This window comes from Nyctibius grandis, chromosome 16 (genome assembly GCF_013368605.1).
Source record: "Nyctibius grandis isolate bNycGra1 chromosome 16, bNycGra1.pri, whole genome shotgun sequence".
Taxonomy (NCBI): domain Eukaryota; kingdom Metazoa; phylum Chordata; class Aves; order Nyctibiiformes; family Nyctibiidae; genus Nyctibius; species Nyctibius grandis.
Window position 1 is genome coordinate 7,251,541 of NC_090673.1, and position 133,198 is coordinate 7,384,738.

At 48.5% G+C, this 133,198-nt stretch overlaps 5 protein-coding genes across 8 annotated transcripts; 3 read left to right on the top strand and 2 right to left on the bottom strand.

Annotated features, from left to right (window-relative positions):
• The first annotated feature begins 14,876 nt into the window (after positions 1 to 14,876).
• On the top strand, positions 14,877 to 74,558 carry LOC137670855 (discoidin domain-containing receptor 2-like). Of its 4 annotated transcripts, none has more exons than XM_068413995.1 (17): positions 14,877 to 14,933; positions 42,680 to 42,817; positions 46,784 to 46,886; positions 49,128 to 49,356; positions 52,885 to 53,032; positions 53,242 to 53,347; positions 56,077 to 56,263; positions 59,540 to 59,786; positions 60,813 to 60,905; positions 61,422 to 61,579; positions 61,812 to 62,007; positions 63,165 to 63,409; positions 65,656 to 65,777; positions 66,157 to 66,354; positions 69,178 to 69,412; positions 70,711 to 70,860; positions 72,081 to 74,558. In XM_068413995.1, the coding sequence occupies exons 2-17, from the start codon at positions 42,754 to 42,756 to the stop codon at positions 72,219 to 72,221; spliced, it is 2,622 nt and encodes an 873-aa protein (XP_068270096.1). In that variant the 5' UTR covers positions 14,877 to 14,933; positions 42,680 to 42,753; the 3' UTR covers positions 72,222 to 74,558. The 4 variants fall into 4 exon arrangements, with proteins under 4 accessions (XP_068270096.1, XP_068270095.1, XP_068270098.1 ...); XM_068413994.1 differs by lacking the exon at positions 14,877 to 14,933 and adding an exon at positions 31,053 to 31,137; XM_068413993.1 differs by lacking the exon at positions 14,877 to 14,933 and adding an exon at positions 35,091 to 35,229.
• A 1,937-nt stretch (positions 74,559 to 76,495) lies between these two features.
• CIMIP2A (ciliary microtubule inner protein 2A) lies at positions 76,496 to 91,305 on the top strand. The gene is made up of 7 exons (XM_068413674.1): positions 76,496 to 76,551; positions 80,178 to 80,371; positions 83,778 to 84,088; positions 85,101 to 85,218; positions 86,385 to 86,479; positions 88,664 to 88,781; positions 91,217 to 91,305. Exons 1-7 carry the CDS (start codon positions 76,496 to 76,498, stop codon positions 91,303 to 91,305), a joined length of 981 nt encoding a protein of 326 aa, XP_068269775.1.
• TUBB4B (tubulin beta 4B class IVb) lies at positions 91,296 to 93,468 on the bottom strand. The gene is made up of 4 exons (XM_068413673.1): positions 93,371 to 93,468; positions 93,174 to 93,282; positions 92,986 to 93,096; positions 91,296 to 92,503 (listed from the first exon to the last, which is right to left on the bottom strand). The coding sequence occupies exons 1-4, from the start codon at positions 93,425 to 93,427 to the stop codon at positions 91,443 to 91,445; spliced, it is 1,338 nt and encodes a 445-aa protein (XP_068269774.1). The 5' UTR covers positions 93,428 to 93,468; the 3' UTR covers positions 91,296 to 91,442.
• Positions 93,469 to 103,422: 9,954 nt separating this feature from the next.
• LOC137670950 (ectonucleoside triphosphate diphosphohydrolase 2-like) lies at positions 103,423 to 114,864 on the bottom strand. Its single transcript, XM_068414134.1, has 9 exons — positions 114,751 to 114,864; positions 112,419 to 112,536; positions 110,747 to 110,897; positions 109,813 to 109,972; positions 108,298 to 108,525; positions 106,921 to 107,193; positions 105,972 to 106,067; positions 104,854 to 104,988; positions 103,423 to 103,800 (listed from the first exon to the last, which is right to left on the bottom strand). Exons 1-9 carry the CDS (start codon positions 114,862 to 114,864, stop codon positions 103,570 to 103,572), a joined length of 1,506 nt encoding a protein of 501 aa, XP_068270235.1. The 3' UTR covers positions 103,423 to 103,569.
• A 2,743-nt stretch (positions 114,865 to 117,607) lies between these two features.
• On the top strand, positions 117,608 to 130,236 carry NELFB (negative elongation factor complex member B). The gene is made up of 13 exons (XM_068414132.1): positions 117,608 to 117,771; positions 118,006 to 118,169; positions 118,355 to 118,454; positions 119,242 to 119,472; positions 121,277 to 121,462; positions 122,460 to 122,572; positions 123,256 to 123,358; positions 124,329 to 124,424; positions 126,345 to 126,487; positions 127,458 to 127,564; positions 128,526 to 128,667; positions 129,457 to 129,565; positions 129,815 to 130,236. The coding sequence occupies exons 1-13, from the start codon at positions 117,670 to 117,672 to the stop codon at positions 129,950 to 129,952; spliced, it is 1,734 nt and encodes a 577-aa protein (XP_068270233.1). The 5' UTR covers positions 117,608 to 117,669; the 3' UTR covers positions 129,953 to 130,236.
• The last annotated feature ends 2,962 nt before the right edge of the window (positions 130,237 to 133,198 follow it).

Below are 133,198 nucleotides of genomic sequence, written 5' to 3' on the forward strand. Positions count from 1 at the left end.
CGACTTGGATTGGGAGCAAGGGCTTCAGCTTTGCTGCAGGGTTTTTGCAGACCACCTCGATGCAATGTGCGTGTGCAGCTCCTCAGGGCACGCTCACGGTAAGCCAAATCCTAAAACCACACAGTGCAGCAATGCCAACAGCTCTGTGCCACACAGCTCCTCCGTCCCCCAGAGCTGTACAGGGGGACTAAGCTGGAGATTGGGGAAGTGTGTCCCTGGCTGAGACGATGCTGGGCTGGAAAGCCTGTCCATGGTTTCTCCTCTTGAAATAATCCAATGGAGAAGCCTTTTTCTCTTGCAGAATAGCCTGTGAGAGCAGCTGGGCAGAGAGCAGGAAGGGCTGCTTGCACAGCTTAGGGGAAGGGCTCTGAATGAAACTAAGCCACCTTCCAGATCCAAGTGTCCACAAAAAGCAACGTGTATGAGCTGTATTCCCATCACGTGTGGCGCTGTCAGACCTTGACAGAGCAGCTGTGCCACCTCCAGGAGCACCTCCCCATACAGAAGACACACCAACTAGCACCAGCTCTGAAGGCACTAATTATTCTCCCCCATATCAGCCTCACCTGACAGGTCCCCACACCCAGGAGCCTTCCCTGCAAGGGAAGAACTTTCTAAGCATGCTCAGGAACCCTATTTAAGCTCAGCTGGAGCCATCAGTCCCTGTGGGAGCTGTGTTGGAGGAGTGCTGGTGTCTAGCTCAGCTCCACCTGTGTCTAGGCTATGGGCTTTTCTGATCCAAGACCTCAGCCTGTAGCCTAACATTTCATCTTGCCCCATCACCATGGACCTGCATGGCTGTTGCTGGACCTGACCCTGATCTGTGCCTTATCTTCCTGGCTTCACACTGGACCCATCTCATCACCGTGGTGCTGCTGGATCTGGACTTTTGGGTTGCTCTGGACTCTTGGTTGGACCTGGCCACCATTTCAGGCCTGCCCTGGTCTTCCATGCAGGTACTGTGGGAGAGACCCTGCTGGACCCGGGGTCCTGCTTGCTCCCCACTCCCTGAGGGAGCAGCCCTGCTCTTGCTGTCCCCTGATATGGGGGCACCTTGGTGGTGGGGGGCCAGGAAAGACTATCAGGCCAAGTGTGCAGCTGGTGGGGAACATTGAAAGGGGCCTTGTTGCCAAGGCACCGATTGCCTTTTCCCCATGGGTGCCTAAAGCTAGAGTGGAAGGTGACATCCCTCCTTTTGGTGCCAGCTGTGTCCAGGACATGACCCATGTTGGCAGAATCCCCCCATGGCACCAGAAGAGCCCCCTGAGCTGGGGGACATGTGGTTCCCAACACCTGCACCCCCTTCCCTGCCAAAGCAACTTTGCTTTGTGTTGCAGGACAAATTGCTGGGGCTGCCTGGGGAAGAGAGCAGCCTGGCTGGTGAAGGTGTCACCCATGGTATACCCCAGGGTGGATGTGCACCCCAGCATGCTGCTGCAGACCCATCCCCGGCTGCCTGGCCCATGCTCCATCCCGGTGTCATCTCTTTTCCATGCTGGTGTTGGATACGTACCCCTGAGCTGTGTGTGGTTCCTGACAGATAACCCACCACTGCACCTTGTGCCCATGTGTGGGCTGAAGCTGCTCCTTCCCACCCTGCCCTGGGGGCCACTTGTCCCTCCCACAGCGAGTGGCAGTGGGTGGCACTGTGGGGTCATGCCTGTGGGTGCTCAGGTTGGATGTTGTGTGTGTGGGAACCCTGACACCTGGACAAAGTGTGGGCTGCTGAGATATGGAAGCAGCAAACTCCTCCCTGAGGGGATTGGCACTGACGCCCCTGATGCCTCTGCTGGTGTGCCTCCTGGCACCCGTGGGTGTTGCCCATGTCCCTGCTCAGCTGCAGGGCTCTTTCATTTTGCAGTCAGCCTTTGGGGCTGGGGTGATGTCCCTGCTCTGCTCCATGCCCACAGCCCCAGTTGCCTGTAGGAGCATCATCAGGGACAACCTCCCAGTCAGGCTCTCACATTTTCCAGTTGCAGGAGGATCCTTAGAGGTTCCTGAGAAAGGGTTGAAAGCTGGAGACCAGCTGACCCTCAAATTGCTCCTGCATGTGAGTTGGGAAGTTTTTCTTTTATACAGACAGTGATAAGGAACTGCTTTCACCAGGCTTGTGGGCTTGGAGCACTCCAGGCAGGAGCGCTGTGGCCGGGGTTCTGGGGCACCCCTGTACCAGGGACATGGCTGCCTCCTCCGCACGGTCTGGGGCTGTGGGAGTACGAACGGGATGTGCCCTGTGTTTCTCCATGGACATGGCCTGGCTCCAGCCAGAGGAGGGTGGGTGCACACACACATTCTGCAGGAGCTCTGGCTAACTTCAGCTGCCTCCAGGAAGAGAGGTTTGTATTTAAGTGTTCCTAACTAGGAGCTGATCCCCTCTGCTTCCATTAATCAGAGGGAGCCTGTCTAAAGCCACCTCCACAGGTGGGTGCTGGCTGATGGGGCCAGCCTGGCTGCGAGGCGAGTCCTCCCTGGGATTTCATTCTGCCGTGGGAAAATGCTGCAGTGATGGCAAGTGCTGACCCAGAGCTGTTCTGTCACACACCGCAGCATCGTGCTGGCCGTGCCTGGTCCCTGAGTGCTGCTGGGGCTGCTCCTGCTGCAGTGTGCCCACCCAGCAGGAGCTGGTCCTTGGTGGCTGGTGCCTCTGGCCATGATGGCTCTGCCAAGAACCACAGAGGACATGTGACATCGGCCTGGGGCACCTGAACAGTGTTTGCAGATAGATGCAAATTGGGGTACTGCTTACAGGGGTGCAAGGGCAACAGTAAGCCCATCTCCACGTACACCAATACTATGCCCTTACACACAGGGCAAGGAAAAGCTACTGATAATCCCTAGAAGGTTAAGTGCTTTGTTGCTTTTTCTTTTCCAACTCCTGTAGCCTTCACTAAACAGATGAGCTGCAACCAGGAAAGCAAATTTTAACATCGGTGACAGCAGTGGAAGATCATGGGTGGCAGTAGGGGAGAACAGGACAAGGACAACCCGGGTAAGTCAGAGGTTTCCCAATAGCTGTGAGTGATGCAATTCATCCGAGGGTGCAGAGGGAACTGTCTGCAATGGCTTTGCAGGCCACGTGGAGATGGGGTGAGGCTCTGAAAGGTGGAGGGAGGACAAGCGCTCCGACATTTTCCAAGTTAAATCATGACCATAGAGTCTAATTTCCTCTGACAGGATATTCAAAGAATAGCTGTTAATAGTTACAGGGATGAACTGGAAGGAGTTTTCCAGAGCTGGGGAAATTCAATATTCCCCAGATGATGGGGAGGCCAGAGGTGGGAGCTTGCCTGCCTGTTGAATTTGGAGGGGATGGGGAGCTGGGAGGTGTGCAAGCATTGCAGAAGACAGGCTTGGGATGAAAAGCATAAGCTGGAGGAAAGATCTGAGAGAAGGTGCTGCAGAGGAGGGTGGGAGTGAGCAAATGCATGTTCCAGGATGGGGAGGGCGAAGGGCTGGAAGGAAAACAAGCCTGGGGGGATCGCAGCGCTCATGCTCCTCATGAGGAATGATACCACGGGGCTGCAAGAAAGGCAAACATCCCATCAAAGTGTATAAATAGGTGTGTTGCATATACAAGGGATGAAGTAATGCGGGGCCGCGTGCGGTGCCTCTCTGGAGCGCTGTGGCCATATTTGGGCACCCTCCTGGGGAGGGAGCCCTCGGCACTGGGCCGCACCAGCCATCGCGCCTGCAGGAGTGAGCCTGGGAGGGGAGCGAGCGAGGGGAGCTTGTGCAGCCTGGGGAAAGTTTCAGGTGAAGCATGATAAGAGGTTTCAAATATGCAAAAGACTAGCAGACAGGAGACAGCGGTGCTTGGTTCGCCCGGTCCTCCTTGGGCAGGGCGTGGGGTTGGCTCCAGAGAGTGAGATTTAGGTGAAACTTTAGGAAAATTGCTGTAGCTGCAGCAATGAAGCCCTGAAATGGATTGATTAGAGTGGGTGCAGAATTGCTGCCACTGAACCTGAGGACAGAAGAGGATGGTTTATCCAGAGCCGTGGGACTTTGGCTCGGTGGTCTTGCAAGGTCCCACTTTGCCTGTCTTCTGTCACCCCTTGGTGCCTGTTAAGGGTTCAGCTGTAGCTTTCTCCTGCCCAGCACACAGCTGGTCTTACTCGCAGTGCTTAGGCTTCACAGAGATCACACCGATTTAACATTACTCCTCTGTAACAGGTTTGTTTTGGTTACTAAAATACCTGGATTTTAGGTGCAAAGTTTCAGGCACCTGCATCTGAAAACTGTCAGCCTGGGGAAGTGTGGTGAGATCAGCAAGTACCTCCCCAAATGGATTGACTTCCCAGGTGGGATGAGTTAGAAGGACCAGGGAATCAGCCAGCATTGAAACTAGCGTATGTAGAAGAGCTAATCATATAACTAAGCTAATCTAGAACCCCCTTTACTTCCCCTTGACACTTTTCCGTTATCGATTCAGTTTATTAATAGTTATTAGATATGATATTAGGGTCTACATCTAGAGCTACCTCAAGCGACTTGTAGCCATCTCCAGGAAGCACCTGGAAGCAGAAGGGGCAGATCTCCCCAGCATAGTTTGATATTTTCTGGTTACAGATGTGGAGCTGGTCGATGGCTCCCTGTGTCACTGTGCAGGAGCAGAGCTCTGCAGCGTGGGACCCTGCCTTGGCTCCTGCTTCTCCTCCTCCTGTGGAGATCACTGCAAAGAGCCACTCACAGCTCTGTGCAGGATACACACAGTCCAGGATCGTCTGTGGATGCTGTTTTGAGTTTATTGACACTGCTTCCTGTGCTGTTTTATCAACCGATCCCTCAGGCTGGGATTCAGCTGCCCTAATTTCTGCATCTTGAGGAAGTCTGAGTAAGTCTGCCTGGGATTTCCCCATCCCTGCCTCCTGGAAAGAGCCTGCCCAGGAGCCCAGGCCTGCAAAAAGGCCACCTGGAAAATCTTCCCTGAGCCATGGCTCATGCTCTGGGCTCCCTGGGCAGAGTCAGAACGCTGGGGCCATCCCCCAGGTTATTCCAGCCCATTGCAGCTCTGTACTCCTTGATGCAACAGCATGCTGCTGATGGAAGCTACCACCACTGCACCCCACCCCCTGCCACCCTGCTGCCTTTGGGCCCTGTTCCCTTTTAAACTCTCTGAGCCGCCCAACACGAGCTGTGTGCAGGTACAAAAGGAGTTGCAGGCATGACTCTGAAACTGGGGAATCTGGCGCTGCGTTCCCACCCAGCCCTCCCCAGCTTCCACACTCTCACAGCACAGCTCTTGGTTTCCCAGTAGCTTTTCCAAGGCTGCAAGCGAAGAGGTACGTACCCCTCTTGGCTGGCACGACTCGGCATTACTATCACATGCTGATTCTGGTGTATCACAGCAAACCGCCCAGTTCTTCCTTAGATGACTTCATATATTCCCTGGTAGGATCAAGGTTTCTGAGTCATGGGCTTGCTTTGCCTTCGAGGTCCTGCCATCTCTCTGGGTGCTGTGGGGGCCTTGGAAAGTGAGTTCTGAGCTTTTGCTTTGAGCATAAGCTCGTCCTTGGCTTCAAGGTTGTTGCTTCTCTCTCCGACTTGAAAAAGGGCTTGTGTGCTTTGGGTTTCTTCCAACTATTTCAGATGATGTAATGAGCATTTCTGCCCCTCCCTGAAGACTGCTTTAGCACAAACAGCATTGTGATTCTTGGATGTCTTGAGTTCAGAACATGGTACTGAATGTTGCAGAGCACCTTGGCCTGATGTGACCCAGTGTCCTCAGCTCCATCAGTGATATGGCCTGTCATCTTCTGCTGCAAAAGCCACTCCGTGCTGGTTCTTTTACTCCCATGACCCATGCCAAGGCCTTTCAGGTTGCACCCTTATGCCAGAGATCCAGCACCTCCACCCCTGAATGCTGTTCCTGATGCATCCAAGGCTCAGTTTTTGGCTTTGGTGAGCCATTGGTGAAATGTACTGAAGTCTCTGGGTTAGAGAGGGTTGATGAAATTCAATTATTTGGATCCAGCTCAACAGAAATTGTTTTTCCTCTCCTTGCACCTGGTGGGCAGAAGATCTGCTTCTTGCAGTGCTGATTCATCTTAGTTCTCCTCACTTGAGGAGGATCCAGTGACCTGCTTGGACAAGCTCACCGGGGAGTTATAAATACATCCCTGTGTAATGCTCACATGACAATAAGCTAATGGGTAGTGATGATTACCAGTAAGAACAGGATTTGTCCCTACAGGTAGAGACCCCTCTTCCTGGGGCTCGTTTTGAGGTTGAGTTATTACTCGCCTCCCTATGGCTGGGTGTTGGGCAATGCTGGTGAGATGGGTTAGGTGCATGAGAGACACAAGATGTGGAACTTCACTGAGAAACCTGTTTGTGGTTAACACAGGTGATGCCATTGGTGCCAGAGCTGGAGTCAATTTCTGGACAGGCGGTGTTCCTGTCCATTGCGAGCTACCCGTTAACTGCTCTGAGGTAAACACAGCTCATGATGGGACAGCTGGAAGAAACTTCACTGCTCTCTCTCTCTCCCTCGATATGATCCTGGTTGAAATAAAGGGGTTAGTTTAATGTAATACTGAATGTTTGATTTTTGACCTTTAACATCCATTGTTCACTCAACACCCAGGTGTATTTGGTGCCCAGTTTGGTGCCTGTGGCACCTTCTCTGAACTGGGCCGAGCCAGCCTGAAACTCATGGCCTGGGAGTGGAAGGGTCCGTTACCAATCCCCAGCCTGACTCATTCACGTGTGGGGACCCGGGCGGGTCCGAGGGCTCAGACACCACAGGGTGACGCAGCAGCAATCCCCATGAATTATTTTCTTATCACGTGCTTCTTTTAAACCACTGATGTGATTTAGGTGCTGCCTGACAATATTGCATCTGTTGTGGGAGGCGGATACCTGACCGGGAGTGCAGCTGGGACAACTGAGCACAGCTTTAGCCATCAGAGTTAAGGGACGAGCCATTTTACCCTACTCTGACCAGCTTCCGTAAGAGATGGTGACCGAAGAGCCTGCTTGAGCCAATTCCTTACAGCTTAGGAGTTGCTTTGCCATGAGTTGCAATCAATGAGTAGGTGATTTTGGAAGCAGCAATTTGTCTCCCAGCCCTCTGGACTTTGCCTTGTGTGTGGAGAGAGGAAAAGATGACTGAAGACCACTAAAGTTCTGTCTTTGAGCCCTGGCTGCATCTTGGGTATAAGCGCTCATCTGGGCAGCGTAAGAGACGGCTCCGAGGAAGGTGTTTTACAGCAGCAAGTGTCCTGAGGTAAGCCACTGGCTCCAGCACATGGTTTAAATGGGGATTAGGGATGATTGCAAAAGCCACAAGCAGTGTTGCCGTAGGGAATTGATGACCCATCACCTTGGAGCTGCTGGGTGGTACATACCTAGAAATGGGACTCCATGTATTGTAGTCACTGTGTTAGTAGCTATATTTTGTTTTTACCCACGACTTGGTTTCCAGTGGAATGAGCCTGACGACTGAGAGTTTTCCCATCATGACAGCAGGTGACATGATGGTGATTTACAATGCTGAAAGCACAGAAGTTTGATGCCTTGTGACTTAAAGCCAATATAATTTTGTTCTTCCAAGAAGCAGAAAGTAAGCAATGTTAGGGAGCCCAAAGGGTGAGAGATGTCAAAGAATAGTTTTAAAATTTGAATTTTTGCCATTTGGTGCTTTGTGGTGGCTAAAGGTTGCCTGAGAAGACTTAGGAGAGATCAAGTTATGTTTGATTTTACATTAGCCATCAAGAGCTGGTGGCCCAAGGCCTTTTTCCAGAAGTCCATCTTTCATTCCCACCTGCTCGGTGCAGGTGTGAGATGCCCCACACTGACAAACATACATGAAGTTTGCCACTAAATCTTCTAAGTTCATGACAAAGATCCCAGAGAGCTGGAGACCTCTCCAGTAGGTTTGTGGGCACTCAGCTCTCTCAGTCTGTTTAGTCATCATAAGGCACAAAGAATTTGATCATGAGTGGTGGTTTTTTCCTTTTCTGGGCATATCTGAGATTGAGCTTGCCAGAGCAAGTGCTGAGGTTGCTCATTTTCTGGGGCATAGTGCTGAGATTGCACAGTGTCATAACAGAAACTGGGGTCTCCCACCTCCATCCCTCCAGCTTGAGGCCAGAGATACTGGCAGATGGGATGGGAAGGCAGGGGAGGAAGGTGAGAGCACGCCTGTCATCAGACTTTGTTTCCATTCTTTATAGCAGATGATAGGTGAATTTTAATGAAGGATGCACCTCAAAAGCACTGAAATGTCTTGAGGCAAAGTCTTGTGATGGACAGCTGTAATAAAGCAGAACAGAACCAGGGAGGAGAAAATTTGGAGCATGCTCTTACACTCCTGTTAGCAGCAACTGCCCGTGGGCAGATCCGTGGTGCTGGGGGTAGAGACATTCCAGAGCGGTTTGTGAGTCAGCCGAGCTCCTCCCATCACAACTTCACTCATCAAAGCAAGTATTTATAGCACAGGTAGGAGTAGAGAGAGAAATCAAAGAAGAGCTTCCCAGAAAGATGCATAAATCACTCCAGGAGTTCAGCTCTGGGGTTCTGCATTTTTTGCTTTAATGAGAATAAATAAAACCGCTGTTGTTATTACTGATATTTCTTAATATTATTTCATCGGTCTGCTTTTTGAATTAAAACCGTCTCTGAGCAAAGAGATATTTCCACAGAGTTCTCCCAGCTTTCAGAGCTACCCCTGCAGGCTGCTAAGGACATGCTGTCTTACACTGGAGAAAATATTTTCTCTAGCACAGATCTGCTGAAAAACAATTCAGAAAGTCTGTCCAGGCCGATGTTTGCTGTCCGAACTGTCGGGAGACCTCCAGGCCTTCCAAGAAAGCGAAGTAGGAAAGCCAGGAAGGTGCTGTACCCAGCCCAGGTGAGAAAATACTTGCCACGTCAGGAGAAAGACCTAGCCAAGCGGTGGCTGCTCTTCTTTGCTGTCATTGTCTTCATGCAGGTCTTAACTGAGGATCCCGAGCAAGAGAGACTGGCTGGGGGAAAAAGTCTTAGAGAGCAGCTGCTCTGTGCACCAGCATCGCTGACGGCTGCACAGCTCGGAGCTGCAGGGAACAGCTCCAGAGAAGACAGAGCTATTTCAGAGGCCCCAGCAATCATTTTCTCATCAGCTTCTGGGCTTCCCAGGCAAACCACAGCAGATGTGCCACAACAAGCAAGGAGAGAACCACACGCCTTCTGCAGGCAATGCTTGGCCAGTTTCTCCCGTGCAGAGCACTAAACTGTGTGTGTGAGACGCTGCCCTCCTACTCCTGCCCTTGGACATCAGCTGCTGGAGCACTGTCAGCAGCAGAGGTGGCCTGTGAACTCCTGCACCCCTCCGAGGGGACATGAGGATGCTGGATGGTGACATGGGGCCAGCAGTGGCCAGAAGAAGCATCGAAGAAAGCCCAGGGCTGCAGCAAGAGCTGTGCTGACTCATTTGTGACTGTGATTAGAGACCAGGTTTCCAAGAGCTGTAACAAAAGGCTGCAGAAATTAGATTCACATTCCTGGGCTGGGTTTGTACTGTGCTAACCTACCTGTCACTGTTGCATAATTTTTTTCAGTGTCTCTGTTTGCATGTTGTAATTTACTGTCAGTTCTCACAAATCTCAAAAAGTAGCTCAGCTTTCGAACTGAAGAGAGTGCAAAGATCCTGTGTGGTTTTCTCCTTCTATAACACTGTAAGAATAAAACTGCTAAGATCAGACTTTCACAACGTGTTTCATCTGAGATTTTTAAAATTAAGGTTTGCTGCTCTGCTGCATGCTGAAAAGTGCTGACCATCCTGGGGAAATAAAAGTGTCCAACCAGCAAGAATAGTGGGGTCAGAGCCACAGCAGGACCCGGACACTGACACGCTGGCGCCCAGCACGGGGAGAGGGTTCACAGACCTGGGTCAGGCATGGGATGGGACCCAACATGAGCTGCAGCACCGGGCTAAGATATCTTCTTGGGGAAAAAACTGGGAGGCCCCTAAAGGAAACCATGGGACATGCTGGGAAAGAGGGTTGGTCAAGGGGGAGGTTGAACTAGGGATTACCAGTGGTCCCTTCTAACCAACACTTCTACCCTTTCTGTGTTTGTCGGGGGGTTACTGAGCATTGAGCAGCGCTTTGTGGTTCTGTGCATGAGATACGGGATTAGCCGCTGGTCCAAGGCAGTATGTTTGTAGGCTTTTTTTTGAACAAAGTGAATGTGATGGTGTCTGGGGGCTACAGAGCAAGGTGCAGCTCGGAGCGGGGCTGCTGCCTGCCAGACACAAGCAGGCTGTGTGAGTTAGGAATAAAGAAATTTGGTTCAGGACCTGCTTCTGCTCCTTGTCCAGCCATGGGGCTTATCGCAAAAAGCTACTCGTGGCTCCTTGCTGGAAACGCAGAATCCAGGATTTTCAATGGATGATCTTTTGAGTTTATTGAATTTCCTGGGCTGTTTTATCACCCAGTCCCTGAGGCTGGGATTCAGTTACCCTAATTTAGGCATCCTGAGGAAAATCTGAGTAAGTTTCCTTGGGATTTCCCCAGCCCAGCACTCTGCAAAGAGTGTGCATGGGGGGAGCCCAGGCCTAGGGAAAGGCCACCTGGAAAACCTTCTCCAAGCCATGGCCCATGCTCCAGACTCATGTGTCCCATGTATCAGGGCTCTCTGCCGTGAGGGTCAGTCCCAAAAAGCCACGCTATGCCTTTGCAGCCCCCAGCTATGCCTTTGCACCCCCCCGCTTTGCCCTTCAGGTCTCCAGCCCAACCTTCCACTCTGCAGAACAACTCTAAACTTTTGCTGGCTTGCTCAGGGCTGTGTCCAGCCCAACTTTTAACATCTCCAAGCATGGAGATTTCACCACCTCCTTGGCCAAACTCTTATATTTGCCTGGGACTTAATTCAGATCTTTTCCATGCCCCATCATGACAGTTGGCTGGTGTGCCTCACATAACTGTTCACTGAGAAACGTGTCTCAGGAAGCAGGTCTTTTTTTCAGGGCAACAGCAAATAGTTCCTCAGGCCCTGATAAGAGCAGAACTCAGATGTTTCATAATGACCTGAAGCAGCCGCACGTGACCCAGGGATGGAAGGAAACTGGATTGCACATGCAGTGATTGCAGAAGAGGTGTGGAAAAGCCAAGTGTGGCACTGCAGGCCAGAACAGAGAAGAGCAGGGAGCTGCAGCCCACAGCAATTACGGAGAGACCTGCTTATCTCAAAAAACAAGTAGCTGAAAATGCTGAATCACTAATGAAATTTAGCTACTTAATTTCTACTGAAAAAAAAATTGAGCAATCTGTCCATATGCAACCAGGGAACTGTCTGGAGTAAGGAGCAGCTGGGACATGACTTCTGTGAGCAGTGGTCCAGGACTTATCCTGGGGGCTCTACATCCCTTGTGTAGGCAGGGGAAGACATGCCACCACAAGGAATAACTAAAGGTGGAGTTTTGTAAAATTCTGGAAGAGTAAAGCCCGTTGAAAATAAAAAGATCTTTCAACAACGCTGGTGGTGGTGTTGAAACCTTTCAGAGCTGCTTGTGAACTCGGGGAACAGAGACTTTCCCAAAGCCCAGCATATCCCAAAGGCATCAGGAGAGGGCAGCAGAGACAGAACCTGAGCAGGACCCAAAAGGTGGTGGCCTGCAGTGCTTCAGACACCCAAATATGAAACCGCAATGGCGCATACACAAGAAATTGCTGAGATTGCTGTCAGCGCTGATGTGGTGGGAAAACAGGATCTATCAAAACAAACTAGTGTGCTGGGGCATAACCCAGAAAAATGGGTACAGAGATGCCTTCAATATAAAAAAAACCCATCACCGAGTCTTACAGGTGAGGTGTTTTATTGTTCCATAAGGCGTGGGACAGCAAGCTGAGGTATGCAGTAATGCAGATGTGACAGAGGCCACCATCAACCAACATCCAAGCCAGACACTGACAGCCTAAACCAATGCAACCACTTGAAAATTCACTTCAGACCTGGTGGCTTGAATGAGCTAAACACAAAAAGGACTATTACAATGAGTCTGTTGCATGAAGTCTAGCATTTCACATCGTGGTCAGCCCCTACTCCTGTGATGCCCCGGAGGGAGAATATGTCTGTGCTACACTGCAGTCAGCAGAGCAGCGTATCCAGACAGGCTCTGTAGCTGGGACATGGCAGGACCCAGTCCTGCACTTGCATTTCCAGCCCTGCACAGGGCTTGTGGCTCCTGCTGGTAGCTGCCTGTTCTGTGGGGGGAGCCCCTCGCACCCCAGCTCTGCTGCCCCAGAGGCCTCCACCCTCACCTGAAGTCCCTGGGCCAGCACCCGTGTCTCACTCCTTCCTCTCCCAGAGCTCCCCGTTCCTTGCTCTGCCCACTCCAGAGCCTTCCAGACCCATGCTACAGTCCCAGCCCCTTCTTTCCTCACACCCCCCCTCCCTCCAACCTCTTTCCTTATCCAAGTCTCCTTGGGCCATCTCAGCTCACCCTTCCTGTTGCCCCAGAGACCCCAGCCCTGCTGCTGGGCACAGAGTCCTTTGCTTCAGGACACATCCCTGCTGGTAAGATCTCTTGGCAAACAGCATCCATTTGTGTACTGGGAGCAGCCTCTGGGACATTCCCACCATGTTCCCTGCCTGGGAATGGTCCCTGGGGAGCGTGATGGATGCAGTACCCCGAACCCAGGCCAGGGACTGTTCTGGCAGTTTGTCATTACACATGATCACATTCCTGTACCCATGTCCCCAGGAACTGCTTCATTTAGTACTATAGATGTGTCCTATGGGACCTGGCACACTGTGAGATGCAGCATGGCAAAGATGCTCCTAAAGGGCAGCCCTTGCCATATCTCCTCAATCCTACAACATGAACACCCTTTTGACCCCCCCTGTCTCCATGCTCATCCAGTGCAGACACAGAGCTGCTCAGTACTTTTTCCAAGGCAGCCATAAGACTGTTCATAACCTCACTACCAGACATCTGCTCTCCTGCACTGTAACAGCAACCTCTGCCACAGCTTTTCGACTCTCCACCAAACGCAGGAGCCGGCACCACTTCTCCTCGCTGCGACGCGAGGCGCACGGGTGCTGCTCCCTGCGGAGGTGTGCCATGGGAATTGTAAACACAGCTGCTTTCATCAGGCGCATTATTCACCCTCTGGCTCACTCTAAGTCGGACTGATGGTGTCTCAGCAGCGTAATGGAGAAAATATGAAAATGGTTTTTCGTTGCACTGCCTCACCTAGATATTACGTGCTGTACTACTCCATTGCACAACTGGATGTCTGAAAAAGGGCAGCCTGAGAAGATTACTGTAAATACGACTGAGAAAGAAGACAAAAAACAGGGGAAATAAGACATAAATAAATCAATGAGCAATCTAGTGAAGACATACCAGGGCCTGTGCCTCTCCTTGCCTCACAGCATTAAAGAGCCACTCAACAGAGCTCAAAGACATGAAGTTGAAAACTGATTTGTGTTCACTCACACTGCAAAATATGAGTGAAAATTCTTTACTCGAGACAGAAGTTTGATTATAAGGACCACGGGATTACCCTAACACCCAGCATTTCTGCTTCCTGGAGCAAAGCAATGTTCTTCGCCATTATGTGTTCTTAAACAGTATCTTCAAAATGTCCATCTCCTTTACACCCAGAGACTGTGTAGCTCTGTCCAGCTGGTTGCTAGTCTAATGTTTTGGCTATGTTTTCACCTGGTGTATTGAAAATCTCTGAGCACACCCTTTCCCTGGTAACCGGTGTTTGCTTTCCTTTCTCTTTCTCAGGAGAGTTTCCTACTCGCCTTCACTTTTTTTGGCTTGTTTGTGGCCATGTGTCTGGACAGCCCCAGGGAAGGGTCCACCTTCATTGACATTGTTGTAAAAAGTAGCTGAAACGATGGCAAGTGTGTTAAAGAGGCACGTGTGGGAGAGGCCATTGTAACTGAGCCTCCGTGCTCCAGCACACGGCGGCTGGTGGCCCAACAACGCTGAGTGCAATCATGGCCACACAGCATGGGCACTGGCTCTGGGAGGGTGCTGGGGTGGTGGGGAGGGATACACTGGCACCGCAGCAGTGATGGGACCCTAGGTGACATGGCAGGGACCTGGGGTAGGCAGCAGTGATTGGGGAGCATGGGAGATGCAGAGGTGGCCCAGGAGATGGCGGTGAGCTGAGGTCCATGGGGGAACAAGGGGACATGGCAGGGCCCTAAGGTACATGAGGGAACCTGGGAACGTGGCAGGGTCATGAGGCACACTGTGGGGACATGGGGACACAGGACGGCCCTGAGGCATGTGGGGTCACCTGGGAACACGGCTCAGCCCTGCGGCACCTGGGACACAGGAACATGACTCAGCCCTGAGACACACAGGGACATGGCGGGGCCCTGAGGCACAGAGGGACACCACAGGGCCTTGAAGGAGGCACACAGGGGACACGGGGACATGGAGGGCACAGCCCTGAAGCACACAGGGGACAAGGGGAGATGGCAGGGCTCTGAAGCACATGGGAGACAGGGCAACATGGTGGGGCACTGAGGCACACGGAGGACAGGGGGCCATGGCGGGGTACTGAGACACAGGGGGACATGGTGGGCGCAGCCCTGAGGCACAAGGGGGACAAGGGGACACGGTGGGGCACTGAGGCACGCGGAGGGGGCCAAGGCGGGGCACTGAGGCACACTTTGGTCACGGCGCCGGCCACAGGCGGCCCCGGCCCAGCGCCGGGCCCCAGCGCCAGGCGAGCGGCGGCTCCCGCCCGCCGCGCCGCGTTGCCATAGCGACGCCGCTCAGCCGGGCCCCGCAGCGGCCTCCCCGCAGCGCGGCCGAGAGCACCGGGCCGCGCCCCGCCAGCCCCGGTCCCCCGCCACCCCGAGAGCTGTCGCTTTAAGAGCGGCGAAGCCCGCCGCCGCCCCCGCCCTCGCCCGCCCGGCGGCCGGAAGGGGGCCGTGATGCAGCGCGCCCGCCCGCCCGCGCCCGCCGTCGCTCGGTCTCTCAGGTAAGAGCGGCGGCTCGCTCGGCCCCACCCTGCCGCCGCCACCGGGGGAGGCGGCGCCGCCCCGCCCCGCTGGGTGCCCGCGGGCCCGGCCGGCGGCGGGGCCGGGCTGGGGGCGGCCGCGGTTCCGTCCCGTGCTCGGCCGCCGCGGGCGGGCGGGCGCAGGTGCGGGAGGAGCTCGGGGCCGCTCCTGGGGCGCCTTTCGGTAAACCCCGCGGGGCTTTCGGCCTCCCGTGGGCGTTGGGGACCAGCGCCCGGGCGAGGAGGGCTCAGCGGGGTCCCTGGGGCCCAGGCGCCGCTCGCCCCCGGGACCGGGCCCCCCCGCCCGGCTCCTGCGGCCCCGGGCAGCCCGCGGTGGGCCGGGGCCGCCCGGCGAAGGAGGGGCAGGGTTGCTGTCCCCCAGACCGGGGCACCCGGCTTTGTGCTGGGTTGGACTTAGCGCTGCCGGTTGCAGCGCTTGGGTTTACTCATTTGTGTGTGCAAGAGCCCGTAAACTTCTTGTAACGCTGCTCTGGGCGGTTCAGTGCTTTCAGGCAGTAACACGCACCGATGGAGCCTTTTAATTAACGCTGCCGGCGGCACTCAGCGGGGTTGCCTCTCTTTGTTAGGCCTTGTTGCCCGCCGTGGTCAGGAGCAGGCTCCGGCCCCGCTCCCCCCAAACCCCGGAGTTCCCCGCAGGTAGAAGGTGACGCCGGGCTTGGGCTCCCCCGGGCTGCCGGCACCGCGGGCCCCGGGGCCAAGCACCGACCCCGGGCAGGGACCGCGGCCAGCTGCCACCGCACCGGGCCGTTGTGGTGTTCTTGCTCTTCCTTGCAGCTGGATCCGCTTTCGGGCAGGTTCTTTGTGGCCCTACGAGCAGCTGCTGGGGCCGTGCGAGGTAGGTGTAAGTGGGCAGGAGGGAGTAAACTGCGCTGCTACGGTGTGGAACCGCGGTGTTAGTGCTCAGGTCCTGGGAGCTGGTTTCTCCTCGCAAGCGTGAGAGTTAGACACTTGTGCTGGCTGATGGTCTCATTTGCTCGAGTTTTTTTATCTTCATGAAAGAAAGAGCTTTCCAGTTTTTTCTTAAGCAGAAGAACTTTTTTTCTGAAGTTTTCCCTCTATGGGAAAACTTTTAAACTTTTAGTTTGGATTTTTCTGGTTGATAGTATTTCAGTTTTTTGTTTGCTGGTGCTTTTCCCTTTCTTCCTTTTTGTGCTGGGCATGCTGGCTGTTTCTTTGGCTGGTCTGGCTTCTAAATGTTCTGTAGTTGGGGAGGGGAAGTGCAAAAAGGTAAAATATGAGAATCTGTGACTATTTCCTGTCAATTTCTCTAGTGGGATCTTTTCAGCCAAAGGGGAAGAGGAAAGAAAAAGGTGATGAAGTGGAGCTCAGGGTGCTTTGCTTTGTTGGAGGCAGAAAGGGAAAAATGTTATGAGGGAGTGACTGAGATTTTATGTTTCGCTGAAAGATAAACCAACATGTTGAAACACTTCAGTTTAAAATGCCAAGCTCTTCTTTTTCTCTTAACTGACTCCATTAAAAAAAATTATTAAAAAAAAAATAATGTAGCAGTGAGTCTCTAGTTGTGCAGCCAGCAGTAGTGGTGTGTGTGGGCAGAGAGGCCTTGCTGCTCTTCCATCAGCCATTCCTGCCTTCTCTCTGTGGACTGTAAAATTAGAAAGGCTCCAACGTCCATTTAGTCTGATTGTCTGGGTAACGTGGGCTGTCGGAATCGAGAGAAGCTCGTTGTGAATTAGCTGCCGTGCTGCTTGTGGCTTGCTCAGCCTGTGGGTTCTGGCCTCTGGTGTGTAATTGAGGAAAGTAATTGTATTTTAAGAAGACTTAAATCTCTTACTCAGGTGTGTGCTGGTCCCCTGGGCAGGTGTCAGGGTGTGTGAGTTTTCTTTTGCTGCTGCCAAGTGATCTGTGCCCACCTGATGGTTGTAGGCTACAGTTTGAAAGTTGCAGCATCTTAAACTTTCAGGAGCCATCCCTGCGAGACCCTGAGGCTCTCAGTCCTTTTCCTCCCCGTGAATTGCCCAGGTGACCTGCCTCCTTGCCTGTCCCAGGAGCTTTCGTCTTTTTTATTCAATTCAGTGTCCAGGAAGACTTTATTTGTTGCATCTTTCCTGAATTTGTTTTTTGTGCACAGTGGCAAGCCTGGCTGTGGAGAGCACAGGTCTGCGGTGAGGGAGGGAGAGCAAAGAACAACCAGAACTGGGTATAATTGAAAACTGTCAACTTTGCAGCGAAGGAGAATGTTCAAAGCATGTGGTTGTCTATCGAGGCTTGAGGGGGCTCCTTGGATAACGCTGAGTGGAGATTTGGATCTTCCAGTTTTAAATAGTCATTGAGGAGAAAGTGGCACAAAGTTTTTGATTGTCCAAATACTGGGGAGTTACCTCAGCTGGAGTCCGAAGGTGAAATGGCAGCAGGACTGGGTGATTTTTCTCTAGAGATGCTCTTTGCTGCTGCAGTTCTGCACCATGTGATGTGGTTACTGTTGTCCTGAAGATGTCCTAGAGGGACTTCAAAATGGTTGAAATGTTCAAGAAACAGTGTCTTGGAGTGCTCTGCTTGTGCCAGGTTTCCTGCCCTTCCCCTTGAGGTGGCTGTTTCCTGGGGAGTTTGGCTGCAGTTGAGGGTCTGTGCCCTGGAGGGACCAGCAATGTCCCATGAGGAGGCTTTTGAGTAACAGAGTCATAGCCTAGAGCCCCTGCTGATGGGAGACCCAGCATGCCCACCCAGGTGATGCGCTCGGGAAACAGTGCAGCTGCGCTCTGAAACCCTCCCCGTGGCAAGCCGGGCCCACTGGGATGCTCTCGGCTGGGTTGAGATGGCATGGTGCAGTGAGGGGCATGGGAAAGGCCTGGGCATCTGGGAGGAGAGAAGAATTTGGGACAGAGGCAGATGTAACGGGGAGCAAATGCCCACTGCAGTGGTGAACAGCACAGACAGAATAGCTGTTTCTGCAGGCACACCCTGGCTGGATCAACTTTGGGCAGTTTCTCTATGAGTGAGTGAAATTCACCGTTTCGTTCCCCAAATGTCCTCCATCCCCTTGGGCCGTTTGTATCTCGCTGGTGTTTGCCAGACCTTGCCTGAGCCGCTCTTAAACTGCAGCTGTTTTTGCAGGTTCCTGGTTACTGCACAGTTGTTCTTACTGTGTTTATTTTAGTGGTTATAAACTGATTTTTAAAAAGGAGTTGGAACTTGAGCCGGAAAGTCTCCTTTTTCTTCTTCCCCTTCATGATTTGGTTGAGAAGCTGCACCGTAGGAGGCAGCAGCTGAGCCCTTCCAATATTGCCCCCCGCTTTATGCTTTGAAATTTCTGAGATGCGGTTTCCCAGGGATTCAGGGGCGGTTGTCCTGTGCCTTGGTTTTAGCAGCTGACATATGTTTGGGGGGGTGTCTGCTCTTAATCTTGTAAAATTAGGAACTTGGCTAGGGAGTGAAAAGCTTGAAGGAGACTCTTTTCTCGTAACATTTTGTTTAGCCTGAATGTTTGCAGTCAAACAGAGCTATGTGTTTCTTTTATAAAGACACAGCAAAAAGCTTCTTTAGGGCAATATTTCAGATTCCTGTGAGGTTCAGAGTTGCATTTGGAGCTAGAAGGTGCCACTGTTGACCAAAACAGTTCCAGCATGACTCTATCATACTGTGTTGTACAGGGCAAAGTGCCTGGTGGTGATTCTCATAGTGGGTTTGAGAACTATGGGTTGAGGTGTAGGTAATCTTTATAAAAAGTAGTAAGTAGCTTTAGTGAAGAGACAAATAGAGGAGAACCCAGTGCGGTTAACTTGATCCTCTGCTCTCATGGTAATAAATGTGTGTTGCCTTTCCACTCTGATCTTTGCTTCCTTCTGTTGTTTCATAACAGTTACTTTTACAAGTTGAACTGAAAATAGGTGCTGGAAGTGGTGAATAATCGCTCACTTGGAATAATCCATGGCTGGGAAGAGCCAAAGGTTCAGTCCTGCTGATCTCTTTTGTTAGAGACAGGCTAGCTTTTTTCCCCCCTCCCTCTATGCTGTGTTGAACATTGAACAGAGATTTCTATGCAAGAATTTTAAGGAAAGTCTTTCAAAGTACTTGAATGACCTACTGGGGGCAGCTAAGAAAGGGTTGCCTGGGAGACGCTGTTGAGAGCAGCTGATGCATGGTGTGACACCGTGCATGGAAGAAAGTGAAGAAAGGCAGGATTGTGATTTGATCTTCACTGCCTCCCCTTTGGGGTGCACGAGTGATGGTCCTTCTGAAAGCTCGGGGGATGCAAATGGTGACTGAGTTTGCAGGCACAGGAGTTGTGTTACTTGTTCTACTCACCACAGTGCTCCTTCTAAAGCAACAAGGTGCAGCTGACCCTGCAAATACGAACCGAGAGTGTAATCTGGGAATCAAACGCTGCACTTCATTTCCTACACTCTTTGCCGTGCTCGTGCTTCCTCAAGGTTTTTACCGGGAAGGAAAGGATGTTTCCTCGTGGGGATGTAGCATGAGGAGGAGTGTGGGGCTTCTGGATGCTCCTGCAGCATCACCAGAAACTTAGGTAAAATTCTGTTCCATCACTTTAAGCAGTCTCAGGGTTTCCAGGGAGCTTATTGTTTGTTCCCTTACTCCTCTTCACAGCTCCCGCTGTACTGGTTATACCTCTCTTTGGGTGCATGTTTAGGGTCCAAGTGATAATTTTGCGGAGATGTTGAAATACATATAGAGAAATGAGGAAAAGATTGTCTTATGCATTCAGGTCACCACCATTGCATGTTTAATGGATTGCTTTTCCGGATGCTACTCAACTTGCAGCTCTGAGTTTCTTCTTGCACTCTTCCAGCGCCTGCTTAAAATGAATCTGCATGAAAATGTGAGTGCTTTCAGGCTGTGGAGAATGAAAACGTGATGCTTCAGTTAGGTGTTGGCAAACTGTCCTGCTGTCTGGAGTTGTGTGGGAGGAGAAATGGTTTCTTGGTTGTGTGACCCCAATAGGGAGAAGAGCAGCTGGGGTTTAACAAACTGGTTAAAATTATATAGGCCCCCATATTCTCCAGAGACATCTCTCCTTTCCTAGAAGCTTCCTTTAACAAGCTGATTTCTCAGGCTGATTGCTTGCAGATGAGATCATGCAGTGTGTTTTGCAGGGAAAGAATCTGAACTTAGACTGGTGAGCCAGAAAGTTTTAACACACAAGTCACATGCCCAGTGTCCTCATGGCACATAGAAAACACTAGAGACTGTGAAAGCATCTGTCTTCAGGGCAGCTTTGTGCTCCAAGAAGAGCTTTCTGAATACAAAGAATACCAAGGGATGCTCTCAAGTGCTGGGTCCTGTTGCTTGGACAGCAACAGGAGATAGCAAGGAAGTATTTCATCTTTCCTTAGCTCTGTTTCTCTCTTTAGTGTGTGTGGTGTTGGGATAAGCCCAAGTGAGGGAAGGCTCTCATCTGCCTTAATTCCACAGACGTTTTTCTGCTGGCTTCAGCAAAGGAATTTATGTAGAATTGATGATATTTTTTTCTCTTAACGCATGAGAACATACTGAGCAGGGAAGACTTGATGCAAATGTTCTGCTGCAGAGGAAAGATCCCACCAATTTCTGGTCCCTCCCAAAAGGGATGTTGTTTGCCATTTCTTCTGATGGCAACTGGGTTAAGGTGTCCTTAATAGAAGGGCCTCTTCTTCCAAAATAATCACAGCCATCATTTAAGAATGTTAAAAATTAAGCAAAGCTGTTCTAGGGTGATGTTGAGTGGTGTTCCCAGCACAGGGGAGCAAGCTGAAAAGTTTTGTTGCCAGTAGCTTTAAAGTACAACCCGTTCTCACAGGCTAGGTGGAAAGGCACCTCACTGATGCCAGGGTCTCTTTGTGCTTAAAATGATTTCTTCTTCCAAATCAAGGCAGTATTAGTTATGCAAAAATAGGTTTGGTGGGGGGCGGGTTTTACTAATATTGATTATGAAAATAGGAGCCACTTGTTCCTGGTATAAAAACTGGAGTCAGAGCGGGCAGGGAAAATTTCAAATCCCAAACCTGAAATCTGCCAATGTTTTATGCAACTTGAAGACAGGAATGTGTAGTGCAAGATGCATTAAAACTTTCTATCACTCCACGTCAATGTTCTTCTGACAGCAGGGGAGTCTCATTCTGTGGGTCACTCCTGTGAGCTTCCCGAAACAAATAGTTGAAAGTAAATCTTACAGGTGAGCACAGACTTGGTGGTATTTTTTTTCCTGTCGCTATGCTCCCTGTCACTTACGCATGTCTGTGCTGTGGGAATTTATCAGAAGCTCTTTCCAGTGCGTAACTCCGCATCTGTATTTTATAGAGGTGGAAAGTCAAGCACACAAAAGTGGAAAACACCTATACACAGGCTGGTCATCGTCTGGCATCCTTGTGAGCGCGTAATACCATGCAAGTTAAAGTACCTGCTTTCTATGTCGTATTATTTTATTCCCTAGCTAAAATAGTTGTGAACGTAAGTTGCTTTGGTTCCACGCCCTTACTCACTGGCTGATAATCCCAGGATACTTCTTTTAATGAAAAGGACTAGTAAAACACTTGTTGCTCTGACAGATTGCCATGAGTTTGTATATTTTTTGTAGCAGCTCAACCATTTCATTCTTCACGCGGCTCCTGGACGGGGTCCTGCTGGGTCTGTTCACAGGCTGTCTGTCCGCCTCGAGACTGGCTGATGATTGCCCTGGGGCCACCAGCTGGGTCGAGCAGTGAGTACACATGGGAGATGATGAGCTGTACCCTGAAGAGTGCTACCTAAACCTTGTTTTGTCCATGAAGCGTCAAGTATGGAGCTGTTAAAACACCAGCCCGCTCAGACCTAATGCTTACAGAATGCATGAGCAAGGAATTAAACTGGGTGGAGTTGTTCCAAAATTTGGATTTGGGGCCTGTCTGCCCCTAACGCAGCAGCTCTCTGGGTGTTTGCTTGGAAGGGTTCCCAGCATGGATGATGCTCTCCTGACCTGATTTGACTTTCCTTGCTTGATGCTTGGGTACTGCGCCCAAATCTGTCTGCAGAGCTCTGCAATGTAGAGCTCCGGTGCCTGATGAACCTGAAACAAGTCAGCTCCTGTCAAGAGATGGGAGGGAGATGATCGGCTCGTGTGCCGTGGGGGACGGAGGAGAGGGTGAGAAGAAGGACAGACAAACAAAGTAAACAGTTGTGTTTCTTCCCCAGGACTGTCGTATGTCCTGAGTCTGCCAGCTGCAATTTGGAGGCCAGAAGAATAGGGTGGGGTATTTTCTTCCAACCAGATGAATTTATGCAGTGAAAATGAGAAGTTAGTTCAGTTTCTCTGGGAATAGCATTTAAGGTGTAAAAAAAGTCCCACCCATCAATAACGAAGAGCTGCTGAGGAACAGGCAAATAGAGGGACAGAGCCTGCAGAACACACTGTGTTTGCAGCTCATTTTCCTTGAAGGATGAGAATCTGGGCATGGTTTTGTTGCGTGTATCATTTGGTAGTGGTATCAGTCCTCTGTGTTGCCTTCTTAGGAGAGCTAAACTAGCCAAGCGTCAGGTTCTGTTGTCAGTCTGTATTACTGCCATGTTATTTCACTTGGGCTTGTTTGTTTCTGCCTGTCAAAAAGTAAAAAACAAAACAAAACAAAACCAAAAACCCAAACCTGTAGCAGAAATAGCTGGAGTACTGGTGTTCTCCAATATGAAAATGTCAGCCTATAATGTGTGCTTTTCACTAAGCTCAGGGCTGTTTCTAACTGTTCCTGACAAGCTATCACGTCTTCATGCTGGGTAATGTGATCTTCCAGGAATGTTTCTCTTTCATTTCTGCATTTATAGTGGAGCTGAGCTGGGGGTGCTTGTGAGAACATGTGCAGCGTGAGCCTCCAACGCCATGTTATTGTTTGGGATGAGGTGTTGGCCATGTGTGCTATGATTCAGCTGCTGTAGCCACGCGGTGAGCTCCCTCGCTGTTTCCCTGGACAAGGGTCTCAACGCTGTAAATTAATCTCATGGACTTTGTTTTTTATGTGCGTGTGTTTTTCATTTGTCTGGATCGTGATAGATATTATTCAAATAAACCAACTTCGCAAAGTGTCCTTCCTCTTTCCATTGGTTTGACACTGTCCATCTACACACTTAGCTAGCAGCAATATTATATTTTCTCTCGTTTTTTGGCGTGACCTGGATGGGGCTTTACCCTGAGAAAATGAGCTTTGCTGGCCAGTGCCATGTGCAGGTAGATACCATGGGTCAGTCCTGGCAGCACCATGGGCAGACAGCTGGGAGGAACGGCACTGATGGCAGTTTCTCTGGTGGCCAATGACCTTCTTTCAGCTCAGTGCCTGCTGCTGCTTCCCCATCACACTCCAGGCAGAGCACCTCGTGTAGACATGCTACCTTCTTCCTGAGGACTGAACCCACCAGTGATTAGCTGTGGTTCAGTCTCTGCTACGGCATTTTTTGGCCTCATCCCAGCACTGGAAGGACACCAAATAGCAGCAGTGCTTCTGAGACCTCCCTAGAGTGAAGACTTATAGTGGGAAATGATTTTTCTAGTTGCTTCTAACGTCTTGAGAGCTATTGGCTCTCTTGCTTTTAACCTGTATTCTCGGAATTATTGCAAGCTTTTGTATTTGAATACATAGCTGAAGTTAAATGCCAAAAAGAAGTCTCTTATGGCAGGTGTTAATTTGTGCAAGAACAGTCTGATGCAGTGTACTGACCCTGTTTGAGACCCATGCACTACATCAAGGCTCGGATACTGGTACTCCAGTATCCCTGCCAGTACAGAATTAGCCCTGACTGTGTCAGTGCCAACATCTTTGTTAACCGAGCTTTTAATATAAACTAGAAAGATCTCTTCAGAGAAACTAAATGCGAGTCTTTCATAAAACTGTTGGCAATAATTATTCTGCCTCTTCTCATTCGCTATCGTAGAATGATAGAAATACTGGTTAGAAAGGACATCTGGAGGTCTTCAGCCTGACCTCCTGCCTGAAGTGGAACTGTCTCCAGCATGTGATCGCCTCAGCCATGGCTTTGTCTGGCCAAGTGTTGAAAGTGTCCAGAGGTGGAGCAGTGTACCATGCTGGATCAGCTTTTGGTTGGTTTTGCTTCAGAGTTGTACCTGGTGAACCACCTTATAGTGTGGGTTATGCATTTAGGTTTGAATTACCTCATCCTGCAGGTTGAAAAACATTAAGTGAACTATTAGGAAATGTCCCAGTAGGGCTAATAATGTAATGTGTAATGTATCTGAATCCTTCTGTCTTTTCTGTGCTAGTATGGGAAATATGAGCAGATCCTAGTGCTGTTTCTGTAGGAAAAGGCAGGGATCCTTTTAGGTGTTTTTTTCATGTTTGCACGGGGTATTACAGGTGAAACAGTGCTTGTAGGATGTGTCCTGTTGTTGGAATGAGCACGTGGGTGTTTTTCCCTCTGTATTAGCCACAGTGTTTGCCCAGATACGAGCTGGGCTTGTCGGGAGGCGCATGATGAGCACTGCGAGCATCCCTCGCCCTGAGGCTGAGTGTGGGGTCGGGTGCTGGCCAGCTGTGTGCCCAGGCTGAGGCCACACATACACAAGGCATGCAGTTGCCTTTTATCTACCCTCCTCAGCCCCTCACAATGGGAGGAGAGGGTTTTCCCCAGAGTCTGCTGTATTTATTTGAGAAAAAACACCAGGTCACAAGATGAGCGTGCCTGTTGGACCGCACATCTAAGTTGCCCACCGTGGTACTGAGCGTTAATGGGAGCAGAACAGCTCTCTACATCTGAGAAGTAAACTCGCCTTCAGGAATGCAACAAGCTTCTGGACGCAGTAGGTGTCCATGAACGGCACATAGTCAGGCCAGACCAGAGGCCTGCTGCTGCGTCTGGGCTGGGCTGGATTTCTTCAGACAAAACTGCAGATTGCAACACCCTTGTGCTTACTTAGGCCAGGAGGCCTTGCTTGGAAGGAAAATGGCTGAGATGTGAGGAGCTGCTGAGGAGGTGGGAGCTTCCCTAGCCAAGGCCTTGTTGCTGCTGGATTCAAACTTGTCGGCACCCCTGGACTCGGCATCCCCTCCTGTAACGGGGAGATTCAGGAATGGTGTGTGTGCACCACCGGCACTAAAAATGAGAGCTCCTGCAGGCTGGTTGTGATCTTGTTTGGCACTGCCTTCTGCTCTGCGCTTCGGTGGAGATTCGTGCTGTGTTCCTGTCGGAGAGCAAAGCAGCCGTTGTGTCAGAGGAGTCTGGTGTGGGGTGAGCAGCAGTGTCCTTGGGAAGGTTATGAGTTCTCATTCACGCCATGCAGAGGGGCCCTTTGGTATCTTGCCCATCTGAACTGTGTACCTGAGAGCACGCTCCTGCATTTTGTTTCCGTACCGGAGCTAGCGAAAAGGGCTAGGAGCGTGGCCTTGTGCAGTCTTTGGATTGTTTGAAGATGATAGTCCTTACTGAGGAATTGCAGAAATGTGGTGACTACTGTTGCCAGCTGCTCTCTGCATGCTAGCTTGGGCTGAAAGTGCAGAGGTCAGGTTTGGGGTCATACGGCTGCAGGGTCCTGCAGCAACAGCTGTACAGGACTTCAGGGAAGTCGGCTAGAGGCTGACTTTGGCTGACAGCTCTTGCTTTCCCATCAGTTCTTCCACGCACTGCTTATTTTTGCAGGGGTCTGTCTTTGTGCGTCGCAGGCAGAGGAGCTGTAATGGCATCGCTGCCATGAGCTGAGCTCTGCCCGTTTGGTGGTTCAGTTGTCCTTTGCCAGGGGGAGCAAATGCCTCGTGCAGAGTCTCTCCATTCCCATGTGCTGCTCCTCCTTGCTGAAGCTTATAGCCAGTGCTTGTGGTTTGCTTTGGCTTTCTGCTTATATTCTCCATGTCTCTGGAATAAAATCTCCAGTGAAGGAGGCTGATTAGCTTTTCTCTGAGCTGGCTTTGGAATTAATACTCAGACATTGGTCTTCTCAGGTCACAACAGCTTGTAGTTTTTGAGGTGAAACAGAGGGTACTTGGCTCATCGTGCAGACGAGAGCAAGGCAGAGAGGCTGGAGACGTCCTGCTTGGGCTGGTCCCAGTGTCCAGGGATAGGGAGGGATGTCTTTTTGCAGATAACTGCTTTATCTGCCCCTTTCTCACAGTTGCGTCAGCAAAGATGGCCAGGGAGAGTGTTTACAAGCATGTCCTTGCTGAGCACTGCTCTCTGCCAGGAGTTCGCTTGTCTGGGTGACGTGTTCGCTGGGGCTTTGTCATTACAACAACTAAAGCTAAATTGACCTCGCTCTAGTTGTTCTGACCTGGGGGTATGAGTACTACTTTCCTTCTCTCTGCTCTCAGCCCCATCTTTGAGGCAGCCCATGATGTAGCAGCCTGGGGACTGTGGTGTTTAAAAGACAGGGCAAATGGGAGGCTGCTGCTGGATCTTTCCTGGTAGTATTAAAGCTCTGAGTGAGATTTTGGCGCTGGGGAGGAGTCATCGTTCCTCCATTGCCACCTTCCCAGCCATTCTCATCCCTGGGTGAGGGAGCTGTGGTGGCAAAGCGGTGCTGAGGCTTCCTCTGCTCCCGTGTCGCAGCAGGACAGGGCTTCACTGAGCAGCTGCCTGTGCACCCAGTAACAAGCAGCTTGGCTCAGCTGCAGAACTTCAGCTGTTGGGGACATGAGGATGTATCTGTCCTGTGGCTGGACCAGAGATTGTGCTTGTTTTAGTGATTTAGGAGGTCACTGAGGGGCAAAGGAGACACCGTACTGCTGAGATGTTCGCCCTTTTGAGGACCCTCATCTCTCTTCAGAGCCGGAAAGGCTTCCTTGGCATGGGGTGGGGGGTGACCTGTTGTCTCTTATAGTGCTTGGGGAGGGTCTGTCCCACATCAGGTGTCCATATATGTCACCACATGTGCTGTCATGTAATCTCTGAGCCACCTGCTGTTACCCTGCAGTGCAGCTCTAGTCAGCACCTAAGGGTATGTATATGTATGTGAGGGTGGTTTGTCAGTAGTTCTCAGAGGATGTCACACAGGTGTCCCAAACTTGCCCTCCTCACCGTGCCAAGCTGTGCCGTGCTTCCCTCTTTTCGCAGATTTACAGCTGGAAGTGGATTTCTGTGCAGTGGAAGGACGATACTAGCAGAGGTAGGCTGAGCCGATGTTTCAGCTGGGGTAGGGTGGGAGTGAGCGTTCTCTCACATGGGAGGTGAGGACAGAAGTGGGCTGTAGAGTGTAAACAAAGCACTTGTACAGCAGGCTTCTGTGTTGCATCAAAAGTTCCTGGAAAGGTGAAGGCAGGAGCTGGCTCTCGGAGTCTCTCACTGAAAGAATAAAAAAGTTTGAATGTGTACAGGTCTGGCCTTCTTAGTGGGACTGTCCTGTGCTCTTCAGCTCCTTTGTCCCTGCTTAGCTAGAGACTGCTCAGGTGAGTTCCTGGTCCTGTCTGAGGCATTGGTGCTTACTGGGGTCACTGGGCTCTGCTGTGGCCTTCTCAGATAAAGCACGTGGAGGTCCTGCCGTAGCTGGGCTGGGCGGGTGGCTGGAAGGCAAAGAGTGCAAGGACCACGGAGCAGAGCCGCTGCAGAAGGATGGGTGGTCTGGTCATATTGCTGGAGCAGCCTGTTGTGTTGCTGCTACAGGAGAGGCCTTCAAGAAAAAGCTCTTAGGTGATATTCTGAGTGTTTTCCTTATTCTTACTTGGATGTATATTACTATATCGCTGTTGGTAACTGTGGCAGCTCTCTGGCCACAAGTCACAGGTCTGGTGCATGTCTCTCTTGACGTTCACTTCTACAATGTGATTATGTAGCTTTTTTTCCTGCAAGAACTTTGTGCTCAGGACAAAGGAGGGATCTGCTCAGATGTTCAAGGCCGTCAGTCTGCCTTTAGCTGTTTGTCAAGTTGTCTTCACCTTAGCATCAACATGCTCATTGGTGTTTGTTCATTTATTTCTCCCGGCGCCACCTGATCACACAGAGGCTCTGGGACAGCGAAAGGCAACTTCCCCATTTCAGTGCGAACAGCTCACCAGTTCATCACCCACGAATGTCAAGTTTCTGCTTTGCTGCTCAGCATGGCAGGTTATTTTTAAGCACTGGAAGAAAAAAAACCTGATATAAAGCCCATTGAAACACTTCCAAGGCATTATTGTCTATTTTGTGAGACCACTTCTTATCTCTTCAAATGCTTTTGAAATACTACTGGGATTCACAATACCATACAGACACCTTAAAAACCAGCCAAATTGTCCTGCATTGGGATAAACAAGCTTTTGTGTCTAAATTTGTATATGGAATTTAGTATCTGCTTATGGGTCTTAATCTATCAATTGGTCTGATCTTTTCCAAAGCCAAACACAATGTCTTGGAGAAACTATAAAAATGCCAGCCCTGGCCCGAGCTGGTTCTGCTCCCTCGCCGTTTGGAAACCTGCTCATGCTGCAGAAAGCTGTTCTGTGCAAAACCAAACCAGGGCCTGTTGATGTTATTTCTAGTCCTTTGAGAAGATGACTTACTGGTCACATGTGCTGCTATGAGGTCATTAGGAAGCCTCTCAAATACACAATTTGAGACCCGGTGATGCTATTGCAGAAGTATGCTCCCTCTGCGATGTGAGATGCAAAGCTCTCTGAAGTACTTTAGTTTGTAATAGCCTGAGTGGGATCTGTTATTGTGCACATTTGGCCCCATTCCAGTGAAAAAAAGGGACTGTTTTCTGCTTTGCTTTATCCCTAGATTGATTAGTGAACGTATGCCGGGAGATCAAGTTACGTTTCAGAGGGCATCCAGCAGAGAGCCTATTTCTGTGTTGAAGTGCTAAAGGCAACAGCCAGTCTAACTGCAAGGTCAGCAGTTTTCTAGCAGTGCTTTGTGCCTCCACAGCACCGTCCTCCCCCAGGGAAAGGAGCTCCTTGAATACTGTTTGCGAGTTGGGCCATTGCTCTTCCCAGTGCCGTGGGGGAATGGGGGAGCTTTCTCTAGACCCTTGATGTGGGTTCTGTGATGTACGTCTGCTTTGATGCTTTTATTGATGTCCCTCCTGGACTCCTGTTCCTGGATGTCCAGAGGTACCTTCTGCCACAAACTGCGTCATCCAAAGGGAATTGGTTTCATCCCAGCTTACCCCAGGGGCCTGTATCCAGCTTGGTCCCTGTGCACCATTATGTTGACAGGGCAGACATCCTTATTTTGGCAGGAGAGTGCCTTGTAAGTGTGTTATCTGCGTCAGTAACACCCTCTTGGAGTAGGGCTTCCCAAGCAGGAAGGGGTCTCATGTCTTTCTACCTCTACCCTGCTGCTGGTCATGTGTGTTTGAGCCTTAGGGATTGTCCCATCCCTCTGAGCTGATCAACACACTCAATCATGGAAAGATTACACAAGGGCGGGGAAAAAAGCAAATAGTTTTCTGTTCTCAGTACAGAGGTGGATTGTGTGGCTGAGATGGGGTAAGGAGGCCGGGAGGAAGATGAGAGCAAGGTGGCTTCTGACTGCACATATGACCATGTCTTACAGCTCACAGCTGTATTTTGCAGTTGGGATTTAGTGTGGGCACAGTGTGGTTCATGTCTGCTTCCGTTTTACCGAGTACCCAAAATATCTGCTGCTTTTTTTGATGCTTTGCTGTGATTCCTGCTTCAAGCCTGGTGTAGCACATGGGAGTCTGGAGAATGGGCTGAATTGCTGCCGTCCCTGCTTCTCAGCCTCCTGCTGTGGAGTCCCCGGGAGTGTCACTCGTGGACAACTCCGGCATCCACTTCCCAGCCCACCACTGCTGTTTCAGCCCTGCACTGCTGGGCCCAGGAGGATGCTTCCCCATGCCAGGGTGTCTGAACAGGGCATCTCAGCGCTTCCCTTGCCGAGCAGCTTCCTTGCAGGAGGGAGGCCGGCACCTGCGTTTCTCAACGGGCAAGTCAGCAAAGGGCTTCTGCTCTTCAGTCTCCTTCTGCTGTTGTGTTCCTTGCTGCTGGTCCCCTAACTGAGGCTTTATACCAGTGACCCCAGGTGACGTTCCTCTCAAATCCCAGTGGCCATGTCACCCAGGTGAGCGTGGCCTCAGGCTGCCACACTCCAGGGCTCTCCCCTGGCCACAGCGGTAGCTTTGCAGCAGGGCCTGGCCGTGGGCGGGGGCACTGGGTGCTGGAGGTGGAAGAGCTTTGCTGGGCAATAGCTGTGCCCTGTGGTGGTGCCTTGCTGGTGGTTTCCCCAGGGTGCCCACAGCCTGCTGGCCCCTGTGGCCATGGCAGTGGCTCCATCTGCTGTGGTCCTGCTTGTCCTGCCATCATGGAGCCTTAGCAATGTCACCCGCCCATGAGGTTCCCACTGTCACCTTTGGTAATTATCTCCCCCCCACCTAGTGCCATATTCTGGTATTGAATTTTGTATTTTCCCTCTGTTTCTATATTTTTAAGTGAAAAGGAAACGAATGTGATGTCACGCAGCTGTCTGACAGCTGCAGTAGTGAACTTCGCTCCCGTGGGACCCCACGAGGAGAGCGAACGGGTGAGCTGTTGGGATGAACATGCGTTGAGCCTCGGTGGCACTGCTGGGCTCTGCCTCATCCAGGGAAGACTTTGGCAGTCCAGATGATCGAGAAGTGCCCCGCTCTGCTCTTTGGCTGCAATAATCCCGTCGGCTGGAATTGCATGATAAATGACTAGTTCTGTCTTTGCTTTTTACCTTTCCTCCATGGACAGCACAGGCTGGTGAAGAATAAACACGAGGAGCACGGCGTGGCGATGCCCTTGCTGCGACTTCTCCTGCGAGCGCGGGCAGATGTGTTAAACAAGAAGGTGCAGGCTGGCTCTGCAGTGCCGTGCCGGGGCCTGGCTTGCCCCTGGGACTACACGGGCCCTGCTTCCTGAGCAGGAGAGCTGCTTTATGTTGTGGTTTTACTAAATGAATTCAAAGCTTGGCCTTCCTCCAGGCGAAGTCTGGGCCAAATGCCAGCGGAGCAGCCCCGAGGGAGAGCACTGGAGCAAGGAGGGGCCAACAGCAGGGAAGAGCAGAGGAATCCAAAAAGGCAGATTTGCCTAGAAAACAGCTCTGTTTCCATCTGCTCGGTCAGGAGTTGCTATAGGAACTGGGATGATAGAGGCAGGGCCATCTCCTGGGCCTGTCTGTGTGAGCGGAGGGAGGGAGGAGGGAGGAGTTACTCAAGTTTGAACATATCGTGTGCTGGTGGAAAGTTGCAAGGAATGTCGAAACTACAGCCTGGCTCAACCTATGGAGTTCAAAAGAGACATGGCAGTTTTTCCCTGTGCTCTGCAGGCCCCGGGCGAGGCAGGTAGGGTCCTTCCAGCTTAACTCTGCTCTCAGCTTGTGATCAGCTCTTTCCCCCCCCATGTATTTCTGTCGTTGGATAAAGCTCAAACGCCTTTGGAGACTTGCTGGAAGTGGAGGGGGGTTTGTAGAGGTGGCAGCGCCAGGAGGTGAAGGCTTTTCTCCCTGGGCTGGTAGGGAGATGGTGGCTCTTTGCGCTCTGTTTTTCCTCCTGCGGCAGTGGGAGGGTTCACAAATCACGGGTATTCCCGCAGCGTTGCATGCCCAGGGCCCTCTGGGACCCGCAGGATCTTTTGTTGGGTAGAAATGTGAAGCTGGCTGGTGGCGTTCTCCCGGACAGAAGTGGTTTCTGGGGCTGTGGCTCTTCGGGAAAGCCCGTGGTGGTTGAGCTCTCAATCAGACATGCTTGCCTGAAATGTTTCAGGGCTAAGGCTGAGTCACATATTCAAAAAGAGGCTGGCAGCGAGTTGTGTGCGGACCGTGGGAAAGCGGGGGGGACACGTTCTTGCCCTCTGAGCCCCAGCAGCTCCTGCCCTGTGCGAGCTTTGTGGCTGCGCGTCGCCTGCGTTCACTGACCTCTTCTCCCGAGGAGATGCAGACCTCCCTGTCCCCTCCTGATGCACCTACTGCAATTTTTGTCACTGTCAAACTTTGAGACTCACATTTAGCCTAAAACACAGGAGTATGAATACGCAGGAAAGCTGCTCCTGAGAATCCTTGTTGTTAGGGTTAACCATGGGGCTCTCCAGTAGCAGCCCCTCCAGATAAAATCTGATTATTTCCCCAGTAAACCCATTTTTTCAGGTGCTGAGAATTTTCCAAAATAGCTGTGTTTCCACCCGAGCATTCCAGGGTCGCTCACTGCTCCGCAGGTATTTATTTAATAAGTTTGACTGAAATTTCATCTGCCCTTTTTGTGTCACAGAGAATAATCTCTGCTAAAAAAAAAAACCCAACGTGGGTAGAGTTGTTTCTCTTTTTGAGAAGCTGCACAATAATAAGCCATCAAAAACTGAAATGCGATCTCTTACAGAGACACAAAGCTTGCCAAACTGGATTTGATCACAGCCCACCTACTCGGGCACCCATCTTATCTCGGGCAGCGCCTGCTTGGCGCATCGCACATGAAAGCCCAGGAGCTCGAATGCAGACAAATGTGGAATAACCTGCCTGTGTAGGAGATAACATTCTGGTCACATTAATTACTGGCTTGCTTATGCCTGGCTAGACGATAATTTATATCCAGTGTACTCTCTTCTTTTACTCTGCTAATGGAATCGCAGATGTTCTCGTTATGTAGATCCACTTCCAATATTTTATTGAGTTACTCCCACACTGCTCTGTGGCAATATGTCCCAGAGGCTGAATGCGCATGGTATGCTGTGGAGTTTCATTTCCTCAGTTTTAATTTGTTGTTTTTTAATTTCAGTTCATTTTCAATAAGGAAAAGAGGTAAATGGGATCTTTTTTTTTTGGTCTAGGCATCGTTATTTTACATATTTCTTTTTGTCCCCTGTCATCTCCTGTTTCTTTCCTCTTTGCCTCAAACAATCCCAGGATTTTCCTACCTGCCTTCTGCGTAATTGCTAAATCTTATTACTTCTCTGTGGGCTCCTGTTTTCTGGTCTGTCTTGAGAAAATTTGATCAGAATCGGCCATTCTGACTTTCCATATGTGAAAATGCTGGTAGAGCTTTTTCAGTGTCCTTGTCTTTTCCTTTGTTTATAAGCAAAACATTTGGTTTGATTGCTTGAAATACATTGTGGTAAGCAAAGACCATCTCTGCACTGTCTGTAGCCATGCTAGGTATTTTGTTGGAACATTTAGTTAATTGAAATTGCATCTCTGTACATAAGAAGTTAAATTTTATCTTGTAGAGTCGTACTAGTAAATAGTAAACCCAGCAGAACACGGTTAGACCTGCGTGGAAATACCCACTGGAGTCTCCAGGCTTGCAGCAATTTTAGCTGATCCGTAAGTGTTGCCACTCACTGCTCCCGTCTTTGCCAGGCACTTCATAAATTAAACTTTCAAACCACTTTGTGTAGTAAACAAAGTTTGCTCCAGCAGAACGTAACAGCTGTGTGTACCCAGGCGTGGCTTTCTTAGTTAGGTGCACTGATGCACATTTTGCTCTGACTCCAATAAAGTGATACCCACTGAGGGGAGAAGGACAGCCTGGTTCAGGCCAGTGTGCTGTGGGACGGCAGTAACACTTTCCACTCACTGTATTTTGGTATTTGGAGTTATTTCAATCTGTGGAACGCAGTAAGTGATGATAACTTTTGCTTCTTTCAGATATTGGAAAAGCATCTTGAAGTTTGGTATCATTTTGTAGATGCGTGGCATGGCTTTTCACATGTATAAACATTTTTTTTTGGTAAGAGCCCAGCAGAGCCAGTAGTGCTCATCGAGCTAAGGGCAAGGTCTGTGTGCCAGTGACAGCTGCACTCAATTTTTATTTTATGAATATGAAGAGACACTTTACAAAGCTCCTAAAACGTACCTTTTGGTAGTATCAGCATTTCTGTGGTGGTTTGATGGAAACTAGATGGCCAGCTAAATCAGTTGATGTTCCAAAATAGTGTTTATGGTTTGATTTTCACTGAAACATCTCTTAGAGTTTGGCTTCCACCCTTGCAAAAGCCAGCAGCTTCTCAGCTTGGTGCTGGGTACTACATGCTGCTGTACGTGACTCTGCTTCCCTTCTGGCTTTGCAAAGAGTCTGTCCCAGTAATCGTTTTTATCGGTTTCTCTTTTAAAAAAAAAATCCACTAGGAGCAACTTGCAAAAAAAAAGTTGTAGATCAGTAGCTGTTATTGTAAAGTAGGTATTTTGGAAGGTATGCGATTTATACGGAAAGCTAAAGATAACTGAAAAAGCGTAGCAAATATATGTCAGGGCAGTGAGAAATACTTTAATATCTGTATAACAAAATAAATTTCATCAATGGTGTTTATATTGTTGGGAAAGGTTAAAAAAACCAACTGATTCCCGATAACAATACTGAGAAGTAAAATGTTTCCTGTGTTTGGGGAGAAGCTGGGTGATGTACTCTCCTTTATGAGGATATCGAAATACCTTCCGTTGCACTGGTAACGAGGGAGGGTGTTAAACACAAGATAACATTTTAAAGCCTTTGAAACTTGAGCATGATTGGAACCTGTTTGTTTAAAACAAGCTGGCAAAGCAGCTTTCTGAATCCTGGCTGCTGATGTCTGATAAATCTGGGAAGACCGAAGGAGTTCCAGAAGTTTTGGGAAAACATAAATGTTGTAGCAGTGTTTTAAAATAGAGTGGGAGCAGGTAACCAACAGGCAGTTGAGACTAACCTCCATCCAGAGTGAGATCTGGGGAGGCTGGGGCCTTTGTAAATCAATGTCAAATTAAAGAACGTGCTCAGTGATCCGTGTGCTCTGAAGGAAAGCAGAGCACATCTTCAGATTGGGTTTTTTAATGAGATTCCTGTACCAGTTGCCAGAAGTAACTGTGCTGACATCATATACCTGGATCCCAGCTAAGTTCCCTGCTGTTGACCAAATGCTGCTGCTCTCAGGAGGTAGAAGAGGCTCCACTTTCGGAGCAGGAGCGTGTCGGGTCCCTGGGGCAGCTCCTGGGCAGAGCGGTGAAGGCAGGACCCCCTTGCCCTGGGCATGGTCTGATCTCTGGCAAATCCTTCATGCTCTACTAGGGTGCCTCACCACTGCTGGTAGCTGCTGGGCTCTGAGTTGAAGAACACCCTCCTGAGCAGTTTTGGTGATATCTGGTCTTTATTTGCTGTTAATGTCACCAGTCCCTGCCCTCTCCCTGTGCTAAGGTGGCAGTATCTCAGTTTCCATTTTGCTGACCAGTACGATGTTGAATAAGTTGAATTAGAAAGTGCTACCTGATACCTCTCAAAAATAGTTACCAGTGAGAATGTGATCCATGCAGTCCCTAAACAGAGGGCCATGGAGTAGTGCTCCAGCCACGCTCTGGCGTCGGTATGGGACAAACTCAGTTATTCCCTAGTTTGCCCGTGAAGAAGACGGTGGGAGTCAGCAAAATCCGACCAGAGCTGTCCCACTGCCTGGATGGAGCCTCGGACTCACGCGTGGTAACTTGGGAGGAGAAAATATTAAGTAACTAAATAGTGAAATTTGGCTTCACTGAGGAGGTTGATAGGGCCAGGGTGGTTTAGTCGGGACAAGAGAAGGCTTTGGGATACCTAAGAGCAGATTATCAAGAAGACAGGAACAGGCTCTGTACTGAGGTTCATGGCAGGAGGGTTGACAGTAATAATCAACTGAAATAACAGGGGGTTCTGCCTTGGCATAAGGAGGGGTGAAGTTTTCCATCTGCGGATAGTCAAGCAGCAGAAGAGGCTGCCCAGGGAGGTGGGGGAGCCTCCATGCTTGGGGGATTTTAAGATCCAGCTGGACAAAGTCCTGTGCAGGCTGTGCTGAAATTGGTGCTAACCCTGCTTGGAGCAGGAGGTGGGATTGGATGCTCTCCTGAGGATCTCCTCCAGCCTGAATAATTCTGTGACTCAGTAACCTGATCTCCTTCTGAATGCAAGATTGAGCACAGTTAAGTAAAAGGTTATGGTGGAGCCCCTTGAGAACGGGGAGGGAGGAAGGTGGTTTAGATTGAGTGCTCTTAATACTCCATCTGTCATCTGTGTGGTTAACATGTCATATATATGGTTGCTATGTGAGACTCTCACAGTGGAAGATTGTAGGTCTTGAGAGGACTATTGCTAACTTGTAGTTTATGTGTTTTAAGGATAGTTTAAAAAAAAAAAAAAGCAACCTCCTCAAAAAAAAAAAGCTGGAGAGAGATGTCAGTGTAAGGAATAGAGTGAAAATGTCAATGTGTCAGGTGCTCTCTTGTGCCCATTCTGGTGGGAAGGAAGCTCTGGTAAGGGACAGTGATCACTGCTGCGTGGGCAAGGAGAAAGGAGATAATTGGAGCTTTTTGTTTGTGCATGTCTTCTGTTCTCCTGCCGCTTCTGCCCTCCCTGCATCATCTGGCATACAGAGACAGTGGAGGCTGTCCTCAGTTGCGGGGACCTGTGTTTTGGAGGGCTTGCTGAAGTGCAGCGAGGCTTCCCTGCCCCTGTTGCTGGCTTTAGGTTTAGGGTTCCTGGAGGACAGTGTGCGTTCGTGTCCTGTGTAGAGTCACGACGTGCCTGGCAGGTCTGCCTGGGTCATGGCAAGTACCTCCAGGTTCCTCAGTTGAGATAAGCATAGAGTACCCTCACCTTAAGGTCAGCGGGGAAGGGTAGCTGTGGTTTTGGACTGGCTGAGCTAAGAAGCACCCGTTGTTGGTCCAATGAATTGCATTTCCTTATCTTTGGCTTTGCCTTTCTAATGGCTTCTAATTTTGGCCTGGTTACTTTGATGGATTAAATTACATTTGTTCGTTTATCCCTAAGTCTGGTTTTGTGACAGAAGTGCTCTGTGCAGTTTCACAAACCAAGGACACCCCATTCCTGTGGGACTGGCCAAGAGGCAGTGGGGAAATGCTGGAGGATTTGTGGGTCTCCAACTCCTTTGCAAAAACACCCACACCTCTCTCCGGGCTGCGGGTAAGGCACTTCTTCATGCTTGGGTCCATGGGCTGAACCTTCTCCCAGTGTGAAGTGGCTGTGTCGTGGGTGACTGAACACTGTTTTTCTCCTAAAATCTAGCAAGAGTGAGGTGTCACTTTGTTTCATAATAGCCCCATTAGATGTTTGGCTACAACATGGAAAATGAGGTTCAAACCCTCCTCAGCCTCAGGGCAGTCCTATCACCCACCCCTCAAGAAGGCGACCGCAAAGTACACTCAGACCTTGGTATTCCCATTCTTCTGCCAGTGCCTCAGACCAAGCTCTGTGGTGTCCCTGTCCCCACCCCATGTGCCACTCCTACATGTTGTGGTCCCTTTCTTAGCCCCATGTGTTCTTCTGTGTCTCTTGTGGTGACTGGTCTCTTAATGCCACCCAAAGATCACACTGGAGTGTGTTCGTGTCTCACTTTTCCTGTTGCTATGTCTTAGCGCTCTTGTGCGTCTTGATTAACCAATCCCATTCACCTAAGATCTGGTTGCTTTTATCTGTCTAGACATGTTGCTGCTCTGGACATCACTTTGTGGGGTCACTGTTCCTGCCCTACGTCCCCCACCACATTCCCAACATTGCCATGGCTTTATGCTCTTTCTGGCCATCTCGGTGCCCATATTGAAGAACTCCTGTTGTAACCTCTGCCTGTGCAACCTGGTTGACTGAACCTAGAGATGGCCACAGAGACCACGCTCCGAGTTCACCTAAGGGAAAACTTGTTGCTGCCTTCTCATGGGGCACCTGCACACGCGGCATGGCTGTCCTAGTACTGGTCCATTCCGCTCACCCTCCAGTGTCTCTACTGGAGTGGGTGGCCGTCTTTTCAGGTCAGCAGCCCTGCTCTGCTTTTCCAATCTGGTGGCAGTTGGTTTCACTAGAATACGTGGCCTTTCCTTAAGATTGTTGTTCCCACACGCTCTTACTATGGTGCTAGCTGAGTTGCAAAGGCAGAATCTTTGTTAATGGTAAACAGGAGTGTCTAGGGAGGAGATGTCTGGGGCTTAAAAGCCCTCTTAAACCAAAATTGATACCAGCAGCAAGACGTATTTGAATTGTAAAATAAGCAAAACGTTTTAAGAAGTGATCAGGATCCTTTCTGCTAAGCATTTTCATCAGTGAATTCTCTTTGGTCCAAACTGGAGCTGCATGGGCTGCAAGTGTGTGCTCCAGAGGAAGACTCCTGGGTTTGGGGTATGTCAGATTAATTCCGAGGCAAAGAGAAATGTTCCACTATCATTCTGGAGCCACAAAAATGGAAATCACACTTTCCAGCCTCTATTTCTTCAGGCTTCAGATATTGTCCCAATTACTAGCTTTGCTGTGTCCTCCTTGCTAGGAGATACTGTCCAGCCCTCCTGACTGTTCCTGAACCTCTTCTGAGGATACTTTGGTTTAGCATAGATCCTCTTGTAATACATAGAGTGCATCATACACACAGCTGAGTCTTGATCATGACCGTGGAGTTTCTTGGTGCAGTGCTGGGCATCTGTAATGGGATTCCTGCAGCAAACCCTAAGGTCCCACTCCGAGGTAATGATCTGCGAAGGAACCAGTTAAAACAAATGCCTGTTTCAGTTGGGATCTAGAGAGGCTTGCAAACACGCCAGACCTCCGTAATGGATCTCTGGAGGGAGAACAGTACCTGGAGGAGCTCCAAGTCCCACCTTCTTCATGCACATCACTAAAGAATAGCTCCCTCCTGCGCCCACGGTGCCCAGTGCTTTTGCTCGCAGGCCCCGTGCCGAACTGGGGATGATGCTGGGTCACGGCGAGCTCTTTCTCTGCAGAGAGATGGACTGGCTTTTTAGACATGGTATCTGCTGAGTATATTGGGAAAAACTGCCCTCTTTTGCATTTCTTAGTGAGTTTTTCAGCAAGTAGATTTTTTTTTTCCACTCTCACAATGATTGTAACAGGATTTTATTCTCCTGCAGCCAGCTGTTAGCAATTAGCAACTTGATCCATTCAGTCCTGAGAACAGAGTTTAACACTTTCTTGCCTCTGTGAGGATGTTGCTAATCCTGTTTTTGCCCGTTTTGGGCTTGTGCTGTAGTTCTGGCACTTTCTGTGTATGTGTGGGCAGGTCAGGAAGAAAGCCATGAGTACAGCAAGGGACTCTAGTGCAGCTGAAAGAGCTACAAAGAAAAGTATTGAGTCGTTTACCCAGAAAAAAAAAATCATTAGGAAGATGATTTCCAAGCAGTTTATCCAGAGGCTTGTATTTAGTAGTGTATTCCAGTGTGTTCTAGCACTTGGAAGTGTGTAGTTTGGGAATCCAATCTACTACTAGCTGAGATTTAGACTCAGCAGAAATGAACATCAGTAGTTCTTAAAACAGCGATTTCTGGCAGTATGAGCTCCTGAGCGGAGCTGAGGCTCCTCTAAATTATGAGACGGGAGTGAAAAACACTCTTGGTGTCCTTGCTCAAGAGAACAGCAGCTGCTGTAGAGCACTAGAAGATGAGAAATGACACTGTTTGCTCCTTGTGTGCAGCACCTCTCCTGGGATTCCCAAACATGCACTTTGGTGGTCCAGGACTGGGAACCAAGTGTGGTGGGAAGAGAGCAAGCCCAGCATGGCCTGAACCCAGCTGCTGGGGTCCCTGCGTAGGGCTGAACTGCTGGAAATAGTTTGTCACAGCCACGTAGAAAGGTGAGAATTTGTCTTGCCAAACTGTGGCCTCCTGGGAGTGCTGAGGCTAGTCCAGGCCAGCTGTTTAGGTTCCCTCTGTCAGTAGTGGAGACAGACACATCCCAAGAGGATTTGTCCTGCTCATCTTGGACACTTTCAGCAAGGGCCAAATTCAAAGCCAGCTTTCGTAGGCACAGAGGTACAGACTGGCGAGCTCTAGAGCCAGCTCTGAAGGTTTACTTTTCTCTCCTGGAGGCCAGGCTGGCCTCTATGGCCACATATTCCAGCTGTGGCTTGCAGTTCCCCCAAGCCACACTGTTTTTGTGTGACCTGCTGAGCTCCACGTACCCATCAAGTCCTGGGAAGCCCCCATTTCACAGCCTGCAGCCCACCAGGCAGGGCAGGACAGACAACTGTCTGAGCCACCCCAGCCCGTGCCTTTCCTCCAGCGCTGGTTGCTGGCTCAGTGGCAGGAGTTGATACGGTGCTTGGGCATTTCTATGTGACTTTCCTTGTCCACCCTCCACCCCATTCCTTCTTCCCTTCTGTTACCTTTTACATTCTGATCGCTGCATTCAAGTGGTTAAATGATGTGACTGGCTGTGTGGCAATACAGTAGGTGTGATTTAAAACATGGCGTGAGCTTTGCATAAAGCAAGTGGACACTTAAATTACGGTGTTTGGTCTGTGCCTGGTCAAAAGAGATAATGTTGCAGTTTGTGTTACACAGCACGTTATTACGTTGCTGTGACATTGGTGGCCGTTGTCATGACTTGCTCATGCATCATTTTGAGAGGATGACAAACTTAGCACAACTACTCTTTTGTCAGAAGACAGAATCCTTATGCTAAGACTCAGCTTAATGCTTTTCACTCGGGGCGGTACCCCATCCCAGCTGGGCTGTGAGCTCTGTGCTGATGGCAGAAGACTGGTGCTCCTTCCTTCCTATGCTCTGCTGCAGGCATCTGCCTCCCTGCTGTTGATCCTTCTTTGCTGGTGATGAGGGTGTGGAACATGTGTGTGCTGGTCCTCTGCCATCTGAGGGCTCCAGTACAGCTGGCAGCTTTTAAACCTCCAGCTGAGAAGTCACCTGGGAGATATCTCCAAGCTGCTCTTCTCCTGCCAGGGTCTCCTCAGCAACTTGCAGCTCTGTTCAGTGGCTGGTCCAGCATGGGGACCCAAGGGAAGGATCTTCTGTAGCCTAGACTACACCCACATAGCCCAGCTGATCTGGGCAGACACCTGGGCCATGGTCAGGGCACCCCATATACCACCAAACAGCTCTCTGCTGTGTTTCCCATCACCTCCTCCAGGAACATGGTTAAAGTTAAAGCCTTAATGTTCATGACACTCTCCTCTCCCACGTCCTGTGTGAGGACAGTCTCCTCTAGTGCTGAACTCTCCGCAGTTCCCTTTGCGAGTCCTGCGTTGGGAGCCTGTGGGCCACCCTAGCACATCACCTGCATAGCTTAGCATCCACCAGGTCTGTCTTCAAACTCTGCTGCAAAAATGTCTTTACAAAATGTCCCTCCCCATGGCTACAAGAAGCCTCTGCTCCATGGTACTTGCAGTCTGTCCTGGGATGGTGGGAATTGGTGTGTTTGCATCAGAGATCACCCCCTCCGTTTCAGGGGGGAAAGACGACCTTGGATGCACACATAGCTTGAGAGTGCTTGGTCAAAAACTCTCTTCTGATTGCCAGACCCTCCTGCTGAGATGTGGGCTGCCTTTTCTCTCCAGTGCTTTGCTTTTGCACGCTCACCACCCAAGATGCCACAGAATCACAGAACCTTGTGGTCACCCTCCTCCCAGCCTTGGCCAGGGTGCTCACACGGAGCACAAGAGGTGGCTGAAGCAGGAGAGGTCCTGGCAATTTTAAGGTCTTTTTTTTGGGTTTGCTTGCGTTGTCGCGTTGCTGGGCACAGCACTGCTGGGCAGCATCCACCGATCATTAGTTTCCCCTCCTGCAAGAGCATTTGGCTCTCTTCCCAAGAAGGCCCTTAGTTGTTTTTCAGGCTCAGAGCCATCTTTTCTGACGAAATCCAGCAGGGACAATGGCCAGTAGCAAATCCTTAGGAAAGAGAACAAAAACAGGGCAAGCCTCAGTGATTCTAACCCTAATTGAGCTTCTGGGTGTCTGGCAATCTGCACCTCGGGGATTTCTTGAGCCAAAGGTTTTACCTTCAGATTTAAGAAGCCATGGTGTATCTTTTGGTTGTGAATATATCCAATTGTTTTGGTATCCACAGCAACTCACGGCTGTGACTTGTACAGTTTAATTATGTTGGGTGGAAAAAAATACAGCCTTTTGTTACACATCTCTGAGCGAATGGCATCTGATGCTCTGTCGTTCTTACACACGTGTGTGCCCTGGTGTAGTGATGGTCCCTTTTTTTTATCCTCTCTTCCTTTACTAACAAATCCTTACATTCTATTTTGCCTTTTTACTACCACTATGAGGATTCTTGAGCAAACACCCTCTGGTCCTGGCAACTTCTCATTTATTGGTTTGTTCTGTTTTCTTTTCGCCTGACACTTCACTATGAGACAGAGCCTCTAACCTGCCTTCTGTACAGCTATCTTCCAGGATGGGAACCTCCTGAGGCTCTTTGTAGTGAATGTGGACACAAAGAATTCACATAACTTTGCTGATATGACCTTGTATTCCTCTAGGTGTTATCATGGCTTTCCACTGAAACTGCCAGCGTTTAAGCCCTTTGCTATTTGCCTTGTTTCCAAACAGGAAATTAAGTGTGCTCGCATGTGTGAGTGCACATGCTCTTTTGGCAGCAACGTGGACATGCAGGGAGAGCTTATTTTTGCCATGTTTTAGACCTTTATCTTAAGGTTGTGTGACAAGTTCCAGAGGGCCCACTTGGCTACTTGGAGGAGACAGCTGGTGCGGATAGAGGTGTGCATTGGGTGGATAAGCCCCGCTCGGAGAGCCTGGCTGGACTCTCCAGGTTCATTGTAGATGCAGCTTCAGTACTTGTTAATGTAATAAGGGAAGTGCAGGATCGATGGGGGAAAGATTACTTTGCCTTGGACTTGTTTAGGGGCAGTAAAGAGAGTATGTCCACAGAGTAGTCATGGTAGCTGAGCTCCTACATTAATAGCTTTAGCGATGGTATAGGTAGTCAGGCAACCATTAGTTTTTCACTAAGCCTCTGATCAAGTGATGGGTCAAAGTAGGACTGAGGTCAAGACACTCTTTAAGACATGGAAGATTGCCCACCCCATCACAAGGCAATGACAATATAGCAAGTCTGCAGCACAGAGAAGTCCTGTCCTTGGAGGACTCTCATCGTCTCTCTTTGCTTTGTCTTTCAGAAATGTAGATGGCAGCTGCTGTCTTTGAAGGACTCGCACCCATCTGACCCTGCGCAGCGCCTCCGATTGCTACCATGATCTTCTGCATGCTACTGTTGGCCTCACTGCCTGAGCCATCTGGCACCGAAGTCAACCCTGGTAGGGAGCTGCCAGGCTGGGAGAGGACTCTAATCTCCCACCTTTCATGTGTTCATTCTCAGCCTTTCTTTGCCCTCTGATGGTGAATTCATATAAACATAATGAATGCATGTAAACATAATCACTAATGTAGTCCATAATGTAGTTCCCCTCTGGACTGAGTTGTCCAGTCTTCCTTGACAGCTATACTGGAGTGAAACACCTCTCCGGAGAGTCCCAGGGGGGCTCAGGCATGTGGATATACTCCTTTCTCTGCCCACCCAGAGGGTCCATGCTCTCAGCAGGCCTGTTTTGAGCTCTGATTATCTTCATCAATTTGACCATGTGGCCTGCAGAACAAACCTGGCTCTAGACTGGCTCAGAGAGACTGTGCTCGCTGTGGAAAGTAAATTACAAGTTAGCAAAGCATAAGCCACAGCTCTCCAGCCAGCAAGAGGGGCTCTGGAGAGAGAAGTCTGGAAGGAAAGGTAGAAAACCCTACCTGGCACAAAGCTAGGATGGAGACAGGGATATGAGCCTATGAGTCCCTGTGGAGGGCATGACCTCTTATCCTGCAGCATTTGGCAAGTTATAATTGTGATGGAGATGAGTAAAGATAATGGTCTGCAATATATTGCAAAAATACTGGTAATGAGGTTGAGGCAGTCTGAAATAAATGAATCTGCTCCTTTTTCAGCTTGGCTGAAGGTGTGGTGAGGCAGCAGTGCTACCCTGAGGGCCTCCCACACCACAGGATCCTGGGAGGTGGGGTAGGCTCTGAGCACAGGGCTGCGGTCCCACCCTCCTGCAGTGATCTTTCCCACCAAGAAATAAGCATGTAGCTTTGCTCACACATCTCAGTTCTGCCTGTGACTGCCTCAAGCAGCTTTGGGTTCTCAGCTCCCACAGCTGCCTCCCTGTCCCAAGGGACCATGCCCTGTTGTTCCCACCCAGACTCCAGCCCACCCATAGCCCAGCTGATGCTCCTCCTGTGATGCCCACAGGCTCCATTGGTTATCTTGACCTCCTGATGTGCTCCAGGAGTGGTCTGAAGCACCTCCTGCATTGCCTTCTAAACCAAAGGGGCTGCTTTGTGGATGATTTCAGACCTATGTAGGAAGGATCCAGGGGGGTCCTTTTGCCTAGCATCGGTTGTTTGACCTCACTAAGGTCAAACATGTGAGCTGTGACACTTTTCTGAGCCTCACTGTATCCTGTCTGAATGGTAGGTGAGTGTGTCCCTGAGTACCTAGTAAAGGGTCAGGGGTGCCCAAGCAGGAGTCCTGGTGGCACTTAAACAGAACCCAAGGATGGCTTCGCTCGAGAGGACGTGCATTTTGATGAGAGCCTTGTGTTGCTTGTTTTGGTGAGAGCCACGGCTGCCTGTAGAGTGCAGCCCTTGATGCCAGGGACACTCTGGCTTCCGTCTGCCAGCCCTGGGTTTGTGAATGAATGAGTTTTGTTAAGGATTGTAGAAAGTCCCAGTCCCCCAGGGTCCTTCCCAACTAGCTAGCTCTCTGTCTGGCACTGCTGTAGGGTGTGTACCTTTAAATGAGATGTGACCAGACAGGACTCCCACTGCAGAAACACAAAAACACTTTCTGCTTTCAGATGATGATGCCACCCTTTTGGAAAATCTTCAGATATTTACAGTGCAGCAGCATACTAGCTTGCCAGCAATAGCTCAGGTTGTACTGGTCTGTGGTGGGACAGGTAGGAGTGAAGACAGTCGAGGCTATTTTGGTTTGCTAAACTTCCTGTTCAATGTCAGAGCAGGGTTGGAGCTCTCGGTTGGCTTTCAGCAGCTACAGTCATCATGCTTGATCCCAGCCAGACACCATCTGCCTCCCAGTGAACTCTTCTGTAAATAGGCCTCTTAAGAAACCTCAGACATCTGAATGAATGTTCTGGGTGAGACCAGAGGCCCATCCAGCTTGGTGTCCTGACTCAGGCAGGGTCCCATCCCTGCTGGTTCTGATGGGCAAGCACACAGCAGTGCTTTACCCCAGGTATGCTCTTGGCTCGCTGTAGTGTGCTGCTTAGGAGCTTTCTGAGCCAGCACATGTGTATCTGCCTGTGGTAGCTCTGAGTTTGTCTAGCTGCTTTTTGAGCTCATGTGAACCTTTGGCATTTGGAGTGTTTAATAGATAAGGACACATAAATTGTTTTTGTACTCTGCTGCCTGACCTTATGGTGCCTCCTGGTTCTGGTATTTTGAGAGACAATGAGTAATTGTTCAGAATATAGATGATCTTTGTCATACTTCAGTAATCTCTTTTGTAATGATGGTCTTTCCTTTTGCATTATCTGTGTTGCCTTCTCTGCCTTTTGATGGGCGAAGGAAGGAGTAAGAGCTCTGTTCCATATCTGACTGGCATCTGACCATCAATACAGACAGTAGCATAATGGTGGTTTCTAGTTTGTTTTGTACGTATTGCCATAATTTGCTTTTTTCTATATTAAATACTGTGGTTTAATCAGCAAACATTGTCACCTCACCACCCGCCTCCTTTACAACATTATTTAGCGATACATAGAACATCACACGTTCATTGGTGCTGTGCCTGACAACAGCTGCAGCCAAACCCTATTGAATAACCTCTGTTTGCAAACATTTCTACCCTGAAATCTGTCAGGTAGTTATTTGGCCTGCGGTTGTTTATTCTGTATGGTGGTAACAACAAGGTGGGTTTCATGCCTCTGTCTTTTCTTGTAGCTTCTGAACCCGGTGACCGGCTTTATCCAGGTTTGGTACAAGGGTGGCAGTGCTGAGATACCGACATGAGGCAGAAACCCAAGGCAGTGCCCTCGCTGGGGGAAAGGCAGGCGGAATTGCTGGTGGGGCAGCAGGCAGCGTCGCAGTGACGATGCCAACCAACACACATGCCACTGCGGAGTGACTGGAGCATGTGCTGGCACTTGCCTGTGTCACTGTGGACAGGGGAGGAGCTGGGGCTGTTGTGGTGGGGCTGCTGTGAGCTCAGAGGACAAAGACCACAAACTTCCGTTATTTCCTTTTTTTTCAGGGACTTGCCATTGACTCTGTTTGTGTTGTTTAGTTGTTTCATGGTTTAATCCCATATAACTTTCTTTTTAAACTGCTGTTGATGTCAGTCTGACAAAAATATCTTGATTGCCTGTTTTGAATACTGAGCCTTAATGAATACATTAAGACTTTGAGTTTTCTGAAACATCTCTAATATTCCAAGACGTGTTTAAAAACTTGTGTCAGGGGAACGAGCTTGGCCAGCTTGGATTTGTAAGCTACATCTGTGCTGCCTTTGGTGCATTCAGCTTGTAGAGCTCTGTGGCTTGAGCCAGTTGTGTCTGTACTCCCTGGGGGCATCAAGTTTGAGAGTCTTCTCACGCCTGGGGAGGAATGCTTGCTCCGCTTGAGGCTGGAGGCAGGGACAGACCAGGATGGGGCAGTGTGGATGGTCAGGGGCTTGTGCTCAAATGTAAGCTCTAACCTGCAGTGACACGACAGAGCAGACGTTGCCGTGAGCTAGTTTAGTCATCTGTAATAGAAGCTGTTTAAGTCCTCCCTTGTTACTGGACGGGTGAAAATAATAATTGTTCCTATTTGAATGCAAGTCAAGCATCCAGTTTAATCCAAGGAAGAAGAAAAATCTTAAGCAAATGCTTCCTTTCTATGTCATCATTATCGATGAATAATTTTTCATTGTAAAATAGGTCCATGCAACCAATAACACTAGTATGGGTTTGTATTTCATGTTCTTAAAATGCTTCTTTGTAAAGTTTTTGCCTTGCCAGGAGTTTGCTGAATGATACTATGAGTGTATTTCATTACTTATAGTTTCAGTTTATGGTAATTATGAAGTATTTAATCCTTTTTATTTGCATTCTCTGTTTTATCATTACCATGTTTATTCCCTAGGCATGATAGCCTTTTAATCAAACTTGTCTGGTGGTTTAGGAAGAATTGGTACTGATCTTTTTTTAACTTGCTTGTGTTCCCATTTTCAGCTGTATGCCGTTACCCTTTGGGTATGCACGAAGGGACGATACGAGATGAAGACATCACTGCTTCCAGCCAGTGGTATGATTCCACAGGACCCCAGTATGCACGGTAGGTTAATCTCTGGCAAAAAATGTAACCCTTTTTTCCTTCTAGATACCCAGTATGTGACTGAGGAAGAAGTTCTCTCATCCTTAAAGAAACCTGTTTGCTTAGCTTGTTCACTGCTTCCATATTAAATCTAATTAGTGCATAGTGAAAGGCCAAGAGGTCATGGTCACAAGCTGTAATACAGGAAATTGTGATTCAATACTAAGGGAAAAAAAAAAATCCTTCTCCATGAGAATGGTGGGACAGGTACCCAGAGAGGTCATGATGTCTCAGTGTTTGGAGATTTTCAGGACTTGGCTGTACAAGGCCTTGAACAATACACTGCAGCTTTGGAGTTAGCCCTGCTGTGAGCAGGAGCTTGGCAGAGACTTCCAGATGTTGCTTCCGACCCTCATCTTCCTATAGTTCTGTGAATAAATAGCTAATGGATGTGTGACTTACAGGTCAGCTAGGGACAGTGCCCCTGGGATTCTTGTACAGTGCTTTAAACTAAATCATAGGAAATCATTTACAAGGATGAACTTTTCAACAGCATCCTATTGAGGAAAGGGGCTGTGTCCTCTTTGACTCAAAAACCTGGAAACTGCAGAGTTAGGAATTGTTAAAAAGCAGCTAAAGGATTTTCTTTCAATGTCAAGCAGTACTACAGTCTTTCATAAGCTTGGCTTTTCTTTTTTTTGGTCATTTCACTTCTCTCAAAGCTACTAGCTGATGATTTGCAAAATTCTTACAAATGTGAGTTTCCTTAGAATTGTTTATAATGATAATGTCAGACATTCCTACTGTTTTGGTGCCGGTCAGATATGCATTTAAGTTAACTATGATACTTAACATTTTTATTATGAATTTGGGCAGTCCAAAATCATAAAATTCTCCCAGTGCTTGATTTTCTTTTTTCTTAGTCTGTGGTAGACCAGAGATGCTAAGTGTTGTGTGTTTTTAATGGAGTTTGAACAAGCCTGTGGGTCTGAAAGCTTGGGAGACTGACTTTGTTCTCCGAGGTATGGCTTGTCTCCAGTTCTGCAAATACTTCAGGCATCACTTACCATCTGTTACCATCATCTCTTTGCCAGAGCAGCTGGATGTCCACAGGGTGAAGACATGAAGGCATCCTCTAGCTGACTTCGTTTTGGTAGAGGTCATGGTTGTCCTATGCAGATGTCTGTCCGTGTCATTTCACAGTCACCCTTCCTGCCTCTCTTACTTTACTTGCCACTTCACTGTAAGGAAGTCTTGCACAAACAGCTGACCAGCCTGAGACAAAAATCTTCTCTAGCCTGTGCCTTGACCTTCAGTGTCTCCTTCTGGCTACTGCCTTCCTTGATGCTTGGGGGTTGGCACTCACTGATCCCATCAGTTAGAGACAGGATAGCTGTCTGGAAGACAAGGGCACTTCAAGGGCTTGCTGCTTGCTAAGAAATCCCTGTTGCTAAAAAGCCCACATGGTCTTTTTGTGTCTGGAAAAATTTTTCATATTTGGAACTCTCACCACCTTGTGGCTCTCACAGCTGAGCCTACTGAAGCCTGGGTAAGGCAGTGCTTCCTTTAGTGGCTCCACCTGCTGATTGCTACAGCACTCTGCTCCGCATGCCATCTCCAAGGATGAAAGCCTTCATCTTTGCAGCTGGTGCCACAGTGATCAACTTTGAAGCAGAGACCTTCACATCATACACCTAGCAGTGTACTGCACAAGCAGCTCTGCTGAATGAAGGGAAGGTGAAAGATGTGTTGAGGTGACTCAGAATAATTTGTAGGTGGGCAGAGCTTTTCTTTCTAAAATGTGTTTTTAAGATAGCTCCTCTTTGTGCTGGTTAGAGCTATAGGAGGTGGTCAAGCAGAGGTTCAGGCCTCACTGTATGGGGTTTGGGAGAAGTGAGCATGCACTTTACCAGCAAGGTGCTAAAAAGCAAGCAGTGTGCAATTACCTACTGAGTAGCATAGTTGTTTCTGATCAACATGAGAGTGTGTGTCTGAGAAAGAAGTTACTTCTAACGGTTAATGAAAGATATCTGAAACTGAGGGAATTGTTCTGAACAGGGCAAAACTGGCTACAGGACTCTAACAGGTCTCAATTGACCATGACCCCAAAGGGGAGAGGTATATGGTAGCCAGCTGACAGGTCTTGCTTGCTGATTTGGTTTCTTTCTCCCAGTTCTCAAAGTTTCAAGCTGTTTCCTCAGTTCCTGGGAAGGCTGGATCCTTGGAAGTGACATTCTTTAATGTGTGTGGTTTTCCCCTCAGGTTACAAAGAGAAGAGGGAGATGGAGCCTGGTGCCCAGCTGGCTTGTTGCAACCAGAAGATGTACAGTTCCTTCAAATTGACCTGCACAAGCTCTTTTTCATCACCTTGATTGGGACTCAGGGACGGCATGCCCGTGCCACAGGCAAAGAATTTGCCCGTGCTTACCGAATTGATTATAGCCGCAATGGAGAGCGCTGGATCTCCTGGAAAGATCGTCAGGGCAAGAAGGTGAGTGTGGTAGGAACTGAATCATGGAGCATGCAGAAGTCAAGTCATAGAGAACTAGACTGTAGAAGGCATGTCCTCTACATACTGCCTAGTGCATTGTACTTTATCCTGACTCTTTTCTATCAGGTATTTAGTATCCTCTGCCTTAATCCTGTGTTTGCTGTGATGTTGGACTGTTATTCCCCTGACCTGATTCCCCCAAATCCTGGCCATTGCTGTGACTGAAAACTGTGGCTCTTCACTACCTATCTGTTGATGTTCAAAATATCATGTGAATGTCCCTCTACCAGACAGACATTTGCTTCTAAGTTGGAAGCTGCAAAACAGATGCCTGCTTTGTGATTTTAAAAAAAGAAGGGAGGGGTGGCAGGGAATGGAGATGAGTTTCTGGATGTCTGATAGCAGTGTTTAATGTAGGGAGCAATGAGGAGGAAGGAGTTTAGAGGGTAGGAAACATGCTGAGCACACATACTCAAAGAGGCTTCCCTCACCACAGTTGTCTCCTATCTCCAGACTGGAGCACACAACTCAGCACAAACTGTGCTCTGATCATGTTCATAAGCCTTTATTAAACTTCCCCTGGGAAGGAATCCCCTTCTCTCATCTGCAGCTCGTCAGACCTGATCACCCTGCCTCAGGCTGGCTTGTGAAGTCTGAAGACCTAAGCCAGACTAGAATGTTTTCTAGCACTGGGGGTGCTTTGGAAGTCACAGTGGGGTCTGTATTGCAGTGTTAAGTAATAGCTTCTAGCTTGTTAATGAATTATTTGCTCACTCAGACCTTTGATCGGCTGTTTGACCATTACCGTTATCTTGCCCATCCCCCGGTCAGTTTTTGCAAGATCTCCCTCTTAGGCTGTAATAGGGTAATGAGCGTGTATCCAGCTGTGTATGATGCTGCAATTTGAGCCATCCTCTATTCTATTCTGTAATGTGGAAGTCCACATATATTCTGTCAGTGTGTGTACCTGTTCCCCATCACATGAGACCAAAAAGTTTTCACTCCTATCTCCTTAGAGAAGATGCTTCTGCTCTTGCTATTCTGGATATGACATACACACTGGGGTGCAATTCCTGCCATTTCAGCTTCTCTGAAAAATTACTTTCTGTAAAAACATATTTTTTTCAAAATGTGTCACCAGTAAGGGGCATATTCCATTAGTGAATCTGTATTTCAGAAGCACTGCTGTCTGGGCAAATAATTTGGTGAAAATGTCCTATAAAATCGTTCAAGCCTTGGGATGAGGTGCAGATGGAGGTGCAAGATCCTAATCTACTTACTTGTATGCATTAGGAAGGTCTCTTCCAGTCCTGCATTGATAGATGCCCAGTCACTGAGATTTCTGAGTTTGACTCTCTGAGCCTGTCTTGGCATGTCTCTATCCAAGGAGATCACACAAATGGTTTCAGTCAAAAAAAAAAAAACCAAACAAACAACAAAACAAACAACCCCCTTCACTGTGCTGTTAAGTTTCAGGTTTTGCAAGATACTGGGTCATCAGACATGTAGCACATGCTGCTCCTCACTGGGAAAGTCACCTCCAGCTTTGATTTGCTCAGTAAAGGCAAAGGGTCCAGTTGCAGTCCCCTTGTCTCTGACACCAGGTAAGGATAGTGCTCTCCATTGGCACTAATGCTGCATGGTGCAGCATTGTTGAGTCCTTGGTCCCTTGTCAGCTTCTGGTATCAGCCACCTACAGTTGTTTGCCAGCAGCACCACTTCATTCTTGATGTTGGGAACATTGACTGGGACTGGAAGCTGGTGATGAGTTTGTTCCACACACAGCTGATTCCCTTTGGGTTTTTTGGCCCTGGGAAACTGTGTGCTCAGTAGCCGCAACCTGACCTTATAGAGGTGCTACACAAAGTACATCTTCTCTTTTGCTTCTCACAGAAGATGTCTGTACAGGACAGGCAAAAATGTCAGCTCTTCCAATACAGAGCTGGTGCAGATGTTCCTTTTTCTGAGGGGAATGGCTGAAGCTTTCGTCCTCTTACTCTGTCCAGCACTGTGTCCGTCTAGGACTTTTTGGCTTGACATATCTGCCACCTCAGAGATTCCCTGACAAATGGTCAACTCCAGAGATCTGTCCAACTTCTGTGATGAAGACATGGGATATTCTGCCATATGCTGTCTCCTGTTGGGTTTTATCTCCTATCAGCAAAGTCTTGTGGAACCAGCCTAGGTGCCTTCCAGGTTTCCTGTCCTAGGCCATCTGACAGCTGAAAGGGTTAATGGCTGTCACTTGGTTCCTGAAAACAAGGATTGCTTTTGTGTCCCTACCTCATTGGAAGAAGTCGTGGGTGTTTCTCCTAGAAAGAGAGATATTAAGAGGCTGCAGATTAAAAGCCTGTTGAGGAGCTGAAGAGGATGGGGAAACAAGCTTACTTTTTGGCTTTCCTTCTGTTTTCTTTGGTCAGCTCCTGGGACTGTGCACCTCTATAGAGCCATCCAACCAGGTGCAGGAAATTGTTTCACAGCTGTACTGGTGCAGTCCAGGAGACCACTAGATGTGACTGGCTCTTCTTCAGAGAGATGCAGTGTTCTGAGTGGCTTCCTTTTGTGGTACAGTAAGGTCTTTCACTTCTCAGTGGACTCTTTAGCCACACTCACTCTCTGGAGATCGTCCCTGCTGCCATGAAGAGGAAGCCACCTTTCTGCTCCCTTATTGGCCTCCCTTGTCTTTTAAATTGCTTGTACATCAACAGTTGCAATCCATGTGGTCTTTTGAGTAACCTCAGCCTCTGATTCATCCTTCCCACCAAAAGCATCTTTGAACAGGAGCCCTCACACTTGTAATTCAGACTTTTTATATCAAAAGTGTTCTTACTCTGTTTCCATAGGTCCAAATCATTTCCAAAAAATCTCTTCGGCCCACTGCTGGGGGGTTGACAGCTTCAGCTGTTTCCACACACTGACTGTCAAATTAAATAGTGGACTGTTCACAGAACAGTGGTGAGACTGTGGGGAAGGGGAGGGTGAAAGTCCCTGCCGTGTCAGACTGCATTTCAGCAGGATGGGGTGACTGTGGCAATGCTGAACACTTCAGCTCAAGACATCTGCCGTGCAGCTGCTTGCACCTTCATCCCCCAAACCTCTGGAATTTTGTTGGCTTGTAGAAAAAGGGCATCAGGACACTCCTCCAGGTGACTAGTGATGAGGGCAAGTGCTCAGTTACCTGCTGTTAGAGTGTACATGGAAACTCACTTGAAGAAAGAAGGTTGCATACTGATAACCGGAGCTTTCTGCAACATATAGTCCACATGTACATTCATCTCCCACCTGCCTTTCTCCTCTCCCTCAGAATACTGCCTGGTATGGGTCTGCAGTGGACAGGAAATGAAATGGCAGCACCTTTCACCCTGTAAGCCATGGACCAGGTAGGAGGAGGGGAGCAGCAGCAGCTAATACTCTGCAGATAGTGCATGGGACAGCTCCCCAGTCTCAAGTGATAGGGTACAAGTGCACCACTGTACAAATGAACAGCACAGTAGGGAGAAGTTGCTGGTAAGGATCTCTCTTCTCCAGGTGATCCAAGGCAACATCGATACTTACGACGTAGTCTTGAAAGATCTTCGGCCTCCCATCATTGCACGTTTTATCCGGGTGATTCCTGTGACGGAGATGCCAATGACTGTCTGTATGAGGGTGGAGCTCTATGGCTGTGTCTGGTATGGTAAGTAGCAATTTCCATGTCTGTCGCTGGAAAGTAGTCCTTACACAACTCTGACTGGGACTCACCTGCGTCCCCACGTATGCAGAGGGAATCCCAGGCCCACGGAACTGCTTCTGTTGGTCCACATCATAAATAAAAGGATCATATGGACAGAGGTGATGGAAGGCTGCTGCTGCTGTATTTCTGAGGTATATGGCCTTCTTTTTTAGATGGTTTGGCATCCTATAGCATCCCTGAAGGAGGGACAATAGCGGCTCCTGGCTTCCCCATCGTTTATCTGAATGACTCGACCTATGATGGCTACCAGGAGCGCAGGTGGGAGAAGTTGTCCTGTTCTCTCTCGGTCACTGTGCAAATTATCTCTTCTTTCCTACTTAACCCTGTCACTAGTATCTCGTATCCCAGACACTTCTTTGAGACCTCCAGAATGGCAAGCTAGCCTACTACTTCTCCAAAGCGTTGTGACTTCGTTACTCCAGACCATTTGACACGTTGTTAGTTGCTCTTTTAAAGGAGGGCATGGGCTCAGGATGCATCATTAATTTCCCTCAGCTGACAAAAGCTTGCAGGAAAGAAATATTTTTTGTTGTTAGAAGTTGTTGTTGCTTCTCTTTAAAGAGAAGAGTGTGTCCTTATACAGCTAAGTGCTGTCTTTGTTCATAGCTTCCGTCTTTACGTGATGTGATGACACAGTCCTGATGTGTCTGATTGCCTTAAAGCCCTCATTGTTCTTGGTCTTTAATTGTGACCATATTCATTGCACTGATTTCTTTGTTGGTCAGATATAACCTTAAGCTGTCGTTGATACTGCAGATCATAAGGTGCTGCTACTCTTCTGTTGCCCCAGACTGGAGTGGGAGAGCTGGCTGGACCTTCTACCTGCACAGTCCCAGTGTCCCTGGAGCAGATGAAGGTCCTTCCCCTCTTCGTTGCCTTTGTTGCTTCTGCAGTTCGATCTCTGAAATGCATTCTCTAGCAGACTGCATCTTAAACTGTTGCAGGAGGTCTCCAGGGTAAACTGGGCATCCGAGAAAGTGCGCACCACCTGAACTCTAGGCCTGCACTTGATACCTGTGAGCTTCGGGACAGATTTGAGATATTGTTTTTGAAAAGAAAGCTCTGATGGACTTGAAACAACTTGGAAAACTGCATCACTCCCTGTGAGAAGCTCCAGATCAGCAGAGGCACCACTGCCAATGTGGTATGAGAGGAAGGTGGCTGATTACTCACTGTAAAGATTTCTTGGGTATGATGCTTTTCCAATTTGGAGTCAAAAAGCCTAAAGTAACTGGATTTTGACAGCTCATTATAAGGTCTGTTAATTTTTCACATCACTGAGATTAGTTAGCTAGGGTGGCATGTTATTAATATTTTGAGGTGTCTCTGGTTTACCCATAGTTGGCTCTCAAGGAAGGAGAGTTCATTGAGAGTCTGTATCTAGAACATTAAATAACGGGCTGAACTTTCAGACATTTAGTGTGACCACTTTCTTTGCTATAAATACAGATTTGAGTGCGTTTCAATGGCTTGAAACCTCAGACAAACTTGGGTGTGGGTATCCTCTTGAGGCAGCACATCCCTGCCTGTGCAGGAATGTGCCTAATAAGTGATCTGACAGCGTCTCTTCAGTGACCTGGTGTCATCCATTGACTTAAGGTGCTTTTATTATATGTCCTGATTCAGTTGTCATTAACTTCCTGAAAATGTTTACTGTTTCCTAAATTTTTTTTATGCTTAGAGGTGATTTTTGTAAACTTGTGTTCTGTTGTGCTGGAGGTTAAAATAATGGGGTGGAAAGTAGAAAGTACAGTCTTCATGCTTGTAGGATGTTGCAAGATACCGGGTAACAATGTCTTTATATGTTAAAATCTGATGCTTTCAAGCTGCATTGATATAGTAGAGATTGGATATTAAAAAAAAAAAAAGAGTTTTTATGTGCAGAAAGATGCAGGTGTTGCACTTGGCTGTCCAGCACTAACTTAGGAAGCTGGGTCTGCTGGGGAGTGTCAGGGAGCTACAGATGTGGGCACAAACCCCAACGTGCTAAGCAAGGACTCTTTCAAACTACTTAACCTCTAGGTCATGTGCCTGGATGGCCTGGAAGCAGGAATCTGCCTCTTCCAGCAGTTAATCCTGTTTTAGAGTTCAAAGACATGCATACCTGTGCAAATTCTAGTGGCAGGAGGACTCACCAGGAAGGGACTTGCAGAGCTTCAGTGTATGTTGCAGCAGCCCAGCCTGGGTTACAAAGACTGCCTAAGGCAGCTGAATGAAACAGGTCCAGGGAGCAAGTTCAGGCACTAACACAGCTGAGCTGTTTGCACTTTCCCTTCTATGTGACAAAGGACGTGCCAGGGGTGGCTCCCAGAAGGCAGGTGGGTCAGGAGTGTGCCACAGCTGGCATCTTCTGCTCTGGGACAGGGCTGGAAAACTGGCTAGTGGGCTCTGCACTCTCAGATAGGAGGTGGAATTAGACAGGGTCCTGGCACAGAGTCTGATCAGCCTTGGAAGGGGAGCCCATAACGCTCTTCTCTTGCACAAGGAGCGATGCCAGAAATGATCCCGGTTAGAACTGGCTGTGGCTGGGTGAGCTGCCCAGGGTCTCACTGCTCTTTTTCCTGCTTTTCTGTGCCTGCCTGCAAAACTTTCCCCACTGGTTCCCCCAGGAGAGGATGGAGCAGTGTTCCTCCCATGCAGCTCCATGGTGAAATGCTGCAATCAAAGCTGTTTGGAGAGCGTACAGTGTCATTTTCTGTAGTCTCAGTTTTCATTCTCAAGAGACTCTGCTCGTAGCTTGGCTTTGCTGTCAGTGCTTGATATCAATGCAAAAACTTCTGCATTTTCCCAAGCAGGGAAAGATTTTAAAAGCCCAGCCTGAACAAAATAGAGGTGATGTTGCATAAGAACACGAGATGAGTTCTTGTCCAGGATGGGTTAAGAGTAAATAAACTGGTTTTCCTGGTACCAGTTGAAGGACCTATGTGCTGTCACATTTGAGCTCTCCTGGCTGGTATTCTGCCTAACTGTTGGTTCTTTCTTGCTAGGCACTTGTACGGTGGCCTGGGCCAGCTGACGGATGGTGTGCTAGGACTGGACGATTTCACGCAGAGCCACCAGTACCGTGTGTGGCCAGGCTACGACTACGTTGGCTGGAAGAACGAGAGCTTCAGCACAGGCTCTGTTGAAATGGAGTTCCAGTTTGACCGACCACGGAACTTCACCTCCATGAAGGTAGTCAGCGTTGTCCCTCTCCAGCAGCCTGGGGCAGGCTTTGGGTCTGGGTGCTTCCAAGTTACCCCTTTGGGTCCTCTTCCCAAAGCAGGAGGATACAAGGTGCCTGACAGCAGAGTCCACCATAGGCAGAATTTGAGCAGGAGATGTCCCAGGTTTGCCAGGTGAAGGAGGGGAGCACTTGCCTCTCCAGAGCTCAGACACTCTCCTTTTAGTATTTGGCTTAAAGGAATAAAAAGCAGACACCTGAAGCAGTGGTTAGGCAGCTGAGATGGATTTGGGATTTAGGCTACTTATTGTCTAGGGGCTGCCTGACCCTGGAGGTAAAGGAATGGGGTTGTGCTTTCATTTTGTCCAAAAATTTCTCTGGATGTCTCAGTCTTTGCTTGTGCTGTGGGAAATTACTTAAACACACAGCAAAAGGATGAACTGAACTTTGAGTCTGTAGTAAACAGCAGAATATTTTAAAAAGGATTGTGGCTTTACTTGTAGAGATTTCAAATGAAGGAGAACCCACCACATCCTTAAGTAAATTGTTTTGGTGGTTACTTACCCTAGTTTTATTTTGTCTATTTTTAACTTGCAACCATTGGCTCTTAGCCTGCTTTTGCTGGCAAAAATAAGAGTCCTGCCTTCTCAGAAATTTTCCTGCTTCTACGCTGTGATTAAACCACTCTCTTAATCTTTGCTTCAGTAAACTAAGTTGGCTGAACTTCTCAATGCCTTCCCTGTGAGATGCAGCGTCGTTTTTGTGGCTGTCTTGTAATCCTTTCTTTCTTTGCCAGTACTCTTTGGAGGTATAGAAACTGGAACTGGATGTAGGCTTTCCATCAAACTGCATAAAAAAATGGTACCAGTTTCCTGCTTTTGGACAAATCTTCTTTGTTTATGAATCTTGTGATCATATTAGTCCTCCTAGCCAACGGATAGGGAGCCAGTGTTCATTAAGACTTTGGTATCATGCTAAAAGACAGTTGAAAGTTACTGGTGTCCAGGATAAAGGTCCAGTGTAGAAAGCATCACTTACATTTTGCTCCCTAGTTCACTACCCTGAAATGAGTCAGTCCTGAAGAATTCAGGTTATTTTAGGGAAGTTTGACACCCCCCTCCCCCCCCCCCCCCCCCCCCCCGATAATTTATTTTATTGCTAGTGATTCTGCTGCCTCTTTCAGATCACTGAAAAAAATAGCAAATAACCTTGAGCTAGGAATCCATTCCTGCTAGAAAAACACTACAGAAGAATGATTTGTGCCCTAAAATTTGAAAGAGTTACTAGTTGCCAATTTTTAATCAAATTAATGTAATTCATGAGTTCATGCTATGCTAATTGGAGTCAGATGTTACGATGAGTAAATCAAATGCCTTATAAAAATCTGTCATGTAAACACAGCCATCCTGATCAACCAAACACATAAGCTCGTAAAAATAGCTACTTTGTTTAGTATTTCATTACAAAGCTGTATTGATTAGCATAAATTATTCTTCATTCTTTATTGAATGTTGCCTGTTTCAGTTTTGCATTTATTTTGTACAGGCTAGGTGGTCTGTAAATACTTCTTTGTGTCTCCATACCTCTTAGCTTTATTCCAGTTTTCTGAGCTTTCCCAGTATCCAAGGAAGTATTAAAAATAAATGTTAGCAAATATTGCAGCTGCATTGCAAATTACTTAGGCTTGCATATTATAAAATTGGACATTAGTAGGCGGTGGTTGGAATAGAAAGTGTCTCTGTATCAGTCCAAGATGCAAAACATATCCAACTCCCGTCCAAATATAGCACAAATTGTATATTGCAGGCGTCAGGCTTTCCTGCCTTGTTATGGATGACTATTTCTCCTTATTGAATAATGTTGTCTAAGCTTCATCTGTTCCTAATTATATGCAAATACCCTTCTTTTGTCTTTTTACTGCTCATCAGGCCTGTCGTCCTCATTACTGCTTCATTGCTATTCACTGCAAGACCTCACAGAGGCCAAGTAATTAATAGGGTTCAAAGCTACACTTAGTTTGGAAACTGTTGTTGTCACAGTTGCTAATACTCCACTGTCATTAGGAAATAATTTCTAGGGTCACTAGGGAGGGTAAGACCACCATGTCTATGAAAATGGAGTAGACTGAGGGATACTGGAAACTTTAAGGGTCACCTTATTCCTTCTGGTTCCTGGTCACTGGCCACAGGACCAAAATACTGTGGTCCAGATCTTCAGGACTGCGTGGCAGAATTTAAACTGTCACCTTTGTTTTAAAAGGTGCAAGGCAAGATTTACATTGAAGAAAGACGGGAAAAGCATAAAGGATCCTTACAAGCCTTATCCCTCCTTCCGAAGCCTGCTTCCTCGGCAGTGCTGGAGGCCTGGGAGAGTGCCAGATGGATGGTTGGTGTTGGTGGGTCTGCAGTGCCACAACCTGGAGAGATGGAGATGTCCCTTTTAGGCTGGAGCCTCTTGGTTTGGGCACAACAGAAGAGCAGAAAGGGAGAAAGTTGCTACCAGCTCTTGGGAGGGTAAAACAAACCTCCCAGATAGAGGTGTGAAGTCAGCCTGAAAGCAGTTTGCAAACTGCTTAGTCTGAAGTCTTTGTTTTAGTGAGATGTTAGCTTGGCAGCATAGTGATGAGTGATTGCACTTTAAATTCCAGCGTCATTAGCTACACCAGTGGTACCGTTGCAGTAGGGACATGCTGATGATATACTGAGCCATCAGGAGAGGTTGGTGGATGCAGGCTTACATGATGGTGTAAAGAAAACTCAGATCCTCAGTCATCTTCAAGGAGCAGCCACAGCAGAAGAGCTGCTGTATGTCAGGGGGATATCTTCTTCAGCTTGCACGTATTGCTTGGTCATTTTTTTGGAATAAATTAGCTTAGACTGCAGATACTGTAGGCTTTCTAAAAGAGGCTAGAGCCCAGGTATAGTTTTCTTTCTCCTCTTAAGATACATGTTCAAGGATAATTGGTCTGTGAGCCTTTAGGTTAATACAGGGTTTGACTGATTGATTTTCATATGGGCTTTTTGAAGAGCATGCCAAAGTTTGACCATTAATGTAGCTTTTGCATGTAAGATTAAGAGCTATTTCGGAATCAATTTTTGCACAAATGTTCTCATTGCATGCTACAAGTGGATAGAGCTATAGTGGAAGAGGTCTCTCATGCTCAGTTAAGAGTGTTCAAACAGGGAGATGTTAGAAATAGAAAATCTTCATGAACAGAAAGTCCCTGAGGCTTGATTTTGGTTTCAGTATATCTTCCTCCTCTGATGGATCTGTTCTCTTCTTCCTAGGTGCATTGTAACAACATGTTTTCCAAGGGGGTGAAGATCTTCCAGAAGGTGGAGTGTCTGTTCAAACCACGCCTGATTGCAGACTGGGAGTCTGAGCCTGTTGGAGTGGCAACTGTCTTAGATGACAAAAACCCCAGCGCTCGGTTTGTGACTGTCCCCCTCAATCAGCGCGTGGGCAAAGCCATACTCTGCCGCTTCTACTTTGCTGACACCTGGATGATGATGAGCGAGATTTCCTTCCAGTCAGGTGGGTGTTCTTCCAAGTCAAGTGGATCTGGGGAAGCACAGAGAGCAAAAGAGATGGTGTGGAGGTGCAGGACATGTGGGGTTAACATGAGCGTAGGGCACTGTGGGGCTACACGATAGGAAGGAGGAGGTAGCAGAAGCACTGAGAGGGTTGGAAGGGCAATGCAGGGGCAGAAAGGTCCAGCCTACAGTGGATGCTTTTCAGGCTGATACTGATGCACATGTGTAGAAGCAAAAGCAGGGCAACCAAAACTTGGACTACAGGGCATTTCTTCTTTTTGAGACAGTTGCAGGCTGCTTATGGGGCTGATTTTTACCTCTCTTTACCAAGTATTTTGTTATGAATAATTGAACTATATCTACAGATAATGATAACGTTAGCAGATTATGAAAAACAAGAGGCTGATTTTTTTTTTCTCTCAAGTCTTAACTATGACGCAGAAGGTAGTGCTGTGAGGTGCTTTGAAAGGCTCTGGAAAGGAATAGACACAATCTTGGAGAAAACCACCAGCACTGACAACAAAATGATCTGGCTATAGCTTCTGACTAGAAGGCCCCTAATCAGCTGTAGTGAGAGGACATTCCTGGGGAAGGAGCTCTCTGATTGCAGCTTGTTGCTTATCTTGCTGATAGCAGCCCCTCCTGGCTACCCTTCCTGTCCCATGTGGGACTAGGCAGGCTCTTCGTCTGTCCTGGGATGACAATTTTTACAATCATGCTAAAATGGAAAAAAAAAAAAGCTCTTGCTGCAGTCCCTTGTGTCTGGCCAAGCTCAGGGAAGGGTCCTGCACGCACTGGCAGTTTGCTGTGGTCAGGAGGTACGCGCTGCTCAGTGGAGAGGCTTTTCCCTGTGGGTGTGCTGGGAAGTGCTGAGCGAGCAGGTATCGCTGCTCGTGTTGTTCATGACCTGATGCATGGGTCTCAGCCCAGTCCTGCTTGGGAAGGCAGGGCTGGTAGTTGGGATTGTGCTGGCTGCTGGCAGGAGCAGGGAGGTTGTTGGGCTGACACCTTCTCTTCCCTTCCACAGACATGGAGAGCGTGAATCCTAATCTCGTTACGGTAGCCACAAGCACAATGAATCTCCTGGAAACAGAGTGCAACGTTACTGAGGGGACCTGGGGTAAGGACTTCTGTCACTTAGCCATGCCGAGGGCTCAAGTGTCAGGGGATTTCACAGTAACATCCTGGTTAACATGGTCTCTCCCTTCATTTCTGGAGATTGCATATGGCCTGGTTATTGCCCTCATGCACCGGGCTGCATCTTACAGTCCTCTGAGCCTCAGCTATTTCTTGTTCCTTCAGCTGGCCAACGCTGCCTCAGAGCAAGTGAGCTGAAGGCATGTGTGTAGCCAGTGAAACTCTGAAAACTGCTCTATCATGGATCCATCACAGGAGTCTGTTCCAATGCTAAGAACAGTCTTGGATTGCAGAAGTCCTCTGCACAGTTCTTGGCTATGAGCCTCCAAAATGAGAATTTCTGATAAGAACAAAATGTGAACACAGCTAGTGTTAAAGCTCAGGAAGCTGCCTAAGATCTTTTCTGGCCCAGCCTGTAGGAAGGGACATGTAAAAGTTAGCCAGCACAAACCTGTGCTTTGTTAACTCCACATTCTTCTTCATACCTCTATGATTGCAGAAACTACTTCTTCTGTGACCAGCACCTGGATAGGAGAGAAAGCAGATGACTCCAATACCTCCATCCTCGTGGGCTGCCTTGTGGCTATTATTCTTCTGCTCCTGATGATTATAATCATTATTCTTTGGAAGCAGTATGTTCAAAAAAGGTTTGAAAAGGTAATACAATGGGGCTATTTTACAGACACTAGTTCAGTATTAATTATTAACCCTAATGATCTCAGAGTGGAAAGCACAGGGTTTCCCCAGGTCCATAGAGCAGCTAAAGCTCTGTTCCCGCAGCAGGGGGGGATGCCAGCCCTATCCAAGATGTTACTGGAAATCGCTGCGGTTGCAGCCAATACATTAACAACTGAGCATCGCCTCAGCATTTTTTTCCTCTCTTTTGCAGGCCCCACGTCGAATCCTGGAGGAGGATGCCACAGTTCGCCTCTCCTTCTACAGCTACACCATTGCCAACAACCAGACCCAGATCCACCAGTCAAATCCCACCTATGAACGTGCTTTCCCACTGGATTTGGAATATCACCAGCCAGCTACGCTGCTCCAAAAGCTTCCAGAGCTTTCCCAAAGTGCAGAGGATTCAGGTAATGTAATCGTCAGTCTCCAGAAATTATGCGTTTATTCTTTATTTCCCTCAGATTTTAAACTGTGCCACTTCTCAGTGTCTAAAATCTTCTGACTCCTATGCAATACAGTACTAACCCAGGGACCTAAGACAATATTCTGGAGCTCTGCAACTTTTTCGCATGTAACTTTGGCAGATGGAGCACCAGCTGCCTGGTGGGTGATGGCCTTTTGTTCTCATTGAAAACTGTGTTTATACATCAGCCAGCTCATCTTTTAGGAGCTGGTTTTGACAATCCCAGCAATCGCACATCGTTGGTATCATCAGCCCCTTGGCAGTGGAGTCGCTGCCTGCAGCGCTCCTGGGCTGTCCAGACTGGCTGGTGGAGAAGACCCTTAGCACCAATTCGTGCAGCAAGGGATCTTTGAAATTCCCTTAGAGAAAGCAGAGGGGAATGCAGCAGAGAATTGCCAGTGGTGCACTGGCTTCCAGCCCCCAGGGAGCTTTTGGACGCACAGAGAAGGGAACATTTCCGACAGTGTTTGTACTCAGTGATGGCAGTGCTGATCAGTGGATGGAAGGGCAGTGCTGCATTCCTCAATCACTTACAAGTTTATAAGATCCAGCATTAAACTACACAGGGAGATTGATTTGGATTGAGTCAGGATGTGAATTTGAAGCAGAACAAATGGTCTGTGTAATACTGACCATACAGGGAGTTAATTATACCTGGAAAATGGAAACCTTGATCAGTTCTTGTTGCAGAAGGGAATCCAGAGCAAGTGTGACGTTGCAGACAACATCTGTGTGTCAGGTAAGGGCAACAGATCGTATTTAGGATGAATCAGAAACAGGAAATCACTTCAGACTCATGCCTCCGTGTCTGGGCAAGAACTTCAGCTCTCATAACTGGACAGAGCAGGCAGCTGTTTAACACGCATTGACTGGCACCTCACAGGTATTCTGGCGTCTGCAGAAGTGCAGCTTGTTCTGGCGTAAGCCCTAGTTAAACCAAAGCAGAGTCTTCCATCTGGGTGTACCTTGGTACAAGGTAGTAGGCGTGCAGCTAGGCTGAATTCCCAGAGGTCTGCAGGATGGAGAGGAGTGGAAGCCAGGCCATGTTGATTTTATGGGACTGAGCGTGTCTGACTCCACCTGCCTTTGGTTTCCCCTCAGTGTGCAGTGGGGACTACGCTGAGCCTGACCTGACCAAGTCCACTCCACACCAAGGCTTTCAGAACAACGTTCCTCACTACGCCGAAACAGATATCGTCCACCTGCAAGGTGTGACCGGCAACAACATGTATGCAGTCCCAGCCCTCACAGTGGATTCACTTACCAAGAAGGACATCTCAGTGGGTGAATTCCCACGGCAGCAGCTACGACTCAAGGAGAAGCTGGGAGAAGGACAGTTTGGAGAGGTACAGCCATTCTCTTCCACTTTTCCTCCAACAGAAAGGAGGTGCTTGGCACAGTGAAACTTCTGAGCTGCTTCTCTGGCAGTGCTTCATACTTGAGGGCTGAGGGTTCTGCATACCAGTATTTTATTTAAACGTGTCTTTGCTGTTGGGGAAAGCTGATGTCCCTTAGGACAGGCTTCAGAGCGCCCCATTCTGTACCTGTGAGGCTGCTGCTTGGTACCACATGAGTCTTTCTCAACAGATGAGCTTTGTAAACTGCTTCTGTTCACTGTCTATATCCCCATTTATGACCCTACTGGACATAAAAGGCCTGGGGGTGGGAATTCAGACTGTGTCATGGTCGTCCATGGACATCTTGAACATGCGGTGGCTGTCACCCACCTTTAGCCAAGTGAGTTTGAAAACTGTAGCAGTGACTCCAGCCGAGACAGGTTGATCCTAGCTGTAAAAACAGCTTTCACATTAACAGGTACAGGTTCTGGTGGGGCTCTGCACACTGGCCCAAGCAGACAGATGTTTCCCAAGCACTGTGGTGTCCTCACATATTCTCTAGCATTGCTGCTTGCTCAAGCCCTAGTTTTTGTCAGAAGCCTCAGGCAGCATGATACATACATCTGTCATCTGCCAAGCTTTCTCTTTACTCCTTGAGCTGCTTTTGAGCTGTGAATGTTTTCACTTCGCCTTTTCTTCTCTCCCTGCTTTGTTTCCACACCATCCCTAGTTCTACACCGAGCCAAGTCTTCCCCTTACTTGCTCCCACTCTTCCACTGTCTCTTTCCTTCCCAGCTTTTGTTCATTCACAGCCTTAAATTCTACCTGTCTGCCACATTTTGGCAAAGCACAGCCCTTTACTGCCTGCTTCCTCATTTGTGATTGCCCCATCTAATAACTGTCAAAGCTTTCTCCTTCTCCTCCTTTGTGTTGTCAAACAGCAGCAGCCAGGCTCTCCATCTCCATTTTCCTTGGAGATTGATTCAGAGCCTGTTTCTTTCCTCACATCACAGGCCCTTTCCCTCACTTTTGCAAATGTGCTGCATCGCATTCTCCCTTCTCTCCTTCTCACCTCCTTAGTCTTTACCAAACTGGTCATCATCATATGCCCTGCTCCACTTCTCTGGCTTACTGTGCAGTCTTGCTTCTGGCAACGTGGCTCACTGCTTTTTTGTCACCTCTCCACTCAGAGCTTCCTTCCCTTTCCAGCTTTTTTCTTCCTTGCTCCTAACCATCCACTCCCCGGACTCAATGACACATTAGCCGTGCTCATAGTATGTGCACTTAATACCACAGCTCTCTTTCCTATTCCTAGTCTTGTCACTGTACTTTCACCACAGCAGATTTCATTCTCCATGTAACTGCAGCGGCATCTTCGTACTCTTGTTTCTGTTCTGTGGGTTTGTCCCATTTTTCTGTGCTGTCTCCTTTTTCTCCTCACCATGCTTGTCATGTAAGTTGTTGGTGCTTTCCTCGTATAAACATTCCCCTCACTGCTGCAAGCCTTTGACATATCCAGTCTGCTCCCCTTCTCCAGTCCTTTTTCCTATCCCACACAGTCGGGTCTCTCTACTTTCCCCACCCCAGCATCTCTTGCCCAGGTCTCCAGTTGAATATGCATTCTGATAAATTCTTAAGCTACATGTCCTGTCACCCCCTTTCTTATAAAACCCTGGCAGTAATTTTCTGTCTTTATTCATTTATCAGAAGAAACTTGGAATTCAGTGTTCACTTTGGAGAGCTGTCTGTAATTCTGAGATTTAACTCAGTTAAGTTTGAGCAGTGACTCAGGCCAGGCTGCAGGACAGTTCTGTCCGTGTGTGGCTGGTGTGATGAGCTGTACATGCCAAACCTGCTGCAGCCATGCTGTTTGCACATGCAGAGTAAAGCAGACAGCTCCAGGCACGTGGCCTTCCTGAACATCTCCAGTACTTGCTGGGCAAACTGGACTGCCCCAGTAATCTACTGCACCAGTCTGCATGCGTCCAAGTAAATTCAGTGTGTTGGGGACACATCAGGCTGCAATCCACGTCTGTTCCTACGTCATAGGCTATACAGTGTATGTACATATTTTGTCCAGGATCTAAGGCCAACTTATGGGCTATTTCTGATCAGAACAATGTCACCTTCATTAGATCATTCACGTGATTGTTCTGCCAGGGGTGACCAAACTGGTGACCTCAATGTGACGTTGTTTTCCTTTTGTTTTTGGTCTGTGTGTACTCTCATGGTTGCCTCTGCCTGCTGCCCTGCAGGTGCACCTTTGTGAAGCTGATGGCCTGCTGGAATTCCTGGGAGTCTCGTCCACAGAATTCACTCACCAGCCAGTTCTCGTAGCAGTGAAAATGCTGAGATCGGATGTCAACAAAACAGCCAGGTAAGCGCATCCGCCACGCCGACCATCTGAGAAGGAAAGCGAATACTCTCCAAGCAACAGTTTCACATAGGTTAATCCTGGTGACTTCTGTAAGAGTGTCATGTGTCTCTGGTGTATGTTCTCTGTGTTCGTGTAAGGAACAGGACACAAGGAGGGAGCGGAGGATGGGAATAGATGTAATGTCAAACTGAAATGCTGTATTAATCCTGTTTGCTGGGGAAGGGGTCAATGTTGAACACAAGCACAGAACCAGCTTTCAAATTTCCTGTGTGCAGATGTGTAAAAGTCTCTGAACAAAGATTTTTCTTACATGCTACTTCTGCTTTCCTTAGACAAAGGAATAGTTTAGGATTCAAACCTGTGTTTTCTGTTTTACAAGAAATGATTTCCTGAAGGAGATCAAGATCATGTCACGGCTGAAGAACCCAAATATCATCCGGCTTCTGGGGGTGTGTGTGCGTGATGACCCACTGTGCATGATAACAGAGTACATGGAAAATGGAGACCTCAATCAGTTCCTGTCGCAGAGGGAGATCTACAGCAAATTTGCCATTTCAAACAATATTCCCTGCGTCAGGTAAGAGGAGCTGCCCATATTTGGGACGAATTAGCAATACGGAGCTACCAGTTTCATCCGCTGTGCCTTCCAGGCAGTGACCTTCCTCCAGCCCAGCCATTGCCATGGCACATACTGTGGGCACTACTCCTGCTTTGTGTGGGAGGTTGTTCTTGAGGCCTCTGGAGGTCCGTGTTCCTGTGAAGTGTCCCTGACTGTGGGCTGTTCTGGTCACGGGGACCATCTTAGATGTATTGTTACTGATGTGACCATCAGTTTACGTTAGTGGGTTTGCATCAAATATTTCATTAATATGGGAAGCCAGTTGCAGTACAGCAAGAGTTTTGGGATGAAAGCCAAGGATGTCTCTTAGGCTTTTAAGAAGGTTCATGTGTTCTCTGGATGTCTGAAAAACATTACATGAGAGGAGTTGAGTGTGGAGCTTCACTAAGGAAAGATTTCATCAGCCAACAGAAGGAGAATATTTGGCAAGGAAAGCCATTTTCTGTGAGCGTGGCACTTACCTCCCTCCTCTATGGAAGGATTAAATCTAACATAAAAGCATCTCTACTATTGCAGAAATCCTTTCCTCAGACGAGAGTTGTGTGTAGGACTAACATATTCTGCTCGATAAAGAAACCTGCACTGATCAGAAGTGGCTGCATTGCTTAGCCTGGCATGTACCCTCACAAAGGATTAGATTTATTTGTAGTTCAAGAGCAAGGCAGTTAGGCAGAGCAAGTTCTGTTGGTGGACTGGACAGGAGATGACTGGGTCTTACCATGTCGAGATAACGCCAGCGTTTCTGCCAGTAGCTGGTAGTGGTCAGTGGTCCTGCCAGGGAGTGTTAAACTGGCATCCTGCAGAGTCGTGGCACACCAGGAGCTGTAGGATGGGAGAGGGTGTGCATCTGAGTAGAAACATTCCAGCTCTCTCCAGTCTCCTGTGCCTTCTGCACTTCTGAAACATCTTTCACCTTTGGACTTGTAGCCTTTTTTTCTTGGCCAAAGCCTCAAACTCTCCTTTCTTTCTCTTGTTCACTTCTCATCTGACTTCAGCACTGTCACTCACATTATTCTTCCTTGGTTTCCATTACTTGGCTCTACCTCTAGTTTTTCCTTTCTCTCCAGCTGATCCTTCAGCCTCTCCTTCTGTCCCTTCCAGCCAGATACAGTTTCACATTAAAGGCAGCCAGTGTGACTAGCTCAGGTGTCTGTCTGTATAGGGGTTGTTTCCTGAGAGTGAAATGAATCCCCTGCCAAAGAGTGCAGCTTGTCTCTGCCGGTGCCTGTGGGTGTCTGATTGAAATGGCAAGGTCCAACCATCCTACCCATCTCTCAAGCTCACTGCTTGGCTGGTCACCACATTTGGTGTGCTCTTTCCTGCAGAGATATCACACATTTTTAAGCCCTTATGGCTCTTTGGTATTTGAAATGCATCTCCCTGCTGCCTTTCTGGCTATCTAGAAAATCATGAGGATGAGCCTGCTGAGAGGTGTCTCCCGTCCTGCTGCTCTGTATGCAGAGCCGCACGCATCAAGCCCTGCAGAGCTTGCTGAGCAGAGGGGCAGGGGGTGAAAGGTGGCTGCTGATGGGACCCTGCCAGGGTGCGGGTGGGACAGGAGAGACCGGGCTTCTTGAGTGGGAAGAGCAACAGCCCCAGGCAGGGAGACAACTGCAGCTGAGCAGGAGGAAGGGAGAAGGTGGGGTCTGGGGGCTATGCCTGCTCCTATGTGAAAAGCCAACAACCAGGTTAACGAGGTACACGTGGGTGGCAGAGTTCCTTCTCTGGAGACACAACAGGTCCCCCCAGATCAGGAGAAACATGGAGCTGACGGTGGGACTGGGCCAAGTGTCACCTAGGTGAGTGGTGGTGTTCACCACGCTGAAAGGCTGGGAGGGAAGTGGTGCCCAGAGCCTCCTCCTGCCAGTGCTCTGTCAGGGGCTGCCTTTGGATCTCTGTAGCAGCAACAGCTCAGCTATCGATTAGAACAGATAGATTGGATTTATTATCATTAGACGCATTACATTATTATAGTTTAGATCACATAGTAGTGCTTTTCTTATTGCCACCAGAACACAAAGAAGAGGAGACTAAGACTTTCTTTTTCTGAGCTTAATCAGAGAAATACTGACTGTGAACAGTTTATTAGCTTTGTTGTGACAAATGCTTGGGTGTGTGAAGCATCTGAGCACAAACAGCAGGAAACAAGCCGAGCATCGCAGAACAGTGGTGTGTGGAGAATGATGAGAGTCAGATGGTCCAAATTCTGTCTTGTGTATTATGCAACTTTATTAATAATTATCTTAATTTTGCTAATGGGGGAATTAAAATTATATTAGATGGAAAATGCATCTGTTTATATTTTCAGTAATATTAAACATCTTTTAAAAGTAAGCTCTCTTTAATGTTAAGTGACATACTTAAAGTAAGCATGCAATAGTGGCAGTGTTTGAAATACCAAGCTAAGCAGTTTTTTAGTTATGAGATTCTGAGATTGTACAGCTTAATTTTTCCATGTGTCTCTGCAAAAAGTTGGTGCTTTGATGCATAAACTCTTTGAAAATCTTGAGGTTAATGCTTGATAATAAAAAAAAAAAAAAATCTAAGAGATGTCAAATTCTAAGGGCCCTGAATTTCAGGGATAGCTTGTCTGTTCTTGCTTAGTCAGCTCAGGAACTTGGCTTAGCCTGGGGGTGTTAGTGCCCTGAAACTAGACAGTTTAGTTTCACTGTTATGGCCAAAAATAAAATAAGAGGTCGTTGTGATACAGCACATGCCAGGAAGAGTTGAGTGTGGGGAACTTTTATTGATTTTGCTTTGTTTTGTTTTCTTTTCATGCAGCTACTCTAACCTGCTGTACATGGCTACCCAGATTGCCTCTGGAATGAAGTATTTAGCATCTCTGAATTTTGTGCACAGAGATCTGGCAACTCGCAACTGCCTGGTGGGGAACAACTACACCATCAAGATTGCGGACTTTGGCATGAGCAGGAATCTTTACAGTGGGGATTACTACCGTATCCAGGGACGAGCCGTACTGCCCATACGTTGGATGGCCTGGGAAAGCATCCTCCTGGTAGGGGCTGCACGAAACCCTTCTCTCTCCCTTCCTCTGATTTTTTTTTTGCTGTGCCCCTGAAGTAGTAACATGTGTATGTGTAATGGTCCTTATAGCATCAGAGCTTATGCTGCAGATGGCCCCAGGTGAGATGTCCATTAGGTCATGTAGGACATAACTCGGATCCTGGAAAAGGAGCATGTCCTTGCAAATATGGCACAGATCATCTGGGGCGTAATTTCTGTTCTGTGCTTGGCATTCAGGATTCCTGCTGGCATCGTAAGGAAATTGCCTTTCTGGGCTTATTTCCCCAGCTGTGAAGCTGAGAGGGACAGGGAGAGAACTTCATGAGTTTCAAGTGCCGAGTCTGGTTTAGAGGTTAGGGTTTTGTTTCGTGTTTAAGGGTCCTGCTGTCTCCCCTTAGGAGATTGTTCAGCAGCCCAAACACATCCTGTCTGGAGGCAGTTCCTTAACATTCAGACGCATATTTCTTTCTCAGACTAGTCAGCGAGATCACCTGGTTATACTTCTTACAACACCCTCTCCAAGTACCCAGAAAAATTATTACCCCTGCTATAAAGGCTGATAGGCCTAAGCTTTTCTAAATTCACCCTGTTTTCCTGGTTACAACAGGCCCTCCAGCCCCCAATTGTTTTCTGTTATTTTCTGAGCAATCTTTAGCTTCTTTTTACTTCTTCAGAAACACATTGTTCCAAACACGGCCTGTTGGGGCACATTTTTCGAAGACAGAAAACAGGGACAGCTAGTAGACTGTCACCAACTTCTTACATGTGCAAAAATCAAAATTATCTTGGCCTTTCTCTTAAGAGTCTGGAGCCTGCTTCAGCTCTGCTTTCACCCCGAGGGCTTTGCTTTCCTGTTCAAAGGCTTTTCTGTGCTGCACTGCTGTGTTTTGGGTGGAGATAGGCAGCAGCTATCTGTCCCCCAGCCACAGTCCGTTTTCCTCCTGCTGCAGACAAATACAGCCTTTCTCAGGAGGGCCAGTGTCTGGCTTTCTCTCAGGGTTGCTCCCTGTTTCAAGAGGTTTGCCCCAGTAAAAGCTGCCCCTTCTTAGAGCTGTCCTGTGGGTCCCACAGACATGCTGCACCTGCCCCACAAAGCAGCAATGTCATACCACGGTCCCTTTGTGCATTGCCCAGAGCAGGTCACCTGCTCTCCTGTCTCTTTTTGAGAGAGTTTTCCCAGGTACGAATTCTGCATCCTTGTGTTCAGCTGCAGAGGGTGTAGACTGAAATGGCTTTTGCTGAACGTGTGCTGTGAGCAGCCTGAGCTTACAACATCCTTTCTATTCACAGGGCAAGTTCACCACAGCCAGTGATGTCTGGGCATTTGGGGTCACCCTCTGGGAGATGTTCATACTGTGTAAGGAGCAACCTTACAGCCTCCTCTCAGATGAGCAAGTCATTGAGAACACAGGAGAGTTCTTCCGGAGCCAGGGCAGGCAGGTAAGAAAGCAAGTGTGACCTCTCCTTCTTTCACTTGACCTGGTCATGTCCACGTGGATCTCCCCAGGGCCTTTCTGCTGGCCTTACGTCATCTGCAAAAGTCTCTGCTTCTATTACTCATCCTTTCAAGTGTGTCCTGCCTCTCTTCCCCTTCCTCCAGGCTCATTGCACTGGCTTTCCTCTCTTGGAGTCCCACTGGAAGAATCTCTCGGCCCTGTTCAGTGCTTCTTCCTTATAAGCCACTTCTATTTCAATCTGCCCTCACTGCACTGTCCTCCTTAGCTTTCCTGGACTCTCTTACACAATCCTTTTGCTCTTTTCCTTTGTCAGATCTCTCTCCCACTAGCATTTCCTCTCAAAGACGACGAAGCACTTACTGAGGTGGGGAGGAGGAGTTATTAGTTCCCAGGGGTTAGATACTCCCTGTAGTGCCAAAAAGCCTTTGGCCACCTCTGGCTGTTGAAGGGCTTTTCTGTGTCATTGTTGTCTCTTCCTAACTCCCAGGCAGGACTGTGCACTCCACTGCTGCTGCCTTCAATAGATACCAGTGATGACCCAGGACAATGCAGCACCTCAGTACTGAGGATCACTGTACCCCAAAAAGTGCAGTGCCAGTTGTCTGCTGTTCTCCCCAAATTCACCTTTAGCACCAAACAAGTTAAAGGATTAAGGGGAGTAAAATAATGGAAGGTTTTATTCACTGTCTTCTGAATACTAATGATTTAGTGAAGGGTCTAAAAGATGTGTATTGAAATGGGGGGGGCGGGGAATTCTGCCAAGCTGTGCTTTAGATAAGCTCTAAAAGGTGTTTTTTCTGTCTCTGCTAACAAGCTATCGCGATGCTTAGAAAGCCTCATGGGTTGTCTACGGTGAGTGAAAGTATTTGGATTTTACTGTGGTAAATTTGGTTTTGGTTTGTGTTTTGATGTCACTTGGAAGATGAAATCTCTTTGAAGCATTCGTGTTCCCTTGGGGACAAAGGACTGTTTTGTGACCAGCACAGCAAACAAGTTGGCAAAGTGTCCGCAGTGCCATTTGAGATGGCCTCAAAGCTCCATCCAGCCTTCACTGCCAGATTCACGCTTAATGGATTTCAAACACTGCATGATGGCTGTGTCTTGTCAACCTGGAATGAAACTGTCTATTTGGTTTTCATTTAGTCGAGGTTCAGTTCTTTTACGAAAAGCCCACTGAAATAGCTGTATTTTTCTTCCTTTCAGATCTATCTCTCCCAGACTCCTCTGTGTCCTAACCCTGTGTTTGACCTGATGCTGAAATGTTGGAGCAGGGATATCAAAGATCGTCCCACTTTTGACGTGATTCACCACTTCCTGCTAGAACAAATGGAATCAAACATTTGACTCCAGAAAAAGAGACAAACTGTTGAGAACAGAGTGACTGTGGTGTCTCTGCCTGTACCTCACGGGAAGATGGTCAGGCCACCTTGCTCTCCTCCCTTGACTGTTCTGTATTTAAGTTGAGATGTCCATGGCAGCTGCTCATTCTATTGGCCATGGTCTGACACACAGGACCAGAGGATCTCATTTGGTTGAAAAATCATCTCCTCTTCTGAATCATTTCCTGGGAATACTGTGAGAGGGGGTTTATTAGATACCCATACACCTTTGGGCAAAACGAATGAGTAAAACTTTGAGGGACTCAGAGCTTTTTCCTGGGTGGAGTAGGAAGCTACCAGTCGGTGAGAGCGCTACCGCTCAAGAACAGATTTCTAGAAGTAAAGACTTCAGTCTTCTAAAACTATTCCATTAAATCAAATGGAAGTCTTGTGCACATTAGCAAGTGTTCCTGTACGCTCTTGCTACAGACGATCTGTATAGTGAGCGACTAGAAATGTCTAGAGCTAGGGAACTGTTTCATGGACTTAAGAACTGATGGAGCTGGATTTAGCAACCCTTTGGAAGTAATGCTACCAGGGTCTACGGAGGACGCTGATAGAGGAGTCCAGGATCATGTTCTTTTTTCCTGTGGTTGTTAAGCACTGCTTTTGTTATATATGTGCGTTTTCCCCACACTGGATTTTTTTTCTAGAAAAAAAAAATGTTGAAAATGAATGTTAAAGGTCCTAGGAAGGTCACTATGGTAGAAGATCTTCTTTTGACCTACAAATTAAGGCTAGGGTAGGGAGTTTGTATTGAAAAGTAGCTGATACTGTACTACTGTCACTATGTAGATTTATTAGCCTAATGAACTTGTAGCCACAATGGACTGATGTGCAATTAATCCTGTATAAGTACCCATTAATATGAGATCTCTAAGTCAATGCTGTTACACGTGCAGAGGGAACTTAGATTGGGTGGAACCGAATGGCTGAGAGCAGAACCCGCTGTGTCACTTGTCATAGCTCGTGCGAGAGGAAGAGGAGCAGAGTACGGGTCGTCCCCGGCACACTCACTCAGAGATGTTTTTCTGGCAGCAGCGGTTCCTCTCCCGCTCTGCGGTGGGGTTGGTGCTATCGGCCGGGCAGGTGCCCTTCGGCCCAGGCTCCTTTATTGCCGTAATCAAATCCGGCACCGGGAGACAGGACTGACATATCCCCTTAGTTTGGATTTGTGTTTTATTTTGGGTGCTCCCTGCACAACGCCAGACAATTTACTCATTGAACTTGGTGTCGGTTTTGTTTTTGTGGTGTCACAAATGGCTCATTCTCTGGAGGGTTTTAGAGGGCTCTGAAATTTGGAGTGAGTGAGAGAATTCAGCTCATTTCTACAATAAATCCATTGTGGATTTACCAGGTGCCTGGGGAATACTCTGCTATTCCCTCTCTAATAGTTTAGCAAGATGTTTAGGACCAAACCAAGTATTTCATAAGCTGGGAGAAGATGAAAGCTCAGCACTTGGCTTTTTTTCAGCCAGCAGCCAGCATAGCATGTATTTCCAGTAAAGTTTGTAAAGATAATTTTTATCTCAGCCACAAGCATAGTGTGAACAGCTGTCTGTGCTGGGAGCTCCGTGAGGGGGCACTGCCGAGAGAGGGGATGGCAGAACAGTTACAGTGTGAGGATAATTGTTACATTAAAAGAAAAATCCTGCTTCTGAATTGGCAGATGCCAGGACGGAGCGTGGCGTGGCTGTGTCTGCTCCCCGGGCAGAACAAAAATCTGTTGTGAAGTTTCCCAGTTGCAGCTCCCTTGACAGGACCGTGCCCAGGTTGTCCTGCTGCAGACCTGGCGTGGGGTTCCCATGCTGCATGTAGGCGTCTCCATCCCAGCCGGTCCTCTGAGCCCTCTATGTGCCAAGGAGCCGGCGGGTCCAAGTCACCTCATCTCCCTGCGAGGCTGCACGGGCTCAGGTGAATCACACCCCCAAATAGGTATATTTTTTTTTTCTTCTTTGACTAGAGCGGCCCAGGGTGAGCCGCCGTTACCCGTGTGCACTGTCTGTCTGGAGCTGGGCGATGGGAGTCGAAGCCAGCGTGGTCCCTGCTGCAGCCTGTCGGGCACTGGTGCATCGAGTGTATTTCTGGAGTATTGCTGTCCTGTCCCAGAAAATGTACCCAAGTAATACACAGCCATGTGCGTGATCTCCTGTACTTGGGAGTTTAGAGATTCCAGAGCGCTGTAACATCACCTGGATGGGCTTTGTACTTCTGTTATGTCAGGATGTGCTGTTCCTCCATTGACACGTTGACATACGAAGTTTCTTTCATATCAATAAATTCTAATGATAACCTTGACAAAGGTGAGTTTCTACTTTTTTTACCCAGGTGTCTGCACTGAGGACCGATATTTTGGTCTGATTATCGGGTAGCTTTTTGGTAAGTGTGTGACCCCCAGGTTTGGAAGGAGCAGCCACTGGCCAGTTAAAGGAGTGAGCTTTGAAGGGAGTTTCTGAAAATGCTGGGAAGATGCTGGCCTGAGCTGCCTCAGGAGCCGAGGAGGAGGATGGGACCTGGAACAGCCTGGGGTCATTGTTTGGTGCCATGAACACAGTGCTGCATTTCAGTAAGCAATTTTTTTTCATGTTCATATTAAACTCAGAGGAAGATCTAGGCTGGGAGAGACCTTTGTAGGTTTCTAATCCAGTGTAGGTCTCTAGTCTCAGCTCACTAAAAGCTGAGCTGACTTCAAAGCTGCCTTGGGGTGCTCTGGGTGTTCCCCAGCTAAGCTTTGAAGATTTCCAAGAATGGAGATGCCACCATGTGCTAGCGCTGTGCCTTTCCCATGGGGGAGAATTTTCTCCTTGTGCCCTGTGGGCCTTCCCCTTGTTGCATCTGTCCCTGTTACGTCTTGGTCTTCCACTGCGCCCCTCCAAGAAGAGCCATCATACACCTCTCCTGGCTGTCCACCCTGCAGACCCATGGTTGGTGGAGAGGTCTGACCTGGTTACACAGAATCACAGAATGTTAGGGATTGGAAGGGACCTCGAAAGATCATCTAGTCCAATCCCCCTGCCGGGGCAGGATTGCCTAGACCATATCACACAGGAACGCGTCCAGGCGGGTTTTGAATGTCTCCAGAGAAGGAGACTCCACAACCTCTCTGGGCAGCCTGTTCCAGTGTTCAGTCACCCTTACCGTAAAGAAGTTTTTCCTCATATTTAAGTGGAACCTCCTGTGTTCCAGCTTGCACCCATTGCCCCTTGTCCTGTCAAGGGATGTCACTGAGAAGAGCTCAGGTCACTGGTTAGAGCTCAGGTATTTGGGCAAACTCGAATATATTTATAATGGCTGGAAATTCTAGATCTCCCAAAGTGTTTAGGCACCAAGGGCAAGAGTCAAAGCAGCATTTTTATCTCAGATACAATTTTAGGTGGAGTATAAGCATCTAAACAGATGAGAACAACCCTTGAATACTCTGATTTCTGGTTAGTAGCTTTGAAACCTTAAAATGATTCTGTGAGCCACGTGGCCGAGCTCTACAGGGCCATAGAGGGGCTTTGGCAGTGAAACAGGCTTGCTGCTGGTACTGTCGGTGGTGGAAACGACACTGGTGCTAACAGGCGTGGTGGTCTTTGACTTGAGGATGTACTGGCCACGGTGGCCATTCAGTAAACGGGAGAGGTGTGTCCTGGGCCTGCCCTCAGCTGGAGCGAGGTGAAACCCACCGCACACCAGACAACATGACCGTACGATGTTGTGAATGGGAACAACCTTCATCCTACGTGAAGCAAGGCAGCGCAGGATCGCATCCTCAGGTGGCCAGTCCGGGAGGGCAATGAGGACCAGGGAGAGGAGGGCTGAGCCTTCCACCATGGCGTGGAGAATCCCCGCACCTCTGCCTTGGGGTTTCCTGGACAGAAGGTGTGCACATGGCCGTGCGTGTGCTGTACCAGTGACCGGGGCACCCACAGCCAGGCTCTCCCCAGTTGTGTGTGCTGGACGTGAACCGCACCGTGAGCACGTATTGGTGCTGGGGCTGCTGCTGTCCCAAGGGCTACGAGCCTTCAGGAAATCTGACAAATGCTATAAAATCTCTGTGCTCATCCAAAATTTCTAGGTGGGCGGAAAAAAAGATGTGTCCAGAAAAACCTGACGAGCTGTGTGGTGCAGCTGGAAGTGCTGTCGGGTACCAACATTGCTCCCGGCAGCATCACAGAGGTTTCCCGGGCGACTGCATTGTGATGCATCTCCTTCCTCCTTCCTCCCACGTCCACCACCAAGAGCTGCCGCATTGCTATGGCAGCCCCCAAGGAAAACAGCCTCTTCCCTCTCCATCCCTACTATATCCCTGGGTAAGTTCTGAAGTTCATCCAAAATGTTTGTTTATTTCCAATGCAAATAAGCTCCGTTTGGGATCACATAGTATTTATGATTCATGACATTTTGGGTCTTTTTTTTTTAAAGACACTATTAAATATTCCCTGTAACAGCGCTCCGAAGCAGACAGGGCTCCAGGATAAGCAGCACCACCTTGTAGCAGGGTATAATTAAAGATCATGCCATAACGCATTGAGGGTAAAGTCAAAATTGTTCTTTTTTTTTTCCCCCCCTTTTTTTCATGTGTTTTAAGCTCCCGAACATTACCAGGGCTGCTCTGCAGGCTTTGGCTTCCAAACTGTCACAACTTTTGCATCAAGGATGTTTGAAGGTCTCCTTTAAATAAATAGTTGCAGAGACAAAATACGCTCCTGTCAAACTGCTCGGGGCGCAGTCCTGCTGCCGGAGCCGAGCTCTTTGGAGAAGTCGGTGACTCTGTGGATGCTGGAGATCTAGTTGATATGTAGTTAGATTTTTTTTTTTTTTTCCCAAAGCTTGTTGCAACATCCTCCTCTAAAAGCTTGGAAAGAAGAAACCAAGCTGTCATGGGTAAGAGGTAATGAGGTATTGGTTAAAAGGTAAAACATGAAAGGCAGAAATAAGTGGACAGGCTTCACGGTGAAGTAGAGAAGTTGTGTGTGGGGTCCTGTGGTGACCCGTGCTGGGGGACGTGGTCTGTGGTGTGTGACCTTCCCAACAGGTTGGGAAGGGCTGGACAACCACTGAGGGAAAAGAAGCTTCTGTTGGTACAAAATCCCTTGTATTAGTCCAGCTGAGGGTAACCCCCGAGGGTGTTGGTGCGACCTCCCAGGGCGGAGGGGCTGGGGACAGCCCCGGCTGCAAACCCCAGCGCAGGGAAACCAGCCGGGTCCGGCACGGCCATGGGTGCAGCACAGGTCTGGGCAGGAGGCAGGCGGATCCCGAGCTGCAGGTAAAGGGTGGAGCATGTTCCCTAACGATGCTCCTGCCGTGACGATCAGATCCATCCTTCCCATTACAGCAACATGCAGGATTTTCCCATGACCGATCTCTGTATCTTCCAAACTCACCTGAGCTCTGGGGCTGCGGGTTTTTAACGTGTTTTTGCGTTGCTGCGGCCGTCTGAGCGATGTGATGTGTTACTCCGTGCGTGCTGTCACCCTGTCAAAGCTGTGCGCTGACAGCGGCTTGGGAAAGATGAGTAACAGCAAGCAGGGAGCTGTGGCTGCGCTTGCACCTCCAAAAGCCTCAAACCCTTCCCTTGCTTGCTCCTGCCTGCAGGCACCCCCCCCGCAGCAGCAGCTTCGAGCCCTAATACCGACGTAGCAGCTGGGGCTGCTCCTCTCTGGGCTGGTGCTTCAGCTACTGATGGCAGGAGGAGGAGGAACCAAATTCTGCTGCTGCATTTTGCAGGGTTGTGCAGGCTCGTGGCATCACCCCAAGCCCCAGAGGAAGCCCCCATGGGTGGTTGAAGGTGCTGCTTTGCATCTGCTTTGGGTGGCTGAGCGCAAGGAGGAGCTGCCTGAAGGGCATTGCTGGAGCCTGGGCTCTGCTGCCGGCAGACAGTGCACCCTGGGCTGGGGTGACAGCAGGAGGAGGAGGAAGATGCCACATTGCAGCATCTCACCCACTGTTCCATGTGCCAGTGAACCCACAAGCACAAGGAGGGCATAGAAACTGGTTGCTGTCACTCGGGTCAGGCAATGGTCATGGCCAGGGCTTTGAACATGCCACCACAGTGCTCAAGAGCATTGGGAAGCCAAACCCAAGGTGTGGGATGGTCTGGGAAGGCCTTGGCGCCCAGAGAAGGGATAAATCCGTGAATCTTGGGCACCGGGCGCAGCCCTGCCTGCCCCATCCCAGCTTGGTGGAGCTGGGAAGGGCCCGGAGCTGAGCAAGGATGGGCCCAGGGCCAAGGCTCTTCCCTGGCGATGGGGAAGGCTGAGCAGGTTTAGGTGATGCAGTTTGGGGAGTGGCGATCGAAGAGATATGACTGAGCAAGAGAAAAGTGAAACAGGCTCAGCCTTGGGAAAGCAGGTTACTGCTCGCCAGCGAGGTCTGAGGTCAGCGGCTGCAGGGGCTCAGCGTGAACTCCAGAAATGAGGGATCAGTCCCTCTGTTTCTTAATCAAACTGCCAAGCAGAAGGTCAAACAGCCCTGCTGGGACTGGTCTCTTCCCCAAGCACCACGGCTTTTATCAGCAGCACTTGTAATTCACTCTGCGGCAGATCCCTTTGCCGTAAACCCAGACTGACTCGCCCGAGCTCCTCGGATTACCTCGCTTTTAATTGCTTATGAATTGAATCCTTTCTCAGCCCTACCATTAGTTTGTTCATGACCAAAATCCCTCTGGCCGTGCTGTAATTATTCAGGCTATGTCATTTGTGCTCTTGCTCAGCTTTATCGTCCCGGCGTAGCTTCCCTGTGTTGCAAGACTCATCGAAAATCAATGGGGACGAGCCACCGAGCTCCTCCGGCAGCCGATGGTGAGGGATCCTGCAGGCAAAGTGGGAGAACTTGCCAAGCGTAAACGCACGGCTCTGCTCACTGCTGTTTAAAGTATTTGGAAGGGAAAATACTTACTCATCATCTTATGATCCTCATACATCATCCAGCTTTATCCCTAGATACGCAGTGGGATCATTGATTGAGTATTTCTGTCTGTACATTGTAACTGGCAGCTCTACCTTCCTTCAGTGGTGGAGTAACATCACCGTTAGGAGATTTGATACTGGGAATAGCTAAAGCTCCTGATTTGTACTGGTGGACTTGGGAGCGGAGCCAGACCTCCAGCCCCAGCTGTATCCTGAGCCACCACAAAGTCAAACTGCCCATCCCAGGCCCTGGGGAGTGGAGAAGCAGCATGTCGCTACACTCTCCACACAAAGGTCCCCAAAACATCGAGCGCTGTGTGTTACCGGGGCTGAGCAACAGCCTGTGCCTCTCCTGGGTGGGCTTGTGAACCCCGTCCCTTTCCTCGCTGCAAGGGTATGGAGGGGAGACGTTTGGAGGGTATAAGCAATTTTTCTGTTTTTTTGAGTTTCAATATTGAAAAAGGGACACTGAGAAATTTCCAGTAACTCACTCTGGTTTAGAACAGAGAGAGGGATTGCAAAATTTAAAACTGAGGTGTGTTTAACTGCAAATAATTCTTTAACTGGGGGGCTGTCCGTGTCAGCACTGTCAGAGCACCCACAGCGCTACTGGTGCTGCTCTGGCCACGCTCCGTGACCTTGTCCCTGCTCCCTGCCCTCCTCCTGTACCCATATGTGAACTGAGGCACAAGCCGGTGCCTGTACACACCTGTATGTCTGTGAGCCAGTTTTTAGGCTCACATGTAAACCTGTGCATGTGCACATGCACACACATGTGTGCCTGGCTTCACGTGTAACCACATGCACCTTCTTGGTGCTCCCCTGCGCCGCTGGCCCAGCAGCAGGGACACATTCACGCTCACAGGCATGTCCCGGTGCAGTCACCTCCCTGGGCTCACGTACTCCAAGCCACATGCGCTCCTGGCCGTGGCCTTTCCAGCATACAAAACCTCCAAAGCAGGTTGTCCTACAAGCGGATACCTTCACATGCCATCTCCGTGACTGCTCTGTCTTGGTTCCCTCCTCAGCTACAACGGCTTCGTCCCTCAGTACAGATCCCAGTTTGGAGAAACCTTTGGCAGAACCACCTACCGCCTGCTGACAGATCCTACAGTTGCAAAGAGCCCTCAGTCCTTGCTGGCACCGCTGCACAAGCAGAAGATCATGGAGGACTTCAGCAGGACAACGCACAATGTCCAGGGTTATCTCCCTCGGCGTCCAGGTGAGCAGACTGGGTCTCCTCCCTTTGCCAGAACGGGCTCTGCTAATGAGCACGGGGTCAATCATGAGCAGTGGGGTCTGTGCCCGGCCTCGATGGGCTCTGGGGTGAAATGGGACCTTTTCTATGGAGCGATCACAGCACTGGTGTGGGAGCACCGGCACTGGGAGAGCAGCACTGGGGTGGAGCTGGAGCACTCTGCCTCAGCTGGTGAGCGTGGGGCTTCTCACACTGGTGTCTGGTGGAGTGGGGAGGAGGATTTTAGTTCCCAGGTTATCTTCGATTAGATGAAGATAAATGATTTTATGGTATATTATGAAATCACTCCCCAGTTCTTCCTTATTCCTGGTGTGGTTTAACCTCAGCTGGCAACTAAGCACCGGGCAGCTGCTTGCTCACTCCCCTGCAGCGGGATGGGGGGAGAGAGTTAGAAGGGTAAAAGTGAGAGAACTTGTCGGTTGAGATAAGGACAGTTTAATAATTGAAATGAAATAATAATAATCGTAATAAAAAAATTGTTATTAAAATGGAAAAAAAAAGAGATAAATCGAACCTAAGATAAACGATGCAAATGAAAACAGTTGCTCACCACCAACCGACCGATGCCCAGCCAGTCCCCGCGCAGTGGGACCCCCCTGCCAACCTCCCCCCCCCAGTTTTATTGCCAAGCAAAACATCATACGGTGTGGGATATCCCTTTGGTCAGTTGGGGTCAGCTGTCACAGCTGTGTCCCCTCCCAACTCCTGGTGCACCCCCAGCCTGCTCGCTGGTGGAGTGAGGAGCAGAAAAGGCCTTGACACTGTGTAAGCACTGCTCAGCGATAACGAAAACATCCCTGTGTTATCAACGCTGTTTTCAGCACAAATCCAAAATGCAGCCTCGTACCAGCTACTCTGAAGAAAACTGACTCCATCCCAGCCAAAACCAGCACAATTCCCCAGGCTGGGATCCTTCTCCCTGGGGCAGGTCGGCTCTGCCACCTCTGACCCTTCCCTGGCTGCCCCGCCTGGAGCGCAGCTCCTCCTGCTCAGAGCTCTTACTCGCTGCTCATGGTTCGTTTTGGATTTTGCTGCTCCTACTTCAGCTCTGCAGAAGGGCCCACGTGCCCTTCCCTTCCCACCTTCCCCACTTCTGCTAACTGGCCCCATCTCCTCCATCAGACAATGCAATGTGCTCGTGTGGATTCCCAGTGCTGGGAATTTGCAGGAGTCTCCTACAGAGTCCCAGCCCTTCTGGGTGGGATCGGGATCTTCATCTCCCCGGGGATGGCCACACCAGAGTGATGCTTTCCCATGTCACACTGGGAATTCGTGCCATGTAGCTTCTCGAAAACTTTTAGCCTTCTTGTTCATTCTAGCCCTCTTTTCCAGGATCCAGGTCTCCACTATGTGATGGTGTTTACAGGCTTCATTGCTGGACATTTAAATTTGCATTTCCTTGGACTAAAATGTAGTTTGGATGGACCCAACGAACCAGTTGACCTAGTTGCGCTCTCTCATTATCCTGTCCTGGTTCCTGTGCTCTCCCTGCCAACCTTTATGTCACCCACCAACATTTGCAAATGCCAAAGAACGTGGCCATGGGGAGCACCTTGAATGGTGGTAACTCTTCACCGACAGCTCCTGCTGTTGGGCTGTCAGTGAGCGATCCCTTAAACCCTTCCCTGCAAACTTCATCCGTGCTGCCTGGTGTCCTTCTGGGTGTTTTACGTGATGGGGATCAAAGGGCTCACGGCAGCATTGGATCTGCATGGTTGCCTTCAGCAAACTCGGTCTAAACAATGTTCCTCAAGGTCTGTTTTTGATGAAGCCTTGTTGGCGGGCATGAAGTATTTTGCTGGTTTCTGTCAGTTGAATCCCATGCTGTTTTCTTGCTGGAAGTGAGGTCAGGCTCGGTCCGTTGGGGATATCGACCAGGGGTATGCTGGATCTCCAGGGGCAGTCGTGTTGGCATGGAGGGGGCTATGGCACAGGCCAAGCGTGCAGGCACCCGCTCCCCAGGAACCTGGGCTGAAAACATGGAGATACTCAAACGCACAGTGCTCTCCTGGCTTTTAATTTAGTGCCTGACTGTGCAGCCTTTCTAAATCAGTAAGTTTGCAAAAAGCAAGGTTATTAAAAAAAAAAGCTAATCTGGATTTCTCCAGTAGAAAACAACTTCATTTTTCCTTCTCTTCTGGTTTGTGGGATAAAAAGAAGAGTAGATGGAATATTTTCAATAATAATGAAGGAAATATTAAGACAAACCTGCTTTAAAATTTGCACGCTGGATTGAAAAATCACTTTTATCAAGTATTTGTCCGTATCAACTGCTGTCCAGGCTAGCAACAAAACAATGCAGTTATATAGAGTATATATAAAGTTATATTTAGTATATATACTTTATAGTACAATTATAAGCAGATTGCAAACCTAAATGCTCCTCAGAAGTCTTACACTCTTGCAGAAAGGGGTAAATTTTGCTCCTGTTTGAGCCAGGACAGGTAGTTATTCCCCGGGACTTTCTGCAGCTGAAGCCTTCGCTGGAAGACGGTGTCTTGTCCGTGGGGCTTTGCTCTGCCATACAGATGTCCATGAAACACGAGGAGGTCGGGGGAAGGCGGTAGTGACCAGAGGGCTGAAAAAAAAATGACCTATGAGAACAAAAATGGAAGGAATTTGGTTTGTTTAAAAAAAGACAAGGCTGACAGAGTAACAGTTTTCCAATAAGGAAAAGATCGTTGTGGGGCGTAAGAGCGATCGTCCCCCGTAACCACCAAGGAGGGAGGAATTGGCTTCGCTCCTGGCACAGGGCACGAGGAAGCGCTGGGGCTGGAGGTGTCGTACGGGGCCGGGGGAGCCACGTCACGGGATGTTCTCAAGGGAAAGTCAGATGAAAGTTGCCAAGCTTGGCCATCCCTGTGGCGTCTCACGCTGCCGGGCTCCATCCCTAGTTCACAGCAGAGATACTCAGCATACACCAGCCATAAGATGTTTTTTCTCTCAGCCAGTGTCACAGCAGACCCTTTCCTCAATGAGCTGCAACGAAGCCAGTGCAAGAATTCCTTGTTGGACACTCGGGGGGTCTGTGTTTGGGGTGTGCTGAAGCAGCCACGTGGAGAAAAGAATACGGGTTTTATTTTTCCCCTTAATCTTTACAGCTTGACTGATGATATTTTATGGTTTAGGTATCACTTAGAATAAATTTTAAGTGATTGTACTTATATTTGTGCTGTTTCTCTGTGCAGGCCAGTTTATTGGATGGGGCTGATGGCCCTCGCAGGATGAACATCACCCATGGGATGCTTTTGACCTCCAGGCTCCTTTCCTTCACCCTGGAGGGGTGTGTGGGGTCTGAGATCCAGCACGATGGGAATCCCTCATCCTTGTTCAGCCACCCCTTTCCCTTAACTCAGTGTCTGTCCCGCAGGGTACATTCCCAATGAGGAAGCTGGGGCTGCAACAATCTTTCCTGAACCAATCCTTGGGCCAAGACCTCATCTACCGCTGGGGCCGGCAGAGGAAGAACTGATGATGATGGACTTGAACCGTGTGACCCAGCACTACCCCACCGAGTACGTCCCGAGGACACGGCTGCCACTTGGGTACCCATGGAGGATTTCACGCCATTCTGTCTCTGAGGAGCGAGAGTGGCGGTTGCCCGAGATAACCCCGGCCTGTGGACAGGGAAACATCTGCGGACACAGCCAGCTCCGCAATGCCTCGGCACGAAGCAAACCGGTACATGGTTTTGAGTGGGAGAGACCCAAGGTAAGGGATGGTGCTGCAGAGGGATGGGGTTGGGGGACTGGTGGGTGTGGAAGGGCTCTCCTCAGTCCAGGAGTGTGAAGAGGGAATTCCATACAAATGTGGATGGAAAGGATGGAAAGTTTAGAGAGTCGTGTAGGGAAATAGCAAATACACGAACGTTTCTAGCAGTAGCAAATCCACCACATCTTCAGGAAATTGTTATAATCGTTAATTACTCTTCCTAATCAAAAAGGCTTAACTTCTTATTTGGTTGAGTTTTACCTTCAAATCCCAGTTGTTAGGTCTTGCCTTACACTGTGCTGTGCAACCAGGCTTGTGTTTCCTTTGGGTGAACTGGGAGCCCCATGTCTGCCTTCCTCCTCCTCATCCTCCTCCTCCTCCTCCTCGCAAAGAGAGAGTGCTCCTGGCACTGTCGGTTACGTGCCGGGTGACCCCTTAACTGCTCCCGCTGCCCACCTGAATTTCCCACCATCATCATCCCTCGTTGAAACACAAGCACTGGGATTTGCCTACGGAGCTGGGTGCTGCTTTGCACGGCGTTGCCGGCATCGCGGGGGACCCTTGAGCCCCTTATTTCTTCTGGAGCCAGAGACAGCGTTTGGCACGGCACAGCCAGCCAGGCTCTGCAAATCCCCTGAAAGCAGAGATTAGAGATTTGACGTATCGAGTCAAAGTCTGGCTTGGATATAAATCCCAAGAAGGGGCATTCCTGCTCCTTGCTCTGAGAAGCAGATTTGTGAAGGAGCTCAGCACCCAAAGCTCCCCTTGTTCTCCCTGGGGGTTTTGCAAAACCTCTGCGTACAGAGAGCTCGCCCGGTAATTTGACTTCACCAGAAATTCTTGGAGTAGCTCTTAGTGTAAAACCAGGCAGAAATGGAAATGGCAGTTGCCATTCACAGGTTCTGGCAGTGAGTTAAGCAATGGAGCCAAAGGAAGAAGCGAGTTTTACTGGTGTTTATTTTATTTCTGCTTTTCTTTTGAGCCCGTAAAATTCGAAGACGTGACTCTGCCAGGACTGGCTGAAATCGTGAATGTGGAGCAAGATAATTCGTTACCAAAACTGGATATACCGAACACGATCCAACAGAAAGTCATTTCAGGTAGAAAAGGGGAGGTCATGCGCAGCATGAGTCCACCTCAGAAGAAATTGTCACCCTTCTCCCCCTGGGCACATCTCAGAGACACTGGCCAGTTGCTCCAGCTTGTTGGGATGGAAAATGCCCCCGCTCCTCTCCATGCAAGGGTGTTTCTTTGGGATGCTGTCACCCCTGTGGATCTCACACTGAGGGACATGTGCCCATGTGCAGGTCAAGGGATGCAGGAGCCACCTCAGCTCCCCACAGCTGTGGGGCCAGGCTAGAAAATGCTCCTGAAAGCACGGAGAGATGGGTTGTGGGCTCTGCACCAACTCCAGCAGCTTGATGAGTATCTGTTACTGTTGAGGTAGCTATTGGTCTCCTAGAAATAAGATGCTTTTCTGAATCACCAAATCAACACACAGTGGTGTATTGCACCATCAAAAATGCACAAAACTCTGTTGTACAAGGAGCTGTACTCTGTAACTTCTCCACTCGCACTCGAAGAGCGTTCCTCTGCAAGTAGGAGAATTATGAAGGGTGATGATGCGCTGGACTCCCCCCTAAAGGGTACGACACCAGCGCAAGGGATACTTCGCTCTATGCGGACCACAGAGAGTACAGGGGCTGCATGTCAAAATATTTCAGACTGAGTGAAAGAGCATCAATGTTTTAGGACGAAGAAGACAAATTTCACTGTCTCCGAAGTATCCCTTTGGGAAGAGGGAGTTCTGGCTGCTTTGGGTTGTACCTCTCTCTCCATTTTACGTAGTTTTAAAGTTTGTATAGTTTCTGTCTTATAATTAGTGAAAACTTGTTGGATGGGCAGGGCAAATGAGAAAGAAAGGCTGGACAGCTGGTTGTTAGCCCCTGAATGTGTATTAAACTGGGAGAGAACATGATGGAGCTGTTGGCTAAAGACAAGACTGTAAGAAAGTGAAATGTTTCTTCCATACCTCATGGAGACCAACAAAGATCAGTTCAACTCATTGAGTTTTCCTTGGAAATAACAAAAAAAGATAATTTCAGAAAAGATACTTCACATGTAAGAGTTAATTTTACAATTTAAATGGATGATTTTTTTCCTTCCTATACTCTGCTAAGTTTTTATATTTATCCCCAGCCTCTTCCACTTCCAGACTGGTTGATCCTTTTATGATATGTATGTTCTCTCTTGCCTTCATCTGAAGGGTATACTGGATTCATCCCCCGCCTCACCTGGGTTACTGGTGTGAACTACATCCAGAGTGTGAAGGAAGCCATGAACGAATTTGACCAACAACAGGTAAATTATATCCACAAATGTTATTTCAAGAACATTCAAGAACAATACCAATAATGTTGGTATTGATCCATCTGCAACACCAGAAGTGGTGTCATTTACAGTAGTAGTATTAGAACTGGGGTTATAAGTACAAGCAAAATATAACGCTATTAGGTACCACGTTGAAAAAATCATGAGCAATTAAATTCTGGAACTTGTTTCCTTGGGACATTAAGGGAGGATAAATGAGTTCGTAAAAGGATTAAGCGAATCTGTTGAGGGTTGGTTCAAGGGTGGCTATTAAAAATGTTGCTCTGAGTGCAGAAACACAGGATGCAACTGTCTGCGCTTCCCTTACGCAATATATCTTCTCTACCTGGATGGCTCCTGGGCTGCTCGGATGGGTGTTTCTCCCTTTTAATTGGTTGTGAGGCTTTTTCCTTTACTAACATAATTTGTCTTAAAGGGATCTAAGTCTTCTTTCTCCTCCTTTTGGGAAGGATGCAGAAATATCTCTGCTGAAAAAAATTTTGCCCCCTTTCAGTAAGATCTCCCATATAATGCCACATAATCCTCCTACATGGGGAAAATGAGATCCCTCCCTCAGTAGTTAATAGTTTGCATTCCAAGCTACATGTTTCTTCCTGATGATGGGATGCAGTGAGATCCCCGGGATGCAGTGAGATCCCTGGGATACAGGCGAGACCCCCGGGATGCAGTGAGATCCCTGGGATGCCGCTGTCTCGCTGGTCTAGCACTGGTGAGGGCTGATCAGCTCAGTGAAAGCTGGTTACAACATTTCCAGCCCTTTCTAGTCACTGGGATTCGCTGCGGTGCCTTCGTCCCAGAGCGTACGGGTCTGATGTAAAGTCCAAGGTTGAGGATCCTCAGCTCAGAGAAACTCAGCTGGGAAGAAATGACTCAGCAGGGAGAGCAGCAGGGCTGACAGTGCTCACAGCAGCCTGGTGCTTCGGCTGAAATGCATTTCCCCGTGCTGGCTTCCTTATCCTTTCCTTCTGCCCTTACCAGGAATTGAGATGAAGCAAACAGAACAAAACCCCAAAACGAAATGTGCTGTTTGCAAAGCCTTTCTGCCCCTGATTTCTTAAGAAACATCTGCCCTGCAGTAAATCAGCACAGGAGGTGTTTCTCCATGGCAGAGTGCAGCAGAAGCCAGGCTCGCAGAGGTTAGCTGCAGCACGGGAGGCACTGAAGGAATATAAGCACCCTAACAAAAAAAAAATAATCACACCCCATTTCTATCTAAGATGGCTTCTGGCTTCAAGCTACTCATCTTCTGCCCTAAATCTGCGTTGCCCCAGGTTACACAGTGGGATGTGCCATGGATCATTGCTTACGGTCTGCAGCAGGCACAACAACGCAATCCTCTCGCTCCAGCGCTGCGCTCGAGGAATTGCAGCACTCGCTGCATCACTGCTCACAAAAGGGCTCCAGGGCCCCGCGGGCTGCCCGGCTCCAGGAACCCCGTCCCTTCCCCACTGAGCAGGGTGTGCGATGAGGGCGCTGTGGCTTTGGTGGCACCTTTAGGGGTTTTGCCCGTGCAGAGCTCACTGTCCTCCCGCACAGCCCCGTGTCTGGGTCTGACCTTGGAGGGCAGGGACAGAGCAGGATGATTTACACCCTCCCTTCAGTTAACGCTCCCTAAGCCTTCCCGTTCCTCCTACCCTGGGAGTTACTGGCTGATCACCATCCACGGGACTCGTGGAAAACCAAAACCACTTGAAGGGGTCAAACCAAAACACAGATGTGCAGAGTCCCAGCACAGGAGCGGACAAGGCACGGGCCCAGCTCCAGCAGCCGCTGCTGGCTCACAGTCTGTCAGATGTAGGAGCACGAGGCATTCGGGGCGTGCGATGCCCAAAGGTGATGAACGCAGCCCCAGCTGTAGAGGCCCTGCAGCCTGCACCCAGGGCAGGAGCTGCTCTGTGCACCCGGGGTACGAGGTGGCAGGGGCAGTGCTGCTGAGGGCCGCTGCCAACACCCAGCGGGAGAAAAACTGATAAAGTAAAAAAGGGAAAATGCAACATAGCTCCTAATTAGAAGAAAACAGAACTGGCAAGAGAATTGCTTTACATTGGCTTAAATATTTACTTTAATGCAGAATCAAAGCATGTGACTTGGGTAACACCATTGTGTTTTAAAATGAACTGTGCTGGGGTGGGGTTTTTTTGTTTTGTTTTCCAGTTTTTGGAGAAAAACCCACCTTACACCTTTGGCAAGAGATTTCCCCAAACATACTGGCCTAACACCAGAATTTACACCAGTGCTGGACTGATACCTTTCTACACGGGCTTCGTACCAGGTAAGTTTATTTGCTGAGTGAAAACAGAAGTCACCAATACTAATTACTGTCATTAAGCAGAGCTGTTAGCAGCTGTAGTGTCCTAGTAGTGAACAATTACTGCAATGTTCCACATGGGTAGTAGATTTTTTTTCCAGTTTGTGCCAAGGTGCTGGAGCTGTGCCCTCCCCTGCCTTTCTGCAGGAGAGCCCAGCACCCTTGCTGCCAGCCCAGGCTTGTGCAGAACGTTCCTCTGGTTTCCAGCCACCAACCCCTGTTAAAGCAGAGGAGGATCAGTAACACCCCACCCCTTACACGGGTGTGTTACAATTTCTTTGTCAGAAAAATGATTCTGTTAGAAAAAGCTTAAAAAGTCTGATAAAAAGCAAAATGTAGATGATACAAAGGGGTTGAGGAAGCACAAAAAAAGCGGTGAAAGGGTATTAGCCATCAAGACAGGTGGTGGCATCACCTACAAGGAGAGGGCTGAAGCAAGTCATTTGGTGTACATTAAGGGGAAGCTCTGCCCACACAGAGTATTAAGATATTAGACTAGAATTTCAACAAATCAGCAATTGATATTGGTATCTTTGGCCACAGCAAAGTCAAGAGCCCACAGCTTAGTAATGTGGGATGGGAAAGCATGGAGATGAGCGAGAAAGAACCAAACTCATAGCTTGCACTTAATATGATAAAGAGACATGAAATGTGACAGAAATGAGAGCAAAGAGTGGGGAAAATAACTGTCTGGCAGGGTTGGACTGTAGCTGATATCAAGGTTGAGGCCAGAGAGCAGAGTGTTGAGGCAGTGAATGTGGCTCTAGCAAGATTTGTACTGGGGCCCCGTGAAAGCCATGCAGAGAAAGCACAGTTTAACACAGGGCCAGTCATCAGGAGCTAAGGAGGGCCTAACGGAGGGGATGGAAGCATCTTACACACTGATGGCACAAGGTGAGGCTGGCCAGGTCTGCTGATCAAAGGTGAAGTATGTTCGTTTTGACCTCTGTCACCAGACCTGCTCCAGGGGAGAGGGCAAGCACATGTCCTTGGGCATGACGCTGGCCTGTCCCCTCCCTTCGTGCAGCAGCTCTGGGGTGTCTCGTGGCAAAGCCCTGACTGCTCCGGGTGCCCGTTCCTCGGTGCTGGATGGCTTGGGGAGGGCTGTGGTCACTCCGCAGGGCTGCAGCCTGAGAGAAAGGCTGTTACAAACCTAAGGGTAAACTGGACTCGGGTGTTAATACTTACCCGGGTGTTTCATCCTCTCCCCATGTGCCTGCAGAAAGGGGGGAGAGCAGCCCGAGCTCTGCAGGCGAGGGTGGCTAAGGCAGCTCTGCCCAAAAGCGTGCTGGCAGGCCACAGAACACACCAGCTTCAGTGTGATGAAGAGGAGGAAGGACAAAACCCACTGTTACCTCATGCTTTAAAAATCTGTTGTCATCTTTTCACCTACAAAGGTATCCTGTGTAGGTTTGAAAGCGGCTGCCTGTTTCTGTAGACAGACAGATTTCCCCTGCCCCAAGAGCCACCACAGCCAGTGCAATTTTAACTGCTCCAACCAGTTTGACTCTGGAAGGAGGATCTGATATTTTTTTTAAGACAGAAAAAAATTAACCCAAAATCAAGAGCACTGACCAGAATTTCTTCAGCAAGAATGCAGCCTGCTTGCTCCTCTCCAGCTATTCAGGGTGACAGGTTTGTCACTTTAGGTAACACTGAACATATTAACTGTTTCCACAGTAAAAATTTGCTCATACAAGGTTTTCATGAGCTAAAACTGTAATTTGGTATCAGGTGTTCAGCATCAATAGCAGAGAGGCACTAAAAAACTAAACCTGATTGATTTAGTTTTAAAACCTCTGCCTACTGGTTTTAAAAAAGTAAGTGACTCCAGCAAGGCTGCATACATGGGCACTGGGAGCTCCTCAGTGTCACTTGTCCTCAGCAGCAGGCCCAGCACAGCTTGTCACAGCTGTGACAGCGCTCTTGTGACAGGCCCTGGCTCCCTGCAGTGGAGCAGCCTGGTTCATCTTCTGACAGAAACACCCACCTGTATCAGAGGCCACTTGCCTGCTCCCTTTTGTCACCCCAGGTAAGCTGTAGCTTACAGACACCTACACTGGAACCTGCGCTGCCATTAGGGCCAGGAGAGCTGCACAGCTCCTGCTGAGAGCAAAGCCTGTAACGGGAGTCCACATGCAGGTACCTAAATTTAGACACAGCTTGGAGCTGAATTCCACCCTCCCTGTGAAGTGTATCATCCCCCCACCAGCACCCCCGGTTATAAAGCCATACCCGAGTATTTCTTCAACTCCCACCCCCCCACGAGCCTGCAGGACTGCCACTGCCATCCAGGGCCACAAGCACCAGGTGCCCACCTCGTCATAAGGCAGGGAGAAGGGGGGTTGCCTTGGGCAAGCTGGCAGGGCTCACGCCCAGTCCCTGTTTTTCTTTTCCAGAGCTCAGAGACACCTACGCGCTGACTTTTGGGAACGGCACCCGCAAAGCTTACCGTAGGGAACAAAGGAGACGAGCTCGTGCACTGTGAAAAATGCTTTAATGGTGTCTGTACAGCATTTGAAGTGACTTTGAAACAGGAAGAGGAACACAACACAGACAGAAGTTCTGAATGAAAGAATGCATACAGCTTTAAACAAAATTTACAGGTGTTCATCTGCATAGCTTTTACTCTGCCTCTTCCTCCGCCTCCTCCTCAAACTCCCCTTCCTCCTCAGCTGTAGCATCCTGATACTGCTGATACTCAGACACCAGGTCATTCATGTTGCTCTCAGCCTCTGTGAACTCCATCTCATCCATGCCCTCGCCAGTGTACCAGTGCAGGAAAGCCTTTCGGCGGAACATGGCAGTGAACTGCTCAGAAATGCGTTTGAACAGCTCCTGGATGGCCGTGCTGTTGCCAATGAAGGTAGCAGACATTTTCAGGCCACGAGGTGGAATGTCACAGACCGCTGTTTTAACGTTATTAGGAATCCATTCAACAAAATAGCTGCTATTTTTGTTCTGAACATTCAGCATTTGCTCATCGACCTCCTTCATTGACATACGGCCTCTAAAAACAGCAGCTACAGTCAGATAGCGGCCGTGACGTGGGTCACACGCAGCCATCATATTCTTTGCATCAAACATCTGCTGCGTTAGCTCTGGCACAGTTAAAGCACGATACTGCTGGCTCCCACGGCTTGTAAGTGGGGCAAAACCAGGCATGAAAAAGTGCAAACGAGGGAAGGGAACCATGTTCACTGCCAGCTTCCGCAGGTCAGCGTTGAGCTGGCCTGGGAATCGCAGGCAGGTGGTAACACCGCTCATGGTTGCCGACACTAAATGGTTCAGATCACCGTATGTTGGAGTAGTTAACTTCAGTGTTCTGAAGCATATGTCATAGAGGGCTTCGTTATCAATACAGTATGTTTCATCTGTGTTCTCCACTAGCTGGTGAACAGAGAGTGTGGCATTGTAGGGCTCTACTACAGTATCTGATACTTTAGGGGAGGGTACAACACTGAAAGTATTCATAATTCGATCGGGGTACTCTTCACGAATTTTACTGATGAGGAGGGTACCCATGCCAGAGCCTGTACCACCACCGAGGGAGTGAGTAAGCTGAAAGCCCTGGAGACAATCACAGCTTTCTGCCTCCTTTCTTACAACATCTAACACCGAATCGACTAATTCAGCGCCTTCCGTATAATGGCCCTTTGCCCAGTTGTTTCCTGCTCCGCTCTGACCTGGAAAAAAGCCATTTTCATATTAGATTACGGTCACTGCTTCCTGCTTATCACTTGCAAGCAAAGCTTAGAAGCATCAGGCTCCAGAGAAACCTGACAAAAGCTTTCATCTTAAGCCAGCGTACAGCTGTGGTTTCACACAAGCACCTCTGAAATAGCTTGGCAGAGGCACATAAAACATTCGTTATTGATTATACAGCAACCATTTAATTCCTCCTGACAGTATGGAGGAGGTAATAAGAATCGGAAGAGCAACGACCTCTTGTGCGTTCTCAGACCTGCTCTCCCCGCAGCTGCCATCATGCACCATCCCCGCTATTTTATACCCGTCATGGAAGCGCCAGGATTAACCCCCCTCCCGGGGCCGCGCTCGCCTCAGGAGCATGTGCGGCGGGGAACCCGCAGTGCAGCGGCCCTGCCCTGCCCACCCCACCCCGAGCCGGTTACACGACACGTCCCTCCCCCGCTCCCGGCACACTCACCGAACACGAAGTTGTCTGGCCTGAATATCTGGCCGAAGGGCCCGGAGCGCACCGAGTCCATGGTGCCGGGCTCCAGATCCACCAGCACGGCGCGGGGCACGTACTTCCCACCTGCAAAACAGGGAGAAGCCGTCACTGCGACGCCGGGGGCGGCTCGCGGAGGGGGCGGGTGGGGCGCCGGGCCCTACCTGTGGCTTCGTTGTAATAGACGTTAATGCGCTCCAGCTGCAGGTCGCTGTCTCCGTGGTAGGTACCGGTTGGGTCGATGCCATGTTCGTCGCTGATCACCTCCCAGAACTGCCGGAGAAAATCGCGTCAGGGGCGGCTGGGCCGGGCCTGCCCCCACCTCTCCCATCGCCCCCCGCCCCCTGCCCGCCGCCCGGACCTTGGCCCCGATCTGGTTTCCGCACTGCCCGGCCTGCAGGTGCACGATCTCCCTCATGATGGCGGCAGCTCAGCTCACTCCCTCCCTCCTCCGCTCTTCCCCCAACCGTCTGACTGCGTGAAGCAACGGCCAAGCTTTATATAGCAGCGGAATGCGCGCGCAGCCTTCTTTGTCCCGCCCAGGCGGCCATCCGCAGCAACTACTGGCTACTCATAACGAGGCTCTACAAATGAAGAAATGTGGTTGGCCAGAAAGCTGTCATTCAAATCAGTGGCTCCTATTTGCTCCGCCCCTCTGTCTGTTGATTTTACTGTTAGGCAACGGGTGCCTACGAATGCCCGCCCTACTCGCTCAGGACACCCCCGATTGGTTTAATTGAATGATTGATGTCGAGCATGATTGGCTGCCGGCCTCAGGGATGAGCTAACGTCATCTGATTGGATGAAAACAAAGTGTCCTAGTAACCGTCGCAATGACTCCGCAGCAGGCCCTGGGCGGTGGCTCGCGCAGCCGCCTATTCCTGAAGCCGTGCGCGCACTTTGCGCAGCGTAGGCGGCAGCTCCTCCTTACTGCGGGAGAGGGGGAGGGCGGTTTCCGGGGAAACCTGGCAGAGCCCTTTCCCCCGCGGATCCCGAGCACTCCCCCCACACCCGCTTCTCGCCTCCGCTCCTCCAGGAACGCCTCCCTCGCCCGTCCCCGCGGCCACCCCCGGCCCCCGCCCGCCGTTGGCCCCGGGGCGCTGCGGCGGCACCGCCGGGGGGGGGAGGGGGGGGCAGGGGGCCCGCCTGCGCATGCGCGGGCTGCGGCGCTTTTCTAGCACTTTCTGGCGCGCAGCCGCCTGAGGCAGCGGGGGCCGGGCGGCCGTTGCTATGGCAACCGCGCCCCGCGCTGGGCAAGGGTTGGGCCAGGGCGCGGCCTGCGGCAGCGGCGTGTGGCGGGGGGTGCTCGCCCTCTGCTCCGGGGGCCTGCGTGGGGCTGGGGGCTGGCGGCCCTTGGGCGGCATCTCCTTTGCAGGAAGGCCCTGCGCTGCGAGGGGAGCGCTTGTGTGAGGTGGCATCTGCCGGGGGGGCGGAGCCTGTGTGAGGTGGGGTCCTCTCACAGGCCTTGGGGTGGGCGGCTGGCTCACTGAGGCTTTCCTAGCGCTATGCTAGGTGACACTGCTGTCCTGGGCTGGATGTTCGCCTTGCAGCCATCTCATGAGGCAGCCAAGCATCCCAAGCTGGATAAATCTCACCCTCACCTTTTCTCTGTCTCTGATTCTGCCATACTGTTCACCACCTACCATCCAACTTTGTTAGCACATTCTTGCATAGACAGTTCATCTATTGGTCACAGCTTCTACTGAGCACACTTTGATTCTGGTTTTAGCAGAGCCTTTTTATGATTATATGTATTCATTAGGATGCCAGCAAGGTCTACAAGTCCTAGCATCTCTTCTTGTTTCATAATGCAGCTAAAACTTGAAAGAGGCTCCTAATTGGGTTCTCCAAACCTAGCTAGTCTCTAACTGCTGCCTTGATGTGGGGGTGGACTGAGGTGAAAGCAGCAATTCTTTCTACACGAACAGAGCACATTGAGCCGGTGCTCTGCGTCATTCAGGCATTCAAATAAGGCAGAGGTACATTATGGCTTGTATGCACATCATGATCTGTGCTTGGATAACAATAATCCTACTGCTGCTGTGACTGGGTCAGGTGAGGAGATGGGCAGGAGAAGAATAGCACTGCAAAACTTTTGCTGGAGATCGAACATGTTCTGGTATTGGCTTAATACAACGGTTCTGGTGATTGGTATTTCTGGCGTGTAAACAACATATTCCCCTAGAGATGCAGGAAGGAGCCTGGGAGCACCGGGAGCATCTTCGGAGACCCTGGGAGGAGCCCCAGAGCATCAGGAGTGACCTGAGAGGATCCTGGACAGCTCCAGGAGGCCCTGGGACACCTTCATCAGCCCCAGAGGTGCCCAGACAGGACTAGGAAAACACACATACAGTTCATCCTCCCTCCACATTTGAAACCAGAATGCAGGAGGTTTATGCAGTTTACTTCGAGATAGCTGAGTAATGCAAAGGCATTAGGGACCAGATTTATCCCACCTAATTATAGACATTGACTTGAATAGCTAACTGAGCTGCGTTCACACCAGTCAGTGGAAAGGGATGGCTCTCCCACTCTGGCTCTGAATAGCCCTCTGATGACGCCTTTCTGTTGTCTGTAAAGGTGTTTGAGGTGACCAAATCCAAAATCTCAGTATTGTTTAAGTATCAAAGGCAGCTGGGATGAATGTGGACCAGACTTGCTCAAGATTTCATACAAGGCTGTAATAATCAGTAAAGACTGCTTTTCTTCCAGGATGTGATGCCACCTCTTCAGAGTAACATAAAAGAGGAATACTTCTTTCCGATTAAAAAGAGAGAATGTAGAATGTCTTGCCTGTGTTCTGCTGTCTTGAAGGTACATTCAGCATAAATTCTCATTGAGGTGTACTCAGAACAGCGTTACCAAGCTTCTGCGCTCACGTAGCGCTAGAAAACTATCCCTAAAATGGAGCAGGAGGAGCCACTGCAGGGCTTGTAGGAGGTTTCCCAGTACAAGGGCTGCTGTATTTAATGCAGATACAGGGTTTTTTTCAGCCAGGGCCAGAAAGCAAAGGACTGCCCATCAGTGACAAAGATCTATTTCCTCACTTCATTAGAAATCATGAGCCTTGTAGCTGGTGCTTCTCACAGCTTGTGCTTGTGCTTCAGCCCTCGCTGCTGCCTTTAATGTCTGGGAAGCTGTTCCGTAATGTGTAGAGTGAGAAATGGTTGCTACCTCCAGCATGCTGTACCCTATGGGGTAGCTAAAACTTTGCTCCTGTTATTGAGCCTCCTGAGGTTTCCCTGGGAGATTCAGCCACCTGAAGATCTATGGGTTAGGAGGCATTTCAAATTCTTCATGCAACATTTATTTTTGCTAGTTCTATCCCAGTCAGCCAGTACTTCTGTTCTTAGCTACATGCAAATCCACAGGAAATAAGAATTCTGTTTTAAATAATTTTGCATTTTAAAAATTAAAGTAAAATGCCAGTATTTCTAAGCTCTCTGTGAGGAAGAACACAGCCATGCTCCAGGAGTCTCCATGGAGAGCTGCTGGAGCTGCCGACCATCTTAACCCTGCGACTTCTAATGCTGTGGCAGCCCAGCAACCTAATTAACGCGTACCAGAAGGTGAGCTGGCAAGTAATGAGGCAGGTTTCTGCCAGAACCTTGCCTCATGTGAAGCATTCCTTCAAAGGCAAACCATCTGTACAAAACACTGACAATTGGGCAAATTCTGGAAGAAAAAAATGACACATTCTGCGGTTCTGCCTGAGCAAAATGCTTAAGTATATTTCTCATTGTCGTCACTTTAGTAGGCAGCCTGCACAGAGACGCTGCTGCAAATTCTGGGGCCAGGGGAGTGGAGGGCAGCTGGAAAGCAATTGGGAGAGCAGAGAAGGGAACAGCTCGAGCAGGGTGGGGAGGTAGGTGGTTCCCACATCATGTCTTGCATTGAAGACAGCTGTTTGAGCTGGTATTTGATTTCTTTGGAAGCTCTCCTCAAACCTTGCTGCAAGTGACAAGTCAGGAGGCTTCACCTTATTTAGGTGCTTCTGAATTTCCCATCTGTAAGTTTGTTGTGTCAATTAATGGCTGTAACAGGGATACTAGAAACCATTGGGGACTGCTATTACCAGGCCAAAGTGCCTGGGAATAATCCAAAGACAGACATGGTAGTGAAGTTAAAGCTAAGTTGGAAATTGCGTTTCTGTTTTGTTGAACTATATATTAGTTATTTTTTAACTTTTTATTGTAATTGTTTTGTTTTTTTCAACTATCTGTACTGCTTTTGGCATGGAAACAGATTTTACTGTGAACACAATTAGTTTGAGCAGAGTGGGGAGATACTGTCTTTAACTTTGGAGTATTGCATTTCCCTTTTACTGAACCAGGGTTCTTTGTGTGCTGTGGGGTATATAGGGACGAGCCCTCCCCTTGGCAGGCAGACAACAGCTATCATTCTTCTCTTGATGCTTAACCAGCAAGATAGCAGTCAGTGTCTCTGAAATAGCATCCAAGTCTAAACTGAGCCTAGTACCTGGGGCTGGGATGATGTTGGGGCTGGCAGGAGCCCAAACAGAAATCACAGAACTAATTCTGTTTATATAGGTAAAAATCTGAAGCCCTGAGTTCAGGAGAGGGACACTGCAGAACGAATGTGGGTGGAAGCCTGCTTCCAGAACTGAAAAGCTTTTGGTGTCGGAGGTTGTTCCAGGTTTATGGTGACACTGAAGTATGACACAGGTGTGTGCAGACCTTTTGTCATTCTAGCCTTTCTGATTGTTAGTTCTAAGGATAAACAATACTTTGTTTTCTGGAAATTATTGCTCCTGAGAGATTGAAGTTATTGAAGGTGAGGGGCTGCTTCCAGACACCAGTGAGTGAGAGGTGCAGTTGTGGGATTCCTGCTTGAGAGAAATAGGAACAGCTGAATGGGATCAAGCCCCAAGTCCATCCAGTGTCTCATCTCTAATGATCAGCAGCAGTTGCCAAAGAAGAACAAGGCAAACATATGGATGTGGCAGGTGGTTCAGGCAATTCTTTAGCCACAAGTAACTTTTTAATAGTGCCAATGGATTATTTTGAATTTATCTAATCACATTTTGCAGCCATGTAAACTTTTGGCATAACCAACCTCCTGCCATGATGAGTCCCACGGTTTAACCACAAGCTGCGTGGAAGAAAAGCTCCTTCCATTTGGTTTGGTGATTTCCACTGAGCTCCTCAGTGTAGAAAGCGGCTGTGAGCCTGTCACTTCAAAGCTTGCACTCAAGAGAGTCTTAAACCTTGTCAGCGATTACTGTGAAAGAGAAGGTAATGCTAAACCAGCTTTTACTTGCTGTGAGGTTCAGCATTAATTGGCAGTTTACATCTCCTTCATGTTTAAAACCAGTGACCTTTGAACACTGTTCCCGTGAAGTCTCCCTCATTCGGTTCCACAGCTCCACTGCTGTACATTGTCCAGTGAGAAGCGCTGTAGGTGTCACCTTCTTTCACTCAGGAGATCTGTTTCTCTGGAGAATTTCCACCAAGAAGTGGTGACTAATTCGATCACGAGGTTCACATATGGTGACACCCCCTGCTGTGAACTAAAATAAGCTTTCCTTCACACACAAGTTTATTTTATCATTCCTCTATCTCTCTCAAACCTCCTCTTCTTCATTCCCAGAGCAATCCTCTTCCTGTTAGGGATTATTCTTTCTCCCTCTTGTTTCCAAAAGAGCCTTCATCCTTACCCCATGCTACTGCCTGTCTCCCTGCATAGAGGCCGCCTTCCACTAATGCCACAGCTTCTTAAATCACTGACTAGAGCTGCTTTCACATCCCACGCATAGAGAGCTTCCATGCTGCAGTGTGTCTTTCATCTGTGTCCACATCAGGAGTCTCCTTGACAAGTTTCCAGACAAGCCTGCTTGCTAATTTATTTCATTTGTGGTGGGACCAGCTACTAGCTGTGTTCGAGATTTCCTAAGGCTTAAGACGCTGTCCTGCCAGCCTCCCTCTTGTGACAATCCCTGTCATTACACACTCAGGGGAGCAACAGCTTACTACGCTCTGTGTTTATGTGTTTATCTGACTTGAACAGGGGATCTAAAAGCACCTGACTGCAAGAAGGCTCTGAACATCTCGTACCAAAGGCATAGCAGAAACCAGGACAAAGACACCTCTTCTGCCTGCTCTCCACTGTGTATGAGCACACGGTGATGTTTGCACTTGCCAAACATCCAAACACTTTGACTTGCCTGGGTTTGATGGCATTATGAAAGGACTTTTATATTAAGAGAGTTGTGGCAAATACTGGGATTTTATTGATCCCAGTATTCATTCATTCTGATAGCATTTCCATCTACTCAGTGTGTTCTGAATTAGCTCTTGAAGTAGGAGTGACAGGCCATGAGGTAGGATATAAACATCATATGGCTTCCTTCTTCTCTGGAAGATACTCAGGTACGTGATCATAGGCATGGTGTAAGAAAAAAATAAAATATACTGATTGATCTCTAAATCCAGCCATCCTAAAAGACATTCCTCTCATGTTCTGCTGGATTTGTTATACCAGCAGCTGTGGATTTCAAGTTATTTCACTATTGTTTATTATAACAGCCCCAAACAACGGAAAGCAGTGCAAGTACTGCGGTGCCCAGTGCTGTACATTGTTTCTACACTTGCTATTCCAGAGGCCTTCCCTTAACCGCTGAACTGGATATCTCCACAGGCAGGACAGTATCTCGAGGAGAGGAGGAGTTACAATCACTGCGTTACTAATGGGAAGCTGGAGCTCAGCCATTATGACAAGTTTTGCGAAGTCCTTGAAGCACACATGACCTTCTCACGACTTGCCAAGATAAGCTAGGAAGTCTGTGACAGCACCTGGTAGAGAGTCCAGCTCTGTGAAATCCCAGTGCACTAATTCATCCATAAGTGTCCTGTGAAATACCTGTATCTCAAAGAGCAGCACTTACCTACAGCCCTGCCTCGGGTACGGGCAGGTACCAAGAGGGAGGTTAGGACTCAGCTTAGGTCTCTCTCCTACAACCGCAGGGAGCCTGGGTGCGTCAGAACGGGAAGAAAGAAGCAACTCTGGTCCTGTGGTGGTGGACTTTGTGCTGCAGAACCAGATTGCAGGCAATAAACTGTTATTTCTCTCAATTTTTGTGGGAATTAATTGGTACAATCCAGATGGGATGTACTGGCTGGGAATCCACAATGCTCTGGAAATGGTATAAACTGGAAGAAAGACAGGAGCTAACAGACTCCTACAAACACGCTGACATGAAATTTAGGCCTCTCTAGCCAGCAGCAGGTCAGCTAACCTATTGTGTTTCTGGAGCTAGAGAAACTGCTTTCTGGTGTCAATTTTTATATCTAATACTTTTGATTTCCTTCTTATTGATACTTGCTGACAGCACCAGAACTGCAATAACATGTGAGCAGACATTATGTGCCAGAAGAGCTCTCCCATGATGCAGCCTGAGTGAGAAGGGAGGGAGCTATGCATAAACATAAAGAATTTATGGACAGTTAGAAAATACTCATTATTAATCATTTCCACAATTGCATTGTAACCAAAGGGCTGCAAGCATCTTCGTTTCGAAGTGAGTGAGTTAATCGAGAATCTCCTTTTAAGTAGATTTCTGCTGTCCAGGTAATCTGGGGATTAGTTCTGCAAACTTACGTAGTGCTGACATGAAGGAGCTGCGTCATGTAGAGAGCTGGCAGAAAGGAATATGTTACTTGTATTAGTTTCCATTCTTCTCATAGGTTCCCAATTTTGTTATTTTTTGCCTTTTTTATGACTAAAAACATACTTCAGGGCTTTTAAAATACCGATCTAGCTCATCGTCTAGTAAATACATCTGTAAGTGGGGTTTTTTTTCCTGCCAGATAGAAAGAGAATGATGCGCACAGTCAACGCTGCCTATTCCAAGCCCAGTTGACCTGGTAACCCTAGTTGCTGGGGGCTGCAGCTTGGGATGGGGCAGCACAGTCATCATGTGAGAACAAATGCCTGCCCCTGCCTGCCCCCACAACCTGCCAGCAGAATAAGACAGGAGTGGCAGTATTTTGGAGGGAGCGATGGGAAAGGAGGGAGCAGAGCTGCTGCCTGAACTGTGTGGACCAACCAGGGGAAGAACTTCGGCCATTGAAATGTCTCACAAAAGAACAGCAGCTTTTACCTTGAGAGTTTAGGATCTGGTCTAAATCAAATGGTTGTGGGTTGTCTTTGCATCGCGAAGCAGTGGCTTGATGTCAAATGGTGGCTCAAGTGTCATGGGTTTAACGGGGCAAGTTAGGCCATCTGTACGTGCCATCGCTCAATACAGCTCAGTGGCATGTGCAAGGCAAAAGTAAAGTGTCAGGAGGACATGCTGAGCTTCTTGCCTGATTGCTCACTTAATATCTACATGGAAGTCCCAAAACTTCTAAACAAGAGCTTGGGGAAGTTCCAGCCAATGTCCTTTCCTGTTGGACCCTGTGATCTAGTATTCAAAATCAAGAAGGTGTAATGACTGAGCCGGCCAGAACACCTGGAGTCTGGGGTTCCTGGCATCTCACTGGCTTATTTCCATTTCTGACAGTGGTAGGATTCTTCTTGGGCAGGTTGCAAATCTCAGCCAGGAATCCCACAGTTCTCCTATGTGCTGACAGGTCACAGGGCCAGAGCTCTGTTTAATGATTGCATTTCCAGATGTGGGAGGAACGAAGTCTCAGGAATTTCCCCGATATTGCTGACTCCCTGATAACTTCTTTTTTTTCTTTTTCTATGCAGGCTTGCCTGAATCCCTCCTACCTTCTTCAGATGGTTTGAGCAAACAACACATCAAAGATGTAGACACCTCTCTCATCAACTGAATACCAGCAGCCAGGTGATCTGAAGTCATTTTCTGCCTGCCTGCCACTGGGAAGAAAGTGCCTTCAGGGGTTCTCATTGTATACCCCGAAAGGACACAGCATAACAGCTCTTGAGTAAACAGAGGCAAAAGCAGCATCCCCCGTCCTCCTCACTGAAACACTCTGTAGTCACAGTAAAACCCCCGCTTTGATCTCTTGCCAAGAATAACACAGACAGTCTATTAAAACATCTTTAATAACATGATATAATTAAAAATATCTAACTCAAAGAAATGAATATGAAGCTTGTTTAAATCTGTTTCCACACCCCTCCAAACTTGACTGACAGGTTCCAAACCTTCATTAATTGGCCTGAAAATTTATGAATACCCCAATATTATGGGGAAGAGGGGGTGTCCTGTATATGTGTTGAGAGCACAAGGGATTAATAATTAGATTTGAAGGGATTTAGGTGCCATGATAGCTTTAAAAATCCTGCAAGGCACATCACTGCATCTGTGAGCATTTAAATTTCTTAAGTGGTCTGAAACGACTTGGAGACACTCATCCCTTAGGATTTTATCAGCCTGTGTGTTTAACTCTCTGAAACAATCTGAGAAGTGAACTCTAAATGCTTTAGTCAAAGGACAGGTTTAATCTGAATCCATCCCTTTTCTTTACAATAACACGAGGAATTTGTACAGCACCTCATCTTTTAGACGAGCAGAACAGACCAGACCAGTGGAGCTGGAACGACTGCCAAGTGTTCCAGAGGAATCCTGAGTATTGGATTATAAAGTAACTCTGGTCACAGCCTAATATGAAAGTTATTGGACTGACAATTAGGAAAGCTGCTGTTCCTGGGTCTGCTGTTCTCTAAAGGACCATATTAGATGAGATACTTCACTTTTAGAGTCAGCCAGACAAGCAGTTCAGTGCACAAGAACAAACTGGTGAACCTCAGCCCAGCATGCACCCTGTTTTAGCAGATGTGAAATGAAATGTGATAATTTAATTCCTGGTCAAAGAGTTTAAATTGGCAATTTTAACCCTGTGTTGCCATGACTCAGCTGAGAGACGGGAACTCAGCTGCGTGTCTGTGTGCTTCGTTTCTCCTTTGATGCTCTGCATATTTTGTAGAGACCAAGACTAAAAAGCATTGCTTTTGAAGGAGTCTCCGTCAGCAGGAGCATTCGCTGGAAGGGACGCATGGATACTGTCACTGAGGTGGAAACAGACAGATCAGTAGTATCAGGCATTTTTTTGCATGCTTTTTCCCTAGAACATGGAAGCAAGTTGGCTGTTATATGCTGACTATATTTTAATGCTGTTCCAGTCTTCACTAGTGGCAGTACTGCAGGTATCGTCTCTCTTGTGGGCACAGAAGAGGACAGAGCACTTTTTTCAGACACCACCGCTCCTGATTAGACAGGATTATTCAATATTAACTTTACAAGAGCTCAGGGCCTGCTTGCTCAGAGGCATTGCTTCATTAGGTTGACATGAGTAACTTCAGCTGCAGCCCAAGCAAGATCTGTGCAGGCTGCTCTCTCATTTGGAGAACAAGTAGCTTGCCATCCACCAGGAATCACAGGCTTCCTGTGGAGCAGGATCCTTTGTCTCAAAGTACAGTAGTGCAAGTGCTGGCAAGTTGAAATAAGGCACCGAGGCTCTGGGAGTACTGCAGGAACATCGCTTGCATCCTCCAGTGACTTACACCTGTGTGGTTTCTGAATGTACCCTATTAACTGCCCTCTGGCAAGAGTATCGAGTCCCAGGTTAACTGTCAGTTGTCATCAAAAACACTGCTGGTCCTGTTACTGAAGCTGTTTTCCTTAACCATCACTCGGTATGAGATGCGCATGAAAGAGCCAGTGAGCAGCACGACAAAGAGGATAAGGAGCAAAGACCAGACCCCTGGTTCAATCCCCTTGAGGAAGCTTGGGCTGTCCTGGGGGATGGTGTTGGTCAGACTCAGCAGGTACCCAAGAGTCCAGCCGGATGACGTATCACCCATCTATTGAAATAAAAAGGAGGAGAGGTCAGAAGAGAAGGAGACAGTCTGGACACCAGCTGCATTTCTGTGCACAGGCCCAAAGCCTTGTATCCTTTCTTTGAGACTGATCCAAGGATTATACTTAAAATAGGAGCTCTCCCCCTCTCAGTGCCCCGAGTGCCCTAATAGCCCTTAATTGCCCTGACCAGTCTCACCTGGCACTTCCACCCACTCCCTCCGCCCATGAGCCTGGGAGCCCCATTTAAGCCCTGGCCTGGGCAGTCACCTCTTTCCTGAGCTATGCTGTAGGTGTGTGCTCTTCATTCTTCTGCTTACTGACACGTTTTCCCAGGGGAACCTCAGGTCTACATTGTAGGTAGTTCTGTCTTTGGTGCTGCTGCCTGCCTGAACCTCAGACCTGTGTTGTAGGCTGCTTGTCTCTGGCTTTCCAGGCTGGGCTCCCTGGATGGACCCTGGACCTACCTCATTACCTTGCGTTAGTCTGATGATCACCACGTGGCTGACTGAACTGCTGTCACTGATGTGGACCTGCTCAGTGGGACCATGCCTTTGCTGGTGAGTTGGGAAGAGGCCTGGGAAAAGGCTTTCTTTTCTTTTGTAAAGGGAAGGACCTGAATCAAATCCACCTTTCCTTAGGAGCTCCAGATCCTGAAGCCATTTCAGACCTTCTAAGCCGGTTATAAACCCTCACTGGTATAAAGGTGGTTGCAAAGAGGTAGGGCAGCATTTTTTGGCTCAGGAAATACTATCAGTAGCTTGTCCTTGGCATTAAGGAGTGATCAAGCCATACTTCCTTCCTTATTGGGCATAGACTCTAAAAGATGGCATTGCTCCAGATAAGGTTTTTGACCCATCTGTTTTTCAGCGGGGACAAGCGTTATCTCTAGCTCTCTGACACTGGTTTTCTTGCTTATCACAATTGTGAATTTATTTTGCAAAAACATCTTGCTGGAGAAACTTAGCTGGTTAGGGCTTGTAGGAGTGGGGGCAGGCTGGCTTTACTGAAACCAGCCCTCTCTCATAATTGGAAATACCACGCTGTAGGTGACTGACCTTCTTCTGGAATGCAGTCCAAACAGACCCATCGAAGTCAAGTGTATACCCCTTTGTACTGAGGTGAAAGATGAAGGCAGACACAAGGCAGTAATCAGCAAGTGTATCCAGGCTTGTCTGGGACTCCTTGACCAGCTGGTGTCATTTCCAAGAGAAAATGGGGAAAAAATAAAAGTAGTAAATATTCAGTAGCTGAATTTCAGTCCTGCTATAACCTCTCCTTTCCTGCTCTGGGACTGACTGTGGGACTGGAGGAGGGGTTTGTGTCCTGTGCAGACTAAAACCATGTTTCCTGAGCTGTGGTCTGGGAACCAGCGTCATCTCTTAGTGACTTTATTCCTGTCTTATTAAAGACCAGGCCATTGCAAGAGCAGCAGGACTGGCAGACAGGTCTCCTACAGTTGCCTTGCAGGTGAACTGCTTGGTATGATTCTCTGCTCTCTAATTAGGTTAAGCTAATGCCACAGCCTTTCTCTCAATAGGAACATTAGCAAGATCTTTCTCTTCTATCCAGAAGGGAAGGCTTTAGAGAACTGCTTATGGGCTTTGCTACCCCATTAGCAAACCCTATAGAAATTGCCCAATTTGAATGTTACTGTGGATGCTCGTCAGTGTAGGTGCAAATGAGGGTGACCTCATGAGCCACCAGCTGAGGGAAAGAACTTACAGATTCCCCCTGGCTTGGTCTCCATGGGCCCAGGTGAAGTGGGAAGGCCCCTGGAGTCTGAGTGGATGTGTTGCTTGCACTTAAGGAGAGGAAGAGAACACGAAGACCAAGGTGATGTACAGGAGTGAGTAGACAGCCTTCATGTTTACTCCTTAATATGCAGTAAAAGGTACTTATGGGTTTTCATTTAATTAAGTCCAGGTGTTACCAGCAGCAGCTGGGATTTGAGAGGAAGGAAAATAAGTGGAGCCTGTTTCCTCAAAGTAAAAAAAAAACCACAAAAAACAAAAACAAACAAACAAAAAAAACCAAAAACAAAAACCAGGCAAATCCAAGTTTTTCCCTGAGGGAGCCAGTGAGTTATGGCTCTGTCAGTCTGAGCCCCATGGGCTTTTACAACAGACTGTTCCTTGCTTCCCACTCTCCCTGCACACTAAGTTATTCCAGTTACCTCTTTGACAGACATCCCACAGAGCCTGTTGACTGCCTGGCCCAAGTCAGGAGAGGGTATGGTTTCTCTCATGAAGTCCATGGCCTCAGAAATCACCTACAACAGCAGAAATCATCATCAGGTTGGACTGTGCTCTGCATCCTTGCCTTGCATACAGTGCCATAGGAAAGTACATGGCAGTAGCTGTGGGGCGCATTGCCAGGGTGCCCTCTCTGTGTGCCTGTGTTGGTGGTTACAACAACCTCCTCTGATGAGAGCAGGAAAGACAAGCAGATCTGTTACTGTCTGGAGATGGAAACAGCGCTATTTCTAGCTGCTGGCCCTGCCTGGATAAGTAGCCTAGTCCTTATGCTCCTTGGCACCATGTCCATGGGAGTTTTTCAGGAGCAGGGAGCTGGGGAAATTTCTGTAATTCCTCCCTCTGAAATGCACTCAGTTTGTCCTAGGATCTTGAGCTGGTCCGGACTTAACAACCCAATGACTTTGTACACTAGAGCCAGGATCTCAGATATAAGCATGCTTGTGGTGGAGCATGCCCAGATGTTTGCTAAGGGAGTGGCAGAGCATCTTCAGCTTTACCATCAACTTTGTGTGGGAAGACCTGCTCAGCGGGTAACTCCTGGCTGTCTTATCCTTGCTGGCTCTGTGGAGCCCCAGAGTTTGTCTCACAAGCAGACGTTGCTGAGACACGGATGAAGAAACCCCTGCCCAATGAAGAAACCCCTGCCACGGTCACTGGGAAGCCGGTGCTCCCTATTTGCACAGCTGTGTGCCAGTTAGGGGGAGAGGGCAGGAGTGCGCGTGTACAGCATTAGCCAGAGCGCTGGCACTCTTGGCTAGCAGAGGGCACAGTGTGGCTCTTCCCACTGTATTTATTAATGATCAAACTGGTCCCATTTCATGGGTTCTCCATACCAGTTGCCTACCCCCAGTGTAAATAAGAACCTACCAGAAACCTGGTCCGGAGGGGCCTGAAAACACTGCTGAGGGAGTGCTTGAAGAAGCTGCAGGAAGAGGAGGAGTTGAGCAGGCTTTGCACAAGTCTTATGCAGGCGGTGGGATTGCTGGAGCCAGTGATGTTGAAGACCTCCTCAGGGCCAGGGATGTCTGATGTGTGATCACTGACAGCACAAGGCCCAGCATGCACTGATTGCCACTGCACTTCCTGGGTGTAGGTGAGGGGCCAGCAGGGATTAGACACAGTTTTAGCACTTCTCTGATCCTAGAGGCAGAATAAAACAAGGACAGAGGCAGCAAGAGAGGAGTTTGGCATCTCAGGGCTTCACAAAGGAAGACAAAATGTAACCCAGTGAAGAACAGTTTTCCTCTGGCACCACAATGTTGTGATCGAGCAGGCAGGCTGCAAAAGGTTTGCCAAACCTTATCTCAGTTAGTCAACTGCAAGGCACAGGCAGATGCAGCAGGCTCCCAGCTCCTGCAGAGTTCAGGGCAAGCTGCAATGACCGGACCTGCTGTGGGAGGCCGAGGAGTCCCAGCCCTACCTGCTCTCCCTTAGACCAGAAATACAATTTCAATGAATTCTGTGCTCTTTCTAGTTGCAAGAAAGAGGCTGTTCTGGTCTGCCTTCCAAATGGCTCAACCCCCCAAGGATCAGTGTTTCTTATCTCTAGGAATTCCCTATTATAACTGTGGGGAAGTGGGTCTCCATGTGGGACATTCAGGTCTCAAATAAGGGGAGGTGTGGTTTATAGGGAGGCAAGTGGATGGGCTGTGAGTAGTTTATTTCTGAAGAATTCAGTTTTGGTGGAGACTAAAATGATTCCTGAGTTTGCATTAGATCCTGCCCTCCCCCCAAGTGAAATAAAGTTTGGAAGAACCAAAACACTTGCACGTTTTCAAAATGAAATATTGCTCTTTTACAGATGCTTCAGGGTTAAAGTCAGCAGAGGAAATACCCCAAATGGAAGGTCCCAGTTGGTTCCTGAGTGCTGCTGTTTAGGCTCCCCTTCTAGGATGGAGGAGCAGTTCAGAGGAGCCAAGGGAAGGCTTTGCCTCCCTGCACCCTGAAGGTGATCTTAGCACCTCTGTTGAGCAATTTTGGGCTCGTGTATTAAGTAAGGAGCCAAACAGAGCCTGCAAGTAGGAAACTCTGGAATGAGTGCCTGTGTCTGCTTGGAGGGCATTGATTTGGGCATAGAGAGTATGCCCTGCCTACAAATGCACTGGGCTTTTTAGATATATGCAAATGCCCACTATTAAAGACAGTGACTGGCATTTTGCCCATTAGAAGCTACACCTAGTGCAACTGTCACTTGGTGGTGTTGTATCCAGGAACTTTGCAAATGCCCTTCTGGTAGATACTCACTTGAATGAGCATAGAGAGCAGCCTGCTGCGGAGCTGGTCCGTGCCGTGGCAGGGGCAGTGACGAGTGTACACGTTGTGTGTCTGCCCATACAGCTGCAGCCTCACTCCCTCTTTTGGTGCCTGGTTCTCTTCTTCCACCTTGGAAGTGAGCTGTGTTGAGGTTCCTCCCACAGACAGGACACCTGCCATCCCCTTCCCGGAGGGGACCAACTGTCCTCGCCAGTCGTACTGACTCAAAAAGAACCAGAGAGGTCAGTTCTTAAGACTTCTACGTCTGGGTCGCAGTCAGAGGCAAGCATTAGTGCACAGAAAGAGAAAGCAGCTTTCTGGTGCAGTACAGCCCAACTTTTTTTTTTCCCACAGGACTTAAGGATGCTGAACTGGTGGCTTTGAAGGGAATGGAGAAGCCATTGTACAAGCACTGCCGTCTGCTCAGAGAGCTCCCCGCAGGCAGCGAGAGCAAACAGCTCGTCATCCTGGATGGCTGTTCAAGGCAGTGGTCTCAGCCGGTAGGAGCAGGGGAGAGAGGAGAGGGCGGTGCTGGTGGGGAATGAGAGGGAGGTTTCCAGCTGGGCAGATAAGGGCTCCAAGTGCAGCCTTGATGCTAAAGTGATCCTTCTGTCAGAAGAACCTCGTGGTTTTGTCTCCTGCAGTCTTGCAGAACAGATTTTGGCAATGCTGAAGTTAGCAGTAGAGGCAGGAAAGCTTACATGGGTGTAAGCCCTGTGTCCCTGGCTGGGGGAGGCTGTGTTGCTGCCAGCAGGACTAGCGATTCCCCAACCAGTGCATGCTTGCTGCTGGTTATCAGAACTGCCTTTCTGTTCCCTGATGTGGAATAACTCAGTCTAACACACCTTTCTCTTGCACTGAGTTCTTCTTGCCCTGGGTAGAGCAAGGAAACTGAAGTGTATTCTTTTTGTTTAGTGAGTGCCTTCTGAACACAGACCAGACCCCTCTGCTGGGGACACCCAGCTGTACTCTCACTAGCATCTCAGTGAGAGGAAATTTGATGGGCTTTTGCTTTGGCAGCAAAAGACTCTGCTTCTCTGTCCACCATCCACAGGATGTCCCATGGGACACCTGGACTCCAGTGGCAATCCCACAGCACCCCACAGACAGCAGCAATGCCTGTTTGACAGTGGTGCTGAGCTAGAGCTGCAGGGACTCAGAGCAATAGAGTTCTTGTGGTCACCCCTGGGCCAGGCTACGTAAGGTCATCTATGTGAGCATCCTGGATGTGTTGTCCAGAAAGCCTCACATCTGTCAGGGCAACTGCATGAACGTGTCCATGAAAGGCTGTATTAGAGGTCTGGTCCTTCAACCTGCTTATAACCATCTTGCATTATGTCCCCCAGCCAGCTGGTGTTGGATATAAGCTGAAAGGCAGTGGAAGTTGTGCTTAAGCACTGTTTAAAGTACAGGATTTTAACGATCCTTCCACACATCTGTGTGGCTGTTTGTTAATGGGAGTTGCTCAGCTCAGTTCTGCACTCCCCAGGTAGGATTGTCCTTTACCTTGAAGAAGTTCTCCAGGACATAGTTAACAGCAACCCAATTGAATGCTTCCTTGTCTGGACTGGACAGGATTTGTGCCCCTTGAAAGTTGAAGGGGGATGACTTCAGGGCCACAGTGAGAGCTGCAAGGTGACCGTCAGAGAGGGTGGGATGGGTGAGGCTAAACAGAAAAAAAAAAGAAGGTACATTTGTTGTTACAGGACCCTGCCAGGAGCAGCCTGCAGTGGGGGCACAGCTGCAGGGCTCCTGCTGTGCTCCCCACTTTGGGCAGTAGCACAGAGGCACAATGATAATCCCACTCCTGCTGCTACTTCCCTCTCCCCTTGCATGGCACTCGGGGTGAGAACAGCAGAGGGATGATTTGAGCAGTTGTGCCACAATTCAAGAATTTGGGAGTTTAGTACCCTCTGCCACTGAGGAATCCTGTGGCCTTGCCCCACTGACCTGGTCCCCTCCAGACCTTACTTTTTCCCAGAGTCCTAAAGGAGATAAAGGTCCTGGTAAGGAGGTGAATGAGAACAGGGCCCACAAAAGTGTGTATGATAAGGTGGATCTTCCCACCACTGTTACCACCCTGCTGACAAGAAACCCCCCTGCAAGCCCATGTGGGTTGTCACATAAACTGAAAACACTTTAGCTTCCAGACTGATAGGTGTTTTCCCAAGCACTAACTGTGGGGCCCTGCTTGTGAAGGAGACTTCACACAGACTGGTAGCAGTAGCAAGACTGTCATCCTCATGGCTGCTTGGGGGGACAGTATGGAGACACAGCCGTGCTGTACTCTTCTTGAGTACATTGGGACCTGAAGAAGGTTTACCTGACTAGCAGATTAGGGATGAAACACACTGCAGAGCAGACAGGGTGAGATGCATTTACAAAATGATCTGCATGACATGTGCTGATCTCTGGGTGTGGGTTTGCAACATTCACTCACTTCAGCTGCCTCATGCTGGCAGTTACTCCCAAGTAGAGGGGGGTTTGGCTGTGCTCCTCTGCCGGGATCTCTTTCTGGACCCAGTTGAAACATGGCTCCAAGCTCTTCCCTACTTTCTGAGGAGAATCCGAGTAGTTGGAGACTCCTGGACCTGGGGACCAGGGAAAAGAATGACATTTTCTAAGGAAAGATATGGGAGAAGTGTGAGAGATGTTACCCAAGAGGTTGCTGTGCTAGGGCATGGTTAAAGACAGGACCTGTCACAGGTGGAATGAAGGAGTTCCTACAGGTAGCTGTCCTGCCAAAATATGGTACTGGGAGCAAAACACATGTGCATGTAAATCCCAAATTGCACTAAAAGAACCCTAGCTCTGCTGCTGAGACATCCCATAAGTGACCACTTATCAGCCACATGACTGCTGCAACAGCTGAGGCTGTCTCAGCCCACAGAGGAAGAAATGTGGCTTTAGCCGCTGTAAAAGATAAGCAAAAGGACACCCTGCCATTCAGACAGAGCCGAGGCTGATGTGTCACCTCTTTCCTCCAGCCACTTCCTCTTGTGTTGGTGGATGTGGCTTCCGAGCCCCGCTCCTGCAAGCAAGATACCTCTGCTCTGGAGGAAGTTGGTGCTGTGCGGAGAGAAGCTGTGTGCAAGCCTTGACTCATCTTTCCGGCAAGATTCAATGGAGTCTTAAATGCTGGTTTTGAATTACTACCCAGAAAGAGCCGTACTTCCCCATCCTCTGGCCCACTCGTCTTCCTGGCTGCGTGGCTTCCTCATCACGTGCTTTGCTCTCCTGGGCTTTGTATAGGGCTGAGCTGCCGCTTGCCTGTGGCTACTCAAAGGCTGTGACTGCACTGCCATGCAGACAGAGGACTACTCTCATCTGGGCAAGAGACCTGCCTGGACCTGCTGCTGCTGACAAACTGCTGCACCAAGCTACAGTTGCTGCTTTTAACCCAGCCAGTGAACGTGGCACTAGTCAAGGGACACATAGAAGGTTTCAGGGAGCCCTTATTGCATCTTCTGTATGTGGTTTGTATCGCTTACAGTCTGCAAGGGCACAAAGCCTCTTCCCTGCTTGTTGTGCAGCTGCCTTCCCACAGCACACTGCTACTGAGAGTTCAGGGTTTCCCAGCATCCTGCTATAATCAGGCTTCAACATCAAAGCAAGATTGAGAGATAGGGAAGGAAAACCCCAAGCGTGAATGCATGAAACCCTTTCAGCTGTCTTTGGCAGGGCCAAAATGATTCAAACTAGTGAGGAAGACCCCAATATTCTCCAAATTGTGACACCTAAAACCAAGCTGAACTCATGCTTGTGCCGTCAAACCCCACATAAGGGGTTGGAGTCTTCGCACCTCAGTTGTGCTGGACATCAGGACCAGCCCCATCCTCTCTGGGTGCTGCCCTGCCTGCAGCAGGCCAAAAAACCTGCCACCTGCTACTGCCAAGTGCTCTGATGTCCAGCTGTGTATGGCTAAATCTGTTGGTATTGAGAAGACCCATGCTGAAAATAAGCTTGTGCTTCACTATCACCACTATTTCAGTGTACAGATAGATGATAGAGGAGCCAAGGAAATCACAGCAATGGCCCATGCACAGATGTCTGAGTTTCCGTCTATCCCATGCCAGTCCCACAGACCACCAAGCATGAATCGGGCACCTTACCTTGCACAGGACAGGAACTACATTCCCTGATCACCCCGGTCTTGTTTGCCTTGGTGGTGGTCCACTGGTAGATGAACAGGATGGTGCGGGATGGGCCAGCATCCAGAACAATGGCATACTGGAAAACCCCAAAAACATTCTAGATAAACACCACTGAATGTATGCTGCTTTGTTATTGTAGGGTTACTCAGCTTTGTGTAGGTATTCTGGGTAACCCATGGGCCTGCCCTGCAGTATTTGAGTTAGCTTTTTACAGTCAAAGGAAGGGTGAAGCCAGAAGATGATGTGAATTTGCAGGGGACCATCTGCATTTCTGAATATACATGAGGAGCAGCAGGAGTGGAGAGACACCCAGAAATACATCAGACCTGGAGTGGCATGCTCTGTAGCTGTTCCTGAAACCAGGCAGAGGGTTTCCACTGAGAGCTGAGCCACCTGGAGCTCAGGAAAAACAGGTCCTAAAGCAATGGGAGTTGGCACTATAGAGGCTCTCCTCTGATTCTAGGACTTAAACTGCTGCTGAATTGGTTTGCTAAGGCTTTCGTGCAGAAATTGGAGGGCTGTGGCTTACTTCTACTTCTGAGGAACCCAGGACTCCCACATCTGTTTGATGCCCCACTGCAGAGATGGTGTGACACGGGCTGGGTTTGCCTCGATGCGTGCCAGACCCATAGAGAGCTGCAGCACACTGGGACCAACCAGCACATACACTGACCAACGCAGCAGCCCCACAGAGACCGAGATAATGTCTTGGCAGAAACAGCAGCAGCGAACACGAGATTTCTCAGCACCTTGTCCACTGACAGTTCTCCTTTTGCCTAGAAGTGGGGCCAAGGGCTTTCTTAGTCTCTTTGCAGCCCAGCGTCTGGTCTATTTGCTGCTGATTGAGCCTTGCTGAGCTGCACCTCGTATGTGAGGGTTTGGAAATGAGAGACCACTGGGGTAACCTGCAGCTCTGTGGCTGTTCTGGATGTCCCCACACTCAAAATAGCCCCAGTGCTAGCCTAGGGTCTCCTCCTCTCCCCCTATGACATGACCCCAAACTGGGACATCTACACAGACAGGAAAGAAACTAGTGAGATCTGGGAGGTATGTGGTAGTGTGTGGTCTAAGCTGTATCTTGCACAGAAATAATTGTAGCTGTGACTGAGTGTGAGGAGAAACCTCCTGAGATGTTGATGTTAGAAGGGTTTTAGCACAAGACAGAGCCTGGCTGCTGCCTCTGAGTGAAGCTGTCTGCCTGCTGCCTTCCTGGGAGCAACCGGCTGCACCAGACACAGCAACCAGTCTGGGAACTGGTGGGACTGGAGCTGGAGCAGAAATGTGGAAGGAGAATGGAGCTCCCTGCCGGCATCCTCCCACATGAGTGACAGCTCATATTTCTCGCAGGGACATGTTGGCTGCTGCGGAAGAGGAAGAAGCGAATGGTATTGGAGAAACCTGGATTTTTTTTTCCTCCTTCACAAAATGAGAGGCTGCTGCTGGGAGCGCAAGGGAAGAGAAGGGATCACCACGTTTCTGCCTCAGCTGAACACCAGGGAAGGACAGAGCATGGAGCAATGAGGGGTTTTTTTAAATCCAATTTTGTTTCTGAGAGGAGCGTGGAGGAGGGGTAGTATCTCTAAACGCGCAGGTTAACCTACTTCTGTTTGATTAAACCATAGCGTGCCACTGATCTCACCTCAGCAGCGGGTGCACCAAGAGGCAGAGCGGTGGGCATTAACCCCCTGGTCACCGGGCAGATCTGACCCCACTGCGCAGAGCTGGTTGGCTCTTTGGTTAAAATCAAGAGGGGATAGAAGAGGAGAAGGCATGGAAGATAACTACTTTTTTTTTTTTTTTTAAGACAGAAGCAGAAGTTCAGGGCCAAATGCCTAGTGACTTTCAAGAGGGACCTAGCTCTTTCCCTCCCCTGACACCACTGATCCCTTGCCGCTCTGGGGTAGCTCCTGACATGGGCTGCCTCTCCTCAGCCTGCAGTGATCATCTCTGCTGACCCATGGACCACATCCAGCCTGTATTTCCCTGACCAGCCAAAGGGGTTGGCTTGTTTTCCATTTGAAAAGCTACGGCGGGTTGAAGGACGCCAACCCATCCTTGCAGTCTTGTTCTAGTCCCCTCCTCAGTTTTTGTTGCTTTGGGCTAGTAAATAACTCAGCAGTGCAATGAATGTAAAAAGCAACAAAACACACCAGTTTAAATGCTCGGCTTGCACAAGGGAACAGGCAGGTTCTCCTTAAGAAGCAGCCCCACAGATGAGGAGAAGGTCCTCTGCTTTTTGCCCCAATTGACCTCTGGCTTGGCCGCCCCTCGGGCAGGCGGATGCCCTTACCTTGGTCCTGAGAGGGGTGACGGGCACATCTTTAGTGGAGACGCAAAGCAGCACGATGCCCGTCAGTCCCGCTACGATCACCAGCCAGGGGGGAAGGAGTTCACGCCAAGACATGAAGCGCTTTCTCCTTTCGCAAAGAGTCAGAAGAGGAAGCAGCAGGGCAGCAAACTGACAGTGGCTGCTTTTTACAACCTTTAAAAAGAGGAGAAAGGCGGGGCCGGGGCCAGGCTCTGACTTCAGCCCAGCCCCAAGCCACAGGGACCACAAGGAGCGCGTGGGCCAAGCTGCGATGCGTCAGGCAGTTCTCCCTTCCATCGCTCCACGCAATAAATAAAGCGACGGCTTCGTGCCCGTTCCAGTGCTGGCTTTGTGAAGGCATCCGTGCAACCTCGAAACTGCCCCAGGCGACGGGGTTGAGGTAAACAGAAATGTGGGGTTAACTCAGCTGTGTAGTAAGCAGAAAGCAGGCAAAACTCATCCGTTTGGTATTCTGTGCCTGGCAGTGCGAGCTACCAAAATTAGAAGTGGGGAAACTCTTCGTTGCTGGGTTTACTTTCTATCTGAGGGCTCCAGGGTGGACCTGGACTGCTCCCCTGCAAGCACGTGTCCATTGGGTTGGGGCAGAGCGTGGGCGCTCTGCCTGGTTCCTTCAGACTGCTCCTGCCTCCTCGATCGCTCTCAGGTGGCACCTGGGACAGGAAAACATCTGCACGTTTGCGTTTCCACCCGCAGGAGACCCTGACTGGTTTGGTCTTTGCTGCTGGGGGGAGATGGCGGGGGCTGCTCAGATCTTTTGCCCCCAGAAGGCCAGATTCAGTGTAGGTGCCTGTGTTCCCCTTCCTGACAGCCTCCCCATGAAAGAGAGCCAACCCCCAGACTTTATAAAACATGCGCCCACTTTCTCCTTTCTGGTGCCACGAAGACAGGTCCCCAAAATCAGAATTTCTGAAGAAAAATGCTTTAGTCCCAGGAGAGGTGCTCCTTTCAGGCTGTCCCCATCTGTTTCCCAGTGACTGGGTCTAGGAATAAAAGTGCAACTTCTTTAAAGAAATATTGTGGTTTGTGTGAGCTGGACCATTTATCAGCAAGGCCATCTTGTCCCCACCAGAGGACTTCACCAGCCAGGCCTCTGTCTGCAGAGCTAAAGGAATGACACCTTCTTAGAGGTCTTACAGGGGTATTTGTAGACGTATCTCTCTGTCTTAGAGTTGTTTTAAGCGAAGTGCCAGAAATGCCTCATCTTCCTGCAGAGTTTAGACTCCAGTTCAGATTTTGCTGGTCAGCAACTAGAATGCAACTGCAGCCGTCCTGTAGTGATAGGACGAGGGGCAGCGGTTTTAAACTGAAAGAGGGTACGTTTGAGATTGGACATAAGGAAGAAATGTCTTATGATGAGGATGGTGAGACCCTGGAACAGGTGCCCAAAGAAGTTGTGAATGCCGCATCATTGGATGTGTTCAAGGTCAGGTTGGATGGGACTTGAAGCAACCTGATCTAGTGCAAGATGTCCCTGCCCATGGTGAGGGGTTGGACTGGGTGATCTCCAAAGGTCCCTTCCAACCCAAACTGTTCTGTAATTCTTTGTTTTGCTTACGCTTGGGCTGACAACGCTCTACTTTGCAAAGAGGACAGGGATTAAAGTGCCAGAGTGCTGACAGTCCTCCTCGCCCCTGCTCTCACGTCTGCCCGTGAGGACAGGCAGGCTTTCGCGTGCTTGGGTGCGCAGGATTTGTGCAGCAGTTCATCTTGCTGCAGTGTTGCAAATAAAGCAGGTGTCCAGGCGTCCTCCTGTCTCAAAGAAATGCTTCACGTGGGATGTGGGGAGTGGCTGCTGTGGTCGTTGGCTGATCGTTGATGCCCATGGACTGGTCATGGTAGTTTATACCAATATCGTAACCTACCATCAGCACCTAAGGATATCCAGCAGGTACCAAGGAGCTGCCAGATCCTGCCATGATCAGGCCACTCCTGCTTCACTCCCACAGAAGCCATGTGCCAGCAGAGCAGTGTTCACCTCAGACCATGCAGGGGTTGCTTTTGCAGCTGGGGCATGGAGAGGGGAAATGAGGGACATAAGGGCACTGCAGCAGCTCGTGGCTGGGAATAGCGGAGGGCATCCGTTCTCTCGCCTGGGTACCGGGGTTCACAGGGGTCTGTCAACAGCAGCCCGACCTTCACATGGTTTGGGGGGCTCTAAATCACTTAGGGTTTGCCTTGATAGTTATACTAACTGGTGGGCAGACGCCAAAGGGGTTTCTGCGATGGGTTGGACTGCTGAAGCTCTACACAGTCCTGGTGCCCGGCTGCAGGTCTCACAAAGGACAAATTAGGATTTTTTTCCCCCACTCTGTAGCATCTACCCTGAAAGTACGGGCCTGCAAAGGGCAAACCATGAACGGGGAAAAGGCACTTCTCCTTTGTGAGGCTATTTTTGGTTGTGTTTCTTGTTTTTATCGCTGGCTGCCAGGGATCAGCCAAGAAGTCGTGGCCGCCTCGCTGAGTGGGACGCCTCACACAGCCGCAGGAACCCCGATATTTGCTGCCATAGAATTATCGAATCACGGAATCGTTTTGATTGGAAAAGACCCTTAAGATCATCGAGTCCAACCGTTAACCCAGCACTGCCAAGCCCACCACTAAACCTCCCATATGGGCGTTAGCTGGAGCAGCGTGCCCCAGCCCGGGGCCCTGGGCTCGGCCGCCCTCCTCAGCGCTCAGCCGCAGGGGGCTCCCCGTCACGGCGGGTGCCGTGGCCCCCCGGTGCCGGGGGTGCGGGTAGACCGGGCGTCCCCGCGGCGGTAGCGGCGGAACCTTTGTGCGGCGGAGCGGGTTCCGCGGGGCGGGGAAGAGCGCGGGACCGCGCGGAGCCGGGGGGAAGCGGTGGTGGGAGCGGGCCCGGCGGGGCCCGGGCAGGCCGCCATGTACGCGGGGCTGCAGGAGCTGGGGGTGGCCAACGGCGAGGACCTGAAGGAGACACTGACCAACTGCACGGAGCCGCTGAAGGCCATCGAGCAGTTCCAGGTGCGGCGGGTCGCCGTGGAGACGCCCGGGCGGCGGGGGTGCGGCGGGGCCCTTGGCCGGGGCCGTGGGGGTGGTGGGGAGCACGCGGAGGCCCGAAGTGGGGTCTATGATTTGTGGGTTTTTTCCTCCTCTTATTTTAACCAGCATGTCGTCGGCAGTCCCCGCTGTCGTTTGCTGGCTGGCGGAGCCGGCTAACCCCCCGCCTCCGCCCCTGTGCGGTGTTTGTGTTGGCAGACAGAGAATGGGGTGCTGCTGCCCTCGCTGCAGTCGGCCCTGCCCTTCCTGGACCTGCACGGCACCCCCCGGCTGGAGTTCCACCAGTCGGTGTTCGACGAGCTGAGGGAGAAGCTGCTGGAGAGGGTCTCAGCCATCGCTTTGGAAGGGAAAGTTGAGGAGAGGTTTGTCGGCAGTCTTGTGGGTTATTTGGAGAGAGATGGGAATTTTGTGTGAAAATTAGTTACAGTGGACTTCTGCAAGGGAGGGTTGGGCTCCTGGGGGATCAAGTTCCAGTGGCTTTGAGATGAGCCACTTTGGTCCTTTACACTGTTACATTGTACTTAGTCTTGCTCTTACGTGTTTTCAGATACAAGAAGCTGGAAGATCTCCTAGAGAAGAGCTTTTCCCTGGTCAAGATGCCTTCCATACAGCCCGTGGTAATGTGTGTCATGAAGCATTTGCCCAAGGTAAAACCGCTGCGCCGGTTGGCCTGTTGTGTTACATCTCTGTTGTGTAGCTTCTCTTAGCTCTGCTGTTGGCTGGGCTGCATGCTCCATCTGCAGACCTTCTGCAAGTTTGTTGCTCAGTGTTAGGAGCTGACTGTAGATTTGCTACATTCTTTTATCTGGTAACAACTTAGTAGACTAATTCAAAAAGCATTTTACATTTTCGTAATCAGATGAGAATATTTCCCTATTTTATTCAATACATGCAGCTCCCTGAAAGTAGTCAAGTTCACTGATAGCTGAATTTTTGCACAGCTGGTTTAAAAATCTATGACAAGTGGAAAATGAGATTTGAGTAATGCAACTAGAAGTAGACCGGAGTGAGGTTCAGATCTGTGAAACAAAAATCTCTAGGAGTAGCCTTATTAAAAGCATCATATTGTACTTAAGGTAATGGATTCAAAACTGCTACTAGGACTTTTGTAAGTTGCTGAGCTTTGAAACATCACCACAAATCTCAGCATCATAGGTTTAAAGGAAGTCTTTTTTTCCTCTTTGAAAGAAATAAGGAAAAGCTTGGTGTGTAATTTGGTTGTTGAAGAAGTTAAGTGTCTTAGGACTGGCTTACTGTTACAGGAGTAGGGAAGGCAAAAGATGAGTCTGTGATACTGCCTGTTGTTTAATTGCATTGTTGTGTAAATTACTAGACTGCCTGAGATGATTTAGGTGTCTTCTGTGGTCAGTTACTTGTAACTTGGACAGGCAGATGAGCTGCTCAACACTTTGGTAACTGCTCTGTTGATCACAGGTCCCTGAAAAGAAGCTGAAGTTAGTAATGGCCGATAAGGATTTGTATAAAGCGTGTGCCGTGGAGGTGAAGCGCCAGATTTGGCAGGATAACCAGGCTCTGTTTGGTGATGAGGTGTCTCCACTGCTGAAGCAATATATCCTGGAAAAAGAAAATATTCTCTTCAGCAACGATATTTCCGTCTTGCACAATTTCTTCAGTCCGTCTCCCAAAACAAGACGTCAAGGAGAGGTAAGGACAAGGAAACCTCTTACAACATGCTTGTGAATGAAACTGATCAACTTTCGTCAACCTCATGAAATAACAGTATCCATTTCACCCACCCAACTTTGCTACTGAAGTTGTTTAGCTAGACAAAGTATTTACAAGAAATACCAGGCTGTTTTCTCCTGCATATCTTGATGAAAGCAGCAGGAATTATTTTAATAGTTAGTGAGTGCTGTGTAATAATTGATTAATGTTCTAAGCTGTTTAGTTTTTGTTTATGTGCTTTTAAAAAAGTAGCAAGGCTAAATTTTTTCCTTTATTGCTCAGTCTGGCTTTAATATGCCTCAGCTGTTCTGAAGGCTGAGCATCTCTATCAAATCAGTTTGAACATGTTAAATTTCTTTTCTTGGGACTTTGTTATTTTTAGCAGGACATAACCCAACAAAAGCCCCCCCCCCCTTTTTTTTTTGTAAAAGTGGAAAGGGACATTCAAAGTTGTAGCTAAGCTGGCATTCAGAAAAGTTGCTCTTTGAATGGAATTTCATGGGGTGGCTGAGCTGCAGGAAGGGCAGGTGCTGCTCTTCCTCTCCCTTGCTGTAGCTCTGGCAATTATCCGGGAGCTGATTCAGCTCTGTAATTGCTACAGAAACTCTAGCAAATAAAACCAATAAGTAGTTTTCCAAAACAGTGAGTTGGATCTGCTCAAAGAAGAGATCAGCTGGCACCAAAACATTGCAAGGCTGGCAGGGTTGATGTGGGAGGGAGCAGTGGTGTAGGTGTTAGGAGGAGTGGGTCTCTCCTTGGCAGCAGCAAGCTATTAGAGCAGTTCAGCTGTAATGAGTCGCTTTACCTCAGGGCCTTTTGCTCCAAAAGGGAAATATCAGAGTGTCTGTAAGGACCTTGCTATCAAGAATGTGAAGGAATTGCAGTGATAAGGCAGCATAAAGCTTTCACTTCAGAGAGGGTGGCACATCTGTTACATGGGAGGTTTGGTTTGGGTCTGTTTTGCTTTCAAAAGCCCATTTAGTATAAGTGCTTTGGTGCAGTTTACTTCAGGTTTACAATGCAGGCTTGTGGTTTAACCCTGGATGGCAACTAGGTACCACACATCTGCTTGCTCACTCCCCCCTGGTGGGATGGGGGGGAGAATCGGAAGGGTAAAAGAAAGAAACTCGTGGGTTCAGATAAAAACAGTTTAATAATTAAAAAGAAATTTTAAAAATACATTTGTAAGGAAAAAAACAACAAAGAGAAAGAATAATAAAATCCAAGAAAAACAAGCGATGCAAGTGAAAACAATTGCTCACTGCCAAGTGACTGATGCCCAGCCAGTCCCTGAACAGCAGCCCCCCACCAACCTCCACCCCCAGTTTTATTGCCAAGCACGACATCATATGGTCTGGAATATCCCTTTGGTCAGTTGGGATCAGCTGTCCCGGCTGTGTCCCCCCCCAGCTTTCTGTGCACCTCTAACCTACTCACTGGTGGGGTGGTGTGAGGAGCAGAAAAGGCCTTGACGCTGTGTAAGCACTGCTCAGCGATAAGGAAAACATCCTGCTATTATCAACTCTCTTTTCAGCACAAATCCAAAACACAGCCCTGTACAAACTACTACAAAGAAATTTAACTCTATCCCAGCCAAACCCAGTACAAACTTTCACCTTCATTCTCATGCCTGTATCCTGAAGGTAGATATTCAGGAATTCATGTCAGTGCAGATGTTTCAATCTTGATAAATCATGTAAAAGAATTCATTTACATTTTGTGTGTGTGTGAAATAACAGTATGGCTTGGTACTGAGTGCACATTTTTTCCACTTTGAGTTTAGGTTGTTCAGAAGCTGACTCAGATGATTGGGAAGAACGTGAAGCTCTACGATATGGTGTTGCAGTTTCTGAGAACCTTGTTCCTTCGGACAAGGAATGTTCATTACTGCACGCTACGGGCAGAGCTCCTGATGTCGCTGCATGACCTGGAAATCAGTGAAATCTGCAACGTTGACCCCTGTCATAAGGTATTAATCACATGGGACAGACAGGAGTATTACTGGAGAATTTTTTGTTTAGCCCACTCCTGTGCATACCTGCTGCCCTGCAGGACTTCAGCCCAGAGAAGATAACTCCTCTCTGTGAAGAGAGTTCAGACCTTGAATCCAAAAGTCATCTTATATTCCTTGGAACTTCAGGTGAAAATTTCATCTTGGTTAACCAGCAGCTGGCTTTCGTTTCATAACCCATAAATCATTCAAATTTATTATATTTGTGCAGTGTTAAAAAGAACGTCTAATCTGACCTGTGTAGATGCTGCAAAAAATAATAAAAAACATTAGCTAGCCCCAGGTTCTTAATCGAAGCTTGCTTCCCTCCCTGCTGTGCCTGGTGTGATATACTCCATCTGTCAGTAGACTGTGTGTGTAAATACTTTGGATCTTGAATTGTGAGAAAACATGAAACTAGTAAAATACTGGGTGGTGACAGATGTGTTAATGTCACACCAGGATCTTGTTACTGGTCCTTTGTCTATGGTTAGCATCACTCTGATCTAGAACAAGGCTTTTTCTCTTAAGTGATGGTGCTAAGTTGTATGTGTATTCTGCTTATAGAGGTTATGTCCTAGAGTGATAATAAATGTTACTGCATATTATTATTACTAAGTGATGCTGCTTCTGTGTGAGCCTCCTACTGGTGTAAATCCACATTGATCAGGTGTGCTGGGCAGCACTATATTAATTGCTGCTCCTTAATTACCAGGGAATGCCTTTCTTGGGAGGGGAGAAAGTGACACCAGGTTAACTTACACTGGTGTCTCTGACCTCCTTTTGAGATGTTTGTATTTCTGACCTCCTCTGTATTCGTGACCAGCTTAGTACCATACCTAAGTATATTAATAAAGTGTATTAATTCCAGATATTTGGAGGTCATTCTGAGCCTGTTTTCTCTGACATCGTATATTTTATTGCTGGTTTAATGAGTTGCTGTGGTTCATAAAGCTTTCTCCTTTTTTTGTGACAGTTCACCTGGTGCCTTGATGCTTGCATTCGGGAGAAGTTCGTGGACAACAAGAGAGCTCGGGAATTGCAAGGGTTTCTGGATGGAGTGAAGAAAGGACAAGAGCAAGTGTTGGGGTAAGGCACTTGGACTGTTTATTGAGAAACTGAAAATGAGTTCCTGGTGGTCACAATATCTGACAGGTATTGTAGGTATTAATTCTTCCCTAGAGCCAGCTAACAGCCAGTGCTCTTCTGTGTGGTCAAATCCAGGACATTGATGAGCATTAATGCACTAGGGCATAGCCAGGCACGTTCTGGTGACATAGCTTGTGCTGCTTAAGTTAAGTTACCAACCCTGAGTCTCCTCTGTGGCCTGGTAACTGACTGTGGGAGATCTGCTTGATGTCAGTGCAGAAGACCTTTAGCAATTGTTCTCATGTAGCATGCTCTTTCAAGTCAGAGAAATAACATTCATGGTGTTTTTACAAGGCAGAAGGAGGTTCATCGAATGGACACCTGTAGGTAACAAAAGACAGAAATGCAGGTGTTACATTATCATAGTAAAGGTATTGTTACAGTACTTGCCCTGTGTCTGCCTCTCTTCTTAAACACAGCAGTGTGTGTGTTTATAAAAATACAATGTACACATGTATACACTACTTTGATATTACATCTGATAGTTGGCAAGAATACAACAAAGAATTGGCTCAAACATCCTAACTCTAGTGAAACATGCTGGTGTCCTACAGCTGGATGTGGAACTGTACTGTAGGGTTGTTAGTAACATATGACATGTATTTGAGTTTTACTTTTCTCAGGGACTTGTCAATGATCTTGTGTGATCCCTTTGCCATTAACACCTTAGCCTTGAGTACCATAAGGCACCTGCAAGACCTGGTTGGGCAGGACACCTTACCCAGGGTGAGTGTTGCAGCTTGTGTACGTAATCTGAGCTATAGTCTTAATTGAATAGCATTCATCAGCAAAGGACTGGCACTGTAGAAGAAGTACGATTAAGTTCTCAAATTCATGTGTAAATTGAAATAAGGGAAATGTGATACTACCTATCCATTTGTAGCACATACCTTAGAGCTCTGCAGGAGCACTGTTTGGAGACAGGCATTTTGGAGCTCTCTAAATTGACAATTCTTTGCATGGCTCATTCTAGCCTAACAGCTGTGCGTACACAGAATATGTGCCTCCCTGCTTTGTCTTCCTATCAGTTTACCTAACAGCAGCAGCCTTTTTTCCCTGCCATGGTAAATGCGATGGATTAGTTTACACTGTTCTGGTCTGTTGACTGCGATATTATACGGTTCTTGCAAGTAGTGTCCGCAGGAGGTGCTTAAATGTTAAAGGAGGGTAACCTTACAGGTGTCTGAACAATGTGAGGCATTTGCTGTTTTTATCCCTGAGTTGTTAGATTTTATTGTTGGATTGAATTAACTTCCTCATGACAGTGTAAGAATGAAAATTGTTTTGGTTTCAGGGCACGATACAAACGAAAAGCCGTTGTCATTCTTACATGCGCATTCTCTCTCTTACTTCTGCTGAGATGACTTGATTTGTCCTGTCACACATTGTATTTCAGTGTGCTAATTTGGCTGGACATGTTTAAAAACAATCTTGCGATCAGATCCGCTGCATGTTTCTTGGTGTGTTATGAAATGTTACAAAAAAACACAGACCCTCAGGTGTGTCTGTTATTTGATTTCCATTTGAGGAATCAGTTGTCAATTAAATCAGAGAACTGAATGCTTCTAGCAGTCTTTGATAAAGCTGCTAATCCAGGAGAGCTTTGAATGTAAACCACTACTTCCAAATAAATAGCTGTATGTGCAACTTGTGGAAGATCAAAATAGCTGTTTTTCTTCTTCCCTTAAAACTCGAGGAAAGCCCGGATCTGCTGCTGCTCCTTAGGATGCTGTCTTTGGGACAGGGGGCCTGGGACATGATTGACAGTCAGGTCTTCAAGGAACCAAAAATGGTGAGCATTTTGATGTTTAGAATATAACACATTTAATTAAACAAATTTAGACTTGTTTATTATTTTATTGCAACCCTGATTTAACATGCATTCTGCATACCTCTCATCATAGCTTGCTTAGAAAAAGCATGTAAATGGTCACAGAGCAGCAGCTCAAGTGGACATGTTGTAAGCTTCATTTATCTGCTTTTTTTATTTACATGAATGCCTGGCCCTTACTGTTTTAAAATCAAACTGTACCTCTATTAAATTTGGCACTGGTTGCTCTTTGCTGGGAGCTTCTACACAACTGATGAGTTCATTAAAAAGATCTTGTCTGAGGAAAGCAGGATTTCAGAGGCTGGTCTGATACTCTGGTAGCAGTGTAGCAAGTTTTCATTGACATGAAAAATGTTTTTCCCTTCCAGGTATCTGTTGTAGCAATTCTGTGTAGTGCCACATTCAGCTACAGTCTTCCCGTGCTTTGGAAATACTTCGCCCAGTATTACAGGCAGCCCTAGTGTAGTTTGGGAGCAGGTATGTTCAGCTGATGGCAGGAAGGCTAACCGTGGTGTTACACAGCGGGGCTGTGTCTCGAGAGAAATTTGCTCTTTCTGTTCTGAATTATAAAGCAGCAAATGTCTACCTAGGGGGACATTTGAAGTCTCCAAAGTATATATTACTATCTGATTGCACGTTTAAATTTACCACAGGAAGGGTGTGCATTAATAGTCAGATTGTAACAGTGAGGGTGACTGAAACTCCAAGAGTAGCACTGTGATTTGACTTGCAGAGGTGCTCTCATGAATCTCTTGGAAATAAACTGAACATTTTTCCTAAAGGGAATCTCCAAATCTGTATTTAAAATCCGTTTTATTTGTGATTGCCACAAGCTGTAACCTCCCACTTTGTGAATCTGATACAACATAGGTTGATCTGCCTTGTGTGAGGAGATGCTCTTTAGTGTTACTATTCTAGCTATGCATTGATCCCTGTCAGTTTAGGGAATGAACAAAATGATTTTAATTGTTGATAAAAGCAGTTTGGTACCATCCCTAACATGCAGTGCTTGCAGCAATATTGAAAAAGGTCTCTCAGAAGAAATGCCGCATAATTGTCAAAAGAAAGAATTTGAGCAGGAGTATTTCTGTAGATGAGGTGGAGTACAGTTTTCCTGGTTACCAGTGGAACATAGCAGGTCGAGGGAGGTGATACTGCCCCTTTACTCCGCTCTTGTGAGACCCCACCTTGAGTACTGCGTTCAGCTCTGGGGCCCTCAACATAAGAAGGACATGGAGCTGTTGGAGCGAGTCCAGAGGAGGCCACGCAGATGTTCAGAGGGCTGGAGCCCCTCTGCTCTGGAGACAGGCTGAGAGAGCTGGGGCTGTTCAGCTGGGAGAAGAGAAGGCTCCAGGGAGACCTTCTAGCACCTTCCAGTGCCTGAAGGGGCTACAGGAAAGCGGGAGAGGGGCTTTTTACAAGGACAAGTAGTGACAGGACGAGGGGGAATGGTTTTAAACTGAAAGAGGGGAGATTGAGATGAGATATTAGGAAGAAATTCTTTACTGTGAGGGTGGTGAGACCCTGGCCCAGGTTGCCCAGAGAAGCTGTGGCTGCCCCCTCCCTGGCAGTGTTCAAGGCCAGGTTGGATGGGGCGTGGAGCAACCTGGGCTAGAGAAAAGGTGTCCCTGCCTGTGGCAGGGGGGTTGGAACTAGATGATCTTTAAGGTCCCTTCCAACCCAAACCATTCTATGATTCTATGATTGAATTATTCAAGAATTTTGACTGGAACTGGATGTCTGAAAGCTTGTATTCCTAAGTGTCGGATGGGGCTCATAATACTGCCTCACTGTTTGTTACAGTACTCTAGGACCATTGCGTGGCATGAACTGACTGATGAAAGCATTGTTCTTTTTCCTCTGTTCTTTCGTCCCTCTAAGGAAGCTGAGTTGATTACAAAGTTCTTGCCTATGCTGATGTCCTTTGTGGTGGATGACTACACGTTCAATGTAGATCAGAAACTGCCCTCCGAGGAGAAGGGGCAAGTTCCCTACCCCAGCACTATTCCTGAAGCTTTCACCAGGTACGTAACCTGCCTTACCACCTTTGTACGTGTAGTCTTGTTACCAAAGGAAAACATGAAGGAGCCAACCAACACTGACAGGAAAAAACACTGTCTGTGGTGAAATGAAGACTTTATTGGAGTAAGATTTGGTTCTTGTTAATCAAGCCTGAACTTTTCCTTTAGCAGAACAGGTTTCCACCATGATTCCTCAAATAAAATTTATCTACAAAATTAATATTTCTTGTAATGACCATTCTTTTGGCAGATTGAATATGAAAGTATTTGGTACCACTGCTTTAAAATATGCTGCTTGTGTGGCTTCCCAAGCCGTGACTGGTGAGCGTTTGAATGATATTTGGGTGCAGCTGGAGGAGTGCCCATGCTTGGTTCTGAAGAGTGCTATTGTAAATTGTGAAGTTTGCATTTTTGTTGCACAGACACTTATTCTCTGTTGATAACCTATCACTCCAGGGATGTCAAAAAGCTAAATAAAACCTCTGTGTGCTCTGTTATATTTAGATCTGGTGCTAATTTCCAGCACAGTTCTTATCTATATGCCAGAATCTGGAGTACTGTATCCTGGTAGCTGTACTCTGCTCTATGACAGTGTTGATATTTTACCTTTGGGAAATTAAAACAAAACAGTATTGGACTTTGTATCATTTCTGAGTATTTGGGCTTCTTCTAAAACCCATTTTGAATAGCACTTTTATCATTAATACTATTATAAATGTTCACAATCAAATCCAGCTGTTTGATTGTGAGACAGCATGATGTTTGCTGAATAGTGAATTTTTCTAGACCATAGTAGTGAACATAGTGATGATCATCTACTCAGTGACTGAGTAGCTGCTCTTCAGTGGGTTTGAGGTTAGCCACTGCTGTAGCTGCTTGATTGCTATCCAACAGTATTTTAAACCCTCTTTAGAAAAAAAAAAAAATCTGTTTTAACTTTATTGATTAAGAACCTTTGCTTCTACCATAACAGATTCTTGCAGGAGAACAGAATAGCTTGTGAGATTGGGCTGTATTACATCCTTCACATCACTAAACAGAGGAACAAGAATGCTTTTCTTAGGCTCCTGCCGGCACTAGGTAAGTTTTTGTCCTGTCTTCTATTCTATAGTTGTTTGACTTGTACTGAACACCCAGGGTGCAAGTAAATCTGGAGAGAAAGTTATTTTGGAGTCAAAGACGTGATGTTCTGCCTTTGGCTCTTCTGGTGACTTAATTGTAAGGCCCTGCAGAAGTGTTTGTTTTAGGCTGCAATTGGGATACTTTTCTGCTGATCCAAGAGTTTAGAAATAGTGGCTGAAGGTCAGTAGTTCCTTAGATCGAAGGCTCTGTTAGCAGTGGGGTTAGCTGAGAACTGTTTGGAATGAATCTGAAAGATAAAAGAGCAGGTGGCTTAATTCTGCTGCAGCTCATAGTAGTTGCGTGTGGCCAGAAATTCTTGGGACTTGGGTTTGTGTGGTAAAAAAACCTGTAACACAACAGGACTGAACACAGCCTTAAATTCTTCCCTGGGATTGCCTTCTTCAGGGACTTCCCTGGAGTAAGTTGCATGAGAGCTCTGATGCAATCTTAGGAGTTGCAGCTCTCTGTAATGGCAGGGAGGGTTCGCTTCCCACTCCCTCCCCCCAGCTCTGGTGTTCTTTGAACCCTTTGCTGAACTGTCAGCTCACTCACATGGGTGAGTTTTCCACTTGTAAGCGATTTGTATCCGCTTGCTTACGGGGTCTGAGGATTGCAAGGAGGTGGATGTGGCCATGAACAGAGGATGGTGGAGGATAGAAGGGGACTCTGTGATTTTGGCAAGAGCAAGTTACTCTGTGACTTCAGCCTTGGTGGAGACATGGGCTTTCTACATATTCTTCTCACCCCTCTGCTCCTAATCTTTTATGTCTGGAAGATCAAAGCCATCTGCCTGTGCTACCTGTTTTAAAAGCCACTAAGGAAATCTCACTGCAAAGTTTTCAGCAGGAATATCTGCTGTGTAGTCAGATTTTGGCACATCCTTGTCAGTCTCAGTCTTTTTCCTTTTCATGTTGTATAGTTGAGACATTCAGTGACTTGGCCTTCAGTGATATTTTTCTACATTTGCTTACTGGTAACCTCACACTGCTGGGTGATGAATTTGCACTCGAGGAGTTCTGCACCAGTCTCTTTGATGGCTTCTTTCTCACTGCCTGCTCAAGGTAAATCAGATTTTGCTCGGGGGAAGTGAGTTTACAGGATAGCTGAGAGGTTTTACTACTCTGAACTATAGTTTAATAGTTCAGCAAACTCTTTACATGTAGTGGAAATATAGCCTGATGCTGTTTTTCCTTAAGGAAAAGTTTGGTTTGTGATCCAGTTTTTAACAGGAAAATTGTTAAGTGGCGATTATAAATCGTTACCTAAACTGCAATTCATTATTCCTAAGTTGGAGTTGCAAAAGATGGTATCCTTCATGCTTTGCAGTAGCTGTCAATAGGAAGAGTTAACTTCAGCTCTTTGCAGTATCAGCTGCACACAGAAAATCTGTTTGTTAATTCTGTTAAGTCAGTGTGGTTCAACTGGTGGCCTGCAGACCCACCCTAACCTCCCAAAGGCTTCCCCAAAAGCGATTAGAAGTGCTGTTCAGGCATAGCAGCATGTGCTGCTGCTGCTACCGCTTCCTCCATGCCTACGGAGGGACAAACATCCCCCTGCATGTGCGTACGGCCACGTGCTACAGTCTGTGCTTAAAATCTCCCCCTTCCTTCCTCGTGGCTGCTGCAGTTAGTCCACTCCTGATGAATAATTACAGGAATTGCTTGAAAGTCTAAGGCAGAGTTGGCACTTTGTAGCACACAGGCTACAATTCTCAGGTGTTTTGGAAAATTATAACAAAGCTGCCGGTCTGTGGGTGTGTGAATTATTCTGGTACTGTTGCTGTAGTTTTCTTGTTCTCAAGATGGTGTTTGTTTATATCAGTCACTCTGCTTGAAAATTGCTTTTTGCAGAAAGGAGAACGTACATAGACATGTACTAAGACTGCTGCTTCATCTGCATCACAAAGTGGCGCCTGCCAAATTAGACTCTCTCCAGAAGGCTTTGGAACCCACCAAGCAGGTAAGAAGGGAAGCACAAGAAAGGGAAAATTAATTGCAAATGAAAGCAGTTGCCTTTCCGGACCTTACTTAATGGAACATGTGCTCTGCTTTCCAAGTGTGCCAAGTTGTGTCTTAATTACCTTGTAACTTCCTCTTTCTGTGTTGGTTTGTGTTAAAACACACAGGGTAGTTGCATACTTAGTGTTCTAGCTAGCAGCAGCTAGAATGAAGTATGACTTTTGTGTTTTTCCCCTCTCTCATTCTGCAGAGCGGGGAAGCTGTGAAGGAGCTTTATAACCAACTCACTGAGAAACTGGAGCTTCGCAAGCCTAGTCCAGCCGAAGTGACTGAGACTCCCTCCATGGAACTGCCCTTGCCCACAGTGCCCACACCGACCTCACGCTGAGTGATGTCTGTAGCGCAAGAGTGAGACAGAAGAACTAACCTAGTGGAAGACCCTGTGCTGCATTTCAAGTGTCTCTGCCTACAGGGAAACAAAAAAAAGCCACTGCAGCTCTTTCAGGAAACACTGCAGTTTACCCAACTCACTGGCTCTTGCTGGTTAGAAAACTCTGTGTGCAGTGCGTTGCAAAGGCTTACTTTTCTTAAAGGTAGCTGTGTGTTTTCTTGTAGATCCACTTAAAATCTGACTGTACATTTTTTTTTCGAAAAGAAAATGCGTGTTTTTAACCTTGGCATCTTGTATTTTTAAACTCTACTTTAAGAACTGATAAATTGAGTGTTTAACTCCATTACGGTTGAGCAGGTAGTGTGAACTCCTAACCATAGCTTTCTTTGGCTGTTAGTTTGCTCCTATAGGTCTTTTGGAGAAGATGCTCAACAGAAAGAAATCTCAGAGGAGATAAACTCCACTGATACAATTTCCTGTGTGAGGTTCTAGCTCCTTTGGTACGTGGTAAGACGTGCCGCATTAGTCAGAGGTGTCCACTACTGTCACCAGACCAAGAAGCAGTAAACAGCCATCTTCTCAGCTACGCTTTTACAAAGGCAGCCAGAAATTGAATCATTCTCTCTCCTTTTCCTCCCCACTTTTCTCCAAAGGAGTAGCTTGAAATGAGTCCTGGAGCCAGTGAAGAAAACCGATACGAGCATGTTCCCAAATGACAATAGGGCTTGAGTGTAGGTGGAGTGAAATTCTGTCTTTGAAAAAACAACCTGTTCTTCATGGCTCATTTATGTCACTGTCTGCACTGTTCCAGTTAATTCCTGTTCCACTTTTATTGCTGCCTCAGTTTAAGCCTCAGGTAGGGTGTGCGGGAAGATGGGCATGGGAGAAGAATGAGTTGTGTGAGTTTACAACTGACTTCACACTGATGTCAGCAGGTGCAATATGCCTGAAAAGAATCTTGCCAGTCTCCTGTAAGCAGGAAGCTGCCTACATGAATTATTCTGAATTGCAGAATAGTTCAGGTAGGAAGGCACCTCTGAGGGTCCCTGGTCCACCCCCTGACTCAGAGCAGGACCAGCCTAGGTGCACTTGCTCGAGAGCAGGACTTTGGATCTACCTTTGCTGAGTTTCATGAGGTTTCTGTCAGGCTGTTTCTCCAGCCTGTTGAGGGAGGGAGGTCCCTTTGAAGAGCAGCCCTGCCCGCTGTACCAGCCATGCCCACGACTGGTATCATTTGCAAACTTGCTGAGTTCTGTCTTCAAGGTGTAAATAGAGGCATTAAACAAGACTAACCCCATTAATGACCCCTGAGGAATGTCACGAGTAGCGGGCTGCCTGCTGGACTTGGTGCTGTTGATCACAACCCTCTGAGCCCGGTGTCCTGCCCATTTTTCGTGCAGCTGTGTGAACTGTATCAAAACAATTTGGCTATATGGATTCTTCAGACAGTTGTGCTGAAAGCTGTTTAAAGTCAAGGTAAGCTACCCACTGCGCTCACCCCGTCCACCAAGCCAGGCACCTCGTCATAGAAGGTTATTGGGTTTGTCAGGCACAACTAACCCTTGGAATTTACCCATCCATGCTGGCCGTGCCCTGTCGCTTTCTTGTCCATCATGCTTCTGGATCTGATCCAGAACCCCTTTCCCCATCACCCCTTGTTTCCTGGGACTCGAGCACTCCCAGTCCCAAATCATGCTGATGAGACTTTTCCATTTCCTGAAGATACGTGCAAAAAATAAAGAAGGAAACAGACGCTAGTTAAGTAGAGGTGGAAACCCCTCCCCAAAGCTGCTGACTCCCTCTCCGTGTGGTTTTCTTCTTCCTGAGTTCTCTAGTGCCACACGAGGAAAGCGGGTGTTGCCTCTCTTTATCGCCTTGGTGCTTTATTTCTCCTTTTATGCAGGGACTTGTCTGTATCTTGTGGGAGAACTGGGAGAGTATGAGACGAGGACACTGTCCTCCAGTCCATGCTGCCTTTGTGCGCCTTAGCTCCCAGGGTCTGTATTGCCTCTGGCATCCTCTTGGGACTTCTGGCATCAGGCTTGTTGGAAACAGGAACTGGGTATAACAATCGGGTCTTTCTTGCAATGTTTTGTTTTTAAACCGTTTAAACTGTCATGGTAACTTACACAAAATAATGTCCCACGCTGCTGGCGAGACTTTCGCAATGAACCTACCCAGGCCCGTGCTCTGCTCAGACTTGGAGCTTATTTTACGTTTCTGTTGGGCATTGTCTCTGTCACTGAAGTTTTCCCTTGTGCCACATCCCGACTTGGTACTCTCCTGCAGCGTGAACTTCTTTTAATCCAGGCTGACTGTATGATTTGCTACTTGGTAGAAAAACCTCTTGTGTTTCAGCCTGTGCCCACAGTGCTGAGATACACGCTGGTGATTTTTTTCCAGGTTTTTAGATCCACAAAGGAATTGAATCCCAGAGCACAAACTGTCCATTACTTGTGCTGGTGGCTGCTTCAGCTGACAAGGGGAAATCTGGGCAGCTGAGAGTGGCAGTGGCTGCCGGTCTGTGCTCTCCTGGCCTGCCTTCTGCAAACAGGTGTGATACAAGGAGAGACACTATTTGGAAAACATTTAGTAGTGAACATCTGGGTCTGTTTCCATTCTTCGAGATGAGATTGGTTTCACTCCAGTGCAGAAATCACACAGGCTCCTGTTGTACACGTGAACCTCAGCAGAGCCTGCGGCAGGAGCTGGCTGCAGCTGCGTGCGGGACGCTCACTTTGCACCTGGTCCAGGACATCTCTGCCTTCTGCTCTGGGCTTCCGACTCGGAGAGGCTCACTCTCTCCTGCTCCTCCAGATGTGTCGTATCGGATGGTGCTGTTGTGCAGCACAACTACCAGGTGAAGTACAGCTGGACTGTGTAAGAGAATTTTTCTTTTTTTTTTTTTTTTTAAAATATTTTTTACAACACCTCTGTAAGCCCAGTACAAACAATACCAGCTGGGATGCTGTGCAGCGTGCAACAGGGTGCCCTGCTGTGGGTGCACACTAGAGGGTAGTGCACCCCGGGCTGCCTGCCTTGCCTGCCCTGACACCCTGCGCTGCTGCCTGGGATCCCTCCTCATTTGGCATCCTGACTGTTATGTCACAGTTTGTCTTTACAGCAGGGGTGTGATACCTGTGATACGAAAAAATGTGTATTTTCTTCAAACCCGCCATGCCTGGCTGGGGAATGAATTTTTACAATTATTCTAATTAGCTTGAGCAATCTGGTCCTCTCTGT

Coding starts and splice junctions, on each gene's coding strand:
- LOC137670855 (XM_068413995.1), top strand. CDS start 42,754: ATGATCTTCTGCATGCTACTGTTGGCCTCACTGCCTGAGCCATCTGGC. Junction 53,033..53,241: donor CTATGGCTGTGTCTGGTATG/GTAAGTAGCAAT, acceptor CTTCTTTTTTAG/ATGGTTTGGCATCCTATAGC. Junction 70,861..72,080: donor TCCGGAGCCAGGGCAGGCAG/GTAAGAAAGCAA, acceptor TCTTCCTTTCAG/ATCTATCTCTCCCAGACTCC.
- CIMIP2A (XM_068413674.1), top strand. CDS start 76,496: ATGGCAGCCCCCAAGGAAAACAGCCTCTTCCCTCTCCATCCCTACTAT. Junction 80,372..83,777: donor TTATCTCCCTCGGCGTCCAG/GTGAGCAGACTG, acceptor TCTGTCCCGCAG/GGTACATTCCCAATGAGGAA. Junction 85,219..86,384: donor CCAACAGAAAGTCATTTCAG/GTAGAAAAGGGG, acceptor CTTCATCTGAAG/GGTATACTGGATTCATCCCC.
- TUBB4B (XM_068413673.1), bottom strand. CDS start 93,427: ATGAGGGAGATCGTGCACCTGCAGGCCGGGCAGTGCGGAAACCAGATC. Junction 93,097..93,173: donor CTATTACAACGAAGCCACAG/GTAGGGCCCGGC, acceptor CCTGTTTTGCAG/GTGGGAAGTACGTGCCCCGC. Junction 92,504..92,985: donor GCCAGACAACTTCGTGTTCG/GTGAGTGTGCCG, acceptor GCTTTTTTCCAG/GTCAGAGCGGAGCAGGAAAC.
- LOC137670950 (XM_068414134.1), bottom strand. CDS start 114,864: ATGTCTTGGCGTGAACTCCTTCCCCCCTGGCTGGTGATCGTAGCGGGA. Junction 108,526..109,812: donor TCCTGGAGAACTTCTTCAAG/GTAAAGGACAAT, acceptor TTTTTGAGTCAG/TACGACTGGCGAGGACAGTT. Junction 107,194..108,297: donor TGCTCTCTATGCTCATTCAA/GTGAGTATCTAC, acceptor TTCTGCCTCTAG/GATCAGAGAAGTGCTAAAAC.
- NELFB (XM_068414132.1), top strand. CDS start 117,670: ATGTACGCGGGGCTGCAGGAGCTGGGGGTGGCCAACGGCGAGGACCTG. Junction 117,772..118,005: donor AGGCCATCGAGCAGTTCCAG/GTGCGGCGGGTC, acceptor TTGTGTTGGCAG/ACAGAGAATGGGGTGCTGCT. Junction 118,455..119,241: donor TCATGAAGCATTTGCCCAAG/GTAAAACCGCTG, acceptor TGTTGATCACAG/GTCCCTGAAAAGAAGCTGAA.